Here is a 144,179-nt window from a genome sequence, read left to right on the forward strand (position 1 = left end):
AACTTGAATTGCTCTCAGAAGTTCACTTTGGAGAGCGGTTGCTCTCCAAAATGTACTTCACCGCTCTCCAAAGTGAACTTCTGAAAGCGGTTCAAGTTTAACCGCTCTCATAAGTTTGAGCTAAGAGAGCAGTTAAGTTGTCAACCACTCTCTTTAGTCTAACTTCTGAGAGTGGTTCAATCCTAATTGCTCTCCAAAGTACTATATTTTGTAGAGCGGTTATGTAACGTCCAAAATTTTAAATGTCTGTTTTATGCTATTAATTGATTTTCTCGATTAATTTACATGAATAAGGTTAATAAGAGATTAATTGAATATTTATTAGAATTTAAATCTATGTTAATTAGGTAGACTAGAATTAAAAAAAAAAATTATACTAGAATTTTCTCTTAGGAGAGAGACCAGTATAATTTCAGTAATTTAAATTACCAGAATAAAATAATATTATTTGCCCTAGATCTAACGGTGGGGAAGCCATCCCCCACACCTTGATCCAATGGTTCATAATCCACCTTGTGGCTCATTTGAGACCACAAAATTTATAAACCAATCAAAATTTGCCAAGTAACTCCATTCATCATGGCCACTTAGATATTTTTCTTTCCCTCATCTCTTTATAAAATTGATTACTTCTCTCCCTCATTCTCCTCTCCATCTTTCTCCCTTTCTTACCTCCATAAGCTTTTCTCTCAAGCTCACCTACACTTGCAACTTAGAAACATCTTTGGAATCAAATTGGTGCTCAAAGAAGGTAGGGTTCTATCTATGTTGATATGCTTATATGGATGTGTGTGCCTATCTATTTTATGTTTTAAATCTTTTAATACATGATATATGTGGTGTTTTTTAATGATGTATAGTTGGATTAATGGTGGTTTGGGTTAGTTTGAAGGTAGATCAAGTAGAAAAACAAAGAAGAGAAAGAAAACAGCAAGTCTGAAAACAGAATTTTCTAGAGTTTCCGTACAAATACACTATGTCGACTAATTATTTACAGTTTAAATATTATTAAAATATTTTTAACTTAAACTAGACATCCATATATTTCTATACATATAAATTATTAAGCAATTGGATTAGTATAAAATTAGTTATGAAGTTTTTAAGTTTGGGTTAAGTTTTAGATTTTGATTTTGGGCAGGTAAGCTTGCGTAAGACATAACTCGTTCCACATAACTTGGATTGAGGTGAAACAAAATTTGTTAAAAAGCTAAGATATATTAGTTTATACCATAAAAATTTCACAATCCAATTCATTTTGAGCAGTTCCCAGAATTTTTCCGAAGTTACCCCTAGTGCTATTGAGTCAGAAACAGAGCAACCTATAATAACCAACTTTAGAACCTTATACCTTCAATTCTTTTTAACCAAATGAAATGAAACTTTTCAGATATTAAAATTTGATTTTTTTAAATTTAAAATACATGAATTGCACATTCATACACTTCGAATTCAAATTTTGGTAGATTTTAATATTTTTGAGTGTTGTTCTAGCCAATTACAAGACAGGTCATAGTAGAAAGAAAAGCTGTATTTGTCAAAACTGAATGGGACTAATTAGGTTAGAAAATAGACAAATAGGGCTTCAACATATAGAAAATTCAGGTCTATTGAAGTCATATAGCAATAAACGTAGTAAAAATAAAACAAGGCAAAATTTATCGCTTTAAGGAAAGAATTATGAATTTAAAAGTTTTGTTTATTTATTTATTTATTTGCTATGATATGTGAATGATTGTTTGTTAGCTGGCACTATTTATTGAAAAGCAAATATGATCTGTTATGTTACATATATTTTGTAAGAATTATGGATAAATTATAAAATTTCAAAAAGATATGTGAAATACAATATGAAAGTTATGAAAGTTTAAGATGATTGAAAGTTATAAGAAAGTCCTACATCACTTGGGCCAGCTCCGGATACATAGTTAAGGGGAATAAGTCGGTGGGAGCGTTGGGGAAAGAAAACCTGACAAATCCTGTATAGGAACGAGCTTGATCCTGATAAGCAAACTATTACCCACGAGTCTTATGGCCAAGAACTCCCAGGGGACCAAGAATAGGAACATATATTGATGAATCCATATTTTTACTGATATTTTAGCATAATTCTAGCTCATTTAATAAGGAAAATATATGAAGAAAGCAGAAAAACTCAGAAAAAGAGAATGATTGAAAGTTTTATTTTAATTTGTAGTTATTTTCGCATTTGTAGAATTTATGCTTAGTTCTTAAGGAATTTATCTTGTTTTGAAGGAATAAGCTGAGCAAAAGCCATGGAAATGGAGAATCAATGGGAAGGAAGAAGAAGAATGGCAATGTTGGACTCCAAAATACAAGAATTATGGGTTGCAGCCTGGGCGTGATCACTATTGTTAGTGAAAGTGATCATTCCAGCGCCTAAAGGAGAAGAAGAGCCTTGCGTAATCACTTTTAATTACAAGAGTGAGCGTTGCCAGTGTGCGTTATCACTTTCGCCAGCGAAAGTGAACATTCTAGAGAAGACTCTATTCCTGAGGAGCTGCGCGTTGTCACTTTCACCAGCGAAAGTGAGCGTTCCAGAGGCACTTGTATCAGGACAGCTTGCGCGTGGTTACTATTACTCACGAAAGTGATCACGCGCAGCCCTTGACCTCCTGCGTTGCCACTATTCTGAATAAAAGTGAATGTTCCAGAGAAGCCTTCAACTCTGCAAGTTGCGCGTGGTTACTCTTGCTCTTGAAAGTGAACACGCGCACTACATAAAGCTTCTGCGTGGTTACTCTTGTGAAGAAAAGTGACAACGCGCAGAACTGGGTTTTCTATATATACATGATTGAACCGCGAAAACAGGGATTCTGTTCATTTTTTCAGTTTTGTTAGTTACTTTTTGGTTAGAGGAAGTGAGAGAGAGGAGTGGGGATTCAGATCTTGGAGCTTCACGAAGAGGAATTGGAGTGGAGCAAGCTTCCATGGCATTTCTGAGTTTCTTCTTTTCTTCTTCTCTTTCTTTTTCTTCTTCTGCTACCATGGCTGTGTAATTCATTCATAGTTAGGGATTGTAGATCTGAAATGAACATGTTGAATTGATTTGGATCTGGATTTCAAGCTTTGGAATAGATTGAGTGATTGATTCTGAATTTCACATGTGAATTGAATGGAAATTTGATTAACTAAATCCAGAGGAACCTTTGTCAATGGAAATTGAATTTGTTCTTCAGATCTGAACCAATCACCGAGATTTTAGTTTTCTTAGGAATAAGGAACTTTGATCTTGCAATCTTTTGGTTTCCTACACTTAAAGCAACATTAAATTGAATTAGATCTAAGGAATTAGAATGGTTTAATTGAATGTTAGGTTCACTGAGTTAAGGAATTAACCTCTGAATAGTATAAAGTGAAACTGATTGTCATTCTTTCCAATTGCTTGTTAATTCAGAACTTTATTAATTAAACATTGGAGTTTTGGTGAAGCAATTCCCTAGCTATGGTTTCTCCCTCTGTTATCACATAACTGTGTGTTCATTGTCTTGTTTTCTGCAAGTTCATTTTACTTTTAATTGTTCCAGTTTGCTGCTGTTATATGTTACAAATCTCATTCCAAAATTCGTATGGCTCAAATGGTTATAATTCTGTGAAGTGGTAATTGAAACCTAAATTCCCTGTGGAGACGATATTTGGATCTTAAATTTACTCATCACTTACTGCAATCCTAGTGCACTTGCTAGTATAGATTGCCAACAACAAGTTTTTGGCGCCGTTGCCGGGGAAATTAGAGTTTCAATATCATTAGTAACATAAGAATAGCTAGATTGAGTATCTTGTTCTCTGAATTTCTGTAGTATTAGTCTGTAGTTAGACATTTTGTCCATTCTGCATAATTCTGCAACTTTTAAACTTGTGTTTCAATTACTTTTACTGATATTTGCTGCATAATTTTCGTGTTGCAGTTCTGAATACTAACTTGTAGTTTACTTTTGCTTCATTTTGAATTGTATATGCGTGGCAAAAATAAAAACAAATCAACTCTAGTCTTTGATCCTGACATAGACATAACCTTAAGAAGATTGAGAAAAGAGTCTAGAGCAGAAAAAGCCATAGGGAGTGATAATGAGTTAGAAGCTGTCCATTCTCCAGAATCTCAGAGTAATCCTAAAGTGAAAAGAACACCTACATCTTTGAGACAACTAAATTCAGAGATAGAGATGGCAGAACAAAATAGAATTAGAACATTAGGGGACTATGCAATTCCTAACATGCAAGGTTTTAACTCTTCTATAATCAGGCCAACTATTCAAGCCAACCATTTTGAGATTAAACCTGCTTTATTACACTTAGTCCAACAAGATCAGTTTTCTGGTGGAAATTCTGATGATCCTAACTTACATATTTAAAATTTTCTACAGCTATGTGACACCATAAGAATAAATGGGGTTAGTGAAGAAGCCATCAGACTGAGACTATTTCCTTTTTCCTTGAGAGATAGAGCAAAATGCTGGTTACAAGCTCAACCACAAGGAAGCATCACAACCTGGACAGAACTTGTGAATAAGTTTTTAACCAAGTACTTCCCTCCATCCAAAGCTGCTAAGCTGAGAGGAGAAATTACATCCTTTGTTCAGCAAGATGGAGAATCATTGTATGAAGCTTGGAAAGATACAAAGAACTGCTTAGAAGGTGTCCACATCATTGTATTCCAGATTGGATGCAATTAGAGACTTTTTATAATGGGATGAATGCAGTAACAAGAACAATGGTTGATGCTGCTGCTAGAGGTTCATTAAATACAAAATCCTTGGAAGAAGCTCAGAGGATTATTGACATGATGGCATCTTCAATGTATCAGAATTCAAACTCAAGGAACCAAGGAAGAAACTCTGGTCATGAAGCTAAAGTTTTGGAAACTTTTCTTGCACAAAATCAGTTACAAAATCAAATGTTTTCAGAACAATTAGCTGCCTTAACACAACAAATCAACAATCTGCAAACAGGGAGTATGCCTAACAGTCAGCTAAGTTATGATTTTTGTGGAGGAAACCATGCAAATGGTGCATGTGAGGCATCCACAAGTGAACCACAAGAGCAAGTGAATTATATGAATAATTTTCAGAGACAACAACCATCATATCCCCTTGGATTTCAATTTTCGAATAATAGAACTCAGCAGTATTCTAATTGGAATAATCAATATTCTGCTGCAAAGAATTCTAATTCAAATTTGTCTTTTTCTAATGCAGGTCCAGCAACACAACAGCCTTATTTTCAGAGGAATTCATCCACTCAACCTCAAGGAAATCAGAAATTTTCCAGACCTATGAATGAGAGGTTGACTGAGATGGAAGAGACTATGCTGCAATTCATGAAGGTGACTCAAACAATCTTCAAAAACCAAGAAGCTTCCATGAAGAAACTAGAGACACAGATTGGACAATTAGCTGAACAACTATCTAGCAGGGATGAAGGAAGATTTCCAAGCAATACAGTAATCAATCCTAAAGAGCAATGTCAAGCCATAACTACAAGGAGTGGAGCTGTAGTTACAAGCCCTAAACCAGCAGAAAAGAAAGTGAATGGTGCAGTAGAAAGAAATATTGAACAAGATCTGCAACAAGGAAATTTTAAGCTATTGAAGAAAGACCATTCAGAAGAAAAAGAAAAAGTTCCCATGAATTCTGAAAGGAAAACCAAAAAGCAACTCTTTGAGGAAGCTTGTAAGCCAATAGACCCAGAAAAATACAAGAGGCTACCCTATCCTCAAAGAGTCCAAATCCTAAACAAGAGGAACAATTTGAAAGGTTTATGAATGTCTTTAAGAAATTACAAATTAACATTCCTTTTGCAGAAGCTTTGGAGCAAATGCCTTCATATGCAAAGTTCATGAAAGAACTAGTTTCCAGAAAAAGGAAGCTAGAGCATGACAAAACAGTACCTTTGACAGAGGAGTGCAGTGCCATTCTCAAGAGAAAGCTTCCTCAAAAGTTGAAAGATCCTGGATCATTTAGCATTCCTTGTGAAATAGGAAACTGCACTGTGGGAAAAGCATTGTGTGACTTGGGAGCAAGCATAAATCTGATGCCATTAGCTGTTCTACAGAAACTTGGCATAGAGGAAGTGAAGCCTACCAACATTACACTGCAGCTAGCTGATAGATCATACACTTATCCATATGGAGTTGTTGAAGATTTATTAGTTAAAGTTGACAAGTTCATTTTTCCTACAGATTTTGTGATTCTGGACATGGAAGTGGATTCTAACATTCCTTTGATCCTAGGGAGGCCATTTCTTGCAACTGGAAGAGCTTTAATAGATGTGCAAAAAGGTGAACTTATGCTTCGAGTTCAAGATGAGAAGGTAATATTTAATGTGTTTGAAGCTTTAAAATATCCAGTTGAAGATAATACATTTATGAAGATAGATATACATGATACTTTCATTACACAACACTATATGAAAGAATTTGATGAAATTGCTGTGTTAGAAGAGATAATATCTGCAGGGAATGACAAATCTGAAACTCTGAATGAAGAAGATATCATGGAAATGCAGCAGCAATTGGAAGCTCTGCCAATCCAAAAACCTGTAGAAAATTTAGTGAAAGAAGAGCTGAAAAAGGATGATAAAGAAGAGGAAAGGCAAAGGCTAGAACTGAAACAACTCCCTTCACACTTGCGGTATGCATTTCTGGATGAGAATCATGAAAATCCAGTCATCATCAACAATGAACTTAAGGAAGAACAAGAGGAAAAATTGCTCAGAATTTTGAGAGAACACAAATCTGCAATTGGCTGGAGTATTGCAGATTTGAAAGGTATAAATCCCTCATTTTGTAAGCACAGAATTTTATTTGAAGAGAATGTTAAACTTGTTGTGCAGCCACAAAGGAGGTTAAACCCAGCCATGAAAGAGGTAGTTAAAAAAGAGGTCATAAAGATGTTAGATGCAGGAATAATATACCCTATTTCTGATAGCAATTGGGTAAGTCCAGTCCAAGTTGTTCCAAAGAATGGTGGTATGACAGTTGTACCTAATGAAAAGAATGAACTTGTCCCTACTAGGACTGTGACTGGATGGAGAATGTGCATAGACTATAGAAAATTAAATGATGCAACCAGAAAAGACCATTTCCCACTACCATTTGCAGATCAAATGTTAGAAAGACTTGCTGGACATTCATTTTATTGTTTTCTTGATGGGTATTCAGGATATAATCAAATAGCTGTAGATCCTTTAGATCAAGAGAAAACTGCATTTACATGTCCATTTGGAGTCTTTGCATATAGGAGAATGTCATTTGGTTTGTGTAATGCCCCTGCCACTTTCCAAAGATGCATGCTTTCTATTTTTTCTGATATGGTAGAAAACATCATAGAAGTGTTCATGGACGATTTCTCTGTTTTTGGTGATTCTTTTGATGATTGTTTAGCTAATCTATCCACTGTTTTGCAGAGATGTCAAGATACTAACCTTGTGTTAAATTGGGAGAAGTGCCATTTCATGGTACAAGAAGGCATTGTCCTTGGTCATAAAATTTCAGAGAAGGGAATGGAGGTGGACCAAGCTAAAATAGAAGTCATTAGTAAATTGCCTCCACCTGTCAATGTTAAGGGAGTTAGAAGTTTTTTAGGACATGCTGGTTTTTATAGAAGATTCATAAAAGATTTTTCCAAGATTGCTAAACCCTTGAGTAATTTACTTGTAAAAGATGCAGATTTCATATTTGATGATAATTGTTTGCATGCATTTTCTGTTTTAAAAGAGAAATTGATTTCTGCACCTATTCTTGCAAAACTAGATTGGAATTTACCTTTTGAAATCATGTGTGATGCAAGTGATAGTGCAGTGGGTGCTGTTTTAGGACAAAGGAAAGATAGGAAATTACATGCTATATATTATTCAAGCAAAGTGTTAAATCCTGCACAAGTGAATTACACAACAACAGAAAAAGAACTTTTAGCTGTTGTATATGCTTTTGATAAGTTCAGATCATATTTAATGGGTTCAAAAGTGATTGTATACACTGATCATGCTGCTCTTAAATATCTTTTGACAAAACAGGATGCAAAGCCCAGATTATTAAGATGGATTCTACTCCTCTAAGAATTTGAGCTAGAAATAAAAGACAAGAAAGGGAAAGAAAACAGTGTTGCTGACCACTTGTCCAGACTTCCTTTGGAGAGTTTAACCACTTAATCATTGGAAATAAATGAAGAATTTCCAGATGAAAAGCTGTTTGCAGTGGAAAACATGCCTTGGTTTGCTGACATTGCAAATTTTAAAGCCACTCAATTCATTCCAAAGAGGTTTACTTGGCAGCAAAAGAAGAAGTTCTTACATGACAGCAAATTCTATGTTTGGGAAGACCTATATCTGTTCAAAATTGGAATAGATGGGTTAATTAGAAGATGCATTCCACAAAGTGAGCAAGCTGAGATACTATGGCATTGTCACAATTCAGAATATGGAGGCCACCATGCAAGTTCAAGGACTGCTGCAAAAGTCTTACAAGCAGGCTTCTTTTGGCCTACACTCTTCAAAGATGCCAAGAAGTATGTGGAAAACTGTGATAAATGCCAAAGAACTGGAAATATTTCAAGAAGACATGAGCTGCCATTAACCAACATCCTAGAAGTGGAACCATTTGATGTATGGGGGATTGATTTCATGGGACCATTTCCCCCATCATTCTCACACGAATACATTCTAGTTGCAGTGGATTATGTGTCTAAATGGGTAGAAGCAATTCCCACCAGATCAAATGATGCAAAGGTAGTGATTTCTTTTATAAGAAAGAACATTTTTTCAAGATTTGGTGTGCCTAGAGTGCTGATAAGTGATGGAGGTACTCACTTTTGCAACAAGTATCTTGAAGCTGTATTAATGAAATATGGTGTGAAGCATAAGGTTGCTACTCCATACCATCCACAAACAAGTGGACAAGTGGAGGTTTCAAATAGAGAGATCAAGCAAATTCTAGAGAAAGTAGTGAACAGTTCAAGGAAGGATTGGTCAAAGAAACTGGATGACTCACTGTGGGCATATAGAACTGCTTTTAAAACTCCAATTGGTATGTCTCCATATCAGCTAGTATTTGGAAAGGCCTGTCACTTACCTCTAGAGCTGGAGCACAGAGCATATTGGACTACCAAGTGGCTTAACTTTGATTTGTCAAGTCCTGGAAAGAAGGGAGTTTTACAGTTGCATGAATTGGAAGAATTCAGACAACAAGCTTATGAAAATGCAAAGTTGTACAAAGAAAGAACCAAGAGGATCCATGACAAATTTATCCTGTAAAAAGATTTCAGACCTAGCCAGCAAGTACTATTATTCAATTCAAGATTAAAATTGTTTCCAGGGAAATTGAAATCTAGATGGTCTGGACCGTTTTTAATCAAGGAAACTTCTCCCTTTGGAGCAATTCTTATAGAAGATCTGAAAACAGGGAGAGAATTCAAGGTCAATGGCCAAAGATTGAAGATCTATCATGGAGAGGAGTTTACAAGGAACATATCATGCATGAAACTGGTTTCTCTTGAGTGAGAAACATTTAATGTCAAGCTAATGACATTAAAGAAGCGCTTTGTGAGAGGCAACTCACATTTCTAACCCAATTTAACTTTTCTCCATTAATTTTGAATTAACAGTGTTCATAGAAGTCAAAAGTCTGCACTTTTCATCTTGGTTACCTTGCTAAATTTGATGTTTGGAATAAATCTGGTGGCTGAAACAAGAATGCAGATTGGAATTAATGCAAATTCTCTGAAAAATACAAAGTTCTGCATCATACTCATCATATTCTATAATTTTGGTGCAAAAGGTAAATTTTGAAGTATGCTAAATCTGTCATTTGTAGCGAATCTGATAAATGCAATTGGATTTCATGCTATAATGTGTAATGTAAAAGTCAAAACTGCATAAGTAGGGAGTGAATACTTGTTCTGCAGAAATTCTGCAGAATTCAGCCTTGAATGAATGTTGCATATGTAATTAAGAGTGAACATGATGAGGGAAGTAGGTATTTTATATGGTAAGTGTGTATTGGAATGATTATGATTTGTTAAGTGAGCCAATTAAAATTTGGAGAACTTGGATTGATGAAAGGAATCACTCTTTTACAGGAAAACAATCACGCAGAGATGGAATTCTGAGATTTCCCCTCTGGAACAATCACTCTCGCTGATGAGAGTGATAACGCAGAAACTGACTGGGAAACACAGCTCTCTGGAACAATCACTCTCGCTGATGAGAGTGATAACGCAGAGGCAGATGGGAAAAACACACTCTCTGGATCACTTCCTTTCCTTGTCAAGAGTGACCACGCGCAGGTAAGTATGGAATATTTCATAGCGCGTTACTCCTTTTAATGAAAAAAGTGACCACGCTCAAGCAAAAAGCTTGCGCGTTATCACTTTGCCCAGCAATAGTGATAACGCGCATTGCATTCAAAATTTTCAAGTTCTCTGGAACACTCACTCTGTTCGACAAGAGTGACAACGCAGAATTTTATTAACAAGGGAACGTTCACTTCTCACTTAAAAAGTGGGCACGTGCACACGCGTGACCCCAGACTCCATATAAAGGAACCACGCTCACATCCATTTAAACCTAAATCCCCATTTCCCTCTGAAATTCCTCTGACTTTCAATCTTTCGTGAAGCAACCAGCAAGCAATTGTTCCTTCTTTTTCACTGTCATTCACATTTCTGAAGCTCAAGGTACATTCTCTGCATTCTCTTAAATTGTATTTAGGGTTTTTCTTTGCTGCAACTCTGAAAAAAATGTCAAAAATGGCAAGTGGGGAAATATCTTGAGCGTATTCGATTTAAGGAACTTTAAATACTATGAATAGGTTTTCAAAGTCATTCAATCTCCTCTGTTAACATATTCACATCTGCATTATGCGAAAAATCTGAACATGACTTTGAAAGAAATAGAAATACTCCAGTTGCCATCAACGAAAATACTCCTTGCATGCAATATTTGAATGTTGATGTCTGAACTGAGTTGTATGGAATGAGTTACTGTTGTATATTGCACTGCATGATTGTACAGATACCATACTGATAGTCCTGCATTAAACTGATCTTTAGTCTTTGATGATAATGAATGAGTGCACTGTCCTAATTGTATGTGATTCAAAGAAACAATAGGCAATATTCTGGATGAATTTTACTCACAGAAGAAAATTTCTTTTAGAAACCATTAGTAGTTGAATTTGGTTGAAAATTGTGATTCTTTTTCTGCATTCTTGGTGAAATTGTGAACTTTGAGGGAACAAATTATGAAGGCCAGTTTAAAATCCCCTGAATATGGTTTGATTAATTTTGTACCTAAGTTCTGGTATATCTAAAAAGTTAAGAGAGCATGTAAAAAATTATGTTGATGACCTATAATAGCATCTCTGTGTTAACCTGATGTGCTTTGAGAGTGTGCACTCTAAACTACAAATTTAAAGGTTTAACCAATTTTGACTGTGACTCCTTAGTAATTTGCAATAGTGCTTGTGTGTTGATATGATTACATTCTCATGACAGCAACTGATTGTAAATAGATACATACTGCAAGTTGGAATTCTGCACATGGATTAATTGAAATTATCTAGTAAAGAGATGTATACTGTCACAATTCTGTGTCATGAATTTTAAACTGTCAAATTACTTGCTTGTTTTTGCAGCCACTACAAAATGGTCAGAACTTCTTTAAATACACCAGTTGGACCTTCTAAGAAGACCAAAGCTGGATATGCCAGCAACACTCCAAGAAGGAGATCTATCAGGAATATGCAAGCTGGAACAGCCAGGAATTATTCAACCACTAAAAGAGCAAGAACTGATGGTGTCTCACCTTCCTCACCCATTGAAATCGCTGACCCTCCTCAGCCAAGTGTAACCACACCTACAACCTCTTCACCACCAAAGCCGACCAGAAGAAATGCGCCTTCTACCTCTACCCCTACTGATCATGATCCAAGATTCAGGAGCATTGCTCATGAAAACTATTTCAAGGCAAATATTCTGAGGAGGAAGATTGTCCCAGATAGAGCCTTTGAAATTGCTGAAGGTAACTACCCTGAGTACTCAGAAGAAATTCAGAAAAGGGGATGGGACAACTTCTGCTCCTTGGCTGATAATGGTTGAAGAGAAATTACACAGGAGTTTTATGCAAATGCAATGCGGTTTAAGGGAGACCAAATTCCCAAATTTCACACAATGGTCAAGGGTATGAGGGTGGATTTCACTGCTGCCAACATCAATCGAGTGTTGGAAATTTACACTGAAAGGCAACCTGGACAGATGGACTTCACTGACTTTAAGAATAGTCCAGACAAGGATCATATTGAAATCCTGCACAGAATTGGAAGGCCAGGCACAACTTGGCAGCTGAACCTCGCCCAGAAACCCAAGTGTATCACCACCAAGAACCTGCTACCATTTGCTAAAGTCTGGAGTACTTTTCTGTTGAACTCTTTCATGCCAGTCAAGCATAGTTCAACCCTGGCAGTAAAGAGGGCTGAATTATTGTTTGCTATTGTTAATGATATGTACATTGATGCAGGGGAAGTAATTAGTGAATGTATCTTAAATATTCTGAAAACAAAAAGAGATTCACTAGCCTTTCCCTCATTAATCACTTTACTTTGTGAGGATGCAGGGGTTGAAGTTGGAGACTACCAAGAGAAAATCAAATATGCTCCCCCTATCTCTGTCTCAATGGTAAAGGAAATCTATGCCACCACCTCCTGCACTTCAGCTGCACCTATCCCTACCCAGTTCAGAAAGGAGAAACCAATGAAGATGAAGGACATCCTACATCTTTTGGTTGAAAGGAAAAATCAATTGGCTGAACGACAAACTGAGCTCCACAACAGTTTGAAGGCAGGAACTATGCTAGTGGAATATGTGTTGATGAATCTTGGTCAGAAGATGGGAATGACCAAAGATGAACTTTATCACACACCAGACTTGGCTGAGAATGCTCAATGTCTACGCTCATCAGTTTTTAAAGACTTGCCAATATACAAGACTCATTTTCCACAGCCAACTGAAGAAGTGGTGGAGGAAGAAGAAGATGAGGAGGATAAGGAAGAAGATGAAGATGAAATTTCTGATGAGGAGGATGCTCAAGATGACTAGCTTAGGATTTTTATTTTCTTTTCTGTTAATTCGAATTTTCTCTTGATGGTTTTGTAATTAAGTTTCAAACTTTTTGGTTTCATTTTAGAATTTGGGTTTGTAATTTGCACACTTGGTATATTTTGGTTTCATGCTAATTCTGAACAATTATATTTTGAACATACATTAATTCTGCAGAATTCAATCCCTTTTCACTTGATAATTGATGGAATTTTTGGTGTTTTGTGCAGAAAATGTCACAACCACACAACACTCACACACCTTGGAAGTTGACACTTGCACAAGCTGCCATGAAAATGGGGGTTTCATTCTCTACCTCTTATTCATGAGCTAGCTTCACAATTACACTGAATTATTCCTGAAAAACACCAAAATACTAGAATAGATAATAAATTGCTGGCTGTTAATCAAATAAAAATGATTGACAATTGTGTGAATTCTGTGTGAATTTCTTTTTAAGTTGTTTTTCCCATTCTCAAAATGAGATCACACTTGTATTTTCAAAAATGAGGCAGTTGCCACTAGGTGCATAAATTTCTGAAAAGTGCATTGTGTTTTCATTAATCCACATGATCACTTATAATACCTAGTGAGATTTGAGCTGTCTAATTCTTTTCTTGTGTAATTAATCATATTTGGCTGTATTCTCTAGAACTTGCCCTTGTTCTTAATTGAATATGCATGCTACAGTTTTCACCCACATGATAGAGGCCATGTTTGATTATACCTAGTCAGCCTAAAGGCCTTCCTTTATGATTGAATGTCTTAGTTCACCCTTTTGAGCTTAATATCCCTTTTCTTGAAATTACCTCATTATAAAGCCTTGACTGAAAAACCAATTTTCACCATTCAAAAGATCAAAGGCATAATGAGTTTAATCAAGAATGAGTTTTAAAACTAAGTTTGGGGTGGCATCCAGATTTTAATTGCTTGAGGACAAGCAATGTTCTAAGTTTGGGGTGGGAAATAGCATGCTATCTAAGTTTGAGTTCAACAAGCCAGGAAGAAAGAACAAAAGTGCTGCAGTAAAATGAAAAATTTATGAAGCAAAGCTGTGAAAAGAACAAAAATGTGAGTTCAAAAGAAAAGAAGTGCAGCAAAGTGCTGCAGAAAAGAAAATAGTGACTGAAAGCAAGAAAAGAAGAAAAGTATCAGTGAAAATTCTGCTGCAAGAAAAAAATTTTGTTTGCTGTATAAGTGAGAGAAGTAAGGAGGAATAATGTAGATCCAGGCTAGTTTTAAAACAAATCACTCAAAATGCCTCTGATCTTTTGAAATTACATGTATTGTTTTCCATTTTCTTTGATACCTACCTTAACCTTAGCCTTGTTATAACCTGAAAAAGTCCTCTAGATGTGTGATTAATTGTACTAAGCAGAGGAGATGGAGAAATTGGGCAAGCATATGGTAGAGTGCAGTGAAATTGATGATTTAGAGTGAAAACAGCACCTAAACACTGTTGAGTGATGAGAGAAATACTTCCAAGTGAGCTGTGATCATGTTGATTAATTGTACTCACATGAATTTTGATGAAATATATGAACTTAGGTAGCAATTCTTACTCAATGATGATTATGCAGTAGAAATATCATGATGAGTATTTGGATGAACAACTTGATTGAAAATTTTGCAGAAAACACAGAATTAGAAATTAGAAAAATTTGAAATAAGCAGTTTATGAACTGAATTTGAAAATGGAGGAACTTACCCTTGGTTTAGTTTGATTTGCTTGAGGACAAGCAAAAATTCAAGTTTGGGGTGGTGATGAATCCATATTTTTACTGATATTTTAGCATAATTCTAGCTCATTTAATAAGGAAAATATATGAAGAAAGCAGAAAAACTCAGAAAAAGAGAATGATTGAAAGTTTTATTTTAATTTGTAGTTATTTTCGCATTTGTAGAATTTATGCTTAGTTCTTAAGGAATTTATCTTGTTTTGAAGGAATAAGCTGAGCAAAAGCCATGGAAATGGAGAATCAATGGGAAGGAAGAGGAAGAATGGCAATGTTGGACTCCAAAATACAAGAATTATGGGTTGCAGCCTAGGCGTGATCACTATTGTTAGTGAAAGTGATCATTCCAGAGCCTAAAGGAGAAGAAGAGCCTTGCGTAATCACTTTTAATTACAAGAGTGAGCGTTGCCAGTGTGCGTTATCACTTTCGCCAGCGAAAGTGAACGTTCTAGAGAAGACTCTATTCCTAAGGAGCTGCGCGTTGTCACTTTCACCAGCGAAAGTGAGCGTTCTAGAGGCACTTGTATCAGGACAGCTTGCGCGTGGTTACTATTACTCACGAAAGTGATCACGCGCAGCCCTTGACCTCCTGCGTTGCCACTATTCTGAATAAAAGTGAATGTTCCAGAGAAGCCTTCAACTCTGCAAGTTGCGCGTGGTTACTCTTGCTCTTGAAAGTGAACACGCGCACTACATAAAGCTTCTGCGTGGTTACTCTTGTGAAGAAAAGTGACAACGTGCAGAACTGGGTTTTCTATATATATATGATTGAACCGCGAAAACAGGGATTTTGTTCATTTTTTCAGTTTTGTTAGTTAGTTTTTGGTTAGAGGAAGTGAGAGAGAGGAGTGGGGATTCAGATCTTAAAGCTTCACGAAGAGGAATTTGAGTGGAGCAAGCTTCCATGGCGTTTCTGGGTTTCTTCTTTTCTTCTTCTCTTTCTTTTTCTTCTTCTGCTACCATGGCTGTGTAATTCGTTCATAGTTAGGGATTGTAGATCTGAAATGAACATGTTGAATTGATTTGGATCTGGATTTCAAGCTTTGGAATAGATTGAGTGATTGATTCTGAATTTCACGTGTGAATTGAATGGAAATTTGATTAACTAAATCCAGAGGAACCTTTGTCAATAGAAATTGAATTTGTTCTTCAGATCTGAACCAATCACCGAGATTTTAGTTTTCTTAGGAATAAGGAACTTTGATCTTGCAATCTTTTGGTTTCTTACACTTAAAGCAACATTGAATTGAATTAGATCTAAGGAATTAGAATGGTTTAATTGAATGTTAGGTTCATTGAGTTAAGGAATTAACATCTGAATAGTATAAAGTGAAACTGATTGTCATTCTTTCCAATTGCTTGTTAATTCAGAACTTTATTGATTAAACATTGGAGTTTTGGTGAAGCAATTCCCTAGCTATGGTTTCTCCCTCTGTTATCACATAAATGTGTGTTCATTGTCTTGTTTTCTACAAGTTCATTTTACTTTTAATTGTTCTAGTTTGCTGCTGTTATATGTTACAAATCTCATTCCAAAATTCGTATGGCTCAAATGGTTATAATTCTGTGAAGTGGTAATTGAAACCTAAATTCCCTGTGGAGACGATATTTGGATCTTAAATTTACTCATCACTTGCTGCAATCCTAGTGCACTTGCTAGTATAGATTGCCAACAACATATATGAGAATTAAGTACCTTATTATGTGATTGAAAGTATTTTAATTAATATTAATGCATTTCAATGTTGCTTTCAATTACAACTTTAAGTACTGTTATGTCACATGTATGATTCATGTTGAGTCCTTTAATTATTTATTTAATTTCTTGTATATGTGTATCATAATTATTATGATCTTGTGTATTACAACTATTAGACATAAAATTTACTTTGCTTCGAGTCATGTTTTCAATAATCATAATTGAAAATTTTCCTTATTGGTTTAACAATCTTTTATTTAAATAAAAATCAAAGCAACTAAGAATGAAAGCGATGTCACATAGAAATACACAGTCTTACTGAGAATTTTCAAAATTCTCATCCTACTTAGTTTTTGTTTCATTCTCAGATCTGTATGATGAATGCAACAACAATTATCTACATTGAGGTCCCAGATGTGCAGTGGGCCACGATAGTAGTTATAGGACACTAACCTTGGTTCTAAATTGTCCGGTGAGAACTTGTTAGGACTGCACTTTGATGACATTGAGCCACTGATCTTTTTGTATGTAGTAGTCCTTTTCTGTATTCCTGATTATATGTAAATAACATGGTGTCCTATATATATATATATAAATATGTATAGTTATCTTTCTGTAAAATGTATGAGTTAAATCAATTACTCATTGAGTTCCCAGATGTGCAGTGGGCCACGATAGTAGTTATAGGACACTAACATTGGTTCTAAATTGTCCAGTGAGAACTTGTTAGGACTGCACTTTGATGACATTGAGCCACTGATCTTTTTGTATGTAGTAGTCCTTATCTGTATTCCTGATTATATGTAAATAACATGGTGTCCTATATATATATAAATATGTATAGTTATCTTTCTGTAAAATATATGAGTTAAATTAATTACTTTGTTTATCTAGGTTATTCCATATTCAATTTTCTTTTATTTTTGTTATTATAACGTCTCGCTCTTTTATACATCTAATAATTACTACTAAATCAACACGAAATGAATGAATAAAACAAACAAAATTTTTATTACTGTAATGCAACTACTGTATTTAGTAATTATGACTTAAGCATAAACTAAATTCAGTAGGGTATTACAGGTTACGCGCTTTGTAGCGACCCTTTTAGTACTAAAACTCTGATCTCAATTTTTATATCATAGTAGTTCAGAAAACACCAAAATCTGGTACTTTTTTTTCTTCATACATATTTACAAATATAAGTATAGGTTTCCTTTTTCTAGAAAGAGAGAATTAATATGCATATCTGAATTACATCCAACACCTTGTCACTTCATAGATGAATTATAATCTCATAATCGATAGTATAGTAGAGTGAAATCAATCATAATACCATGATCTGAAAGTGCCTCCATACATTATAATCATTGGTTGATCCATCAAGGAAATTAGTCATAGTTTAAAATAAGATAACATTATCCAAATATAGTAACATAACATAACTAGACTTCCTAAGAGCAGTTCTCCTAATACATAATCGAATAAAACATCAGTCATAAGGAGAGTAATCCTCAATGGGATCCGACTCCTCAAAAGTAAGGGAAGAAGAACAAGAAGCAGCTGCAGCAACAGAGCCTCCACTCTCTAATCCATGAATCGCACGAGCTAGTACGCAGGATATACTTTGCTGAGCCGCGGAGTCGAACACCCACAGATCCTCCTCAAAAGGAATGATCCATACCTACACCTTGTTCTTCTCCATCTATATAGATATAAGAAAAGTGACACAATACAACACAATTCAAAGGGGTGAGTTCTCCACACATAAACAATAATCAAATAGCCATACCCCAAGAAAGGCGGCGTCACAAACACAAGCACTTTCAACAATCAGCATTCACCATCGTCAAGTACTTAGTAATATAGTAGAGCAATAAAGAATATTCATATTCGTTACCAATTTCACAATCAATCAATCATTCCTAGTAGTAATGCATATGATGCATGAATGCAGGTTTCAACCTCACCTATTATCGTCTCTCATGTTTAGATAGTATGCAATGATGCATGGGGATCCTATCACTCTATGACTGGCGACTTGCTCAGCTTTTACCATAGAGTCTCATAGATAGATAAATAGATTCAAGTCATAAGGCGATCGGAGGACTCCATTCCCTGCATTTAGATTGGCACAGTAGAATAGAATAGAAGCAGCATTTAGCTTTAGTAAAACACCACTGGTGTTTGGCCCAAGATGGGTCTCTTCGGGAATGGATCTCAATGACTATAGAATGTGCGGTCCTTGTCAGATTTGGCTAAGGTTTGCAGTGGGTCACGACCTGACCACAGAGGCACATCACTATTGCCACTTAGGTCGACTATTCCCCTTTTTGCCACCCCCAATAGATCTACTCGGGACTGAACCTACATTACCTCCAAGCTGTTCCACGGTAATGCCTCCAAGTCATTCAAAATAATAGTATGATGCATGAAATGGTATTTTTTCAGTTTTCTTTTATAGTTTTCTCATTTCATGTAGCCACTTTGAGGCTAAGGCACAGTAGAATAGAAGCCATCACAGGGCTTAGTAGCATGGATAGATTCCATGAGTTTCATAGTAGTGGCATGGATAGATTCCATGAATTTCATTTAGTAGCATGGATAGATTCCATGAGTTTCAAGTAGTTTCAAAGTAGTATAGTTCTATGAGCTCATAGTTTATAAAAGATCTCTCATCATAGATTCATAGTCTCACAGTATTATAGATTCATCCTCATGGATAATTTTAGTGCAGCATATAATATATATTGGACCATAGCATAGGCAATTCATTCAAGCCTTTATAATTCTTTTCCTTTTTCTCACTTTACTCTTCTTCTTTCGTATCTCAAGTCTAATCTCTCTTTCAATTTAGTACAATCCCATTCCTCAACTCAAGCAATCTCATCAATTAAATTCATCCTAATCATTTTATTATTCTCATCAATCGCTAGCACCTTCCTAACCATAAATCACTCAATTCAACTCTTACTCTCTTGATTTCTTCCTCTCGGTTTGCTCTCCATACAAGAACAAATCATCAAACTTAATTCCTCTCTAAACCATTAATTAATCAAGTTAATTTATAACAATCTAAAGGTGTTACCTCTCAGTTTTTCACTCTTTATTAGGGAAGATAAATTAAACTTAGGTTCTTTCTATACCACCAACTTAATCAACTTAATTCACAAATATTCAAAGCCCTATCCTCTCGGTTCATCACACTTTTTCTCATAGGTCACATGCTAATTTTTCATTCTCCATACCCAATCACTCATAACACAACTAGATTGTAACATTTCCATTAAATTCAATCATATTCATGGTCCATTTCCATCAAACAGCCCTCAAGGGCACTAGATCATTAAGATCACAATATAATATAATCATATTCGTTGCACCTTAATATAATTTATCAATTCTTTTATAGTGAAATGCAAATGATGCATGTGATGCTCTCAAAATAGTAATTTCATGGCAAAATTTATAATAAATAGCAATCAACTCAAGTTTTCAGCCATGCATCACTTCAAGCTCCTTCATGGTTTTCTAAGAACAATTATCAAGAATGAATAGTACTTTATCTCACATCATTCACATTTTTCCAGCAATTCACCCAAGTAATTTTCATAATTTCAAACACCATAACATGGTAAAATCAAGACATGCACTCACTTTCATCCAAGGTCAATCATACAAGTTTGCAAGCAACAATCAACCTTTCACACAAGCAAGATTCATCACGATTCAATCAAATCCAGCCAAGGTAATACACTTTTCAATTTCATTTTTTCCTACTTACACAAAACAAGGCATGCAAGATGTATTTCAAACTTTTATAGGGTTTTATATATTCCAAAACCAAGGCTGTCCACTATAATTAGCCTTTCCTTTCATGTAATTTGTCATTAAAGTTCACACTAACCTTTTCCAAATATTTTCAAGACCTCAAAATACAAAATTTCAAGTCTTTCTTTTAAAACTCAAAACTGTCCAGCGACATAGTTTATTTATTCACCAAGGTTCAAAGCGTGCAAGATATTTTTCAAATTTTGCAAAACTTTAAATGCCAAAACCGAGATCATCCAAGTAATTTGACCTTTTCTTTTTATGAAATTAATTCCCACAATTCATATCAATCCTTTCCAAATGTTCCAAGGTTTCAAAATATATAAATTTTAGCCTTTTTCCTCATAAAAATCAAAACTGTCCAACCTTTAAAAACTCATTTTTCGTCAAGTCCAAAATAAGTAAAATAGAGAAAAATCAACATGCAAAATATAAGGTTTCCTCATCCAAGTGCAAGACTTTTATTTTCAGCAAGGGATTATGCCCAAAAGGACCACGCCGAGGCAATACAAGGACAATTTAGCATTCAAACTCTTAGAATCATGAAATAAAACCCTTTTTATAAAATCAAGCTTGGTAACAAGATGTCCAAGACATACAAGCTTACAGTTCTAAGGTCTCAAAGGGCAGATTATCATTTACTCAAGAAATCTAACAAGACAACCACAAAATCAAGACATGCACAAGGAAATTCCAACCATTTCAAACTCAAAATTAACTTACAAAGGAAGAATACCACATGCAAGGGTCAAAAACTCAAACTTTCTAAAAGATTTCTTCATGCAAAGTAAAACTGAGACTTTAGAAGTGAGGGAAGTGATTTACAAAGTGAAATTTCAACAGGCAAGTGAACGAAATTGTCATCTAAGCTCACGGTTCCATGGTTACAAAGGCTGGATCATCATTTGGACAAGAAATCCAGCAAACTAAGTGGAAAACCAAGACATGCACAAGGAGGAATCAACATGCAATTGACAAAAATGCAAGCTTTCAAAGAAACCAACTCATCCAAGCATAAACCGAGCATTTGGAGACCCAAAAAAATGAAGTACAAGATAAAAACTTGACATGCAAAGTAGGCTTTCTATTTATTCAAAGTTGGTGAAGACAAAGATGCAATCTTTACTAAGTTTTACACAAATTCAACCAAGGAAAAGCAAATAAAGGTAGAAAGGTGAGAACTCCCCCTTGGCTTTGAGTTTTTTGAGCGTGAAATTGAAGAAGAAAGGGCTGGAAATGGTGGATATCCAAAGGAAGCTTGCTGGACCGAGAAAACAGCAACAAATATCTTCAAGTTTCTCCTCCAAGGTGAGCTCCTTCAACACGAAATTTGGAGGAAAGGTAGAGGAAGATGTTGGTGATGGAGAGGTGGTGTGTTTGTGTGGTTTGGATGAGAGTGTGGTGGGATTTTTGGGGCTGGAACCTCTCGGTTCCTTTGAGAGAGTTTGAGAGAATGAGAGACTTAGAGAGAGTGAAATGTTAGGAAGCAATTGTGAGAGAAAATTGAGAGAGATTCTCAGTTTTGGTAGCCAAAATGAAGAAATGGGTGAAGGAACGAATTTATATGAAAGGCCAAGGTGTCAATTGCCAAATGCAATTAGGCACTCACGATTTTTGGCTTGTTGGATAAGCCTTGTAGGTTCTAAAATTACACAAGGTTCCAAATGTTAAAAATGAAGTGAAATGGGTAAAAATCATACAAGAAAGGGTGGTCACGGTTTTCAAATTGGAATAGTAACTCTTAGGAAAACTTGCAAGCAAAACATATACACTTTTAGCAAGCAAAATGAATGGAATGGTTTAGGGCTGCATGGACACGGTTTTGATGATACGATTCTCAAAATCGGCACAAAATTCCAAAGGTAAGATTTTGGGCAACATCTGCATGAATTTCTATTGGCCGAAATGGAATGTGACATAACTAGGTTGACATGTGGACGAGACATTTGACATGGTGCTAATTTCAAAAAAGACAATTAATTAAGGTAATTATGGTGTCGGCATTTTGGAAGACAAGACAAGAATCTTCCAAAATGATTATGTCTGCATAATCAGGAGACAAGAATCTCTTGCATGTAATTCTAGTGGTCAGTACTAGATTTCGGAAGATTTGAATAATCATGATGTTCGCAATTTAGGAGACAAAAATATTTTGCATGAAAATCCAGTGGCCGATACTAGATTTGTAAAGATTTGGAGTGATCATGGTGTTTGTAATTCAGGAGACAAGAATATTTTGCATGAAAATCTAGTGGCCGATACTAGATTTGTAAAGATTTAAAGTAATGATTACAGGACTAAGTAATGATTACAAAATCTTTTGAAATGATTATAAAATCTTTTGCAATAATTATAAAATCTTTTGAAATAAATATAAAATCCTTTCAAATATTTATAGAATATTTTGTAATGATTATAAAATCTATGTAATGATTACAAAATCTTTTTGTAGTGATTATAAATTCTTTTGAAATGATTATAGAATATTTTGTAATAATTACAAATCTCACATTTTTTGAGAAATTTAAATAAGACAAAATATGACTTTTTGAACAAGATTCTCAGGGGTATTTTTGGACAGTACAGCTGAAAATAATAAGGACAATTCTTGGATGATATCAAGACCAAGTGTATTGCATACAATTACTCTAAAATGCAAAACTTAGAGATCAAGTTACTATTCTCCTCAGTGGATAAAATAGAAAATTCAGCATCTAGCTAATTATTCTGATACTAGCAAACCAAAATTAGCAAAAGAGTCACTAGTTTAGTTGACGAATTTTGGGGCGTTACACGCTTAACCGCTCTCTTTAGTAAAATTTTGAGAGCGGTTAACTACGTAATCGCTTTCTAAAATATACATTTGAGAGCGGTTAAATAACTACTTTCCAAAAATGAAGACATTGGATAGCACATATTTTACAGCACCACTAACCGCTCTCTTAATTCAAGCGGAACCACTCTTAGATCTCATTTTTTGCGTAGTGAGATCTCACTAATTAATACTCCTCCCCCTGGCTATTACATATTTCATAACACTTCTCTAGAGTAAAATTTATCAATTGTGCACTACAGTACTTAAGTAAAGTATTAAGTTATTGTTAATGCTGACCTCTGCGATATTATGAATTAGTTGGTTTGTTCATGACTTGGATATCTCTTAGACATCATCAGTTGATCTATATTTATGATAATAAGAGTTCATTCAAATAGCTCTCAACGATATATTTTATAAATGGACCAAGCATATTAACATCAACTCTCACTTTATTTGACAACACATTATTTCTAGTGATGCGTCATCTATCAATTTTAACTCCTATCAGCCTACTAACTTGTTCACTAAATCTTATATGCCAAAATGCTTTCTAGGCCTAATTTCCAAACTCAAGTTGATTTTCACTGTACCTATATGAATTTGAAGACAAATGTTACAATATTGTTCAATATTATTTGTAATCAACATCAATAATGCTTTTATTGTAATTAATGTAATTAGTGTAATTAGCTTTCATTTGAGATATCATTTGATGGTACCTTGCACATTTTTCTTATTTTACTTAAGGTCCTCATTGTAAATAGTACTCCTTTATTCTAAATGAATATTTAGAAATACAAAAATATTTCTCTATATTTCCAACATTTCTAAAATAAATTAATCTTGCATAACAGTTAAAATTTAGTGTATGGTTCACACATTTGTTTGGAATTCCTTGAACTAACCATGTCCTTTGGCATTTCCTTCTATATTGTTGATGATATGACTGTTGAAACCCCAATAAATTTGTAGATCTGATTTTTATGCTATTTAAAATAAAAGTCATGTTGATTATTTAAGTTTGTTTCTTTCCTTTCTTTTAGGAATAACTTGTTTGTAATTTTTATCTTCCAATTCTGTTTTAGATTTGTTTTATATATAGTTACACTGCATATGAATAAAATACGATTTCTGAAGTTAAGTTTCTCTTTTTGACTCCTTTCACCCTTTATATCAATTTAAATAAAAACAACAAATTGGTATTAGAGTCTTTATCTTTGAGGGATCTGTGAGTTGAGAGAGAGGAAAACACATACACAGTGAGTTAAGTTTTCCTTTTTGACTCCTTTCACCCTTTATATCAATACCAATAAAAACAACAAATTGGTATCAGAGCCTTTATCTTTGAGGGATCTGTGAGTTGAGAGAGGAAAACACATACACAATGGGTTCACCGCTAATTTGATGGTGAGAAATATGAGTTATGGGCTGCAAGGATGATTTGTCATCTTGAAGCATTAGATCTTTAGGAGGCAGTAGAAGAAGATTATGACGTTCCTGTATTGCCTGAAAATCCAACGGTAGCTCAAATGAAGTATCACAAGGAGAGAAAGAGAAAAAAGGAAAAGGCAAAAAATTGCCTTTCTTCTATTGTGTCAAAAATTATTTTTACAAGAATTATGAATTTCAAATATGTTAGGCCTGTAAATTTATTGTTGAGTAACCTATAATGTTTTATACTTGTTAAATGTTAATTGAAGGATTATTTGATATTGGAATAGATTTAGATAGAGTTTGAAATTATTAAAAAAGAAAAAAGAAACAGTAAATCTGGCATGAACAATATTGCGGTGTGAACAGTAACTCCAGCGTGAACAGTATCAAAATTTTTTTTCCAAATTTTGCCTATAAATAGGGGACCTTGCATGAAATTTTCATTTCTTTACCCTTCTCAAAGGTTCTAGAGAGATCCAAGGCCATATATCATCATTTTCTCTCATACTAAACTCTCCTCAACTTAGATTTCTCACTAGATCTGAGATTCTACCTCTGTTCTCAAGGATTTGAAGTAAGTTTCTATAAGTTTGAAGTTAGATTTACAGTTCGTTTCTGTCCTTCTTCTCTTTCTTATAGATAGTTGATGATATCTTAGGAGAAACTTCGTTGTAGAGCTAAATCTTCGGTGGATCTTGCCTTAAAATAAGTAATATTCGGTAGATCTGATGTGAATCGTTGTTCTAAAGTAAGGGGAGCTTACTTTAACTATTAAACGATATTTGAAACGATTTGATATATTATTACAAGAAGTTTTGAGATGATTTTGTCAAATCTCATAGATAAAAGCTATTTTCTATGTTGTAACTGCTGTTAATTGATTTAAAAGCTGAAATTTGACTAAAATATTATGAATTGTTTTAGCTTAGCTGTTAAGAATATGATTTTGTCTATGTTGCATCATGCTAAGATATATGTCTTGCATTATTATAGAGTCGAGTTACACGTTTAGGTGGGTAGACGTATAACGATAGAGCATGCTGAGTTGAGTTGTGTTGTGTTGTGCTATCTGAATCTAGATATCAAAATGGGTCGCTCCTGGACCAGCTCAGTTCCTTCTAGATTACTTAGGCTGTGAAACTAGTTGAAATCGTTTTCATGTTATGCATTAGATGAGTTGGGAATGCATGGAGCTGCTGCTATGAGTAATATTTTGCTCTATATATATGTGTGTGTGTGTGTGTGTGTGTGTAATTTTTCTTTTGGAAGCTAATTCTTGCATTTTTGTCTCTGTTGTTGTTGTGTGTGTGTATTGTGATGATCGTACGGTGGTACATGAGCGGATGTAGCAGGTGTTGCATCTACTTCATAGGCTGAGGGGCCATTGGAGAAGTGTTAGAAGGCTAGAGTCGAGTAATTTGGCATTAAAGTCATTTTCCTTATATTTTGAGAATCTCATATAAAGGGAGATATGTACTATAATTTTTGTTTATTTTGAGTATTATAAACTAAATGTAATATTATGTTATTTTGTTGGGTATTTGTTGTGAGGAACTTTGTTTATTTGGAATGAAAAGTGAATTTTATAATTATATTCTCCATTATTTATCTATCTTGAATAAGTAAGTGGTGTTAAAATAATGTTCTCGATTCCTTATAAAAAAGGTTTGTGACAAAATCTGCCAAAGAGATTTGAGATTATCTCAAGAAACAATATTCTGGTTGTGAAAGAACCAAAGGCATACAAGTGCTCAACTTGGCTAGAGAATTCGAAATGCAGAGCATGAAGAAGACAAAAACAATTAAAAGCTATGCTGGTCAATTGATGAGTATAGCAAATAAAGTGCAGCTTTTTGGGAAAGACTTTTTCGATGAAAAAATAATTCAAAAAATTCTGATTACTGTACCAGAAAAATATGAATCAAAGGTATCAGCATTGGAGGAATCAAAAGACCTGTCAACCATCACCTTAGGAGAATCGGTAACTTTACAGGCACAAGAGCCAAGAAGAATGATGAGACAAAAGGAGACTATACAAGGTGCTTTTTGTGTAAAAGCACACAATTCAAAAGTGGCAAAAACAACAAATGGGAGAACAAAAAGCTAAAAGGCACCAACAAACAGCAAGGTGAGAACTTTTCCCCCTATCCACATTGCAAAAAAACAAATCATCCAAAGGAAAAATGTTGGTGGAGACCAGATATCAAGTGTAGAGAATGTGGTGATTTGGGACATGTAGAGCGAGTCTGCAAGTCTAAATCAGAAGAGACAAATGTGACTTTAGAGGAGTAAAAAGATGAGCAACTCTTTGTTGTAACATGTTTCGCTACAACCAATTGTTTTAGTGACTCATGGTTAATAGATAGCGGCTGCACAAACCACATGACCAATGACAAGAAGCTTTTTAAAGAGTTTGACAAAACCACCATATCCAAAGTAAAAATTGGAAACAATAATTTTACCTAAAGGGAAAGGAACCATTGCTATTGAAAGCTTGACAGGTTTGAAATATATCTCTGATGTTTTATATGTGTCTAACATTGACCAAAATTTGCTTAGTGTTGCACAACTTGTGAAAAAAGGGCTTCAAAGTCATTTGAAGATAACTGGTATTTGATCAAAGACTCAAAAAGCAAAGATGTATTATTCAAAGTGAAAATGAGATCTAATAGCTATGCTCTAAATTTGATGGAGGAGGAGCAAATAACTTTTTCAAGCACAACCACCAATGCAGATCTATGGCACAAAAGACTTGAACATTTTCATCTTGCAAGACTGTTATACATGCAGAAACATGCGTTGGTGAAAGGTGCCTCGATGCTTGAAGACAAGTTGGCAGATTGTGTGGCTTGCCAATTTGGTAAGCTAGTAAGAAAACCATTTCCTCAAAGCACTTAGAAAGCAACTTAAAGGCTACAATTAATTCATACAGATGTTAGGAGACCTCAGAGAGTATTGTCTTTAAATGCATTTGTGGAAAATTAAAGTGGTTGCAAGTTACAAATAAAAAGGTCTGACATGAAAAAGAATATACAAATGACGTTTTTAATAAATTTTGTGAAAAACCTGACATTGAACACCAACTTACAATGCAATACACCCCACAACAAAATGATGTAAGTGAGAGTAAAAATAAAAGTATCATGAAGACGACGCGGTATATGTTACATGAGAAAGATTTGCCAAAGAAGCTGTGGACAGAAGTAGCAAGCACTGTTGTATTTTTGCTGAATAGGCTACCAACTAGAGTTGATGAAAAACATTATAGAAGCTTGATTGGTTGCTTAATATATCTTACTGTAACTAGACTTGACATTTTGTTTGCAATAAATTTACTTTCAAGGTTCATGCATTGTGCTAGTAAAATACATTTTCAAGCTGCCAAATAAGTTGTTAGATATATTAAAGGCACTTTAGATTATGATGTGATGTACTCTTATTCTCATAATTTTAAGCTTCATGGATATTCTGATAATGACTGGACAGGTTATGTTGATGACATGAGAAACACGTTTGGTTACTGTTTTTCTTTTGGATCTGGAGTTTTTTCTTGGTGTTTTAAAAAACAAGATGTTATAGCTCAATCAACTGTTGAATGGAGTATGTAGCTACTGTGAATCAGGCTCTTTGGATTAAGAAAATTATAACAAATTTACATGTGGAACAAGAAGAAAACACATTTTTGTGAACAATCAGGCTGCAATGTCAATCATCAATAATTTGAGAATCAAAATGCTGACATTTTGACCAAGACACTTCCAAAAGCTTGGAGTTTATAGTTCTTTGAAGAGGAGTGTCGATGATATGCCTGTTGTATCCCCAATAAATTTGCAAATTCAATTTTTATGCTATTTGAAATAAAAGTCATGTTGATTATTTGTAAAGTTTGTTTCTTTCCTTTCTTTTAGGAATAATTTGTTCGTAGTTTTTATCTACCAATTCTGTTTTAGATTTGTTTTATATATAGTTACACTGCATATAAATAAAATACGATTTTTGAAGTTAAGTTTTCCTTTTTGACCCCTTTCACCCTTTACATCACTGCAAATAAAAACAACATATACTTTCATTATCGTTTTTTTCTTATTGAAAATAAATGAAACACGAATGCAAAATGAAAGATCATGAAGAAATTAATGGCATGGAGCTGGATTCTGATGCCACGAAATTCACTGGTCGTAAACCTATCGGACAATAGGCATTGATTGCATTTTCACAGTGGAAATTCAATAGACCACACTTTTCATCAAGCTCGTCATTTTCAGAAGCATCCTAACCATAAAATTAAATACAACTTCAGGTAAGATATGGCAAATCATTACATATATAAATATAAACAATTAGTGTGCATCATAATCAAACATGCAATGATAAATTTAAAACTCATGTTCAGAACTTTTTATTATAGTATATATATAGCCTCGTCCTCGTTAGTAATTGTGAGGAATTAAGTTTACCTTTAGAGAATAATGGTGAAAGGAAGGGAGGAAACGCATCTTGCAGTACTCATTAAACATGCATGTCAACAAAAGTAACGGAATGGTTGCTATAGAAGCAGCTGGTTTTAACTTCAGTCCAAATAAACCAATCATGGTAATCTGCATCAGAATGATTGCAAGGAGAATGTAGTGATGAATATATGGCCAATATTGTCCATAGGTTTCGTAGGTAGTTTCATACACATCTTGAATCTGCAAAGGTAAGTCTAATTAAGATAACATTTATAGAAAGACAAAAATGAGTAATTCTATTATATATGTGAGGTGAATTGGAGATTTGCCATTGCTAATGGGTGCCTGTTTAGACTTCAGTGTCAAAAGGGATATATGACCGCCAAATCTAACTTAAAATAATGACATTCCTTCAGCGTAGAAAAAGGTATCAGGTTGATAAATCTGCATTTTTAAGTAGATATATAAAACTAATCATGCAAAAATTGAAAACAAAATGAATAAAAATGCATTAAAAATAATGAATAATGGTTAATTATGCATAAATGAATAGATGGAGGAGAAAATTCACTTAAATGCATTTTCCTTAGCTGAATTTATCAAACTTTTTATGCATTTTCAGGTTGAGAATTCAGAAGGAAGAAATGGAAGAATCTAGAAGCTCTAAGTGAATTTTGGAACAGAAAACAGAATATTCGAATTTCAATGTCCTCACTTTCAAGCTGTAGAATCATTCAGAAGCAATGAAAGTTGTGCAAGCCTTCACATTCAATTGTCAATGTCCCCACTTCCTGACGTAAGAAATTCAAAATTCAAAATGAAAGTTGTCTCCTCTCACTTTATGTAAGATTGAAATGAGATACTTTAGAGACAGATCGAGCTTCAATAGAGAATATCTCTTCAGAAATTTATTCTTTACTCATTTTTTCTGTATTTTGTATAATGTTTTGAATCTAATTCAGATTTTCTTGATGATTGTATAGTTTTACTTGTGTACTTAATGTTTTGTTGAATTGGTCATTCAATTGTATGAATTTAGAGACTTTCTGCACAATGGACAGATTGGTTGATATGTTCAGATCTGAAGTAAACTTCTTCATTTTCATAATTATCTAGAAATAGCAGTTAGAGGTTGATATGAATGTTATTAACTCTTATTCTAAGTTGAAGCTACCCAAACCATCAGGATTTTCTAACCGAGGAATAGTGTAAGATACCCAAACATTAGATTTTACTATACTAGAGAGTTAGATAATGCAATGAATTCATGAAACTATGAAATTATGTTTCCTGCATGAGTAAGAATCTTGGATTAAATCTGATTCCTATCCAATCTTGTTATTGTGATTTCATATCTGACTTGTATCTCATTCGTCTAAATTGTTTTGTTTCTTTCTTGCATCATTTTGTTCTGCATGTTTTCATAAAAATTTTGCATTCCCTTGCATTATCTCATATGGTTCTGCATTACTCTTGAAATTTCAAGTTGCTCTTGCATGTTTTCTTCCATGATTTTATCTATTCTTCTAGTGATTTGAATTTTACTTTGTTACTTTCATTCCAAAATTGTTTTCTAGTATAAGAAACTTCTCTTTTCAACACAATTCTAATATAAAACTCAAGAACATGTTGATTAGTTTGTTTTTTGTTGCATTTTGTGTAAATTATTGAGCTTAGGGACAATTTTCGTGGGAATAATACATTCTATACTCTTTTAAAACGATTGGTGCTCTTACCACATTTGCTTGCTCAAACGAAGCATAAAATCACAAAGTCTCATTCTAGATGGTTTATTTTCAAAGTGAACAAATAAAAGAATCTGTAACAGAGCATGTCCTTCTGTGTGTATGAGAATTTGTTTTATAGAACCCAATAAATGAGTGTGTGAAGAAGATATTGACAAACTCACCTGGTTGATATAGACAACATAGCCAAGACAGAAGTAAACGATAAGAAATGGGAGCAACAATGGCGTCACTACTGCGTACACTATGCCAATTAGAACTGACAGAGAGGTTAAAGGGATTATTCTAAAGTAAGGCAATGAATAAAGATAAGGACTTCTCTCTCGTTGACAGCCATTAATGCAAGACTTCAAAATATCCCAAAATAGTAAGCCAGGCTGGAGAATTTCCAAAGAAAACCCTGACAAACCATCTGTCAAGATGTATGTCACAAAGAAATCTGCCTGGAACAAAGTACATAAGAAGTCAAACTCATTAGTAGACTATTATAAGCATAACATTTTCAAGGATACATAACATAATTCTTGAAAGTGCGCCTGAGTCATTCATGGAAACAAAAGTCTCAGCATTTTGCAAACATATTATGAAGAGAAACACAGAATTTTGGCAAATTATACAGATAATGCCAGGAGTAATAAAAGAAAACAACATACTTGGGCAGAGACAGCTCTGGCAAGATGACTAGGAATATTTTTAGGACTACTAATAAATTGTCCAAGTACATCAAGAAGGGATCCTGATAGCACACTCAAGAAGAACACATTTCCAACCAGAAAGTAGAAAACCATGTTGCATGCTTTGATCTCCTCCTTGCTTCTTGCAATACATCCAGCTACTTTTGCCATAGCAAACATTGCAAATGGCACAATGTATATAAATGCTTTTAGGACAACACTTGGAAGATATCCTGTCACTATAGAGCTTAATCCTGGTCTAAACAATGAATAATATGCTATATGTCAAAAAAATTAACAAATATTCTATCATCCACATTAGGAACTAGTCAATAAATTAATAAGAATGTAAAATGAAAAGGTAAACAAAGATTCTTGAATGCACACAAAATTATTTGTACAATTTCCCTTTTCCTTTTTGTGATGATAAAACCTTTCAGTCTCTATATACTTCCAGAAATTTACCTCTGTATTAATTGATTCTGAATTGTCACGGTTTTCATTTTCGGAAATTTGAGAGGAATATCATTTAATTTGTGAGAGGAAATTAGGTCTTTTGGCAATGGGAGGTGCAGACCCTCAAAGTTCTGCAGTGTGTATATTTAGTTCTGTAAGTTAGAGTTCTTTCCTCATCTAATTCTAATAAAGATACCAAGTTTTTATCAACTGGTATAAGACCTCCAATCTTGGAGTTGTCGGTATCAAATCTTGAAGATGATTCCAACATTTGATGGAGAGCAAACTTATTGGTGGTTGACCAATGTAGAGCAGTATTTTGAGGCCATTGGAGTGTTCAAATGTGGAAAATCTTGGGCTGGAACAGCTTTGAGATGCTGCTCTCAATTGGTGGATTTGTTGGAAACAGGGTAATCAAAAGACAAATTGGCGGACCATTGTGAACTGTGAAGGCGGTGCTCAAGAGATTTCAACCTGAATATTAATCCAGAATCATTTGCATCTATTGGGGATGAGGAACAAGAATCTTGGGTGCAAGAAAGCAGAAAAGGTGACGATGATCTGGAGAGAAAAGAACTAGAATCTTGGAGACCAAAAACAAATGTAGAAAAATATGCAATTGTCCAAGAAAATGAACAAAATCATGGAAAGAAATCTTGGGAAAAAGACAAACAAAGATGAGGAAATTCAATGGATTGGGACAAGTAGTCGAGATAGAGAGACAATTGGGTGCTGTGAGGTCTGAAAACAAGTTTGCTTATGTGGAAGGAAACCATCTTTTGAGTTGTGAGTTGCAGAAACACATGTAATGAAAGGATGACATCGAATCATGATTTGCCTAGAAAACCTTGGGTTCTCAATTACAATTGCAGGGCAATGATGCCTCTGGTTCAGGGCTAAAAATATTGAAGAAAACAAAGTATTGGAGGAGATTGACTGCAGCCAAGTTTGTGTTTGACACAGGAGGGCTTGAGACTATTTTGGAACTGCAGTATTGGGGTTGGCTTAATCATAATGCTTCAAACAAATGGGACCCTGATACCACTATGCTTTGCAGCTGCCATAGATACCTTGAGGACAAGGTGAGTGTTTAAGGGGAAAGTATTGTTAGTTAACCCTCATTAGTTGTTAGTTAAAATAAGTTACTTAGTTAACCATTAGTTAGTTACATTAGTGAGTGAGTTAGTTAGTTAGGTGAGTTAATTTGAATACTGTCTCCTATAACTAAGAGGGGAGATTCGAGAGGAATATCATGTGATCTGTATGAGGAAATTAGGGCCTTTTGGCATTGGGAGGTGCAGACCCTCAAAGTTCTGCAGTGTGTGTATTCCTGTTTTGTGTTATAGAGTTTTTTCCTCATTTTTTCTAATAGAGATACCAAGCTTCTATCAGAATATCTTTTCAGTCATTCCTGCATTAAAATTAAAATAATAAAATTTATGCAATAGTTTGGGATTCAACCAAAAAGTATGAGCAAATGCTTTTAAGAGGGCCAGAACTAGTGTATGATTCTCACATCAACTGCACAGCCATGGCAGGAGGAAACCATTTCTTCAGTTTCTCATATTTGGCTATTCCTTGAACAGCAGTAACAGGAATGGCAAAGAAAAGCGTAAGTAGTGATGCAGCAATGAGAACACCTAGTCTATAAAGTGGCACTACTCTGTAGGATACTTTCATATTCCTCCATGAAACATCCCTTGGTTCTGGGACATGTTCAGTGATCCAAAGAAGTGGATGTGAATGCTGTTGCAACTGAGCTGCTGCTGCAGCAGCAGAACGGGACTTGAATGTTACGAAAGCAACAGGCAACTCCTAATGCACGAGATAAATCAAGATACTTTGTTTTCAGTTTTAGTAATCAGATAATTAATAAAACCTTCAATGAACATTTATAATCATTTTCTTTTCGAAGAAGTAAATAGGCAAACACAACTGCACAAGATATCCAAATAACTATATGGACAAGGTATTTAACAAAATACACATTATATATTGATTTTACCAGAAAGGAACCTTATATTTGGCGTCGGTGTTGGACCATTATATTCCTAAATATTGTACTAAGGCTCTTCTCTATTTAAACATAAACAGACCAACAAGTTGATTGTGGTAAAACATGATGAAGTACGAAATAATATAGTATTTTCAGATCAAAAGCAAAATTCTTCAATAGAGATGGATTTACCTATTGATACATATATAAACCCATGCAATATTGAGAGAAATAATAAATTTCCATATAGATTACCAGCAGTATGCAACCAAGATGCATCTGCAAACAGAGAGAAATTAAATTTTATTCTAGATGTAACACCCAAAATTTTCACCACTTCTAAATTAATTATTGATCATATCACTCTAATCAAATTAGAATTAGATAATACATGAAAAGGTAGGAATTAAAACACACTTAGCAAAATCTACTAAAAACAGAGCCGACTAAGGAAGAATCAAGTGTAACCTAATTTTTAGTAGAGATTAATAACCAAAATACTATAAATGATTTTAGACCATCTAAATTAAGGTTACAAGAATTATATTGAGTTGGGAAGAAACTAAAATAGAAAATGAATGTAAGTTGCAAATTTTGGTCAAAATCACCAAAATACCTCTAGAAAGACCAAGAATGTTGGCCCATTTTTATGGCACATATATGACTCAAGAGTGGGCTGGACGTTCAAGAACTAATCCCAAAACTTGAGTACAAAAGTCAAACCAAATTCTCTAAAATTGGCCTAAAAATAACGTGAAATTGCTAGAATTTTAGGCAAATTTTCCAAATTTCTCAATCCTATCCAATCCAGCTCATTGTGCACGGTTTGTAGCTTGAAATTGAAGCAAAATTGGCCATAATTGAGTGAAGAATGAGTTGGATAGGATAAGCCAATGGGAGAAATGACCTGGCTCATCAAAAGTCATAAGAAATGACACTTGATAATGTTATCCGATTAGGCCTAACTTAATTGCAACTAGATTCTCCTCTAAACTAACTAATGATTAAGGTAAACAAGGAGGAGGGACCAGACTTGGTTAGCTCATGGTTGAAGGCTAACCAAATCAACTACAAAGGGATAAGGAAAGTGCCACCTCAAAAGCCAATTTTGCCAATTTTAGGAAGATTTTTGTGAGCCTCTTTATACCTAGATGCAAGCTGATTGGAGGGACACTTTCAAAAACAAAGCTCCTGGACATAATGTATAAATAGTGGTCATGATGTCCCAGCATTGAGAGAGCGAAGAGAAAAATTGAAAACCCCTATCCAAAGAGAGCCCATTTTCACGTAAAATAGGAAGCCAAGGAAGAGAAAGTGAAAAAGTTTCCAAACTTCGCCAAACTCCAACCCACATATCCTAAAGAAACCCCACATCACTAAACATGACCCACTTCTTGACCAAACACTTGAAAAATTCTAGAAAAGCTAAGACAAACATCAACTATCCCACCACAACAATTAAGTAGGAAAATTCCAAATCTTTGGGAGCTTATTGGACAAGTGAAAGGCTGACTTGGAAGAGAAAAAATGAGGTCCGAATATACTAACAAGTGTAAGAGGAAGAGGAGACCATCACCCACTCACCACCCTACCAAAATCAAGGATACTTTGCTAAATGACTTTTTGAATCAAAAGAGAACCTTTAACCCTTTCTATGTGATGAATATTTCGTGACCTTGGTGGACATATGAAAAAAATTTGATTGAGAAAAGAAAACTCAAGAAAATCACTAAATCAGTAAAAATAGGAAATTTTGTAGAAAAACCGTAATAAACTGAAAAAGGATATTTTAATGGAATTTTGTTAATGGTTTTGCTTGCTACGTGTTATATTCATGTTATTGTGATATGTACATGTGGTTTGATGCTTTGGAATTAGTAAATAATTTTTGGGAACTTTCTGCAAACTTGAATGTTTTCTATCTTAAAATAAGTGTTGTTTTCTACAAATATTAAAGGCATGAACTGAAATTTTAACCCTTGATTTGTGTTTTTATGACTTGTTTATAGTATTATTCAAGTAAAATTTTTCATTGTCTCTTTGCTTGGGTACAAAAACGAATTTTTGCAAATTTTTAGGAAAGATTACAGTTTTGGATAGTATAGAACTGTTTTGTTTATTATTTTGGCTTTAGGATATTCCCAAATTTATGAAAAAATTTCTAATAGCTTAAGAACATATGAATAGGGTATTCTGGAGTTTTTTGGGATTATTTCAAATTTAAATGATGTTTTAAATATATTTTTGAACTTTTTGGTAAAATACTTAAAAAGGAAAAGAACTCAATGGGGGGTATTGTTGGGCCCAAGCCAAGTGGGCCTCCACTAAAAACATACCTGAGAAGGAGGGGTAGAATGGGGATTGTGGGCAAGGAGGCTGTTATGGAAGATTCTAATAGAAAGAATGACGTGGATGAGTTAGGGGGGAAAGGGGGGCAAAGGGGGAGGATATATGGTTGTTGATCAGAGAGAAGAAGGCATCACCAGGGAGGTTATTTGGGAGGGGTGGTAACCATAGGAACAGCTTCATTGCTTTCTGCATTGCAATATTTATTTCTTCTGTTATTTTTCAGCACTTTCCTTGTATTATCAGGGATATCCCGAGTTGCTTGCTATACAATAATAAATATATTCAGTTTCTATCAGAATTTTTTTTTATCCCCCAGATTTTACCATTAGTATTTGAAATGGTAATAGAGATAGAAGTAATAGGGACGTCTCACACTCTCACTAGACACTTAAACATGCTAGCCTATTTTTCCTTCTTTTTGAAGCTTAGAAATTAAAACAAAAAATATTTGACTTGTCTAAATTTTGGTATAGAAGAAAAAAGCAGTTTTATAACATTATCAGAGTAGGAGATTAAAGATCATATACACAATGAAATAGAAGTGTTTCTATATGAAAATCTACTCAAAATAACGTACAAGTAAACATTATATGTTAAACTGTTACCTTTTTCTGGAGCATGTCTTTGCATTGCAACTGGTGAATCTTGTGACTAAGTGCTTGAAGCTTTTCCTCTAACAAAGCTACTTCTGAAGTCTCTTGACGTGATAAACTTAAAAGTGACAACATCTTATGTTTCCTGGCCCGCGAAGTTTCTTTTAACTCTATTTTTCTTGCAAGAGACTTTGCTTGATTCTACATGTTACAATATCTGTGAGAGGATCCATTACACACTAGAGAAATTGAAACAAAATTTGTCTTCTTTAATGCTTGAGCAAATGCAAAATATGCGGTTTTTCTGGCATAAATGAATAAAACTAAGATAATCTGTTCCATCTCGCAAACTAAAAGCTCCATTCAATCTAAAAAGACTTTACGTGTTTTGGGGACAATCAATACACTTTATAAAATATATATTCCAAAGGAAGGTAGCCAGTGAAATGTACAATTATACAGCTATAAATCTCAGGGCATTGAGAAATAAAGTGCTTTATCACAATTACTATCTCTATTCTCTAAGCACAGGATAAAAATATCCTACCATTTAAAATTAGGTTCACAAATTTCATTTTAACACTTTCGTACACAACAGACAAATAAAAGTATTATTTGATTTGCAAAATTCAAGATATGGATAATTTGTTGGGAGTTGTTGTTATGCTATTCCAATTTTGTAGTACTCAAAATTTTAATTATATAGTTCATGGATAGTTGATGAAAAAGTCATCTGTTGTTGTCTCGTCAGAGGCTACAAAACTATCAATGTCATTAAAGCTTCCTCTAAAAATATTGCCTATGATCCACATGGTGGAAGCATTCTGCATCTCTCAGGATAGGACATGTTATCTTCTAGTATATCTTGTAGCAAAAAGTCATGTTATTTCACTTCCATGATGGAAGTTGTGATCCAGACGAAGCCATACCCACCCATGGCATGGGTCTCTGACCACTTCAAGTCCTTCAGAAATAAAGTTGTACTAAAAAATTGACCATATGCAGAAAGAACAAAACTGGAAGGGAAACAGTAATGAAGAATTTCTCATTGCTGTTTTCTTCAAATTTCATGGAATGATAAGTGAAAAGCAGCATGAAATTTCCAAAATGTTAAGTAGCATGATTTAAATTATGACATAAGAGCATCTCAAACAGATTTTGTAATGTTCATGATTAGCATATATACACTCTGTGAGAATTCTTAATTGAAAATTGTAATAGGAATATCTTACCACCAACTCCTCAAGATCTTCTGTGCTGTACACCATTTGATAGGAAAAGTAAGTGTTCGGATAGTGTTTTGAGAAGAAATGATCAACACAACAGCCATGAGTCTTGTGCTCATTGCATAATGGAATTTCACGAACCAAGACAGTAAATTGATCAGGTCTTTGCTTTAAATTTTGAATTTGCTTGATCCTTCGAATCAACATTTCATCATATTCCTGGAGATGAAATTTTCATAAAGGCAACAGTAAGGTTAACTTGAATCAGTGATAAATTTTCTATGCAACATAAATACTCCAATTCTCTGAAGTCACAAGCACATTTGTTTGATCATTATTTGTTGGTAGATTAAAATAGAATTTCTCCCACTACATGTCTCTCGTTTTCAATTTAGTCTCTACTCTCTATGCCTAAAATTTGTAATTGGGTCCCTATACATGTCTTTAATTTGATCATTGTCATCGAGTTACCATCTAAGCCATTTGTGTTGGATGATGGGGATTGTATACATGGAAAGGCTTGCACACGTGGCTCGTACACAGAAAAATTGGATAGAACTTAATTTTAGAGAAGATCAGTTCACCTACTGAATTCGCTTAAACAAACCAATATAATCTGTTCCTCATTGTCAAGGTGTCTAAATTCATATACGACTAAATTCACATTTTAATTTGTTCCTTGTTGTCAAGGTGTCTAACACCATCTGTGTTGGGTGCCGTGACATGACTTGTACACATGGATGAGGAAACAACTTAGCTACCACCGCAATCACGCTGCAATAGAACCTTAGATTCAATCGTTTACCCACCTTCATCAATGAATTTGGGTTTGCAACAAGATGCCAATTGTTGTGGCGCAAGGAATAAAGTCAACTTCAAGTATTTCTACTTCTAAGACAAGGAATGAGAGCGTCATTCTGTGATTGCAGGGATTGGATGAATATTTACACATCTTGGACTCCTCAAAATCTAAGTACAAGATGATAACAATGTTCATTGACAAGTGAGCAGTTCCAAGATCTTTCATGCAATCTGGAAAATAATAGACATCCATACCACTTATCTTTATTTATCATTATCTCTAAGATTATTAGAAAATAATCTAGGATATTATCTCATGTAGATATTACGATTAGACTGCTATATATACATGTAAATTATAGTGTATATTGATACAATACAATACAATACAGAATTCAAATTATTCTATGAGTAACATTTTCATTAATTTCTCTATCATTCTGTAGAATTGATCCTTAAGTACCTAAACTTAGAATCTTATGGTATAATATCATCTCCAAATTTAACTTCCAACACATGATCCTTGTCTTGTTTTTTGTTAACCATACAATGCATATGATAGAAACAACCCAAGAAACAGCAAGAAATGTTTGGTATTAAGGAAATCAGAAAAAGACAAATGCAATAACAAGAATGGAAAAATGGAGCACTAAGTAGCTCTTACGCTCCAAGTCCTAATTCAGAAAAATTCCTCTTTCTTCCTCCCACTAGCCAACAATTATACCCTTTTCTCATAACAGAATATTTGCTAATCATTCTCTCGCCCCAACCCTCAGCAAGACACACACACACGTCTTCATAATTAGTTAGGATTGAGCCCACTGGATCACACCTCTCTCCCAACTTATTGTTTCCCAAGTTTCCCCTGAATTTCCTTCTTTTATACACTTTTATCCCATCCGGAATTCGATCTCTAACAATACCCCTCTTGAACTACTACCTTGTCCTCAAGGTGGAAGTGAGGGAAGCTTAGTTGTATGTCAACTGCTAGTTCCCATGAGCTCTCAAATTCTAGCATATTTTTCTATTGAATCAGAACTTCCAATCCTCCTTGGGGGTTTCTTCTTGCTGCCATCACTTCAGTTGGCTGTAATTTCAGCTCCCAATCTTCTGCAAGACCCACTGGGAGAGACTGGCTCTTGACATTGGGAGCTATACATTTCTTGAGTAAGGAAACATGAAAAACTGTGTGTACCATGGATTCAGCAGGCAGTTTAAGTTTATACGATACCTTTTCAATTCTCTCTAGCATTTCAAATGGTCCATAGTACTTTGGACTAAGTTTCTAATTGACATAGTTGGCCAAGGAACGCAGCCTATAAGGTTGGATCTTTAAATAGACCTTCTCTCCTACTGCAAATTCCACATCCCTTCTTTTTTGGTTGGCCTGGTTCTTCATGCGAACTTAAGCCCTGTCTAGTTGCCATTTGAGCTCATCTAAAATGACATTTCTTTCAGCCAACAGGTGGTTCACTTCCTCCACTGTGGATGGGGATACATCTCCCTTGATCAATGGGGGTGGTTCCCTCCCATATAAACTCTTGAATGAGCAAGTATTGGTGGCTGAACTGTAGGTGGTGTTATACCATAATTCAGCCCAACATAACCACTTTGGCCACTGCTTTGGCTTGATTCCTACAAAACACCTTACGTATGTCTCCAAGCACCTATTGACTACCTCCGTCAGCCCATCCGTTTGTGGATGGTACACAAAACTAAATTTCAATTTAGTTCCTACCTGCTTAAATAATTCAACTCAGAAAATGTTCATAAAAATCCGGTCACAATCAGTGACTATTGATTGTGGAAATCCGTGTAGTCGCACCACCTCCTTCACAAAAATGCTAGGAATGTCCTTAGCTGAATAAGGGTGCGAAATGCTAACAAAATGGGAGTATTTAGTAAGTCTGTCTACCACCACCAAGATAGTATCCACCTCTTGAGCTTTAGGGAGACCCCTATGAAATCCATTGATAAATCCTCCCAGACTTTACAGGAAATTGGCAATGGCTGAAGCAATCTAGCTGGAGACAAAGTCTGATATTTGTTTCTACTGCAAGTTTCACACGACTGAATATATTGTTGAATAGTCTTTCTCATCCCTTCCCACCACAATAGCCCTGCCATACATTTATAGGTACGAAAAAAACCCAAGTGTCCTCCAAAGCAGTGTCATGGAATTCTTGCAAGAGTAAGGGAATTCTAGGGGAGTTCTTGGGTATCACTAACCTCTTTTGGTAGAATAAACGCCCCCTTTTAATTCAAATCCCAGCTGTATTTTACTACCTTGCAGTAAATCATGCATAATCTGTTTCAGCTTCTCATCCCTTTGGACCTCCTCCTCTAGTCCATCCCAATCTTGGAAGGTAACACTGGAAATGGCAGCAAAGCACATTTTCCTGGATAAAGCATCAGTAGCTCCATTATCTTTTCCCGCCTTATACTTTATTTCAAAATTAAAACCAAGCAGTTTGGCCACCCATTTCTATTGCCCCTCACCCATCATTCTTTGGTCGACCAAGAACTTCAAGCTTTTCTGATCAGTGTGTACCACAAATTTTCTCTTCAGCAGGTAGTGACACCATTTCTGGATCGCCATTACTATAGCCATGAGTTCCCTTTCATAAACTGATTTTTGTTGGGCCCTCTCTGATAGCTTTTGACTAGATAAGTTAATGGGCGTCCCTCTTGCATTAGAACTCCTTTTCCTGAAGCATCTGTTTCAATTATAAATGGCTTTTCAAAATTAGGGGTCGCTAAAACAGGAAGTGTAGTCATTGCTTGCTTGAGTCTCTCAAAAGCCAGCTAAGCTTTTGTACCCCACTTGAACCCATCTTTCTTTAGAAGTTAGGTAAGTGGCCAAGCTAATTTCCCATACCCATTCACAAACCTTCAATAATAACTAGTAATTCCCAGGAAACCTCTCAGCCCTTTCAAATCAGTAGCTACAGGCCATGTTAACATGGCTTCTATCTTTTTGGGATCTGCTGCTACTCCTCCCCCTAAAATGATATGCCCCAAATACTCAATTTTTGTTTTGGCAAAACAACACTTCTTTTTGTTAATAAAGAGAGTATGTTGTCTCAGTAGCTCTAACACTTGTTGTAACTGATTTAGATGCTCTTCTTCCGTCTTACTAAAAAACAATATATCATCGAAAAAGTTAAGAACAAACTTCCGGAAAAAGGGCTTCAATATCTTATTCATTAATGCTTGGAATGTGGATGGTGCATTTGTTAGGCCAAAGGGCATTACTAAAAATTCGTAATGTCCTCATGCGTTCGAAATGCTATCTTCTCGATGTCTCTCTTTCATTCGTATTTGGTGGTACCCTGACTTTAAATCCAATTAAGAAAATATTCTAGGCCCCCAAGTTCGTCCAGCAATTCATCGATTATGGGAATGAAAAATTTATCCAGAATAGTTACCTTATTCAAGGCTCGATAATCCACACAAAATCTCAAGTCCCCATCGTTCTTCTTGACTAGTATCACTGGACTCGAATAAAGGCTGTTGCTTGGACTAATAATTCCCGAATTTGACATCTCTCCAATAATTTTTTATATCTCATTTTTTTGGATATAAGGGTATCGATAGGGCCTTATCCGAGGATGTCCTGCATCCTCCTTCAGATTGATTGCATGGTCTTATTCTCGTGGGGGAGGGAGCCCTTCCGTTTGCTTGCAAATGTCTGCATATTCATCCAACAGTTGCCAAAAATTTCTCGCAAGAGTTTGCTCTGACTGTTCCTCTTCCTTTTTAGTGCAAGAGGCAATAAAATACCCCTCTCCATCACCCCTCAGAGCCTTCATTGTCGCTCTCCACGAAGTGTTGGCCATCGCTAAGCAGGGGTCTCCTTGAATACACTTCGACACCCCTTCCTCCTCCCAACTGATCACAAGCTTCTGAAAATTAGCCCGAATGTCCCCCAAACTCACAATCCACCCCATTCCTAATACTGCATCCACCCTTCCCAAACTCAGCAAGAAAAAGGGTTGGATTATTCTTACTCCTTGCACTTCAAGCTCGATTTTCTCATAGAACCCAGAGCTTTCTGTCAACTAGCCCGTGCCCACTTCTACAGTGAAGGTCGTCACATCATCAACCTCCACTTGAAGTTGCCTCGCCAAAGGTTTAGACAAAAAATTGTCCGTCGCCCCTGTATCCACCAAAATAATCACTTCGTTGCCCCTTATTGTCCCTCTCACCTTGAAAGATTTATTCACAGTGGTGAATCTTTGAAGATTATTCAGTATGATTCGAAGGGACTTCATCGCTAACTCTAGAGTGACCTCATCCTCTTGAACTTCCTTGTCATCTTCTTCTTTGGACTCACCATCTTCAAAGTCTTCCACTAGCACGAGTTTAAAGTGCTTCAACTTGCATACATGACCTAGTCCCCATCTTTTGCCACATTTGAAGCAAAGACCCTGGCGGCTCCTCTCTTGAAGTTCTTCTTGGGAAAGGCGTTTCCCAATGACATTCTTCTCTCCACTCGCTCCTTTTGGAAGTCTTGTTGTTCCCTCTCTTTGCTGCCCACTCCACATACGAAATGGACTAGCTCTACTGATATTTGGGCCTTTAACTTGGCCCAAAACTTTGCTCAGTGGACTCTCTCCTCCTTTCCATTCTGTGTTCCTCTCTTCTAACATGAGAGTCCTATCTTTAACCTCAGCTAGGGAGCCCAGCTCTAAGCTCTTGACTTCCGCTCTCAGTCCCCCTTTCAACCCATTAATGAAGATACCTTTCATGATCTCTCAGTCCACATGCTTCATGGGCCCAGAGACTTTTTCAAATTCTTCAATATAGTCCATAATTGAGCCCAATTGATTTAATCTCAACAAGGGGCCAGTGGGGTCCTTCACTACCCCTAATTGGAACCTCCGTACCACATCGTCTCTGAACTGTCTCCATGACAAACATGAAATTTGTTCCTCCCACGTCTGGAACCAATTCAGCGCCTTGTCTTCCAATGCTAAGATCATGACCTCCATTCTCTCATCTCCCATACCTTTCGATTTTCACCAGCCAGCCCAATGCATCTTTGGAAAATAAAAGGAGTTCCATTTTCCTATCTAGCTCATGTCACTGGCGGTGGGGGCTGTCACGACGCGAGTTCGATGGTTGACTACCCCAAGAAGGGCCACCCCAATGGTGTGAGTGACCACCGTGGGAGTGGGGGAGCCTCAATTATCGCGGTACCAAGACCCCAAATCACGAAGCTCGCTGCGACGAAGAGAAGGGGAGTAGCGTGACCCCTCATCTCGTCTAGAACTCTCATTCCATCGGTCTCTCAGCTCCACTCGGTGGTTCCTCCGTGGCTGTGGCGATCGATCCCGTGAACGAGCTCGGCGTGATTCCTTCAACAGATGCAACATCTCATCAAACTTCTTCTCCAGCTCTTCCGCTCGATTCTCCATTAGCAGCTTCAGCAAAATTGGACCCCTACAACTCCCAGAAAAAGCAGCTCTAATGCCAAAATGATATAAACAACCCAAGAAACAGCAAGAAATGTCTGGTATTAAGGAAATCAGAAAAAAACAAATGCAGTAACAAGAATGAAAAAAATGGAGCACTAAGCAGCTCCTACACTCCAAGTCCTAATTCAAAAAAATCCCCCTTTCTCCCTCCCACTAGCCAACAATTATACCCTTTTCTCATAACAGAATATTTACTAATCATTCTCTCGCCCCACCCCTCAACAAAACACACACACACGTCTTCACAATTAGTTAGAATTGGGCTCACCTGGATCACACCCCTCTCCCGACTTACTATTTCCCAAGTTGCCCCTGAATTTCTTTCTTTTATACACTTCTATCCCATTTGGAATTCGATCCCTAACAGCATATAATTTGCCTTACTTAGATTTTGAAGTCTCTTTACATAACTCAAATTTAGCATTAACATCTTCTTTTGAATCCTCAACCAACACTATTTTATCTGCAAAAAACATACATTTAGGAATAATCTTTTGTATGTCACTTGTAAACACATCTAACACAAGATTAAATAAGTAAGGAGTCAAAGTGGAGCCTTGATGTAAATTTATCCCTATTGAGAAGTCCTTAAATACACTTCTAAAAATTCTCACACACATAATTATCCCCTCATACATGTCTTGTATAGTTGAATATATGTTACATAGACCCTTAAATACGCCTTTTCCATGTCAAATACGCCTTTTCCATGTCAATAAAAACTATATGTAAGTCGTATAAGATAGTTTGGTCACATGCAAGAAAGACCTATATAGGCACCGTGCATAAAGTGGATTACATGACTTTTAAGTCCCGTATAAAGAGAACAAGAAAGACCCAAAAGAACCTTAAATGAAGTTATTGAAAGAGACATTTTAGTTATTAGATTTCTAAAAACTTAATTTTTGACCGAGCTCAAGAATACGCCTTTTCCATGTCAATAAAAACTATATGTAAGTCGTATAAGATAGTTTAGTCACATGCAAGAAAGACCTATATAGGCACCGTGCATAAAGTGGATTACATGATTTTTAAGTCCCATATAACTTTTGTTCTAGACTTTTCTGACATAAAGCTAAATTGATTTTCTGCTATCGAAGTTTTCTCTTGTAATCTATGTTCAATCACATTTTCTCACAATTTTATATAGTATGACTCATAAGTTTAATCCCTCTATAGTTTGCACAATTTTGGATACCTTGTCAATAAAAAACATAATGCATCCAAGAAGGGTTTTATGACAATAATGCTAATAGATATCAACCTGAGAATTTCACCTTATACAGCAGGTACATCCCGTAGAAAGATATAAAACACAAGCAAGCAAAATGAACCCAAAGCCTGTTTGAAAATCATGAAACTAGATCAGTTTTAAAGCTTTGAGTCAGAAGTGTGAACCACAATAACATTTGGTCTAAATCACAAATTACAATAACAGGATAAAAAAAATATGGTGTAAAATAGCCAAAATAATGACCAACGGAGAGGACTTAAGGAGAATTTCCCCCAAGCCTTTCCTTTGCCTTCCTCTTCAATCTACTTAACATCCTCCAAACTCCACAAAAGTGCAACATTTCCCATACTCATTAAAGTCCATGGTTTTTCCAAAGAATCAGCAACATATATGGGGAAAATTACAAATTAGGATATGTTGATGAATATATTTTCAATTTAAGAATAAATTAACTTAAAGAATGGTTTATTCACTCAACATTCTTTGGTTAAAAGTCAAAAGTTGAAAATATTAGTTCATAATAGGCAAAGTTATAAAAAATGCTAGCAACATATTCTTTATTATTTGTTAAAAATTATTGAAATTAGCATTTTTTTTCCATACTTTCTTGTAGGAAATTTTCTGAAGTTAATGTTAAAAGGGGAAAAGAAGTTCAAAAGAGAGAGACAAAAATCACATGGGGCAACTTTGTGGTATTTGTGCTCAAAAAAATTGAATATTTTTCTCTCAAATCCTTCTCCTTAATTTTTTGTAATGATGTCATTCTTTTTCAACAGGAATATCATGTACTTTTGTCTATCAGCTTTGTTATGCTTTGATCAAAATAAAATACGTCAATTAAACTTATCTGTGCTTTAAGATAGAGATTCAAAATTACCATACTCAATTTGTAAAAACTAGATGCATGTGAGTAAGCCCATTCAAATATGTCACAATAATCTCACCTTCTAGAGCCTCTTTTAACATTAGATATTGTAAAAGAATCCATTGTAGAGTAGCTCCCATTCTGAACCTCCGAGACACCATAATTAATCGGGAGAAGTACCACCAACCCAACAACTGAACACACTGTAAAAAACTTAATACTGCAAAACCAAAACTTTATAAATAAAAATAAGAATAAAACAGTAAAATTAAGCAAAATGCAGGAAATTTAATTTACCAAGGTTAGTATTGCATGCCACATGTAAACAGCACATGGGTACCCCTTTGACTGTGTTTCGGAGAACAGTGAAGTTTTATATTCACTGTTAAATTAAAAAATTATATAATATTTATAAAATAAAAATATAGAAATTAAGTTATCTCAATCTTTTTTTTGTCTTCGTTTAGAAACATCAAATAAAAAAATTTATTAACAATCAAAAATTATATCTTACCTTTTTTTCTCCAACCTCACTGATCTTAAATATATATCCTTAAGAAAATTACAGTAAGTTACTATTCCATGATAAATATCGAAAAGTTGCCCTTTCAATTTAAATGCAGAAATATAGATTACATGATATATCAATAATATATTTTGGCCTTAAAAGCATAATTTTAATAAAGTTAACCTATGTCAATTCTTTAGATCGCGCGTAGATTTTATATTAGGCTACCTCGTTAACCGGGAGCAAGAGGGATGCAAGCACAGTTAATATAAAGGATAGTAAAGGACAAGAAATGATTATTGGCACACGTGTCAGTGACAGGAATGATTAGGAAACTGTCAAGTTTTTTAATTAGATCATTTAAAAATATTTCTGTGTTTGTAAACTGAAAAACTAAATGTGACGTGTAAGCTTTTTTTATTAATATTTTAAAGAATTTTTTATAAATATAATAATTAGAAAATAAATGAAAAAAATAAAAGAAAAAAGTCATCGTTACCCTCCTTATGTTTTTTTTTTTTTTCTCTTTCTTTCTTTTCTATTTTCCTTCTTCTTTCTTTATTATTGTATCAAAAAGTGTTAAAATAAAAATCAGATCAAAATATCTAAATTTTTTTTACCGTTCTCATCAAAACAAGAAAAGGCTCTGAAGCATTTTCGGGAGTATAAATACCCAGAAGACTGGAAAATAATAGAAAGAAGATAAAATAAAAACTAATTAAAATAAAATCTCTTCATTTAATTTTTGGTCAGTGATTTTTCTGGGGACAGATTTTATTAAATTAAATTAAAATTTTAAATAAATATTCAAAAATATATTATACTATTAATTTAAAATTTACATATTTAATGAAAAAATTAAATAAAATTAAGCAAAGAAATAAATTTAAAATTTAAAAATTAAAACTAAAATATAAAAATTTAAAATTAAAATTAAAAAAAAACTTAATGTTTAACGTGATAAAATAGGAAATAAATTGTTGAGCTGTATTTGGACCAAAAGTTTTACTTTTTCTTTTAAAACTATGAAATCAGTAATAAAATATAATTTGAGACTGAAATATAAAAAAAAAAATCATGAATAGTAATTAAAAAAATAATTTTTAAATTCTTATTAAAAATTCTTTATATTTAAAATAAAAATTATTTAATTAAAACTCCAGAATGATTTATAAATAGTTAAATTTGCCAGAATTCTTAAATAAGCATTCACGTTTAAAACGAATGGTAATCACAAAAAATGGTAAATTTGAACAGCAGAAAAAAGTGAAAGTTGTAACTGACCCAAATTTGAAGAGCCTGATGATGACAAGAGAATCGAGGCCATGAGCTTGGACGATCTGGTCTTCGGTGACGGTGCACGCGCGAGAAATCCACGAGATTGAAGGAAGGAAACGGTGCACCGAAGAAGGAGAGTGGAAAGGAACGTGGTGGCGGTGGGAGAGAGAGCGAGCATAGTATATGGAAGCATTGCAAGGTTGCTTCTTCAGCATGGAGAAGAGCGTTAGAATTATTAGGGCCAACCCTATGTTTATGGCTGCCGATGCCATAAGGCTATGAGGGTCCATCTTCAACTTCAGTTTCTAAACATACTGTGAGAGAGTGTGAAAAATTAAATAAAACAGAACAAAAGATGAGCGCAAGAGGCGAGGCGTGGTATGGTGTTTGACACCTTTGGAGTACGTGGCAGAGGTTCAAGTGAGCACGACGCAACTCACCCTGCCTCTGTTTTCATGCTATTTCGGTGCATGTTTCAGGACTCGCTAAGGATACTTAAAATGATGCTTATTTTATTATAACTTGATTTTATAAATATATACATATATATATATATATATATATATTAACATATCTTAATTTAAATTTATATTTAATTTAAGGTAATAAATTACATCTTTTAGATTGAATTGAAAATTTTAATAGTCTGAGAAAAGATAAAAAAAATTAATTTTAAATTATAAAAAATTATGATTAGTAAAATAAATAGTTGTTTAATGAATTCCGTCAAAATATAAATAAAAACTTAAAATTTGATAGATATAGGTATATAAATATATGTAATATATAATACTTGTTAAGAGTTTTTAAAATTAAAAGCAAACTTAAGAACGAAGTTTTTTATCATTAATAAAATAATTTATAAAAATTATTATTTTTATTTAAAATTTATTTTAAAAATTTTTATGATGCAAAATTATCTATAAAATTATCGTACTTAATTTTGTTTATCATTCTGGAATCATTTGGTTAAGATACTTATTTAATGAATTAGTCGGAGTATAAATAATATATATATATATGTATATGGGTAAATTAGATATATATAAATACAAAAAAATAAAAACATTGAACAGACTTAGAATTTCTCCCATTCCTTTAAGATTCAATAAGGCAACATGGATCACATGAGGTACAAATTGTAGAGGAAGAAGACCTTAATATTTAGTGTACAAAGAAAGGGAAGATGAATGAAGAATAAATAGTGACTAGATTAGAACTGGAGTGAATAATGCAAGAGAAGCATATAAAAGCTTATTTGATTTAGGAAATCAAATTCTTTATCAATAAAAGACATGCGCAAAACATCATATAAGGATAAGGTGATGCATTAAAAAACAACAAACTTTTGGCTCCAAGAACAAGATATAGTTCAAATAGTTATGCAGGATTTGATATCCTCAATGAAGAGGAAGGTATTTACTGGACGATTCCTTGACGATATTCATTCCCTGTCCAAAAATAAAGTGGAATTAGAAGATTATGAAGAATGGTGCAAATCGTGGAAATCAACGTTGATAGTTAAATTCTTGGAAGAGTTTTGGTATCAAGTATATATCTTTCATTTGAAGAGCTTGTGAGGGAGAAATGGAGAGATAAAAATTGTAGATTTAAATAAGAACTTTTCTTTATTTGTTCTTTTAATGGTGAACACCCTCATTTAAGTTTAAACATCCATGCATTTCACATATTAGTTGTGAGTTAGAATTCTTGATTTATCTTTAAAATTATATAAGAAAATCTTTTGTGAAAATTTGAATCATATCTAAGTACTATGTTTTATATTGATGATAACACTCATATTTATTTAGAAATAAATTTGGTAGAATTTGTTTTAAACTATATTTAAAAAGGAAATTTCTTCTTTTTTCCAAGGTTCTTGAACAAGAGTTCAACATTGAATACAAAAATTACACTAAATTTCTTTCTTTGATTGAAAGTATGGCTATTAGTGGAGAAAAATATTATTTAGAGAACATTTATCATCAAAAGGAAAAGATTAAAGAGGAATGGAATAATATGGATAAAGATAATTCAACAAATAATTTTAGCAATTAATACGATAAGAGAATTAGTCAAGGTGATTATGGAAAAGAGGCTATCTTGAAAGCTAAGAAGTCTTTTCATAAAGTTACTTTATACCTTGAAGTTGATTAAAAAATCTCAAAATAGAAAAGGAAACAACTCCAAAAAGGCAATATACAAATATAAAAGGATGCTAGCAATGATAACACTCCTATATAATGACAAGAAAAACTCAAAAGTTAGAAGTAAGCCTATGCAAAATTCTACAAGTAATGAAATCAATATAGATCCCTTTACCTCCTAGGAATTAGCCTAGGCTTAAAAGGAGAGGAACACTTGAACTAATTTGAAAGGGATGAGAAATATTAGTGTTCCTTATAATAAAGAAGAGTTATAGTAAATAATTATAAGAAGGATAAACAACACTTAACCACAAAAGGTAATCAATTTTTTATGAATTGTTTAGTTTGGAATTTTAGGGTGAATTAGGGTCCATTTGGCGACTAGAATAGGATCCATCCAATAAGAGTAGGATAGATAAATTTTTATCATATCCAATATTTGATAAAAAGAAAGATATTACATAAATATGCAGAAAATAACAAAATTACTCTTTTGTCTATATTTACTAAATTAAATTTTAATTATTTTTACTTTGTATGCGTTATTTATTTTTTAATTTATAAAAATTATAAAAAAATTAATATATTTTTAATTTTAAAAATATATAAAAATAGAGAGGAGAGAGAGAGGTAGTGAATTAAGGATATTTTAGAGAAGATAATTGCCATCTTTTCCTTTTTCTTCTAACTCAGCTATTTTGTGAGGATAACAATTACACTAGTCCAATAGTATCATATAGGTAATAGGATAAATTAATTCTATCATTGTGGGTCAACAAACACTTGATTAAGAATAAATATAATATGTTATCTCATCCTATCTACCCTTATCCTAGCCACCAAATGAGTCCTTAGTGTTGTCCCATTATTATAGGAGTACTTAACATTTTAATGTGTATTTATATATTAGTTCATGGTAATTTTTAAAATTTTAATTCTTTCAACTTACTCTACTTTTAACCATGAAATTTAGGAAAGTTTTGAATGAAGATGCTACAAGAAAAGTTTTTAATGTATCAATGTCAAAACTCACTACTAAAAATATAGAAAATAAAGACGAATTTTTAAATGCTTATAGACAGATTTTAGCATTACAGACAGATTTACAAATGGGCTAGAGTTGCTTATAATTTTCTCGTTGGTAAATAAATACAAACGAATTTTTGAATCCGTCTATAAGTTACAAATTGATTTTTATTTTTTATTTTTTTACTTTTTGTTTACTTGTATGATTATTACTCATAGTTCCTAATTATCATAATTTGTAAATATAATGAAAATTATAAAATTATAAATTAAAATTCAAAAATTATTTATAAAATGTTAAATTAAAATGTCATTACAATTAAAGATGTAAACATTTAAGGAAATAATGTCAAAAATAAAATAACAATATCTATCATGAATAGTCGATGTGATCTTCATTAGAAGGAGCATCACCATCAGTAGAGGAAGAGGAGGAGAAAGAATGTCACATGGAGCTAAAGACTAGTAGTGCTAGAGCTGATGGAAGAAGAGGAAGAGATGTGGAGCTAATTGCTTTCATGAGCTCAAAGTATACATACATCTGCTACATCTGCATATGCCGCTACTGCATCTCCCTTTGCATCCTCAATGTCACCTTTTTCTCTATCTTCTTCTCCATTTTTTCCGCCTACTTCTTTTTTCATGCACTCTCCTTAGTCTTCCATATCTTCTCATTCTGCTTTTGGAGTTTTTCATTTAGGACATGAACTTGAGTATGAATCATGTCCTCCACCTCCTCAGGTGTAAGAGAAGGAGTATCTCCGATGACAAATATAGGAGACATTGAGTCTACAAAGAGGTCCCACATGACATAAATGCGGCCTTTATAAAGGCCGCTCATTGTCTCTAACCACATAACATCCTCATCAACAAACTATAGGTGTAACAGTCCAAAATTTTAACTATTTGTTTTTTGCTATTAATTGATTTTCTTGATTAATTTACATGAATAAGGTTAATAAGGGACTAATTGACTATTTATTAGAATTCAAATCTATGTTGATTAGGTAGACTAGAATTAAAAATTTTAAGTAAAACTTAAGTAAATACCAATGAAAAATTGGGTAAATAAAAGATCTCCGATTAGGAGAGAAATCGGTATAGTTTCAATAATTTAAATTATCAAGGGTTGGGAAGCCATCCACCACACCTTGATCCAATGGCTTATAATTAATCTTGTGGATCATTTGAGACCACAAGATTTATGAACCAATCAAAACTAGTCAAGTAACTCCATTCATTATGGCCACTTGGATATTTGCTCTCCCTTATTCCCTAATAAATTTGTCACTTCTCTCCCTCATTTTCTTCTCCATTTTTCTCTTTTTCTTACCTCCATAAACTTTTCTCTCAAGCTCACCTACACTTGCAAGTTAGAAACATCTTTTGGAATCAATTTGGTCCTCAAAAGAGGTAGGGTTTTATCTTTGTTGATATATTTATGTGGATGTGTGTGGCTGTCTAGTTTATGTTTTGAATCTTCCCTTATGATGAATGATTTCATGCCCTTGATATGTTTTAATTTGCTTGAGGACAAGCAAAAATTCAAGTTTGGGATGGTGATAAATCTATATTTTACTAGTATTTTACCTTAGTTTTAATACATTTGATATAGAAAACATAATAGAGAAAGCTGGAAAACTCATAAAAATAATAGAATGTTCAAGTCTTTTCTAAATAGTTAGTTGTTTAGATTTTATGAATTTTGTATGTAAAAATTACTGATTAGAACATATTTTGTAGGAAATTCTGAGCTATGTTCATGATAAATGTTTTCTATACTTGATCCTACATTATAATTCATGAATGATAATTGAGAGTTTTAAGCTATTCATTGAGAAAATTTACTATTATTAATTTCATTTTATTTATATTTCAAGAAAAAGGATCAAGAAGTGAAAGTTTTAAAAGATATTGGGAATTAAAACACACAAAGAACCAGAGATATACATGGGCAAGTACATGTCCGTGTATATGAGCGTGTATCTCACTGGTCGCGTCAATTGAAGTGTATCATCAAAACCAGAGATGTACACAGCCAAAGTACATGGGCGTGTACTTTTCAAGAAAGCTGTGAAGTGCAATTATTAGAGACCAGAGATGTACACGGCCAAAGTACATGGCCGTGTTTGGCCGTGTACATGAGCGTGTACTTTTATGGAAAGCTTTGAAGAGCGTCTTTTAGAAACCAGAGATGTACACAGCCAAAGTACATGGCCGTGTACTCGGGCGTGTACTTTTAACGTGCGTCATAATTTAAATTTTTGCGAGAAGATGAGTCCTTGGCCACTCATATAAAAGGGAACTTGGCACAAAAACCTAAAGGAGACAGTTTTGAAAGGAAGAAAGACTCAGAGATGGCTGGAGGATGGGATAAAGCATTTTATTTCATCTTTTTTGTAATTTTAGTTTGAAGATGTTTAGGTTCTAATTTTCCTTTGAGTATCTAGACGTAATGAATCCTAATTGACTAAATTTTCTGTAATTCTTCTAATGCTATTTCATGTTCTTTTCTCTTGGGTTTAATTGAGTAGTATCAATTTTCTTCTATCTTGTTTGAATTTGAGTAAAATTCCTGCATGAATTTAACATTGCTCAATTAAAAAGACTTGAATGTATTTCTAGAGATAGAAAGACGTGAGTTTTCTGTATTAGGATTAACCCTAATTATAGAATTCATAATGAACTTAATGCAACCTAGGGGTATTAATTAAGGAAGAGATTCTGATTGATCAACTGAGGGTTAGGAATCATTATCCTTGAGAAAGGTATTGATTTAATTTAGAATTTCCTGCAGCGATAAGGGTTTAGAACTAAGTAGTTGAAAAAGAATTTCAGTTATTTGGACACTTAGGAGGATTTACAGTCTAAATACTTGCCTATTTCCCTTGAATACCTTTAGTCATACTTTTCTATAATTTATTATTATAAGAAATATGTTCCTTTCAATTTATTATTCTTTTATTTTTAGCAATTTTATCAACAAAATTTATTTTTCATATTCATTAACAATTGCACAATTAAGAAAGTATCTCTTAATAACAGTCCATGTAGATACCACACTTGGTACTCTATTTTTCATAATATTACTCTAACAACGAGTACACTTGCCCAGTAATCCAGTTTTACACACCAGTTCATAAGGCTGGAAGATCAAGAGAAAGGTAGAAGAAAATTAGTAATTTTAGAGACAAGGAACAAGAATTGATGAAGCTAGTATTGGGCGTGATCACTATTTTCAAGAAAAGTGATCATTTCAGAGCCTAATTTCAAGGATTGACTTGTACGTTATCACTTTTTCTTACAAAAGTAACCACGCCCATGAGGAGTGATCCTATGTTATCACTATTTCTAATAACAATGATCGTTCCAAAGCTGGGTGAGAAGAACAACTTGTGCGTGATTACTATTTTGTACAAAAGTAAACACGCATAAGTTTGATTTGGAGCAATAGGTTGCGCGTGATCACTATTTCTGAATAAAATGATCACGCGCATGATTTGAAGGCAAAACTACCTACGCATTACCACTATTTTAGAAAATAGTGATTATTCTAGAGAGTTGTCCAATAGAACAAGATGCGCGTGACTTCTGTTTTGTACAAAAGTGAATACGCGCATGCCACTAGGAGTAATTAACCTCTGCGTTGCTACTTTTATAAAAAAAAAAAATAGTGAGTGTTCCAGTCATGAAGGTTACCAGAAAGGCCTCTGCGTGGTCACTTTAGTGAAAAATAGTGATCATGCCAGAAAGGCGGGAAATTCTATAAATATGAGTTAGCTCAGACTTTTTGTATCTTTTGTTCATTTTTCATTTTCATTTCATTTTCTTGTCTTGAGAGAGTCTGAGAGAGAAATTGGGAATGAACTCCAAGCTTCACATCTTGAGGAATTGGATTGAAAATTGGATTGAAGATGATTCTTTGCGCTTCTCCTTCTTCTCTTTCTTTCTCTTTTCATTTTGTAATGGTTGTCTAAACTCTTTGTAGTTAGAGATTTATGAATCTGAAATGGAAGTGTTGAATTGATTTTGAATCTGAACTTTGATTATTTGATTGGATTGAGTAGTTGATTTTGTTATTCAAGTAGTTGTTGAATGAAAATTTGATTTACTAAACACAGATAAGCTTTTATCAATGAAAGTTGAAATTGTTTCTCAGATCTGAATTAACTATCAAGATTATTGATTTCTTAGGGATAAGTCATCTTAATCTTGCAATCTTTTGGTTTCTAATGCTTAATGCAACATTTAATTGAATTAGATCTAAGGAATTAGGATGATTGAATTGAATGTTAGAGTCATTGAGTTAAGGAATTAACCTTTGATTAATAAATTGTGAAATTGATTGTCATTCAATCCAAATGCTTAAAAGTTCAAAATTTGATTGAATTAACACTGAAGTTTTGGTGAAATAAACCTCTAACTATGTTTCATTCATCAATTTTAATACACAAATTTGTAGCCTTTGCTCTGTTACGTTTTTCTGAACTCTGTACTTGTTAATTTTGCTTTCAAAAATTATAAACTCCAATTGAATTGCTTTAGGCTCAACTAATTGTTGAATTGTGAAGTGATACTTGAGAAAACTATTCCCTAATGACAATATTTGCGACTTAAACATGATTCCAAGATTTTATAACTTGCTACAACAATACTAATATACTTGCTAGTCAAATTCACTTTTAGTGCAACTATTGAGAAAGTAACACTATCAAAGAAGATAAATGGAGAAAAGCAATGGATGACGAAATCAATTCCATTGAAAGGAATGATAATTGGGAGCTATGTGATCTTTTGAACAGGTACAAAACCATTGGAGTAAAATGAGTTTTCAAAACAAAACTGAACGAAAATGGAGATGTGGATAAATACAAGGCACACTTTGTGGCTAAAGGTGTACAGCAGTACGGAGTTGATTATATAGAAGTATTCTTACCAATTGTAAGACATGGCACAATCAGGTTGGTAATTGCCCTAGCAATACAAAATTCTTGGCCTATTTTTCAACTAGATGTTAAATAAGCCTTCTTACATGGCTACTTGGAGGAATAGGTATTTATTGATGAACTCCCTAGCTATGTGAAAATTAGAAATGAACACAAAATTTACAAATTTAAAAATGCCTTTTATGGGCTAAAACAAACCCCATAGGCTTAGTATAGTCGTATTGAATCTTATTTCTTAAAGATTGGTTTTTCAAAGTGTCCTTATGAGCACACATTGCTTATTAAATTTGGAAAAAAAGGATAATTGGTTATAATTTGTTTGGTTGTTGATGATCTTATATTTACAAGAAATTATCTTGCCATGTTTGATGACTTTAAGAAATCTATGATGGATGAATTTGAAATGACTGATCTTAGCATGATGCACTACTTCCTTGGTATAGAAATAATGCAACCAGATGATGGGATTTTTCTTTCTCAAAAGAAATATGTAGGAGAAATTTTAGATAGATTTCAGATGAAGGATTACAATTCTGTAAACATTCTAGTTGAATGTGGTTTGAAGTTACATAAAGATCCTAAAGGCAAGAAGGTTAATAACACACTTTATGAAAAAAATTGTGGGCAATTTGATGTATCTAACTGCTACAAGGCTAATATAATGTATTCTGTAAGCCTGATCAACAGGTACATGGAGCATCCCACATAAATGCATCTGTTTGCTGCCAAAAGGATCTTTTTCTACTTGCAAGGAACTAGAGATTTTGGACTATTTTACAAGAAAGATAAGAAGTCAAATCTGTTGAGATTCACTGACAACGATTATGTAGGAGATCAAGATGATAGTAGCACTTCCGGGTGTGTTTTTATGCTTGGCTCAAGTGTTGTTTCTTGGTTCTCTAAAAGGCAACCTATTGTTACTTTATCAAGCACAAAGGTAGAATTTGTTGCAACAACTGCATATGCACTGAAATTCAAGCAACTCGGGACTACTCAAATTTTCTATGATAACAACTCAGCAATCAAACTGTCAAAGAATCCAGTGCTACACGAAAGAAGCAAGCACATTGATGTGAAATTTGACTTCTTAAGAGAATTAAGTAATAATAAAGTAATTAATCTGATCTATTTTAAGAGTGAATATCAAGTTGTTGATATCTTCACCAAGGCACTCAAAAGAGAGTTATTCATGAAGCACAGAATGTCACTTGGAGTTTGCATGCTGAAGTCAGTCAAGCCATTAAACTGAATTATGGCAAACATCAATTTAAGGGAGGGTTTATTGGTGTATTTTGTTTTTTTGTCTTTCAATTGTTATTTTACTAGGTCTTAGCAGTCCTTTTTCTAGTTATTAGGAACTTTTGAATCATGGCTATAGTTTATCCTATTTTGGGTGGTATTTCTTTAGTTGTGTATTTGCCTATATAAGTGCTTTAATTATTTTGAATAAATGAACCTATCTTGTATCTGTCTGGTATTCTTTCATTATCATTGTGTATTTGATTGTCAATGTGATAAAGAATGATGGTTATGAATTAAAAATCTTAAAAATTACTTTTTCCATGAAGGGGTTTTCAAAAAGATGTTGTCTCGTGATCTCAATGTAATTTTATAGAGGTCTTAGAAATGATGAATTAACAAATTTTGGTGATAAGCTATATAAACTTATGCCCATATCATCCCATAAATCTAAGTATCCCACGTTTGATTTGTTATTTTTTGTTCTAAATAAATCGTTAACAATAACTCTTGACTTCCTTCTTTTTCTCTTCTACAAAATTGAATGTCAATGATATAATGCTTTTAATTATTTTGTTACAATAAAAATTATAAATTATTTTTATTAAAAAAATATTATTAATTTTAAAAATACATAATTAAAAGTGAAAATTTTTATTAAAAAATATATTTATTATAAAAATATTACTTTATTAATGAAATTTAGTATTTTTAACTATACCACCTTAAAACTTAAAAGTTATCAAAATTATAAATTTAATAATTAAAATAAAAACAAAATGAACCAACGTGCTATGCAAAAAAAAAAGAAGTTAACCAGTCTCGCTTTATTTAGAAAACGAGTTAAACTAAAAAATATAAAAAAAAAATTGATAACCAATAAATTAACAAGTCAGTTAAAAAATTACAAAAAATAAAAATATTTTTATATTAATAAATAAATATTTTTTATCTTTTAAAAATTAAAAATCGAGTCTTAGGAGTTAAAAAAGAAGACAGGGGACAGGGTGAGTGGCGAGTGAATCCAAAACATTGGGGCCTATGGAAGATGTAAAATGTCACCCCTACGCAACACACAGCATCACTCGGAGACAATAAATAAAATCCTCCAAAGTTGAATTCAATTTGGTACTGTGAATCTGTCGGCAGCGAATCCACATCATAACGTTTGAGTATTTGATCCACTTCCTTCCTTTCCTTTTTCTCGTTTGTTTGTTATATAAAGCAAGTCACCCTCTTCCCTTCTCCCAGACATCATCCAACAATACCAAGAAAACATGGCAGCAGCTGTTGTGGGAGCATCCTCGCCAGTTATTAAGGTTGCAGCACTTTCTGGCTCTCTTCGAAAGGCCTCTTACAACACAGGCCTTATCCGTTCTGGTTCGTAATAACACACTCTCACTCTATCTATCTACTATTTTCTTTACTATTATTCTTTTTTCAAAAAATTTGGGTTGACTTTGATGGCAGCTATTGAAATAAGCAAAGGAAGCGTTGAAGGCATCCAAATTGAGTACGTTGATATTTCGCCTTTGCCTTTCGTCAACACTGATCTTGAGAAAAATGGCACTTACCCTCCCGAAGTTGAGGCCTTTCGCCAGAAGATTCTTCAAGCTGATAGCATTCTATTTGCTTCCCCTGAGTATAATTATTCTGTCACAGGTACCTCTCCACTCATCTATCATGATTTTTTTTATAATAATAAAAACACTTTCTTAACTTTTATCTATAGAATTAATTGTAATATATTAAAATAAATTTTTAATAATTTTTTTTTATATTTTGATGTGATAAATATACTTTTTCTTAATAAAATTTATTATTTATAGATGTTTAATCTTAACCTAAAAATAAAAATAACACTTTCTAACAAAAGAAACTTCGAGCACAACTTAGGCTAGTTAACTATGATTTTCTTAAATTTCTACAAAATAGTAGATAATAAAAATTAATAAATAATATATTTTATTAAGAATTATAACATTTAATCACATTAATACTGTAAATTTTATTATTTTTATAAAAAACTAATTATCTATAAATTCTTATTAGTTACACTGGTTTCAAAAACTGTGTCTTAATTTCTTCAAGTTTGTTCCTTCAATTTATACCACCGCGCCCCATATATTATAGCATGAACAGCAGCAAGAAATTGAGTTTCTATTTTTTTCTGGGATTTGGAGTTTTCTCTTATGTTGGCAGCACAAGGGAAGTAGAGACAAGTTTAGTTTGTTTAAATGGTCTGAGAAAACAACTTTTGCGCATATTCTCTGTTTGATCTATAAATGTATTCTAATTAGTATGCTTGGTTTAAATGTGTAACTTAAGAACATCCGAAAAATTTCTGGAAGTTGGATGCTTGTGTGTGTAACTGCTCTAACGTGTGCTTAGTCATGGTCATGGACCTATAATTTGCCTATCATACCACTTTGATGAAACATTGAAAATATCAATCACTATTTTAAGAAACTACAGAAAGTATAAATGATTAATTGGTGGTTTGTGCATAATACCAAGTGCTAGCTTACAACATTCGTTTTAGGGAGTTTTAGATGGATGCAGCAGTTATTATATATTTGATTTGGTAAATTTAGCAAGATTTTAGTACGTGTCAAAACTTGGTAGAGATTAGTTCATCATAAAATACTTGAGCTTATATTTGCTAATATTCTCTCCTTTTATTATTTTAGGTCCACTGAAGAATGCAATTGACTGGGCATCAAGGGCACCAAATGTTTGGGCAGGTAAAGCTGCTGCTATAGTGAGTGCTGGAGGAGGGTTTGGTGGAGGAAGATCACAATATCATCTCCGCCAAATTGGAATTTTTCTTGATCTTCATTTCATCAATAAACCTGAGTTCTTCCTCAATGCATTCCAGCCACCACCAAAGTTTAACAATGATGGTGACTTGATTGATGAAGAGGTCAAGAATAAGTTGAAGGAAACCCTTCTGTCCTTGAAAGCATTTACCTTGCAACTTAAAGGAAGATATTGAAACAACTTTGATTCGTCCCTGAAATTGTTGAAATAAGCTCTGAACTTTAAATATATTGTTGTGATTCAGACTCTCCATGCCTGCATGACAACTGTGATGATATCTGCAGACACAAAACCTATTTGTTCTTTAGAACTTTTTTAATTTTTATTTTTGTCTTCTCATGTCTTGGTTTCTACCTTCTAGTTTACTATCGTTGTGAGTACAATCTACAAGGTTATGTTCAAGATGATGAATTTAAGTTAAACAATTTCATTATATTCTTGTCTTCCACAATTACATTAGAGTAATCCCAAGACACATACGTGATTAATGTTTCAAATTGAAGCAAAGGTTGACTAATGCTGACAAACAAACTATTTAATCTTAACACGTTAAAATGTTACATCTATATTTGCTTCATTCAAAGATGAATGATAATATACGAGGCTCACTTACATCATTTTCTTGAATTTATAAATTATTACATAATTATTTTTTAAGTCAAAAGAAAGAAAAAAATAACCCGAAAAAGAATAATATTTATTGAATATCTTAGTTTTTAAGCGTATAAAGTGAAAATAATAGAGATAAAAAAAATTAAAGATACTTTTAATCCATGTAAAATCATTAAAATTCACTTTTAGTCCTTACAAAAAATATTGTTTTAGTCCCTAATTATGTAAAATAGCCAAAATTATTCTTTATTATTATTTTGTCTCTATTAATCACTGACATGACTAACAAAGTTTCATGTGTTGATACTATTTAAAATGTTAAATTTGTTTCAGGTGCCTACAAAATAATTGAAATTCACTTTTAATCCTTATAAAAATATTATTGTAGTCTATATGTAGGAGTTTTGAAATTGGAAACTACTAAATTTCATTTATAATATGAACATAAATGTAACTTTATTTGACCCAAGTGAAATATGTTTTCTTTGATCAATCCCACCAATAATTTCAACATCATCATCTTCCTCTAAAACATAAATGTAAGTAACATGTTTAGTTTCTTTGTTAAGTGTCATTATTTTAAGATTAATCTTCTCTCTATCCTATAATGATTTATGAGAGTATTAGTACTATAGTGTGTGTTTACTTTTAGATTTAGATGGTGTTATTTTTGTTGAAGAAACTACAAACAAACAATGGTTAAGAGAGCAAGTACAAGATTGAGAGAGCTTAACTATTTTTAACAATGTAGGGTCTAAAGATGTTGAAAATAAAAGAGCTTAATGTGAGAACTACAATGAGCATGAAGACAAGTGAAATTATAAGAAAATATACAAAAAGAGAGGGAAAGGTAAGTAATAAAAAGTAAGAACCATGAAAATAAGTAAATAACAACAATTGTAGTGGTGGAGTTCATAGTTTAGTAGCGTTGCCCATGTGTCTCTCTTTGTAGGAGAATCTTATTTGTTTCAATAAGTATCAACAAAGCCAACAAAGATGTGCATGTTAGTATATGTACTGCGAACTATGATTATACATTCTTTTCTCTAAAAAGGTAATAAATGCTTTTTTCTTTGATTGGATGTACATCTTTATCAAAGTTGAAAATACATTTTTCTTTTATATAAGTCATATTAATTGAACTAAATTAATATTTGAACGTTTCACTTTTTTTTCTTATTACTCTTTTTTTTTTCTCATAATAATAATAATGAATAAATTTAATTAAAAAAGTGTTAGAATGAATTGGAAAACAAATCGATTCATATAAGCCTTTTACCGTCCAGGGCCAAGTTAAGGAATATTACAGCTTTAACCAAAAATATAAAAAAAAAAAATGTGTAATGTATATTATAAAATTTTATATTATTATTTTTAGTTCGTTAAGTTTTAAAATTATTTATCAATGTTTTATAATCAAGTAATTTTAGCATTTTACTTAAAGTATGTTTAGGAGGAAAATTTTGAAAGGAAAAGAAAGGGATAACATATTTTTTTATTTTAAATTAAAATAATTATATATTATCTACGATGATAAATATATTATTAAATTTTTATTAATATATTAATTTATATTTTTTATTTTTAAAAATATTAAATTTAAATATATTTATTTAAAATATAAATTTATATCCTCTCCTTCCTCTAAAACTTCCCTTTCCCAATAACCCCTTAAATAATTTTACGTCATAATATTATTAATCTAAAATAAGATTTAAGTGATTTTAATTTTAATTTTTTTTACAGTAGTAACAATTACAATAAATATTGATCATTAATTTTTATATTATAAATGAGAGTCTACTATTTAAAAAATAAAGTATTAAGTAGAACTACTTTTATTTAACATTTATTATAAATACATCTTAAAATTAAAATTAACTAAAAATAATTTTTAAATTACATTATTTTTTATTGTAATAATTTAACTTTTTACATATGTTTTTTCTAATATTTTTTAAAATTTTAGAGAGTAAAGTTGTGATTTAACTTTTTTTTTTATCTTATATAAATTTTTAAATCTTCCATGAATACTTATTTTTATATTTATAAAAATTATTTTAATTTTTTTAATTTAGAGTTTACTTTTAAAAGTCTTGTCTATTAAATTTATACTTTTATATATATAAATATATATATATACTATTGACATCTAAATTAAAAATATTTTTATACTATACCACAAAAGTATTATTTTAAAATAAATTATATTTTAAAAGTATTTAATTTATTGATTTTTATTATTTTGATAATATTATTGTTTAAAATAATTTTATCATATATATAATTATATATAAAAATATAAAAAATTATTTCTTTATTATTAAATTTAGGCTTATTTACCCCAAAATGAAATACTTATATATTTTATGGCTACTAAACTATTATTCTACAGAAACAAGAAGGAGAAAAAAAAAACAAGAAAATAAGAGATCTATTTTAAAAAAATAAAAAATATATTAAAATTTAGTGATTAAAATTGTAAAAATATTTATAGCATTAAATTAAACTTGTAACTAACAATTTACCATTTGATTCCAAATAGGAGAAAAACTAATAAAATAATGACAATTACATAAATCATAAATCCAGCTAATCAGCGCTTTAAGGATTGCTTGAAGAATCATTAGATAATATATATATATTTAATTTCAAATCATGTTATGATAAATTAAAAAATTTGTTTGTGAGTGTATTTTTATTTTTTTTAAAAATATACACTTTTTTATTCTTTAAGTGATATTCTTGTTAAATAGCTATCAAAATTAATATTTTTATAATTTTATTAATAGTTATTAATTAAAATATTAAATAGTTCAATTGATTGATAATGTGAGGCTTAAGGCACTTGTCTTAGGTTATCTAACGATATACATAATTAGAACGAGGAAAATAAACTTTTACAGTGGGCTAGTCTAGAAATATTTTAAAAAGATGAGAACATAAGCTTTAAAATTAAAGAATTAAATATGTATTTTTTATTAAAAGTAAAAAATATATATACCTTTCTTTCTCTTGATTATTATTATTATTGCTATTTTGTGGCAAAAAAAAAGGTAGTGTAAGGGTTGGTATTGCAATATTGCCGAGTAACTCCTTACCGTAACGGATTATTAAGTACATGTTTGGAAACAATTAATTTTAAAAAATAAATAATTATTTGTTTATTAAAGTTATTTCCAAAAGTAATAAGCCGTTAGTTATTTAAAATAATTTATGTGTATAATTATTTGAATGCATGGCACTTCTTCGAATTTGAATGTCATGAAACTGCTATTTTTCTATCATACAATTTTGATTCAACGTATTGAAAGTTCAAGGTTTGATTTTCAGAAGCTCCCAAGGTATAGAGATCAATTGGCGCTATGTGACTGCTAATTACATGCTTTTGGTGGATTTTTAGTTTCACGTTATTTATTAGCCAAATTAAGTTTAGTCTTAAGTTTGAATAAATTTAAATACTTATAAAAATGAAGGTAAAATAAATTAAAATTTAAAATTAATTTAAGCTTCTCACCTTTTTATATAATTTTTTTATTTAACTTCTTTAAAATTCAAGATGTATAATTTAATTTTAACTTCAACGTAAACTTTAATCTTCTATTTTGAAAGCATTTACCTAGCAACTCAAAGAAAAATATTTCAAGAACTCTAATTCAAAAAAATTGTTGAAATAAGCTTTGCATTTTAGTTCATTTCGTTTAAGAATATTATTCCTGAAATTATTCTTTATATTTGAAATTTTATTTGTATTTCTGGGTTTTCTAGACAACCCTCAACCATCTTATTTTCAATATTATCTACCACTAAATAAGTTTATATTCACGCTAATAATTACAATCACTAAATTGATTCATCAAGAAATTTTATTTAAAAATTATGAAAAAATAATATTACAACCCAAATTTATCCTTTCTCTAGCAAAACTAGAAAAGAAATAAAAGATACCTAATTAAAGACCTAAATTTCATGCAATTATTCACAAGGACAAGAAGCTTTCATTCACCTAATGTCTTCTTCAATCTTCTCTCATAACTCAGTTCAGGCTCTCATTTATCTATTTTCATGAATTTATATTATAAAGTCACAAAAAACAAAACAAAAAGGGTGATTGCTGCACATTTCATAAAATCATGTAGCAAGAAAAAATTAAGTAAAAAAAATGCAAACTAGACAATCAATCAATTCATCAAAAAAAATAACAACTAGACAAGGTGCATTTACTTCTAGCGGTATCTACAATTTAGATAGTATCATTAGGTACATCGATCCTCAGGAGATCAAATATTCATAGTGCACAACATCATACTATTAACGAGACCTATGAATGCTTTTACTATCAATTGTCTGTACATCAGTTATTAGCATTCATTATTCTCATTTTCCACAAATTTTCTAAATTACCTCTTGACTCTATATTTTTAGTGTATCTCTGAATTATTCATATAAAAACTCAACAATAGCACACTAAAATCATATTGTTTACACTAATCAATATTGTCCTAATACATGTGTGTTGTAATCACACTAATCAGTATACTACAACATATATATTATAATCACATTAATCGGTATTTTACAACACCCGTATTAGTTATTCCTTTTTTTTTCTATTGTTATTCCTTTTCTTTTACTCATATTTTCTCAAGTATTCACATCAAATTTCATTCATCTCTTTTTCCTCATTCATTTCATTAAATCATGGCTAAATTACATTATACCTAAACTTACTCCACATCACATATACTGGAGAAAAATATTTTAATCATTCTAAATCAATTAATCATGCATCATTAACTTTTCATAACAGTCAAAGATCTCATTCAAGCCCATATTGATGAAATAAAGAAACATATTGTCACGACTAAATTACTACTTCGAGACACTACTAGAGTAGAGCAACACATCATATCATAGAACAACCATGTATAGCAGATGAGAGAGTTAACGTGCATAACGTTGTTATAATACATATAATATATATTTAAAATCAAGCATTCAAGTGAAACATGAAGTAAGTCCCACAAATTTCTCTAGTTAAGTTATTAAACTCTACTATCACGAAATCCTAGCTCATTTTTTATTCATGGCATGTCCTAATGATCACCAGGAAAATTTACAATCATATGATATCCTTTTACATACATCAAAATCAATGCTGCCAATCCAATAAAGGATCCAAATCTTGGTAAATATGAATAATCAATTGTGTCAACATTCAAATAAAAAGGGAATTCCAATGCACATTATCCTTACCTACTTATAATTCATAGCACTTGTGAACATCATCATTATATCATCACATTATCTTTACTTCTCAATCAAATTTCAAATTATTACACAATGGCATGGTCCACACTAAATTAATAACATTGAAAGACATAAGGCATTACCTCAAATGTAATCATACAGGGGCATAAATGAAATATGGAAGTGCATGTATATAATTATAGAAGAGTAATAGTTTAAACATGTCCATCCAAACCAAACATTCCACATGTTTAAATCAACAGTAACCCATAACACATAGTGTCTCAAAATAAACAAAATAAATCCACCCTACTAGCAATATCCAGTCCATAACTCAAACATAACTACATATAGTACTCCAATGGGAGGGAGTCTTCACTGGGTCAGATTCCATCCCATCAAAGGAAGGCGGATCATCTCCTGCTCAGGGCTGGAAAGGAAGTGGCAGATCATCTTCACTGTCTATCCATTTAACAGTAGGAGGCAGTGAACAAGATATAGGTTATGGTGGCGAGAGCATCTTATGGAAGGTCTTGTCTCGTCTAAGGATGGAGGAGAAGCTCTCATAAGGCGACGGGGTATAGGTCAAATGGAAGATTCAACAACCTCTATATCTTTCCACTTAGGTTCGAAAATAGGTACTGACTCGAAAGTAGGCAGGGGTTCAGGGTCCATAGGGGCTTTTCCTTTGTCAAGCCCTCTAGAAGGGTCAAAAGATGGTGTTTGATCTGGAGGTAGCAAAGGTAAAAGTAGGTGGTGATTAGTTTCTTGTAATAGAATAAAAATCTTGGCCAAGAGACTATCGTTCCAGTAGGGCTTCCACCATTTGTCAGTTATAGGTCTCACACTCATAGTGACTAGCCCTCAAAACATGCATCGATGAGTCTAAGGTTCATACAGCCACATCTCCTCCTCGCTGTCCAGTACCCAGATTTTGGCTCGATCGGTGCACATCTGAAATACATACATATAAAGCAAGACCAAAAAAAAAATGGGAAGAAACAAACCAGAGGGTAAGTTCTAGACAGTAATAATAATTCATACTATAAATACAACAACTAAATTAAAGCAACTTAAACAAAACCTTTGATCCATTCACATAATGCTAACATTCAAGAACTTATTAATTTATATCGCATATTCATATAGGTTTAGATGACTCCAAGAGATGCAATGCATGTCACTCGTAGTCCGGCTGTGGTGAGCTACTCCACGCCATTGGGTCATCCTCCCTTCACTACCCCCAAGGCTCTTTCACAAACCTAGACACAAGCATTTCGCAGTTGTGCTGGATTGTTGCCATGACTCTCCTTTCTCGTTCACATAAACAATGCAGATGAATGATCGTATAGATGAATTATTGCCATTCCAAAACCCACACACCTTTTAACAATAACAATCAGACCCAAACAAAGGCAACATACACATGTCCATTCTATCTATTATAAATAATGTATGCTATTTATAATGGTAATTAAACTCAAACAAAGTTATACACAAGTTTTCATCGTATTTTATAACACCCTCATTTTGTAATTTATTATTATTGCAATTAATGTTAGTTATTTGAAATTAGAAGTGTTTAATTGATGTGAACTATAGGATATCTTGTTGTAGCGAGAATGAGGCGGTGAAAATGAAACATTTTGGAGCCTTCTCGCTGTAGATCGCTGTAGCGAGGATGCTCTCGTTGTAGCGAGGAGTTCTCGCTGTAGCTAGAATGACAGACAACAAATTAAGAAAACTTCTAGCTGTAGCGAGAAAGTCGCGAGTTTGAGAGATATTTAAAGAACTCTCGCCCTAAAATCTTCATTTTCAACCAAATCACATATCCCTCTCCATCCTCTTCGTTCTCTCCCTCTCCTTTCTCAAAGAAAACCTCCAATAACTCTGGATCTCTTTCAGATTTGAGCTCAAACATCCGTTTTTCTCAAATCTAAGTAAGTTTCTCGTTTCAGATCTCTATTTTATCCCTTTTCTTTGGTTCTCTTCTCATATTAAGATCTCTACCTTGAAATACTTAGGAAACCTTACCTTTCGGAAGATCTCTCCGTGGATACTATGGAATCTCTCTGTAGATCACTCAGAGAACTAGTTGGGAGGAACCGTTACCAAGTAATGGGAGTATTTTTGAGCTTTAAGTTTGTATATACATATTTAACGACCCTAGGAGGATGTGAATAACCTATTTTAGTAAAAACCTATGATTTTATGGTGAAAGGATATTTTGGATAAAAGAAAGACTTTGAGTTCTTTAAAAGAAATGAAATCGAATTCTTAGAGAATGTATATGGATTAAGTAATAGAAGATATACAATAATGAACTCTAGGTTAGGAGACTACCTTGAGATGGTACGAGTTGGGTTGAGTCCGAAGGTGTCCGACCTTCAGCGCATTGTATTGCATGTATAGTGTGACATTGTGTGATAGTCTCTGTGATAAGTTTAATGTATTGTATTGGTTGCGTGATATGACTTTGTATGATCACTTTATATGTTGAACTGGTATGATGCAATAAGTACATGTATAAAGTGATGACTGAAATGTATGCAATATAAGTAGAATTATAGAAATGAATAAAGTGTTGAATGAAAGTGAGAACATGTGATGTATGAATGAGAAATGAGAATATGATTGAGAAAGAGTATGAGGCGTGATTATAATGCATGAGTTCACGCAACTTGAAATAGAGTGATTATGATATAAATTATAGCACATTGAAAGGATGTGTTATCATACATATTGTAATCCATGAATTTATATAAATTGTGACTCACAAATCATAATATGCTGATTGATATAAAGAATGTGAAATGAGAAATGTTGAGAATGAGAAAGAGAATAAGTATAGATAGTACAGCGATACACTGGGGGTATAGAGTTAAGGAAAAGATTTCAGAAATCTTGGGGAAATGAGAATGGTGAATGTTAATAATGAAAAGGGTGCACATAAAATTATTGAAAATAAACATTCACAAGCCACACGCTCATCTCCCCACAAAGCTCCTGACTATACCTTTACTATAAGGGGCCGGGGTGGCACACGTGTATCCGTAATGTTGCAGCCAACTAGCAGCTATCTATGCTAGGAAGTTCTCAAGGGATCCCAGGGGCAATTATGATTAAAAGTGTTATAGATGGGATATGATATAGAATATGTATGATTATTATATATATATATATATATATATATATATATATATATCGTAGCAGATCGATTTATGTTGTTATGATACGTGTGTTGTAGTACATCGACGGGTGTCACTAGGATATATGTATTGTGACATATGAATTGAAATGATATGACAGATGTATAATAACATACAAGTCAACATAGAAATGCATGTATAATGAGTGAATTGTGGTATGTGCTCTAATTGATGATTGTATGTATTTGGATGTTATGGATGTAAATATGGACTGTACCCTGTTAATAATGAATTAGAATAGGATATTAGGTTATAACTCTAATTACTGGTAATTAATTTATATTAAGAGAAACTTAGTGGGGCAAGAAGTACTCACCCTTACTGATTATTTTCAGGTAATGAAAGAGAAGAAACAAATATGGTTAATCCGTTCTAGGGTCATACTCGACAGGAATTGTGGGAAAGAAACTGATCAGATAAATTTGATTTAATGTAATAAAATCACTTATGTATTTTATTTATTGACAGTGGAAATCTTCTAAGGAGAAATATTGTAAATTCATAAAGTTTATTAATTCGTATTTTCATATTGTACCATTTATTCCAAATATACAAGTTTTTATCAATTTTTTCCTAATCATGTTTATAAGTTATAAATGCAAATTATTTATATATTAAAAGAAGGATGTTACATATTTGTTTCATACTGTGTACTCCGTGTATAGTAGTGCTCAGGTCCCAAACAAAATAAATGTGAAATCTACTTTGTTAAGACTTATTGCATACATAATAATGAGATAATAAGTGATTTAAAGTCTATCCTAAAGCCTATTTAAAATGATAAGTATACTTCTCTAACATAACCTATTTCGTAGGCTCAGTATGGTTCAAATTAGTTAAGTCTTATGAATCAGTACTCCTAATATATTACATCTAATTGAGATGAAGATAATTAAACTTAAGGGGTATGTGAAGTGTGAACGACAATTATTAAACTTCCTTCTTAATCCTCATCCTAGTCGTTCTAATTTAATCACGGTTCCCTGAAATTCTTTTGTCTAAGTTTGTATAAGGTTGTGTGAGTCTAGTTGCTACTAAAGTCCTGAATGGTTCCTATTTAATTTCTATGAGATTATGAAAATCAAGATTCATACAATCAATATCCATAACCCAAAAGTAACAACCACCATAATCCACAGGTACAGTTTATTATAATTTATGAGAATACATTATACAAATCAAATCTAAATACATATAGGTCTCTACTTATTGCCAATATTCAATTGTCTAATCACAATTAGTATAAGACGTAGACCGAAAGGAAATAAAAGTGTAGAAATCACCAAAACACTAATGGTTATATCCAATCTAGAATTTAAGAGTGAGACAAATTTTGGTTCAGTATAATCACATTGATTTCTTTCCTTCATTTAATCAGTTAGTAAAACTTTAGTAGAAGGTTCATAGGAAATGCATAGTGGGGCCCATGTATACATTATCACATAGTGTCATAACATGAATTGCAATTCAGAATACTAGAAATTGGGAGAATCAATTAAATAACAACATTACAGGAAACGTGTTTCTGAATACACAAAAAGTAAGTTTTTCTTAGTTCAAATAATAAGAAGTACTATCATGAAACATAGTGAATTTTACATACACCTTAAAAAAGGTAATCGTATATTCATATTGATAACTGGAAAGTACTTCCCCTTACTAAATTTATATTTTGAGTCCAACATCACACAAGTATTTCAAAATGCATGACATATGATGTCCCAAACGGAAATGCAGCAAAACAATCTTCTTTACAGGGTTCGTAAATTACTCAATTAAAACCTTAACATATGCATCCAACTTTCATTTCAACACAAGCAAGAATTTCAATTCGGATGAATAGAAAAGAAGTCAAAGAAATTCACTGGTTGGCGTGGAATAAACATACCAATATGAATCTGCACTCTGGATACCTATTGAAATCACTAGGGGTGTCCATTGGATCAGGTAAACCAATGAACCCAAACCAATTCAAACCAAAAAATAATCCAAACCAGTATTTAGCAGGTCTGATCCGATCCAAATCGATCAAATCTGATATGGTTTAGTTCAGATAACGGGTGGCACTGTGCCAACTGATCACCCGAACATATACCCAATTAACCCAAACACATGCATGCGGCATGCATCTTCCTTTTACTCATTATCAAATTCAAATCTCCCAAAACATCTTTGCCCCTTCGTCTGCGTCGTACTCCTACCCTTCTTACATTATATATATTTGTTTTCTTTTGGGAAAAGTGGAAAACTTACAGAGTGGGTCCATGGATGGTGCTACGGACACGGTAATTCTCATCCCTTTTTAATATAATATTAATATAATATTAAATACATGGACTATCCCTTCCAAACCTGTAGACAATTTAGGCTTCTCCAATCTCCACCACCGATTCCTTCGTCAAACTCCATTTTTTATTCTCTCACAAACTCATTCATCCCTTTTTCCCCTTTCTAATTCACAAAATCCCTAAATTTCTTTTTCTCTTTGTATCTTACTAACCTACAAGACATTTGTTCCCCTGCAATAGTGTGATTCATCGCTTCTTTCTCCACCAGATCTGCATCTCAGATCTAAATCGAAATGAGTGTATGTGCAATTTTTCTCTGTTTCTTTGATTTTTAATTTTTACTCTGCTTTGAAATCTGTTTATGCTTATGGTTTTGCAGCCCACAAATGGAAAATAACAGTGAAATTGCTGAGAATGCCCCAACTAATTCTAGTGGGATGGAATTACAGTAAGGTGGTCTAGAGACTCCACTGTTGCAAGAAGCTTCATCACAAGGACTAGAGACTTCTACAAAAGGGCAAAGGACTCCTACACAACAAGAGGCTCCTACGCAAACACAAGGACTCGAGGTATTGAAAAGAAAACCTAGTAGACCGTCATCCAATGCTTGGGAACATTTCACTAGACAAAATGATAAGGCCATTTGTAACTATTGCCAAAAGTTATATGCATCTAATAGTTCTACCCATGGAACCACAAACTTGAATAAGCATGTTTTGTCTTGTCTGAAAAACCCAAATAGGATAGTTGATAAGAGACAAAAAAAACACTTGCATTTGGAAAGGAGAGTGAAGATGCCTCTACTATTAGTTTTAAACTTCTTGATTTTAATCAAGATCGAACCTAGGTAGCACTTGTTAGGATGATAATTATGGATAAGCAACCTTTTAAGTTTGTTAAGGGTCCCAAATTTAGAGAATTTATGCTTGAGGCTCAACCGAGATTCAAAATTCCTTCTCGACAAACTATTGCTAGAGATTGCATGCTACTGTTTGAATCAGAAAAGGAGAAGTTGAAAGCTATATTGTCTAAGAATGATCAAATGGTTTCATTGGACTTCAATTCAAAACATGAATTATATTTGTGTGACAGCTCATTATATTGATGCTGGGTGGGAATTAAACAAAAAGATATTAAGCTTTGGGTTGATTACTGACCATAAAGGTGACACCATAGGTAAATACGTAGAGAAATGCTTGAAAGATTGGGGGATTTCAAAGATTTGTTATGTAACTATTGATAATGCAAGTGCTAACAACTTGGCTATTTCATATTTAATTAGGGGCATGAGTGATTGGAATGGTAGAACTTTATTAAATGGAGAGTACATGCATATGAGATGTTGTACCCATATTTTGAACTTAATTGTTGGTGATGGTTTGAAGGAAATTGATATTTCAGTTGCTAGAATTAGAGCTGCATGTAAGTTTGTTAAGGGATCTCCACTTAGATTGGCCACTTTGAAAGGTGTGCTCAAGAGGCAATATACCTAGTCAAGCATTGTTAACTATTGATTGTCCCACTAGGTAGAGCTCCACTTATTTAATGTTAGAAGTTTCAGAAAAATATGAGAAAGAATTTAGTCGTCTTGAGTATGATCATCCTGCCTATTTAATAAATCTTGAGAGTGAAAGGGTTGTTCTAATAGCGATGATTGGACTCGTGCACGCATGTTTGTGAAGTTTAGAGTAATTTTATTTGATGTAACTTTTTGCTTTTCTAGATCATTGCATGTTACATCTAATGCTTTCTTTCATAAGTTGAAAGATATTCAAAAAAACATTGAATAAGTGGAGGCAAAGTAATGATATTGTATTACAAAGGATGACAAAAAATATACAAGTCAAGTTTAGCAAATATTAGGAGAGTGACACTATAAATTATCTCTTATTTGTGGCTGTTTTCCTTGATCCTTGCTATAAGCTTGAGTACCTTGAGTTTTGTTTTAAGCGGATGTATAGTGTAGAAAAATGCAATGAATTGATGAAAAAGTTGAAGGACCTCATCAATAAATTAGTTGAACTTTTTATATGACACAGTATCCTATTGATGAATCTAGTAGTGTTGCCTCTCAATCTAATCTTAATATTGGCAATGATGGTAATGATGATGATGATACATGGGAGGATGAATTTAGAATGAATGTGAGAAAAAAAGCAAGGTCAAGTGAAAAGGAATAAAATAGAAAGGTAGTTAGAGGATGATGTTGAAGAAATGCTCCCGGATTTGATATTTTGCAATGGTGGAAATCGAATCCTCAATAAAATATTGTGTTCTTTCTCATATGGCTAGAGATATATTAGCTATTACAGTGTCCACTGTATCCTCTGAGTCACCATTTAGCACAGGAGGTCGAGTTCTTGACCCATCTCGTAGTTATTTAAGTCCCACAACTGTTGAAGCTTTAATTTATACCAAAAATTGGATAAAAGCTAGCAAGAAGGTTGATTTACGGGTTGAAATGGATCAACTTGCGATGCTTGGAGAAGGCATTGAACTTGTTAATTTTTTAATATATATCTTCAATGTTCTATATTTAATTCTTTTTGAACTAATTTTTTTTTCCCTTTTTGATGTTTGTGTTTGAATTATTTTGGCTTTAGAGATGCCTAAGCCTAATGCATTTACAGACGTTCAAGTTCAACCCAATATATCCACTTCTTGAGTTGAAAGTTATATTTAGATATATAATTACTTGATGAATTCCAATATTTCTTTAATTAGCTACTATTTGCTAACTAAATATTTATGTTATTATAGGGTGGTAAAGAGTCAAAATGAAGACAAAGAAATGAAGAATAAGTGTTTATGTTATTGTAGTATTTGAATTATTTTGACTTTAGAGATCTCTCACACTTATTTTGAATTTGATTTTTTAGTTTTAAATTGAGACTTGTTTTGAATTTGTATATTTGTGTCAGAATGTTGTGTAATTGTGTTAAAATTATGTGTTAAGAATTATTCGAATGAAAAAAATTGATATTTTTCTATTTTTTATACATATTTTATTTTAGGTTATTTAATCAGATAATCCAATGATCCAAACTGAACCAACCCGTTCGTGTTTGGTTCGGATTTTCAATTTTTTTTTTCAAAAATTTGAACCAAACCAAACTAATCCATTTTGATCAGTTCAAATTATTTTTTCTCCTAAACCTAAACCAAACTGACCCGTGGACACCCCTAAAAGTCACTATAGTCCCTTTCACATATATTGAATCATGAAGGTGCGAAGGTAGGATTTTTAGTGTCCAATCACAGGGGTAGGACCATCACAGTACAGCTAAATTAATAAGTTTAAAACAGAATCACATATATACATTTTTCAAAATTACAATCTAAATACCACCTTACATGATTCTCTCAAATTACCTATGGGTAAACATTCAAAATTGTTTATCTATGCAAAGTGATAAAATACACTATGGAATAATACCTTTACCAATTTCCCAACACAGTATCAGTCGAATACCAGAGAAAAGGTGTCTACAACCTAAAGAGACTTCATTCTAGGTAGGGGTCTTCAAACGAAGAGTCTTTATTATCAGATAAAAGAAAGAAAAACGTTCACTCTCATACTTGCATAGTATTACCTGCGAGATTTTTGCCAAGAAAACCTTGTAAGAGATAAAGGAGGTTGGCAAACATGATAACAATAACATGCAACAAAATTCTAACAATAGTTGCTTGTGAAACAAGTAGTTAAAAACTCATTCAGTTATTAAATAGTGTAAAGACACTATGAAATCAAGGAAGACACCATGCATGCAGTTCGGTGGAAGTTATAATATGGTACAAGAAGCCCAATAACATATACAATATACTACTGTGCATACAACGACCAGAGACACTAGGACTCCCCTTTACATTAGATTGATCGTAAGAAAGAAATAGATGAAGTGTGAGGGTCCCCTTTCTGGAGTAAGATTCTGGCGAATGACTTGAGTTTGTTAGCATGGTTGACCAAGAGTAGGAAGCCTGGATGGCAAAATGATGAGGTGAGTGCAGTTTTAGAAGGTGGAACTTAACCTCTTTGTTCTCTCGGTGTTTCTTTCAAACAATATTTCTTTCTGAAGGTAAAAAATAGGCAATGAGGGGTGAGTTTCCTTTTATATGCATATCATTATGCAGGGGCTTCTCTAATCAAATGCTAATTCCTTATTAAGGGTCAGTATGAGGAGCTGCCACCTAGTCAGTCATTAAGACTCACCCTTATTCTCTCTCATTCCACTACAAAATTTCTGAGTGACATTTCACTAGCCTCCACTAAGTTATTAAGACTCTGTAATTTACTAAGTCTATTCACACCAATGCATAAAGCTACAATCACGAGTGTCTAATGCAGGGAGATAATTCAAAAATGAATGGCCAACAATTATATCTATATTAATGTGGTTTGAGGGATTTGATTTGCGGTTGTTGGGGAAGCCAATAAAAAAAGGATTTCTAATTTAACTGTATTAGATAAAAAGAAGGTACCATAAAGTATTTATCACGGTGAAGAAAATAGAAATAATTTATAGTAAAAAGAAATGGTTACTCACGTACCACTGCAATGCACTAGGGATACATTTTTCTCATTCTGTATTACACTTGTCTGGGAAATTTTTTAAAAAAGGGAAACAAGGTAATTGAAGGTATGTAAGTAGGGGGTGAGAGTTTGTGAAACATAAAGACTAACACGTAGAAATGTTAATTCAGAAGATTTCTAAGATGAACCTCAACACCTCCCTCACAACATGTTCTACTTATGGTCCTCATGTAGAAAAATAATTCACCACCAAAATAGGGGAAGGGCGGGTCCAGCACTTGTACTTAGTATGAAATCAAAGTATTTGGAATCTAAGCTAAAATGTCCATACGGTAACATATAATCATCATACCGAATAGAATGACAGAAATGGTCCTACATTAAGCATAGTAAAATTAGAAACAAGGATTAAGAAGTGGTTACAAAGGAAAGAAAATAATGATAGCTAATCAAGATACTAAAAACGGTAATGAGAAGAGAAAAAGAAAGAGAAAGAAAGAAGAAAAGATGAAAAGAAAAGAAAGAAAAAAAAATTTCCAGAAAGTTAAACCAATAAGCATCAACTAACATTCAAGAATTAGTCAATTTTTTTTAGGATGTTACACATATCACCAAACAATTCAATACAATGTGCTAAAGGTCGGACAGCTTCGAACTTAGACCCAACATATAGTTCATCGTATATTATCAAAGATTACACTTTCTCGGTCTTAGTAAAATCACCTATGCTAGAGTTTAGCATTATTCACAACACACATATTGTTCAAAATAATAATCTATAACTTACTGTACATACATAATGGTCATTGCCCAAATCATGGAACTTATTAAAATGGTTTTATTCAGAACTTTTCTATGAAATTGCATTTAAATAGTTCTAAAAACACTCATAAGTTTTTCATGCCCAAAATTTTCATTCTTAACATTATATTTTCAAAAAAGTACTTCAGATCTATTATTCAAAATAGGGTATTGTGAGTTCTTCAAGCTAAAGCATAAAAATAAAACTTAGGATTTAGGATCAACTCCCCTTACTTGGAAATAAGCCTTTGAGACCAAGTTCTTCACAAGATCTAGGGAGAAGCTCAATGTTTTGTTAAGAGATATTGCCCAAATACCAATGTTCTTTCTAACATCATGGAGTAGAGTATTATTATGAAAAGAAATAACGGAGAAATAGGAATGAGATTTAAAAGCTAAGCTCTAGAAATTACTTGGATTCAAGTAGAATAGACGTTGAAGTTCATATCTAAAAGAGATTCGGAGTTAAATGGAGGCTTTCTCTAAGAAGAAAAGAAGAGATAACATAAAAAGGGATGAGAATAGTTTCTTGGTTTTAGATATGTATTTTTAGAAGGCCAAAATCACTTAAATACCCCTTTATCTCAAGGATTCTCGCTTAAGCAAGGATATTCTCAATTGAGCGAGAAAATCAGACAAAAGGTGCTATTTTTCTGCTAATATTTTTGCTCGAGCAAGAGTATCTTCACTTGAGCAAAAACATGGCAGAGAGCTACCCATTTCTGTTGCGAATTTTTGCTCAAGCAAGAGATTTCTTACTTGAGCAAGAGTACATATGAGAAAATCTAATCTATTCTTGCTTTAGCAAAAAAATTTCGCTTTAGCTAAAAGGAATATTCTTTCTCTTTTTTAAAAAAGAAAAAGAAAACTCTTCCATTTTAAAAACAAGAAAATGCAAATGAAAATTAGGGTGTTACAATTGTTGCAAGAGCACGACATTTTGCCTCAAAGGATGATCTATATACATTGTATTATGTTTCTTAAATTTTCAAGATATAAGAGAATTTCATGAAAAGATACTATAACCAATGATGGATTGTGTTGAGTCATGGTAGGCACCCCAATCCAAGTCACCAAAAGCCTTGATTTGCAAAGGAGAATCTACTGAATAAAATAGTCCTTTACTATGAGCACCTGTGGTATATTGCATGATGCAAATGGGTGCTTTATAATGAGTAGCTAGAGCTAACATGAACTCATAAAGTTGCTGCATGCTAAAAGTGATATTTGGTTGTGTGCGGTTAAGTAAAAAAGTTTGCCAACCAGCTTTTGGTAGGATGAAACATCATGGAATGAGATAGAGTCAATTAGACGTAGATGAGAATTTTTTACCATGAAAGTTAGCGCTGGTTTAGCTGCAAGTATAACTATGTTTGAAAGAATATCAAAAACATATTTCCTTTGAGAAATAGTAATAATATCTTTTGTGATCTTACAGCCTTGGTACAAGGGAAATACTTAAGAATACTCAAGTCTTTTATTTTGAAATAAGAATTAAAATGATTTTTAACTTATACAATTGAGTTATCTATTCCAATAAAAATAATATTAAATAAATATTTCTCTTGTTACTAAATAGCAAATAATCATAAAGGGATTACCTTTATCCCAAAGATGTGAGAAAACATAAAAAATTATTAAACAACTAACGGCGAGCTTGCTTGAGCTCATATAAGAATTTATGAAATAGACAAGTCTATATATATAAATCCTTACAAACAAATTACAATAAATATTTCAAAAAGTAGTCATAATTTCTTAAAATCAACATCAAACTTGAAGAATATTTATACTACTTAATATCTTTTTTATAAAATATAAGATTAATCAATCTAACAATTAATTTATCTTAATAATTATATATATCAAATTTTATATAATTTAAATATTTATAAATTTATTATTCAAAATTTGTTACTCACTTATATTTTAAAACATTTTATACTTTCAAATAAAATAATGTCATAAAATATTTATAAATTTATTTTTGTAAAAATTTTAATAAAGTTGATATACATAATAAGAACTTTTAAATATTTTATAAAAAGTTGTTATAATGTTTGAGTTAAACACTCACTGTCAATAGAATTTTTAAAAAGAAAAAATAATATATTATATATTAAAGGTGGAGGGTAGTATGAGTTACCAAAGTAAGTAATTCATCAGTGAGTGGCCATTTTTAAACCATTGAATGTATTTTAAAATCTATAAAAGGTTTAGATCTTTTACCTATAACTTAATAGTATAAGTTTATACATATTTATCATTTAATCCTTTGTAAAAAAAAAATTAAAATTTCTCTTTAGACTTTGTAACTTTAAAACCTATTACTATCTTTTGTCTTCAAAGTTCGGTATGTTATTTTTTCTTCTCTTTATCTTTATGTATCCTGAATCTTCTAGCTTTATTTTAAGAAAGTATGCATTCAGATGCGTATTTAAATGCAATTTGAATACATAATAAAAAAATAATTTTTGAATCAATGGAATGTTAAATATTTTGTTAGATCTTTAGAGCTCTCCACAAATCCTGTTTATGAAGTTAATGATTTTTAAAATTAAAACTTTTATATTCACTCTTACAGTCTCAATTCATCATGAAAATGAAGTTTTGTATTGATATATTATTCAATGCCCTTTTAAATCTTTCACATGTTCTCCCTATGTAATGGTCATTTTTGCATCGCACAAATTCTACAACATTCACTTAAGCTGAGTTTTTTTTTTTTTTTTTTGCTTAAGTTAAAATTATTGAAAAAATAATTCACTAGAAGTAATTCGCTTAAGCAGAATATAATCTGCTTAAGCCGTGAAATACAACACAATAACGACTTAAGCGATGAACATTAGTGTTAGATTCATATATGTCTTTGATTCGCTTAAGCGCATAGACTGTGGCTAAGATAATTTTGACAAAAAATTTAGAATTATCTCTATGTATGATTCGCTTAAGTGAATGTGTGTTAACTTAAGCGAATTTGACAAAAAATTTAGATTCATCTTTATCTAAATTTAGCTTAAGCGAATAACTCTAACTTAAGCAAAAATTACAACAAAGTAAATTTTTTGCATTTTTTCTAGTTCAACAAAATATCTTTAGTCATTAACCCTATTATGATAAAACCAAATTGATAATTTTTAAAAATAATTGAAATGAGTATATAATATTTTCAAATAGAAAACCCTTACATTTAAAAGTATAACAATTCAAAGGAAAAATGGTTATGTAGGTTTACGATGTAGGGTAGATGTGAGAAACAGGTTTGCATATTATTAAAGACGATAAATAAGAAGGAATTGAAATAAAAGAAAAAAATTAAACAAAACTTGTACAACTATTTCTAAGAGAGGATTACATAATTTTATTAGATCTCTTGTCTTAGATTTCTTTTTTCAAACTTTTATCAAAGAAAGTTTAATTTTAGTCACTCAATTTATTTTTGAACTTTATATTGAAAATATAAAACAAAATTTTAAATATCTTTAAAAATAAAGATAAGAGTGAACTTAAGAGAAATATGATATAATTTTACGTAAATAAATAATTATATTTTTTTATTTTAAAAAAATTATGTTAAAGAATGACTTATTTTAAATATTTAAATAATTAAAATTCTTTATCTATAAAATTTAGTAAAAATTAAAATTTTAAATATTCAAATTTTTAAAATTTGTTATAGCATGTTTTTTTGAAAATTATTTCAGAGTCCCTTATTTTGCTAAAAATAACCTAGCGTAGCTTTCACCTGTATTTAAATAATTAATTTTAAACTATACAAAATTCTACGAATTTAAGTGAAATTGATAAAACTTAATAGACATAAAAAATTATTAAACTGAATAACTTCCAACTTCGTGGAGCCCCTCTCAATCTACCAGTACTATTGTAGCAGTGGTCCAAATGTCAGAACTAAGTTGAAAACAAAAAATAAAGAACAATTTTGTGGGCAATTACGTGGGGCTGGGAGCGAATTGTACCGCAGCCTGTAAACTCGAGACATATGGTAATGTTTTGAGTGTTTGACCCACCCACCATCTAGAAGTCTCGTTAATGCATTCAAAGCTGAAAACGGTTGCAACGAAGAACTCAGAACAAAAGCAAAATCATGCAAAACCACAAAAACACACACATCCTTCGTACAAGTCCACGTAGAGAGAGAAAGAGAGTGCATCTGCATCAGGCTTTGACTTCGTCTTCTATTGTTCCTTCACTATGTTTCACTTACTTGTTGGAAGCACAACGTGACCATGACGAGCAAAGCAAAGAAACCATATGAAAGCACCTTATTATATTTAATGGGTCACAGCCGTCTGATGGTGACCCTCAAGACATCTTTTGCTTACTATATTCCAAACCAAACATAAGAAAAGCAAAACAATTCCACACCTTGTTTTACCCTTCTTATGCTTCAAGGCCAATAACAAGAAGAAAGTGGGTAGTGGGGTGGTGTTGTTATTTACACCTTGTTATCTGAAAATTGCTCAACTTTGAACATGTTGGTCTGAGGTGAAACAGTCAAATTCTCTGTTTTATTAAGTCATCCTTGCATTTTCTCTGCAGGTTCAAGCATTTTTCACCCTCCCTTCTTTTTATTTTGCTATGCTTGATTATTCTAGTATATATATGTTAATTATGTGAATTTTGTTTTTGTTTTTGTTTTCGTTTTTAATTTCTTGCTGGCACTTTTCTCTAGTTGTCTATTGTTGTTGTCCAATTCAGGATCTTAAGTTTCTATAACGGGTAAGTGATGAGTGGTTTTTCCTTTGTCTTCACAAGCACAGTTTTCAAAGACAAGATGGAAAACAAGGAAAGGGGAAATTTTTCTGAATTGTTGTCAGAGCTGATAGTTTTGGCTGATGAGGTTGCTTCTCTTGCTAAGAACTCTGAAATTGAGGTAGATATTTTTGCTGAGTTTGCCATGTTGGTTGAGAAATTCCCACCAATTTTCAATGATTTGAGGGACAAAAGCACAGTCTTGGACAAGCCACCTATAAGAAAATCGTTGGAATCTCTTGAAAATGAGTTAAGGCGTGCCAAAGCTTTGACAAAAAGTACCAATTTGAGACAACCAATCAAGCAAACTGAGGACATAACACATGATATCGGTCGGTCATTAGGCCTTCTGCTTGTAGCTAGCCTTGAAGTGTCTGCGGATTTCAGAGAAAAGATTGGTACATTACAAAGACAATTGATGAATGCTAAATTTGATGGAAATTTAAGCCAAACTTCAAGCCCAAAATCAGAGTTAACCAGCACTGACACAAAGCTGACGGGGGAAATAGAAGAGGAAATAATCGATGTTTCTATTGATGATGTTGTTTTGCAGCTTAAGAATGGAAATGATGAAGAGTTTGCAATTGCACTTTTGAGACTAAAGGAGTTCTTGAGGAATGAAAGACTGGATGGTGGTTTGATTAATGAGGAAGCAATTATTGCCATTCTTTTCAATCGTCTAGGTTCATGTAAGGCTGACAATAGGCTTGCCATCATGCGATTGCTAAGAAGTTTTGCTTTTGGAAATGATGAGAAAAAGGTAAAATCATTGACACAAGGTGATGTTTCTTCTAAATTTTGGTCTAAAATCAGTGCACATGTGGTTGTTTTATCTTACTTTATGAAGTAGTTTACTGCAGGAGAAGATGGTAGATATTGAGTTTTTATCAGCAGTGGTGAAGTCATTGACAAGAGATTCAGAAGAGAGAAGGGAAGCAGTGGGGCTGTTGCTAGACCTCTCTGACATTTCTGCAGTTCGACGGCGTATTGGAAGAATTCAAGGGTGTATTGTTATGTTAGTTGCAATCCTTAATGGCGATGACCCTGTGGCTTCACATGATGCAGCAAAGTTATTGGATATATTGTCTAGTAATACTCAAAATGCACTTCATATGGCTGAAGCTGGCTACTTTAGGCCACTAGTGCACTATTTGAAGGAAGGTAATACAGGACTTTCCTTAACTGATACATCTCTTTCCTTCTCTATTATTAATATGGACCATCCATTCATGACAAGTAATTTGTAGAGTATGATAGAGCACCAATTGATAAAATAATAAAACACAAGATTGAACACTGAAATCACACAAAATACAGCAATAAACTTGCTATCCTAGACACAAAAGTCCCCTACAAACTGCAAATAACAACACCTCCTCCCTAATTACACACCCTAATAACAAATATACCTTACTACATAACGGCCGTCAGTTATTTTATGTGAATAATGTCATCAAGGCAGTTTCTAATTCTATACAGAACGACTAATGCAGGATAAGTTATTTTCTATCATATATTCTAATACTACATTACTACTCCTAATTCTACCCATAGCCATCAACATGACAGTTAATAATAATATTACACTTATCTAATAATATATCTGATACTATAATTGTTCATGACAGTAGTTATCGGTTCCCCTCAAGTATATATCATTGAATATACTACTGTTTTCTGAGTGCAAGGAGCTAAAAATTGATTGAGTTTGTAGACAACAGAAACAGAAAAGTTAGCATATGGTTTCAACTTTCAGCTAAAGCTATCTACTAAATTATTTTACATTTTTGCAGAGGATGTTAGGCTATCACTGATGGAAACCACGATGTGTTTATTTAGGATAATGTAATGTACACTAAACTCCAGTTTAATCTTAATTTGATAGTTTTGCTATGCTCCCCAACTCATGAGGATAAAATCCAACCCTCTTGAACTTTTGGACCTATTAGGGCCTGATAAACATGAAAAGAAAAACACATTCGGTAAGAAAAGGCTATATCCCAAGCTACAGGTTTCAAATTGGAATGATTCCAAAACGAGGTGAAAGAACTCATTCTGAACTACAAATTTGGCACAAGAATCACTAGAAAATGATGCTTCTTTTGTGAGTAACAAACAAGAGTTATTCTGTACAAATTTGGTGAGTTCCAAAATTTGGAGATAATCTGAGATTCCTAAAACACAGAATTGAAAATAAATTGTATAGGGACTATTTAGACACGGAAATAGATTTAGTTTTCAAGGAACAAGGCACCACAAAAATAAGGGTTGATGAGCCTAAGATCGCCACAACAAAAGGGAATTTCTTGATAAGATCAATGAAGGTAGGACGAACCCTAGCCAAAAGAGAACTCTCACAATCGCAAGCAAAAATTGTCTTCTGATTTGATTCATCCAGCTCAATAGTTATAGTTCAATCTCATTTAGACAAATTGGGAGTTTGTTCAATTAAACTTAACAAAAACTAAAAATAATCACAAACATCAATGAGATGTTTCAGTGGTTAAAGACACATATCTAGCTTCAAGTATTTGGGTTCTAACTGAATTGTGATTAGATTCATCCAGCTCAATAGTTTTAGTACAATATCGTTTAGGCAAATTAGGAACTTGCCCAACTAATTATATTAAAAACTAAAAAGAGTAAGCACAAGCATCAATGAGATGTTCTAGTGTTAAAGACACATATCTAGCTTTAAGTACTTGGGTTCTAATCCTATTCCTGCGAAAGTATTTATGTATATTTTTATATTCACGCCCTTTATTAAAAGTACTATTCTTGCAAGTTAAGATTCATTCGTGGGCCTTTCTCTTCTCATTCTAGGTGGGCTAGGCATTTGTACACCCTAGAATTCATATTTCGGGCTTCATCTGAGTATTGGGTCTCAACTTGTGGTTGGACTTCTATCGAAGAGCTTAGCATGAGTTTGAGAGCCTCTTGGGCCTTCCTTGTTCTAGCTTTGGTCATGAGCCCTCCTAATCCTTGTAATGGATCATGAGCTTGGTCTTCTTGCTGGGCTTGGGCTTTGTCTCCCTTCATGTTCTCTTCACTAACTGAATCAACAGTTGCCAAGTATTGTACTATCTGGAGATGTAAAATTTTGATGTGTTTTCTACTGTTTGTTGCCTTTTAGTTCTATAGGATTGGTATGCTGCTCTGTGACAGGAAACCTCCATAGTTAGTGGAATAATTAGTTAGTAACTAAGGACTGGATAACTACAAAAATAGGACATGTTGCCTGTTACCAATCAGAAAAATAAGACATCTTTGATTTGTTAATTGTTATCTGTATGGCTTTTTAAATCAACAATGATCAAAACTGAGGCAAATGATACTACATTCCTGTACCTGAAAATTTGAAATCATGTTATTGTAGGGCCTGACATGAACAAGATCCTAATGGCAACAGCACTTTCTAGGTTGGAGCTCACTGATCACAGCAAACTGTCCCTTGGAGAAGATGGGGCAATTGAGCCCCTTGTCAGTATGTTTAGTACTGGAAAATTTGAGTCCAAGTTATCAGCACTAAATGCACTACAAAATCTGTCTAGCTTGACAGAAAATGTGCAACATTTGATCAGATCTGGAATTGCTGGATCTCTGCTACAACTTCTTTTCTCAGTAACATCTGTGCTTATGACTTTACGAGAGCCTGCATCAGCTATTCTCGCAAGAATCGCTCAGTCGGAATCCATTCTTGTTAATGAAGATGTGGCTCAACAGATGCTTTCACTTTTGAACCTATCTAGCCCCATAATTCAAGGTCATCTGTTAGAAGCTCTAAATAACATAGCTGCACATCCTGGTGCATCCAAAGTGAGAAGCAAAATGAAAGAAAAAGGTGCACTTCAGCTACTCTTACCCTTTCTGAAGGAAAACAATATCAAAATCCGGAGTAAGGTATTACATTTGCTGTACACCCTCTCTAAAGATCTAACAGATGAGTTGACTGAACATCTTGATGAAACTCATCTTTACAACATTGTTGATATAGTTTCATCATCAACATCGAAGATTGAACAAGCAGCTGCAGTTGGCATACTGAGTAATCTTCCTGCTAGTGATAAAAAAGTGACAGATATACTAAAGAGGGCAAATTTGCTGCCAATTTTAATAACCATTATGAATTCTGTCACAGGAAGTAATTCATCAACAACTAATAGCTTAGCAGATAGTATAGCAAGTGTTATTATACGCTTCACAAATCCCTCCGACAAGAAATTACAACTTCTTTCAGCAGAGCATGGTGTGATTTCTTTGCTAGTAAAACTGCTCTCAAGTGGTTCAGCAATCACAAAATCGAAGGCTGCAATCTCGCTGGCTCAACTATCGCAGAATTCTGTGTCTCTTAGGAAGTCTAGAAAGTCAAGGTGGTTGTGTGTTTCACCCTCCGTGAATGCATATTGTGAAGTCCATGATGGATATTGCTTTGTAAACAGAACATTTTGTTTGGTCAAGGCTGGTGCTGTTTCTCCCCTTATACAATTATTGGAAGATCCGGGGAGAGAAGTAGTTGAAGCTGCTTTGTATGCTCTCTCAACTCTTCTGCAAGATGAAATTTGGGAAGGTGGTGTCAATTGCATTGCCAAGTTGTCAGGTGTGCAGGGTATTATAAGAAGTCTTCAAGTTGTGGATGCAAAGGTTCAAGAAAAAGCATTATGGATGTTGGAGAGAATATTCAAGTTTGCAGAACATAGAGTAAAATATGGAGAATCTGCTCAGGTGGTTCTTATTGATCTGGCCCAGAAGAGTGATTCTAGATTGAAATCAACAGTTGCCAAAGTATTAGCTGAGCTGGAGTTGTTGCAAGCTCAATCAAGTTACTTTTGAAACATGCCTTTCTTTATGAGCAATGCTGTGGCAGTGATTTTGTTTTGATCTCAATTCATTTATATTATTTTGGTGTACATGCTTGTATTTTATCTTATTTTGGATGAACCACATAGTGCCATTTGTTAGAGTAAAAGATAGTAAAAATTGTTTGGTAATGTATCAAGGTTGATTCTTTCAGTTTATTGAATTGCTTCGTTTGTCTCTAACTTTTTTCATTCATGCCTTTTTGTTCACTATAAAGAAATTATAACTTATAAAAATAATATCTGATAAAATATATATTCTATATTTATACGTAAAATTCACTATATTATTATATTAAATAACATTAAATAAGATATTAATTACACTATAAAGTAAAATACATAATTTATTTTTTAATTTATAGTACTTTTATATGTTAATTTACATAAATTATTATTAGTTATTATAATTTTAAATATAGATTCATAATTATATTTTTTGGATTATTTTTATATATAAATATTTTGAAATAACAAATACATGAAAAATTAAATACAATATTGCCCTGATATACTATCAAATAATATATTAACTATACTATAAATTAAAATACATAATTATATATCACATAGAGTTAATTTTTTAATTTCTACTTTTAATATTTGATTTAGTTAAGTTATTATCAAGTATTGTAAATTTTAAATATATATTCACCATTTTCTTATTTTAATTTTTTTATTAAAAAATTCTGTAATAATTTTAAATGTGATATAAATTTAATTTTATCTTTTATGAATGGTTAGGATGAACACTGACCTTGTCATCTATGTTATATGATTTTAAAAAACAGAAATAATAAATTGATAATGAGTTACATTTAATAAAAAATTATTACAATTAATTATTTATAAAAATAAAAATAAAAATTATCTTTATATTATTATTTAGTATTTTTTATAATTTAAAAATTTAAATTATAATTGATTCATAATTAAAAAAAATTTTATTATAATTAATTGTATATAAAAACTTTATATTGATGTTGTATGGTGTTAAAAACGAAAATAACAAATTAACTACAAATTGAATCTAAAAAAAGTTTATTAAAATTAATCATATATAAAGGTAGAAATACTCATAAAAAAATGTTGAAAATAATAAATAAGTATTAACTTAAATTATATATAATAATCTTTTTATATTACAATTCTACATCACTAATATATATATATATATATATATATATATATAGATAGATAGAGAGAAAAGTGTGCGATTGTATAAAATTAGTTATATCTACTTAATATTATATTTATTTATAATAATTTATGATTAATTGTTGAAACTCTATAAATTATTTAAATTATATGCTTACGCAAAGTTTATTCAAATTGTTATAAAAACAGTAGTTGATAACTGTAGATGTTAAGAACAGAAACAATTGTTTAGCTATAAATTATATTTAATAAAGATTTATTCATATTGATTATATATAAAAGTTGACCACAGAATGTTAATAACAGAAAAAAAAAAGTATTAATTACCTTTATTATTTTTATTTAAATAATTTTATTAATTAATTTTATATATTTTTAAGATATATTTGAAATGAAAAAAATTTCTATACACATAAAATTATTGTTTTTAAATTATTAATTAGTTTTAATGTCTATTAACATAATTCACATCTTGGGTTCACATATTAAATACAATAAAAAAAAATTAATTAGTGTTAGAAATAGTAGGAATTGTTTGAAAAATGCATTAGCTGAAAGAACTAAAATTACTTGACAAAAATATAATATTTAGTGTATTTTATAAATATTTATTTTCAATTTCAATTGTTTAAAATCTTTAATTAGTGTAAGAAGAAGAATAATTACACTATTTATCAACTAATTAAAATTAAATCAACTTAACTGTCTTGATTTAAATAATTTTATTAATTGTTTTAATATATTAACTAATAAAAATGTGCATTAAAAATTAAATTTTATTTAAAGTAAAAAATAGCATACACTTACAAAATTATTAATTCATATATTATTTTTAATATATATTAATATAATTACAAAATTAGTATGATCATCAATTGATTCCACAAAGAACGAGAGAAATAAATTATAATATAGATGTAAAAACAATTTTTATTACATTAATTTTACCATTTTTTTTACTGTTATACTAAATAGGTTAATATTCATCTATATAAGTAATTTTTACGCTACTTTTGAAATTTTGTCAAGAATTCTCTTTATTATATAACTTTATTTTTTATATTTTATAATTATATCAAATTTTAATAGTTATTTAAACAAATAAATATGTATGTTTTTTATGTTGATGTTTTTATTTGTTAAATAAATATAAATTTGTATTATTTTTAATTAATATAATATATTAAATTTTATTTTTATCTCATTGAATTGCACCAAATTTATTAATATTTTGTTAACTAATCCAACCTGTGATACTATAAATTTAGATTAAATAAAATTAGCTCATTGAGTTGCATGTCATATATTTTTATATTTTTATATTTATAAAAATAAATATTTATAAAACAATTGAGAAAATTGATAAAATTTCATGTCATAAATATATTTATATATTTATTTAAAAAAATTTAAATGTATTGATGATAAATAAAATATAAATATTAACAAATATTAAAGATTATTAACTTTTTATTATTTTTAGAATAGTCATGATATATTTTTTATAATTAAATTAGTTAAAATATTTAAAATAATCTATATTTTTTTGACCAAGTAAACTTGATCATATTCAAATGAGTTCAATTGAAGAAAACTAACTATCTAAGACAAGATTAATTATATAACACTTCAATTACAAAATTACAAAATATAAGGTAAAAATAATATTAATGCTAGAAAATATAATTACTGATAAGAAAATATTAAAAAATAAACTTGGATCAATTTGACAAATTAATTGACTGGTTGTTAAAGCTACACATGGTTTCTAGCCACACAAAAAATACACTAATAATCATTGTCTTGAATTGTCAAAAATTGCACCTTGACAGACTAAACACAATGCAACAAAACAAGAAGTTGTTACGTATCATTTTAGTTGGATAACCATTAAATGTCAATTATAAAAGATTAAGAATAATTAGTAGTTGTTAAATCAAATTTATCAGCCTTTTTCTTTGTTGTCCATTAACTATCACTATGCATATTTTGCCAATAAAAGGCTTATGGATGTATCATTCAAAGAATGAAGTGGTGAGTTTATGAATAAAAATTAGAGAAACAAAAACTCTTCCTCGTGAATTTTCTTTTATGAGATGTTAGAATTATGCCCCATGGACAATTGAAAATATTTTGATTTTAGTTAAATTATTTTAAGAAAAATAAAATAAAAGTAATAATATGAAATGATTAATTACATTGTTTGAAGAAAGAATAAAGAGAAAATGTCTAAAATTTTGAAAGTCAATTATTGTAATATTTTTGCTTGAAAGCAGGGCTTAGCTGCTCAAAAGGGTCTAGGGAACCACAAATTATAAGCATCCAAGTTTAGGAAGAAAGCAAGAGAACAGAGGTTTCATCAAACTGATGAGAAGGGGATAGAAGGTCAAGTCCTATTTTAGCAAAGGTGTCAGTATATTGGTTTGCTTCTCTATAGATATAAGCAAACCTAACAAAACTAATATTTTTAAGAGATTCCTAATATCATAGATCAAAGAATACAAGGGGTGAAAAGGAGGTTAGACATGGAAATAAGATTGATGGTCTCTTTGGAGTCACTTTCAATCCATATGGTTTGGATGTTCTTCTGGATCACAAGCTGGATACCCATATAGAAACCCTAGAGCTTAGCCACCGTGAGAGGGGGGACAGGGTCTGAGACTAGAGTAGAAACTAGCCATAAATTTTTCATAGCAGTCACGAATTAATCCACCATAAGCAGCACCTCCACTACCATAGGCCAATGATGAAAAGTCTGCATACAGTCATTAGATAAATTAGTTAGTGACCAATTAGTCAAACTAAGACTAAAATATTGAACACAAAAGCCAAGGAAGATAAAATGTTTCCACACACTTCTGGCATAAGAACAATCTCTTAAGGTGGGCATGATGGACTTAGCAGCATCACCACGTTGAGGACAGGTTGGAGAATCAGTTATACTGCGCTTGACTCTCTCCTCATCAGTGAATAGTTTCTCATGAGCAATTTTTTTTTTTAAAAAAAAAAACAATTTTAAGAGGACCTCCCCAACTCCAAACAATTTTAAATAGATCATGAAAATAATCGGACAAAGGGATAGGATTAGATAGTAATTGGTAAATAAATTTAATAATAAATATCAAAAATAGTAGCAAGTACATTAGCCTTATCTGGGGTTCAATTTGAGCAATATCACTACAGATCAAGCTAGGAAGGAAGGCCATGATTTTATCCCAATTCCCAATATCACTATAGATCCATTAGCCTTATTTGTTAAATTATTGTAATATTTACATCCATGTAAATGAATTTTAAGATAATCATATTATCTTATTTTATAAGTTTATGTATTTAAATTAAGTATATAAATATTAACAAATAACGAATGCATGTATTATAACTTAAGTTTTTGTCAGATTTCACAAAAGAGTTACAAATTTAACTAGTAAGAAAATGCCACTGAAACACATGTTGTATAAAATCACAAACCACAAGATACACTGAACAAGAGAGTTAGCTTGTCAAGGTTCAATAGACTTGATGTCAAAACTTGGAACACTGAGATCGTAATTAGCCAGGTTGAACATTTCCATATGAGTAGTAAGTAACTAAGGTTGAAGGAAACTACCCGTCAATTTCTTTATAGCATTTTCCAACAGAATCAATATGGAAATAATGGGTGATATTTCTATACCAATTTTATTTATTTATTTATTTCAGAATAAGAATGCAAAAGTTAACACTAAGTATGACCGAACAAAAAATTTAATTTTATACCAATTTTATAAGTCTAATCCATAATTATTATTAAGCTGATTTTAAAAATTTAAATTTATGTTAAACTGATGTTTTGATTAATTATATAGTGTTCTAAATCTACTTTTTAAAATTAGAATTTTTTTTTATTTAACTAAATCTATATATATGGTATCTTTACTTATTAAATCTTTGTACTATATCAGTTCATAAAATTTTATCCTAATTACGTTTTATGACTATTATTTTTTTATTAATCTTAATTCTTATAATTAAAATTAAATATTTAAAGTATTATTTTAAAACATAATTATTATATTAAAGATATTAAAATATAAATAAATATTTTTAAATTAATTATTAATATTATATTTATTTTTTAATTTTTAAAATATTATAGCATAATAATTTGTTTATTATTTATATTATTAATTTTTATTTTTATAAGTTTTATTTAAACTTTCATCATTAACTCTGTTTATTATAAATAAGTTAAAAATGATAATAAATATTTTATAAACTTTAATATAATATAATATAATTAATAAATATTACTAAAAAAATTTTAAAACGCACTAATTTAATTTAATGGTACATACAACAAATTAATTTTATTTTAAAAACTAAATTCACAAATATATTAAAGATCAATTTTGCTTTAAAAATTAAATTTAAAATTAGATTTAAAATTAATTTAACGTAAAACTAAATTTAAAATTAGTTTCAATAAAAAATTTAATTTTAAACTAAATTCAAATTTTAAAACTATTTTTAAGTCAATTAAAAAATAAAATAAAATAATTTAAAATTTAATCTATATAATTAGTTTATATGATAGATAGATAATAAAATGTAAACAACTTATAAATATTTATTAGTTTAATACAGTATAAAAATAAGAAAAATTATATTATTAATAGTATATAAATATAATTTTATATTAGTTATTATAAAATTTAAATATTTTTTAATATAATAATTTAATAATAATATAAAAAATATTTCTAATATATTTTTATCAAATTTAAAATTAGTTTTAGACTAAATTTAAATTTTAAAATCAAATTTAAACTAATTTTTAAAAAATAAAAATGGATTAGTTCAAAATCTAATCCATATTATTAAATTTTAAATAGATCTATATTAATTTTTTGAAAATTCAATTCTTGCACACTCGATTTACCAAACAACCAAGAAAATTCTGCTTTTCTGGGCATTCTCTTCTGTGACAAACAAACAGATTAACAAAGTCGTGATTTATACATACAAGGATTAATGTTTTCGCAGTTTAATATGTAGCTCAAAGGAAAAAAAAAAAAAAAAAACAGCTAATTAGTATGAGATAAAAATAACAGCAACATCATCAACCAGAGCCTTTCCCACTATTCACTAGTTAGGATCGAATATAAGCGCTGTCTAAAATAATAATTTATTGATATAACACAATCAATTAAAATAATATTTTTACATATTGCAGTTTTGGTCCATATATCTCATTGTATATGCTATTTTGGTTTGCTTAATTTTAATTACTTATAATATTTAGTTTCTTTAATTTTTAAATATTCAAATTAAGTCATTTTCTCCAAAATTAAAATTGTTATATTTTATATTTTTATTTAAATATTTTGTATATTTTTATTTATTTGTATAAATTAATTAAATATTATACATCTATTATATTTTTATTAATTATTTAATAAAATTTTAGGATGAATGACCTAATTTGGACATTTGAAAAATCAAAAGTAAACGTGAAGAATAAAAATTTAGAAGACTGAAAATGCACGTTAAGTGTAGAAATTAAAATACAATTACGCTTTACGTGTATTATGAAAGAGAATATATTTAAAATTTTAAAGTTGATGTTAAAAATATTTAGGTTCATTACTGTAAAAGAATTTCAAAATAAATCATATTATCGTATATATTTTTAGAAGTGTTTATTTAAACTATTGAAAATATTAATAATGCAAAGTAAATAATTTCTATAAGTTAGATAATATGAAACTATATTTAAGATTTTGACTAGTAATGTATTAAAATTAAGTTCACCTATAATATCTTTTTTCTCATCGTATCCAATAATTAAAGTGACTTTTTAATTAAAATTTAAAATGTTATGGTTTATTTGTATTACAATTGTTAATAAATTATTGTTAAAAAGTAATTAGTGTAATACTCTCTTTTTCATTTAGTTAATAAATTGATGATTGTTTTGTATTATATAGTATTAGAGTGTATTAGAATGATTTAAGAGTGTTTTGGTAGAATCACATGTTTTTAGAGCAATCTCGCTCAAGCAAGATAATTGTCGCTCAAACGATATATGATCAATTTAACCCAACTGTTACCTCGCTAGGCGAGGACTCACAGAAAAAATGTCCAAACTCTCTTAATGTTATCTTGCTTAGGCGAGCTTCACCTCACTCAAGCGAGGGTATTAGAAAATGCTTGGCGAGGTCACTGTCTAGTGTTCTCATTCAGGCGAGTTGTACCTTACTTAGGCGAGAACACCGTCACTCAAGCAAGTTGTTCCTCGATCAAGCGAGAGCGCACGGAGCTGAGGAGTATTTAAGAAATTTATATTATGAAAATTTTATTTGATTTCATTCCAAACCTCACATTCTCTTCTTATTTTCTCTGAACTCTCACTTCTTTCTCTCAGATAAAACTCCTTCAAACTTTAATTACTCCTCGAATCCGAGCTTGGATGTTCAATCTAAACGACTTCAAGTAAGTTTTTCTAAATTAAACTTTGTTTTCTCTGTTTATTTTTCTCTTTTTTCATCATCTCTTAAGGATATCTCATGCTACTCAGGAGAATTTTTGTGGTTGAACTCATAATCTTCATCAATCTCTCTACATACTCACTTTGAGGTAAGGAGAACTTTATTTTATCATTTTATTAAAGTGTTTATTTTGTGCTCATTGGAGCACTATTACATAGAAATTTTGTGAAAAAATGTGTTTAAAATATAACATTTATGAATGATAGCTAAGAATATACATGTTTGGTTGTTTGGCTTGAATGGTTGTGATATGTTCACATGAAATATATGATGAGTGCTCCATGTGGAGTGTTATGGATATGGAATGGATCTAGTGTGAATAATTACAAAGATAAACTAGGAGTATAGAGTCCGGAGACAATAAGAAATCTAGGAGAAATCGTAGGTGGTAAGTGACATTCGCGTATATGTACACACTCTTTCTGAGAGCGAATGTATCACATGGCTTCACACTCGTTTCCTGATTATACCTTTGCTAAAGGGCCTGTTATTGTATACTTTGTATCTGTGTATATGAGCTAACTAGTGACTATTTACCTTGTTAAGTAAGACCTCAAAAAATGTTGGGGCATCATTTTCTGTGAAACAATGCACTAGGAGTGCGTATTGAAAGGAAAAAATTGAATAACTTATAACAAATTGTTGAGTTGGGTATATGTGATTATATTGGTAATGTGAATTGGTTGTGGAAATGAATATATTTTCTTTATATTATTATAATTATAATTTTTATGATGTAATGATTTATGAATGATAGAATAGATGTTTATCCTTACTAAAAATTTTCAGGTGAACAAGATGATGGCGCCTCATGAAAGGATTTGGCTAGTAGATAGTTTTGTACAATCTAGACTTAATTATGTATTTAATAAGTACTAGAGAATATGTCATTTTAAGTTAGGCGTACATGTTGATGATATACCTAAGAATATTATTATGTTAGAGATGAAACTATATTATAATGTCTCTTTTGACTTCCTTATGAATGATAGAATTCACCATACCTTATGTATATATATCTATAATGGTACGCTTAGGACTCCAGTTGCCATAACATATCTGTGCACATACCATAATCACGACCATTTCAGAAGGCTGACCCGAATTACATTCGAGCGAGTTTCGAGAGTTGAGGTTACGACCGATTTAGGAAACCTCTACCTTGGATCAGACAATGAACTCAATTCCAAGGATTTAGAGGTGATAAAGAGATGACTAGCACCGGATCCTCAATGCGGGGATATATTTTGAGACTTCTTTGTGACTTTACTCATTTTAGTTATGTAATTATTATATTGGATTTCATGTATTTTGATGAATAGTTTGTAAATCATTGTACTTCATATATATATATATATAGGGTAGGATCTTCTTATACCAGTGTAAATCCAAAACTCTTACACCTAATCTTAACCATTCATCTAACGGCTACATTTTATAACACTATTTTGACTTATACTCAAATTCTCTCTCTCACTAACCTTATTTAATGTGTTATAATTTATTACTTCATTACTCTCACTTTTTATTTCTCTCTTCTGATACTCTGTCTTTTCTTGTTACTAGAGCCGGAAAAATGGGCTGGCTCGATGGATTGAGCCCAAAAAACCTATTAAATGAGCGGGTTTGAGCTCTAAAAAATAAGGCCCAAAATTACCTTGGCCCATTTTGGCTCGGTCCAAATAAGCCCAGTACCCGATAGAGCTTTAACCGGGTTGGCCCATGCAGGTTCGGGCAGCTCGTATATATATATTGAGATTAAACCTTGAGTTTTAAGGAGTTTGAAAGGGAATATATTTTAGTTTCAAAACCCTAAAATTACAAATCTAAATTATATACTTTTGCACCGCTACAAAAACAATAAAAAAAAGAAACCAGTGGCCTTTTATAACTTTAAAAAAAAAAACAAATAAATAGTATAATACAAAAATTGGACATAAAAAATGAGTGGTCTATTAAGTTCTTGCAAAAATAGCTTAACATGGTATGTTACAAACACTAAAAATAGAAATAAAAACAATGACTTGTTGTTATAAAAACAATAAAAAAAATGATATGTTACAAAAATAAGAAAAAGAAAAAAAATTATTTGAGTTGTTGGGCTAACCAGTAGAAGCCTGTAGCCCGCATAGGGTAAGACTTGGGCAGTAAAAATATAAGCCCATTTTTACCTTGGGCTAATTAAGCTCGACCTATTTGAGCCCACTACCTGTATCGTATCGGGTCGGGTCGGGCCGGGCCAGACTGCCCGTTTTAACAGCTTTACTTGTTACTTGTATTCTACTTCAAACAACACAAGTTAACACTTTTATAATAAACCTACACAAATACTTATAATGTTTCTAATTTAAAATAAAATAAAATAAAATAATTTTTTATAAATATAAAATAAATATTTATAAAAATATATAAAATTTTAAGGAAAAAATAAGTAACAAATTTTATTTAATTGAAATTACTCTTCTACAGTTTGTACATGTTGAAATTAACTAATGTGAACTACACTATCTTTTATTGTTATAATTTATTTTTTTTATTTAATTATATTTCAATTTTTAAAAATAAAATATTGTTACTTGTTTTTATAAATATCTATTTTTATATTTATAAAAATTATTTTAAATTTAAATATTTATTAAGAGTTTTATCTCGTAAATTTATGATTATAAATATATACTAAATATTTTTTACACTAAATAATAAAAATATTATTTTAAATAACTTATATTTTAAATTTATTTAATTTTATTAAATATTTATAATTTTAAACATACTATTTGTAATTACAAAATTATATTAAATTATTATTTAAAATAATTTTATTATATATAATTATTTATAAAATATAATTTTTTATTATTAAATTATTTATATATTTTTTATAAAATAAAATACCAATGAATTAATAAGTCATACTATTTGTGTAGGTTTATTATAAAGTTGTTAGCTTGTGTTGTTTAAAGCAGAATACAGGTAATGAAAAAGACAGAATATCAAAAGAGAGAAATAAAAAGTGAGAGCAGTGAAGTAATAAATTATAATACATTAAATAAGGTTAGTGGAAGAGAAAAACTAAGTATAAGTCAAATAATGTTATAAAATATAACCGTTAGATGTAAGTTAGATAAATAGTTAATATTAGATATAAAAGTTTTAAACTTACACTTGTGTAAGAAGATTTTACTCATATATATATATATATTTGTAAATTATTTATGGTTTATTATAATTTTTTATTCACTATTATTTAATTGATATTACATTGTTAGCAAATTTTGTAAATAATTTTATTCGCAAAAAATTCTAATTTATTCATATTTATAATGTCAACTTTATATGAAAATTCACACTTTATTCCCATCTTATGTGTAGTAAAGATAAAAAAGTTAGAATGTTATAATTAGTATTATATATATATTTTAAAAATATTTATTTTAAAGTGACAAATTTTAAATGTTAATATTACTGTAAAAAATTAATCATCCAATAATGAAATAATTTATTTTTAAATATAATTATAATATTATATGCTCTGAATTTTTAATTAATTTTAAAATTAATTGACATCTGCTCTCTGTACAACCGATAATGATGAATTTATTATTAAGTGTTAGAATAATAAAAATTATATTTAATATTTTAAAAGCAATTAATAATGATAATTTATATCATTTAAATACTATATAAGTATTATAATAATGAATTAGTAATATAGTTTAAAAATAATTAAATATAGCTTCATTCACATATTTGTTTCAAATTTATAATAATTTTATCATGAATTATAAAAAATAACTTGTAAAAATAAAGTGCTTTATTATATATAAGTATATATTACATATAAATTTTTAAATAGAATAATAATTTTTTTAAATTGACTTTTATTTGTTAATTTATATAAATTATTATCAGATATTATTCATAAATATATATTCTTTATTTATTTTTACTTACAAAAATATTTTAAAATAACAATCTATTTATATATAAACTTAGCTACACTATAATATTAATATATCATTAAATAAAATATTAATTATGCTATAATTAAAATATACAATTATATATTACATATAAAATAAAAAATAAAATATTAACTTTATTTATTAATTTCAGTTATTTTTTATCGATATTAATTTCAGTTATTATAATTTTAAACATATGTTCATATATTTTTATTTTTAATTATTTTTGTTCACAATAATATTTTAAAGTACTATTTTTAAATGATATAATTTTAATTTCTTTATATGTTAATAATTTAATATTAATATTCAATAATAATATATTTTTTATTTGTGAATATTAATACGTAAAATTGACTAATTTTTTATATTAAAAATTATATGTGATTAAATATTAAATAGAATTTAATAATATTATAGTGATTATCTCTTGCATATTAATTAAATATATTTTTTAAATTCCTTAAATAATTTATAAATTACATTAAAAATATAATTTATAAAAAATTTAAAGTAAATTATCTTAATGTATTTCAAAAATTATTTTATTTTATTTTTAATGATCGAGAAGATGGATAAGAAAATCTTAATTTTGTTATTTTATTTTACAAAAACAATGATATATAAGATAAAATAACGAGAGTGAAAAAATAATAAAATAAAATATTACAAAAATACTGTAGAACTTTGTTATTTTTTTTTTTGCAAACTGTTATAATTTTCTTGAAAATCTTGTGTTTCAAAAAATTTGAAAATAGTAAATTGAAGATGAAAAATTTTAAGCTTCAAAAGGTTTGGATAAGTCATTACAAAGAGAGCTTGTTTAAAAAATGGTTAGTTTTTCCATGTTTTCCTTTCATATTGAAACATCTTTTTGTAATCATAGAAAAACATACTACAATAACTGTTATCACTCTTGCTGAATGCTTATTTGAATAAATGCGAAGCTTTTGTTGTTAATGAATTTCTCTTTTTCTCTTGTCATATATTTTTCTTGTTTTTTTTTATGATTAAATGGTTCATTATTTTATTTTGTCAAAACTTTTATTGTTTTCTTTCTTTTTGCCAAACATCTTTTGTAGATAGATGATGTGTGGATTTTAGTTTTTCTTTCTCATGATAGAGAAAAGAAGATCCCTTGCCAATCATCTTCATTGTAGAAGAAATTGTCAAAATCTAGACTATTTTAAACCTTCTCTCTGCACTTTTTCATGGGAATCTTAGAAAGATGTTGAAACTATGTCTTGTAAAATTTTAAACTTTATTTCAATTCTCGAGTACAATGCTGCCATCAATTTGGATTTGTTTTGTAAAAATCACCTATTCAAAGTAACAGCAGTTGTTGATGAATATACTAGTTGACTATCTTCTTTAATTTTGGAATTTGATGGTCATTGGTTAATTTTTTATTTTAATAATTAAGGCTAACTAAAATTTATCACACCATTTAATCTTAATTATTCTTATCAAATATTACACTTAATTTTTCTACCAACTTAACATTATCATATTCCTACTTATTCCCTGACTTGCTATAAAAAAAATAAGTTTATAATCTTTTATTGAACTAAGTGAATCAAGAATGGGTAGCAAGACATACTATTTCACATTAATATAATTAAAGTAATTATATTATTATGATTTATAGTGTATGGTGAAATTTTTTGAATGATATAGATTGTTGCCAATTTTGTATTGTAAAAATATTGTTCGGTCAATTTTAAAATTTTGCTAATAAAGAAGAATGACTAATTAATATTTTTTACAATAATATAATTTTTTTATAAATATTAACATTTATATAATAAAATATTAAAAATTATATTTACGTGATTGAATTTCTTATCATGTAACATAATACACTTGATAATAGTAATTTTAAATATTTTAAAAATATTAAAAACTAAATTTTAATAATTTTTTTAATACTTATTCTAAAGATGTTATTTATATAAAGATAAAAAAAAAACATTGTAGGCGTAATAAAACTCAATTTACCTCAGGCGCTTTGGTTTTGCTCTGTTTTGTATTGTTCCTTCTTGTCTGGTCTTCCCGCCGGCGCTCGACCCTCTCTTTACCCGGTTGTGTGCGTTCTTCTTCGGTTACGTATATTGAAGAAAACGAGAACGGTAAAGCAAACTGTTGCAGTTCCATTTTGTGAGGTTTGGTGGTGTAGTGAAAATGCTTCGTAGAAACATCCGTTTGAGGAGAGAGTATTTGTACCGAAAGAGCTTAGAAGGCGACAAGCGCTTGCACTACGAGAAGAAGCGACAGATTAAAGAAGCTCTTCAAGGTCCTCCTTTTCCTCTTCCTTCCTCTTTTTTAATTTTCATTTTTGCAATTTCTTATGCAATTTTTCTTTTTAATTTTCCAGAAGGGAAACCCATACCCACTGAGCTCAGAAACGAGGAAGCGGCACTTCGTCGTGAAATCGATGTCGAGGATGAAAACACAGCTGGTATCATGCTTTATTTATTTATTTTAAATTTTTTCAATTTTTTTTTTTGTGAATTTTGCAATAGCTTTGGAATTGTAGTTTATTTGCTTTTAACTTAAAATGAAGTTTTGGAATGCCAAAGTCTTTTTTAAACCTTCTTTTTGCTATATCTTTTTTTTGTTTTTGACTTAGTTGTGTCTTTCGATATGGGATTTGGTGTGGTTTGTGACTGAATTCAGTTCCAATGACACACATTGATGATGAGTATGCGAATGCTGCGGAGAAAGACCCAAAAATTTTGCTGACCACATCACGTGATCCAAGTGCTCCTCTTCAACAGTTTGTAAAGGTTTGCTTGTCTTGTTTTCTTAAATCTATGCTTTGTTTTGTTTGTTTGTTACTTTAAAGACATCTTATTGGGTATTGCGGTTTTCAACTCTTTGTGTAGGAGTTGAGTATTGTCTTTCCTAATGCGCAAAGAATGAATCGCGGTGGTCAGGTTGGTACCTTTACCGTTTTACCATCCCTTGTCTCATCTTATGACTTCTGTATTTGTTTGCAGCATGAAGATTCAATATTTTTTTGTGGACTGTTTGTTTATATAGTTTAGATAAGAAAATATGTTTGTAATTGGAGAGGTAAAATCATAAGAGAACAACTGGTTGAGGATAAGATGTCAGTCTAAAACAGAATGGAATGGATAATTGAAACCTCTCTAAGGCTTCCTAATTTTCTCTGTGTCTATAATGGAATTTCTCTTGAAACATATACATGCAGAGTGGCCAAAGAGATACCAAAAAAACTATCCTATATTATAGCACATGCAATGCCCCTTAATCTTTCAACCATGCCGCTCAGATCCTCTAGATGGATAAACTCATGTACCAAAGAGCTTCATAAAAGTGAATATTGTGAGAAGTTTTGAATGTCCTTATTCCTGCCAAAGCCTTTGACACATTGTGTGAAAACTGAAAACACTCAATGGTGAAATAACACTACAAGAACTAATTAAGTATTCCATTAGAAAGTAGGTGGCCAAATGCAATGCCACCTCCAAACTAAATGTGCACAGAACACATCAGAATAGATGGCTATGTGAGGTCAACAAATCTGCATGACACTCTTACAAACTCTACTGCTATCCAAACAAAAATTGACCTTGGAGGGGATTTTAGATTTTCACGTTCCAAATGAGCTTGTAGGAATTTCTATCTATCCAAAGAATGAGTAACTGAAAATAGGAGTTGATAGAAGTAAGAACACCAAAAGATTTGTGTCCAAATCCTCAATGGATTAGAATAAATGAAAAATCATGAGAAGAATCTCAATCAAGGAAGATTGGAAGAACTCATTTCTTGATTTACTTCCTTTTTGTTACTCTGTCTGTCATTCAGGCCTATTAAATTGATATAATTTTGTTTTCAGTAGTAGATATACTTGGTGTCTTTCATTGTGATGCACACTTACTCCTCCTGCATCTTATTAAAGAAGTTTATACAAATATCTTGTGGTGATTCACACATACCTACCATTGAAGGCATAGCATGATTAGTAGTTCTTGGACCACTAGGTTTCACTATTCTACCTCTTATATCTCTTACTTTGTAATGTTTCTAATCTATTGTTTGACCTGAAAACTATGGTTCTTTATCTTCTTTTTTGTAGCTTTTCTATTGTATGGATTTCTATTTTTTGTTTTTGGAAGTTGGAATAAATGTCTGCCTCAGTGTACCTGAACTTCAACTTAGTTGCCTTCATTAAACTATTGTTTCCTTCTAATATCATAGTAATGATAGTATAAGATTCAGATGGATGTATTTAGTGTTTATATTGAGAGGAGACAAGGGAACACATAATCTGCAACTCTATCCTATGTGTTAAAATGAGAGAAAACGAGAAGACGTGATGAATTTCGTGTATTTCGACTCCACTACAAGTTGTGTATTTATATTAATAAAGGTAATCACAATCATAGCTACGTAATCAAGAATAAATATACGGTTACCTAATTACTATAACTACACAAATATTATTTTCCTAAATTTATTTAAATATACTTAACACTCTCTCTCAAGCTGGAGGATATAAATCATATGCATTGAGCTTGTCACATAAGTACTTAATATGAGGACCTCTTATAGACTTCATGAATCCATCTGTCAATTAATCATTTGAATTGACAAAGTTTGTGGCGATAACTCCAAATAAGATATTTTCATGAAGGAAATGACAATTAATCTCAATATGCTTCGTTCATTCGTGAAAGATTAGATTTGAGGCAATGTGTAAGGCTGTTTGGTTATCACAAATGATATCTTCTCCAAATCTTAATTCTATGAGTAGTTGTTTCAGTCATGAGTTCACATGGCTGAAGCTAAGGCTCAATATTATGCTTTTGCACTACAAAGAGAAACAACATTTTGTTTCTTGCTCTTCTAGGAAATCAAATTACCTCCAATCAAAACACAATAGCCAAAAATAGACCTCCTATCATGAGAGCTTGCATAACCTGCGTCAGAATATGCAACAATCTTATCCTGACCTTTGTCCTCGTACAAAAGACCTCTTCTTGGAGCTCCTTTGATATGCTTCAAGATGTGAATCAATGCATTCCAATGTCCTTCATAGGGAACATTGACGAACGACGGACAAGGCTATTTGATAGAGTACAAAGAGCTGAGTCTGTAGAAGAGGAGAGCGCATTGCCAGGGAGGATTTATGAAGTGATAACAGAATTTGCAGAGGTATTCAAGCAGCCTAAAGGCTTACCACCCTCACGTAGACATGATCACCGCATCCACTTGAAAGAAGGTATAGGGATCCCCAACATTCGGCCATACAGATATCCACATTACCAAAAGAATGAGATAGAGAAGATGGTAGTAGACATGTTGACAGCAGGTATAATTTGTCAGAGCACTAGTCCCTATTCTAGCCCGATTATTTTAGTTAAAAAGAAGGATGGGGGGTGGCATTTCTGCGTTGATTATAGAGCCTTCAATAGAGCCACTATAGTGGATAAGTTTCCAATACCCATTATAGATGAGCTGGGGGTGCCCGAATCTTTACAAAACTGGATTTGAAGGCTGGCTATCACCAGATTAGAATGAGGGAAGCTGATATAGAAAAGAGAGCAATTCGTACACACAAAGGGCATTATGAGATCCTAGTAATGCCATTCGGATTAACAAATACACCATCCACTTTTCAGTCATTAATGAATGATGTGCTCAGGCCATTTCTGAGGAAGTTTGCACTAGTTTTCTTTGACGACATACTAGTGTATAGTAGCAATAAGGAGGAGTATGCGGTGCATTTGAAAACAGTCCTATTGGCTTTGAAGGGGAATCAGCTTTATGCCAACCCCAAAGGGTCCCTAGAATATTTGGGGCATATAATGTTGGGAGAAGGAGTGGATGCAGACCCCCAAAAGGTAGAGGCCATCCGGAACTGGCCACCTCCAAGGGATCTCAATGCTTTGAGAGGATTCCTAGGACTGTGTGGGTATTGTAGAAGATTCGTCAAGGGGTTTGGACAGATCGCTAAACCATTGCATCATCTCCTCAAGAAGGATAGCTTGGGCTGGAGTCCAGAAGCCTAAACAGCTTTTGAAAAGCTAAAGACAGCTATGCTACAGTTGCCAACTTTGGCTGTTCCAGATTTCTTAAAGAAGTTTGTGGTGGAGGCTGACGCATCCAGTAAAGGACTACAGCCCAGTAGAAATCTAAGCGGTTCAGAAATGGCGGATTTACCTGATGGGGAGGCCTTTCGTGATACTGACCGACCAAAGGAGCCTCAAATTCCTAACAGAACAGAGGTTGGTAGGAGAAGAGCAATTCAGGTGGATATCTAAGCTGGTTGGTTTTGATTTTGAAATAAAGTTCAGACCAGGAAAGGACAATGGTGTGGCAGATGCACTTTCACGACATATTCAATTTTTGGCCATCTCAGTTTGTAGGCATGATGATATAGAAAAATGGGTAGATGAGGTGAATGGAGATGCAAAACTGAGGTCAATTATTGCAGACTTGATCACGGACCCAAGCTCACCTGCAGGGTATGAGTTGAGAGGGAACAGATTGTTTTTTAAGGGGCGTTTGGTGTTACCAAAACAGTCTTCGCGAGTACAGCAAATGTTGGCCGAGTTTCACAACTTCCCTATGGGAAGGCATTCGGAGTTCTTTCGAACTTGCAAGAGGTTGGCAGCAGTGGTGCATTGGGAGGGGATGAAGGTGGATGTGCAGAAGTATGTGGCTGCTTGTGAAACTGGTCAGTGAAACAAATATGAAGCCCTAACCCCAGTAGGGCTATTATAACCTCTACCTTGGAATGACATTTCAATAGACTTTATTGGAGGTCTTCCCAGGGCCAAGGGCATGGATACCATATTTGTAGTGGTTGACAGGCTCACCAAGTATGACCATTTCATTCCTTTTTGCCACCCGTTTACTGCAAAGGATGTAGCCGTGGTATTCCTAAAGGAGGTGGTAAGGCTGCATGGCTTTCCCACTACAATCATGTCTGATAGGGACCAAATATTCTTGAGCAATTTCTGGAAGGAGCTGTTCAGATTGGCCGGGACGCAGCTCAAGTTCAGCACGGTTTACCACCCCAAAACGGATGGGCAGACTGAAGTGGTTAACAGGTGTCTAGAAGTGTATTTAAGATGTCTAATAGGCACAAACCCAAAACGCTGACCTGACTGGCTTATGTGGGCAAATTTTGGTTCAACACACTTAAGATTAGAAAAAAAGAGAAAAGGAAATACTGAAAAGGTATGTATATTTCTGATCATCAAATCTGTACAAAGGTATCCTAATATATAATTCAGGGAGAAGCTAAAAATAAGGAAAGAATCAAGCTAAATCTGAGGAAATAATCCTAATTACATAATGAACAGCAAATCACCTAAATAAAGGCTATTTACATAAAAACAAATCAAATCATAATCAAACAATATCTCCTAGGATATCTCAATAATCTATGTAATATCTCAACACTCCCCCTCAAGCTGGAGCATATAAATTATATGCATCAAGCTTGCCACATATGTAAGCTATCCTTGGTCCTCGAAGAGACTTAGTGAAGATATCTGCCAATTGTTCATTAGAACCAACAAAAGATGTAGTAATTTCTCCAGACATAACCTTCTCAAGAATAAATTGACAGTCTATCTCAATATGCTTAGTCCGCTTGTGAAAAATGGGATTGGAGGCAATGTGTAGGGCTGCTTGATTATCACAAATGAGACTTATAGAGCCTACTTCACAGAAACGCAATTCTTGGTGGTGTTTCAGCCATATGAGCTCACATGTGCTAAGAGCCATAGCTCGGTACTCGGCCTCTGCACTAGACCTGGCCACAACGTTCTGCTTCTTACTCTTCCATGAAATCAAATTACCTCCAATGAGGACACAATATCCTAATGTGGACCGTCTATCGGTCGAGGAACTTGCCCAATCTACATTTATGTATGCAACAATATCAGAATGACCTCTATCTGTGTAAGCTAGACCTCTCCCAGGGAATCCTTTAATGTACCTCAGAATCCAAATCACAGCATCCCAATGACTATCACAGGGAGAATTAAGGAACTGGCTGACAATACTGACAGCAAACGAAATGTCTGGCCTGGTTATAGTCAAGTAATTTAACCTTCCAACTAGCCTCCGATACCTTTCTGGATCAGAAAAGGACTCTCCTTGATTGGGTATAAGCTTGACATTCGGATCCATAGGAGTGTCAATTGGCTTGCAATTCAGCATACCAGTTTCTTCCAAAATATCCAAAGCATACTTTCTTTGTGACATGACAATTCCCACCTTTGATTGAGCTACCTCAATCCCAAGAAAGTACCGCAGCCGACCTAGGTCTTTTGTCTGAAAATGGCAGACTAGGTGTTGTTTCAGTCTTGCAATCCCATCATGATCGTCACCTGTAATGACTATATCATCAACATAGACAACTAGATAAATGTAACAGTTAGAGGAGCATCTATAAAACACTGAGTGGTCTGCTTCACTCCAAATCATGCCAAACTTAACCGTACTAAATCTCCCAAACCATGCTCGAGGGGACTGTTTGAGACCATACAAGGCCTTCTGAAGGCGACATACCTATCCTTGAGACTCCCCTTGAGCAACGAACCATGTGGTTGCTCCATATACACTCCTTCTGCTAAGTTGCCATGAAGAAAGGCATTCTTGATGTCAAATCAATACAAAGGCCAGTGTCGCATAGCTGCCATAGAGAGAAAAAGATGAACAGAGGCCATTTTCGCCACAGGAGAGAAAGTATCACTGTAATCAAGACCAAAGACCTGGGTATAACCCTTAGCAACATCCAACAATAGATTTCGCAGAAGGAGAAGGAACAAGTGTCCATGTCTGGTTGGATTCTAAAGCTTGCATTTCATCAATCATAGCCTGTCACCACCCTAGGTGAGAGAGAGCTTCCTGTGGAGACTTAGGAACAGGAGTAGAAGAAAGAGTAGAGACGAAAGTAGAGTGTAATGGAGATAATCGATGATAACTAAGGAAATTATAAATGGGATGAGGATTGCGAGTGCAACGTATACCTTTACGAAATGCAATAGGAAGATTATCTGACTTAGGTAAATCTGAAGTAGGAGAAGGGATTGGAACTAGAGATGAGTCACTGGAACTTCCTTCAGGAGGAGCAATGGCAGGGTCAAGACGCGGACAACGCTGATAAGTAATCAAGGGAGGAGGAGAAAGCTCTGAAGGAGGAGGAGGAGCGGACATATCTGATGTGGAAGTAGACGGAGTTATAGGAGAGACACAAGGAAGGGGCAAAACATGAAAAGCAGACTCTGAAGTCACTAAAGATGTAAAGAAAGGTGTCTTCAAAAAAGGTGACATCTGCTGATGTGTAGAAACGATGAGAGGAAGGACAATAACACCGATAACCCTTCTAAACTCTTGAATACCAGAGAAAGACGCACTTGATAGCACGAGCAGAGAGCTTATCAAGTCCTGGAGTAAGATCATGAACAAAACAGCTGGAGCCAAAAACTCGAGGGGAAATACTAAACAAGGGTTCATCAGGAAACAATATGGAGTGAGGAACCTTGTCCTAGACAACAGAAGATGGCGTTCTATTTATCAGAAAACCTGTAGTGAGAACAGCATTGCCCCAAAACTTCAAAGGAGCATTAGCATTTATGAGTAGAGTACGCGCAGTTTCAATAATGTGGCGGTGTTTACGTTCAGCAATGCCATTTTGCTGAGGTGTATAGGGACAAGAAGATTGATGTATGACCCCATTACTGGCCAAGAAAGAATTAAAAGGAGCTGAAAAATACTCTTTGGCATTATCACTACGCATAACCCAAATAGAACAACCAAATTGAGTTTGAATTTCTTTAAAGAAACTTTGAAACACTCCGAACAACTCTGATCTTTCTTTAAGTAAGAAAATGCACATACATCTTGATAACTCATCAATAAAAGTAACAAAATACTTGTGCCCTAAAATAGAAGGAACACGACTTGGCCCCCATACATTAGAATGAATAATATTAAAGAGAGATTGAGCTTGTGACTGGACATTGTTTGGAAAGGAGGAGCGGATATGCTTCCCAAGCTGACAGGACTCACACTCTAAGGACTCCAAAGAAGACAAGTGGGGAACCATTTTTTTTAACTTGTTGAGACTTGGATGTCCTAACTGATGATGAAGAAGACTAGGAGACTTAGTAATGGTGCAAACAATTGAGGAAGGAGACTGAAGGTAATAAAGTCCACGTGACTCATATCCTGTACCAATCGTCCGCCCCGTACTCCGGTCCTGTATATGAAAGAATCAGAAATGAAGGTTATGGAGCAATTTTGACTGCGGGTTAGATGACTAATAGAAATCAAATTAAAAGGACAATTAGAAACAAGAAGGACAGAATCAAGAGATAAAGATGGGAGAGGGGTGGCTTGACCAATGCCACTAGAGCTTTTGACCCATCTGCAAGAGTAATGTAATGAGGAGTTTTAGGTTGGGATAACTTGGATAAAAGAAGGGGATTTCCAGTGACATGATCGGAGGCACCAGAGTCCAAAATCCAAGGACCAACAGACGATGATTGAGAGATACAGATTGTAGAATTACCAATATGGGCAATTGTGGCTGAAGACGAGGCCTGTGATGCTTTGTATTGTAAAAGCTCCTTATACTCATCATCAGACAACATATTTTGTTTGGTGTTCCTGGGTTCTGACTGCTTTCCATCATCAGAGGTCCGAGTCACATTGATTGATTTTTCTGGGAAGCCAATCAAAGAGTAGCACCTTTCCTGTGTATGGCCAAAATGCTTACAATAGGTGCACTGAGGGCGTCCTCCACCACGACCACCTCGGCCACCCCCACGACCTCGACCACGACCACAATCTCCGCCTCCATGACCAGCAAAATTAGAAACAAGAGCAGAAGAGTCTGGGCCTGTTTGGAATCCACCTCCCCCTGTTCCCCCTGGACTAGGGAGACGTATGATGTGGCTAATGAGACTTTCTGTTGAGGGAATGTCAGGGGTAGTGAGGATTTGACTCCGAACAGACTCATACTCCTTACTAAGGCCATGGAGAACATAGATCATACAGACATTGTCAAGCTTCTCAAGCATTTTCTCTGATTCATTATTGGTCATAAGAAGTTTCTACTCATTCACGGCTGATTGAGCCTTATTAGCATAGGACATAATATCATCCTTTGTCATCTGGAGGGTGGCTAGATTGTGAACAACATCATAGAGTCGCTAGATGTCATTAGAATAAACCGTTTGAGCCTTCTCCCAAATATCGTAACACAAAGTGTAAGAGCGATAATGGACTAATAAAGAAGGTTCAATGGAATGCCATAAAAGAGAGACCAATTGGTAATCAGCTTGCTCCCAATCTTCTCGTAACGCAGCATCAATCTCAAAGGACTGCTTGGTAAGATGATCCATAAACTTTTGTCCAAGAAACCAGATTTTAACAGCAGCCAACCAAGTCAAATAGTTCTTACCGTTGAGTTTCTCTGAAGTTATGGAGGGGTTGCCAGAGAAGACAAAGGACACAAGGCCCTTACCAACAGATTCAGAGTTGCTGGATGCTGAACTCATGGATACCTAAGGAAAGAAAACGAAGACAACCAAGAAAAAAAAAAGGGGCCAAGAAGGAGACTTTCTAGGAACAGCCCCCAGAAACGAATAGAGGAAGCTCTGGCGAGTCTGACGAAGCTGGCGGCAAGACGAATGGCGGCCTGAAGGGTGGCGCGTGTATCTCACTCGTCGGTGATGCTCCTCGGAAAGAAAACGCGTGTGAGGGCGTGTGGGTGACCGGACGGCGGTGACGCTTCAGGGATGCGCCGATCTGACAACGGCGAGGCAGACTAAGGGTCGCCGGTGACTCGCCTTGATGGTGGCTGGCCGGCGACTGGACCTGGGTACTGTTTAGGGTGCTCTGTTTTAGGGTTTTGAAGACTAGGGTTTCTGAGCAGCAGAAGCAAAGCCCCCAAGATCGGGGGCTCTGATACCAACTTAAGATTAGAGAAAAAGAGAAAAAGAAATACTGAAAAGGTATGTATATTTCTGATCATCAAATCTGTACAAAGGTACCCTAATATATAGTTCAGGGAGAAGCTAAAAATAAGGAAAGAATCAAGCTAAATCTGAGGAAATAATCCTAATTACATAATGAACAGCAAATCACCTAAATAAAGGCTATTTACATAAAAACAAATTAAATCATAATCAAACAATATCTTCTAGGATATCTCAATAATCTACGTAATATCTCAACAAACACTAACTATAGCTCCCTGCTAAGATGACCCCTTCAGGGCATTATATGGCAGAGATCCACTAATTCTGCTAAAAAGGACCACAGTGCCATCCAAGCTTGAGGAAGTTAACAAGCTAACACAGGAAAGAGACGAACAGTTGTAGGAACTGAGAGGGCCCAAGACGTCATGAAGACCGTGGCAGACGGGTCCAGGAGACAGATTGAGTTCGACGTTGGGGATTGGGTCTACTTGAAAATATAGTCCTACAAATTGAGGTCCCTTGCCAAAAGACCAAATGAGAAGCTAAGGCCACACTTTTATGGACCCTATCCTCTCAAGGAGAAAGTTAGCTCAGTAGCCTATCGCCTCTTGCTTCCAGAACACAGCCAGATTCACCCAATTTTTCATATTTTACTGCTGAAGAAGAGTGTTACACCACAAACCCCAGCTCAACCCCTCCCTCCTATGTTATCTGACAACCTTGAGTTACACGTGGAGCCGGAAGCAGTTCTGAATATAAGAGAGGATCAGCAGCAGGAATTAGAGGTTCTCATCAGATGGCAGAATCTACTAACGTTCGAAGATAGTTGGGAGTCAGCAGCAGATATTCAAGAACAGTATCCTAACTTCCACCTTGAGGACAAGGTGACTCTTTTAATGGGGGGTATTGTTAGGGAACGACTCTATATTAAGAGGGTTTATAATAGGAAAAAGGGGTCGCGACAAGGAATCACTCACCCTCAACCGCTGTAACAGAATTAGTTAGGAGTAGGGTGTGCTTTAAATAAGAAAGGAGACACCCAATGTAGACATCGAGGAAGATCACGTTGTTGTAGGAGAGACATGGCCTCTCGAAGAGCCATACCTGAGAGTGTTCTGTTAATACAATTTGCATTGTTTCTGTATTTTTTTTCCCTTTCTTGATACCATATTCTATCAGTCTACCAAGGTCTTTTGTCTAAAAATGGTGACAAATGGTTCTTCAACTGTGTAATGTCATAATAGTCACTGCCAATGATAACAATATTGTTTATATACAAAACCAAATAAATGCATCTTATGGCTGAGTGGTGATAAAAGATTAAGTGATTAATTTCACTCTGAATCATCCAAAACTGTTGAATAACAATGCTAAATCTACCAAACTAAGCTCTTGAAGACTGTATAAGACCACACAAAGATTTTCGAAGACGACAAACTAATCTTGAAAACTCTCCCTAAGCAACAAATATAGGAGGTTGCTCCATATAAGCTTCCTCAGTGAGGTTGCCATGAAGGAATGCATTCTTAATGTCAAGTGGATGGAGGTTCCAATGGCAGATTACAGTCATGGACAAGATCAAGCAAACATAAGTCATTTTAGCTACTGGAGAGGAGAGAATGTGTCACCATAATCCAAACCAAAGATTTGAGTGTAACCTTTTGCCATAAGACGAGTTTTAAGGTGATCCATTTGACCATTAGGACCAACTTTGACAGTGTATATTCACATGCAACCTGCAACAGATTTACTTGAAGGAAAAGAACAAGGTCGCAAGTGCCACTACTGTGAAATGCACACATTTCATCAAGTATTGCTTGATGCCAAGTGGGATGTGAGAGAGCTTTTGTTGTATTCTTAGGAATAGAAACAGAGGACAAAGAAGAAAAACACATATATTAGAAAGACAATAAACGATGATGTGATAAAGCAGCATAATGAGGGAAGGTTACGAGTGCAACGTATACCTTTTCAAAGTGCAATAAGGAGATCAATGTTTAGGAGGCACATGAGTTGGAGTCGACGGGGGTCACATGGATATGTCAACGGTGGTCGAAGGAGGAGCTGGTGACTGATGATGATACACCTGATAACCATCGTTATCAATAGCGGCCGCAATTGCAGTGTAGCCCTGCTATGGCGACCCAGTAGTGACGTGGCTGTCGCGCCATGAATAGCAACTAGAAATGGCGGAAATCGTGGCAATAGTGGCTGCTATGCTCTCCTCTCTAAAATTTTTTATTTTGCCCACTGTTTTTTAACGTTGGAGGCTTTTAATGGCAGAAATCGTAGCCTTGCTTCCGGCATCATCTAGACATTTTCCGGTCATCTTTTATATCTCCGGCGAATTGCACATTTTTCGGTGATTGAACTTTTTTTTCTATTTTTTTCCTTTGTTTTTTTATTTCCTTCTCTGTTCTGATTCTCCTATTCCATTCTGTTTCAAATTTTAAAGCTTAAAGTAGAAGCAATGGCTGCTTTTGCTAATTAGTCACAAGGAACCGCCTTTATTTCAATTTCATCCTCTGTATTAGTGAAGCCTTCGGGAAATAATTTGGATATAGGTTGGAAATGGAACAATTTGAAAGACATAAACCATAAAAAGTTTGTTACTTGTGACTTTTGTGGAAAAATGACTACCGACGGTATTACTCGAGCATAGAGACACTAGATGGGAGGCGGTATTACTCAAGCATAGAGACACTAGATGGGAGTGAAGGGAGATGTTGATAGTTGCCCAATGATTCCTAAAGAAATAAAAGATATACTAATAGCAGATCATAAGAAGAGAATTGAAAAAGAGACATATTTAATTCAGCTTGATAAAGATGATGATGAGGAAGAAGAGGTGTAAGAAATTCAAAATATTCGTAATGGAAAAAGACCTACAACTTTAAGTGTTGCATCAGCTTATGTTAGTGGCTGTACTGCTACCAAAAAAGGAAAAAGTCTCAAGGGCCCATTGGATTTATTGTGGTTGAAGAGTCCATAAACAAGTATCAAATTAGCAAAGGCATAAGAAAAACGAGTATAAATGATGCTTGTGTGGAGGAGGCAAGAGCAAGAACAATTCAATACATAGAGCGATTCTTCTGTAGGAATGGAATTGCTTTCAATGTTGTGCGCTCAAAAAGTTTCAAATTGATCGTTGAAGATATTGGAGACTATGGTCCACACCTAAAGCCTCCTAGTTATCATGGGTGTAGAGTTCCTCTTCTTAAAGAAGAGTTAGAATATACAAAGGAAATGTTGAAAAGTTGTGAAGAAAAAAGAGAAAAGTGTGGATGTTCAATTATGTCAGATGCATGGACGGATAAAAGAATAGAACATTGATCAATTTCTTAGTGTACTTGTTATTTTGCTTGACTTTTATTGTTATATACTTGTATATTTTGCTTAATTAGAAAATTTCACGTGTTATTAGTATTTGTTTCCTAAATTTTTGACCATTTATATAAAGCATAGTTATGTAATTTATATGAAAAGTTCACAATAGTGGCCATCTCACTCTCTATTATCCTGCTATAGCATTTTTGTGATTGATAAATATGTAATGGAAATATTATCACTTAATACTTCTTGACTCCTTGAACTAATTGACATCAATTGTGCTAATACATAATGGTATTTTCTCTACCCAACTATTTATGTTTACAAGATCTTCCCTTTCATTTCAGGTTATCTCAGAGATTATAGAGTCTTGTCGTGCACATGACTAGACAGATGTTGTTTTAGTACATGAACATCGTGGTGTGCCTGATGGTTTAATTGTCTGTCATCTACCATTTGGACCAACTGCATATTTTGGATTACTCAACGTGGTGAGTATTAGTCTTACGGTGTTTTTTACTTCTTTATTGATTTTAGGGGACAGTAAGCTAATTTGTTGTTTCTTGTAGGTTACAAGGCATGAAATTAAAGACAAGAGAGCCATTGGAACAATGCCCGAGGCTTATCCACATCTAATTCTTGATAATTTCTCAACTAAGGTATTCATAATTCAGTATGAGCTTTATTATCTTCCCATGTGATAAATTTCACTGGTGATGGTCGGCCTTCATCACTGTACCTTCTGATAACTAATAGTCCTGCAGTATCTTTGGTTCGTATCTGATTAATAATGAATTGATTCTGGTTCAAAATGTTATTGAAGTATTCAAATGTGGACGTAAAATTAACTGATATAGGATATATGTTGATGTCATATCATTGACTAAACATGTAGAAACTTTAATCGAAGCTTGTACTAGATGAGTATTAAATTCCAATGGTTTAACCTAGTTTGAGAATTGGAGACGGGGTAGCAAACAGGTCAAGTGTGCAAACTGATTGTGGTTTGAGTATATCAGGTACTCAGGTTTAAATTACTTATCTCCCTCCAAGTGCTGACAATAGCATAAATTAAGCATTGCAAGAATGAAAATGCTATGATGTATGAATGGACGTATAAGAATAGTTAAATAACGAGTGAAAATATACTAGAGAGAATAAGAGTACCATTTCTACTGAGAAAAAGAATGGTAGAATCAGGGGTCTTCAAAATATCCACTTGTATAAAAAATCACATCCAAGCCCAAACCTCATTAAAACAACCAGATTATAAATAAAACTGGATGTTCTAGTTCATTTTCTTTAACTAGGTAGTTTCCACATCCGCTTTTAGAAAAACAAATCCACTCGGTTGAAAACTGGATTTGCAAAAACCATTGAGCAGAGCCACACATTCATCCCTCCCTGTCATTTATGAAGCTTATTGTTGGTTCTGTCACAAGTCCAGAAACACAACAACCATAGTCCACTGTGATCAAGTAAAATTACTTTTCTTTTAAAACTGGTTTTAATGACACATACCGCTTGGGTTCCTTTCCGATTCAACTAGGGATGGCAATGGATAGAATACCATAGTACCCATTCTCATATCTGCAATTTAAAAAAATACCTGTACCCAGTTCCATACTCGTATGAGTATGAATATTAATCTCACCCTGGTACCTGCATATCCCATCTTGTACTCATTATCCGCGCTTTTTTGAGAAAAAAATATTTATAAAGAAAAATATTTATATAACTTCACATAAGTACATAATAATACAAAAATTCAATATGTAGTTGCTGAACAAGGTATAAACATAGATAAAAAATAAATATTCAAAGATCACAAGTGCTAAATATATATTAATATAATAATTTTTTAAATTAAAATTCTTATAAACAATAAGCGAAACTAAACACACGTTATTTGTCGGCGATAACCCTATCTTGTGTGAGATTCGATCGATCGGCAACGTTAGAGCGACAACAAAATAGATCTGCACAATGGGTGACCTTTCGTATGGGAGCAGTTGGTAACCTCTTGTGGCGGCATTGACAACTAACTCTAATGAACAATGTTTCATAGTTGTTAGGTTTTAATGAGACAGACATTGACAATGAGAGTAGAGTTAGAGTAGAGAAGTTCAAGTACTAACAACGAAAAGTGGATACATAAAATATTTTTTTTAACATTTGAATTTAAAATTGTAAGAAAAATAATAGATTTAATTAAAATAATATATATATATATATATATATATATATATATTAATACTAGTATTTTTAACTCATATACTATACGTAAGTATTTTGTCAAAAATATAAATTTTTAAAAAATTATTTAAATGAATTAAATATTTATAATGTATATAAATTTTAAAAGAAAGAATTTGAATAAAAGATAAATGGTCACAATAAAATTTTATAATAAAAAAATATGTGTATAAAAAAATTGTACTTTTTTATCTGAAAAAAAAATTAACAATAAATTTTTATATTTTATATCTTTTCAAAAACATCTTTAAATGTAAATAAATAGTAAGAATAATATTATTTAGATTCAATAGATTATAGTTGTGCTTATAATACATGTTGCATAGAAAAATATTATTTTAAATTAAAATATAAAAAATAAAATTTAAATATTATCAATAAATAATAAATTTACGGTAATAGTAGGTAATTATAAAATTTATAAAATATTTATAATATGTTTATTATTTATCATTCACTTTATGATTTAAATATTAATATGATTTTATTAACAAAAATATTTGTGTGAAAAATATTTTATATGTCATATATAAATAATATTTAAAAAAAAAAAGTCAATCTCATATCAACTATGTAGTAATTAAATTGTATTAGTCTAATTAAATGATATAAAATAGTAAATAAAATTTTCTATTAAAACTATAAACCTCTATTTTTATATTAATTTTATATAACTTCACATAAGTAATATAATAATACAAAAATTTAATGCATAGTTGTAGAATAAAGTTCAAGCATATATATATATATATATATATGCTGTTTTGAAATTTAATAAAAATTTAATAACACAATGGCACACAATTGGTTATTGGTTTAAAATTGGTTCCATCAAAAGTAATCCTGTTTTGAAAAGAGAAAATGGATTGTCTTTTTCAAATCCAATCCTTATAATTGGTTTTTAAATTGATTTGGTTTGGTTTTATGCCAAACCTATACATACACACATCTAGATAGAATCATGCCTAAGATGGTTTGGCAATACGAGAAGGAGTCAGACAAGAGAAGTTCTACTAAGACGAGTTGATTAGATGGAGAATAGCCCAATAGTTAGAGATAAAGGAAGACCAAGAGAAATTCTTAAGTGAATAAAAGAGGACTTGTATATATTAATGGCCTCTTGGAAGACTTGATTTTGGACAACGCAATGTTGTTTAATCCACCAATTTGTGTTGTTTTAATGCACAAAATGTTTGGAGCAGTACTTGAACATGGACCTGACGTGAGATTCAAACTATGTAACTAAAAAATTGCATTACTGAGATTCAAACTCCATTCAATTTGGAAAACAAATGGTGCTCAATCACTGGCCTATTAGTTGTTTTTGATCAACAAAGTTATTTCTCATAATATTGCATCTGTTTTCTTTGAAAAAAATTTGAGTCTGTCAAGAATCAGCTTACACTGAAAGCATTTACTTCAAGATTGACATATAGGACCATAATCTGTTTACAATGACGTTTCTATTTTGGGTCATTTTCTCATATTTCTGACAATCTGTTTAAGAAAATATGCCTTGACAAACTCAACTTTGACAAAATTAATTATTATCTACAACAATAATTACCAAGGTTTTTAAACTTGAGAGTTTTAAGTAAACTCGTGAAGGGCATGTAAATGCGACTCGTAAACTCTTATGAGTTTATTTCATGCGAAAAAAATATTAAAAAAAAATCAAAATAATGAAGCAAAACATAATATCAAAGTTTAAACACACGTATTGGACCTAATCTTGAGGATAAGGAGCTGTTAGCAGGATTCTATTTGCACAAATTTGCTGCGGTTTGGAAGTCGAACATGGTTGTTTTTGTTCGCAAAAATTTGCTGCTGCAGGAAGCTCTGTGTATGCACAAACCAGTAGAAGCTTGGAGGTTCTGAACGTTGCTGGTGCCACTGCTCAAGGTTCTGCTCACAGTTTGATTTGTGGGTTGGACGCGAGGGAGCTGTTCTGGTTGGTGCAGGTTGGATGTGAGAGAGTTTCGATCTGCAGCAAAAAGTGTAACCCTAACAAGAGGGTTGAAATGCTGTCATTCAGCAAAACTTGGGAGGTAACGCTGACTCGTAAATTCGGTGGTAGACTCATGATTTCAACCGAGTTCGGCCAAAAACAATTTTGCTGTCCATCCAACTCATTTTTGCTTTCTGAGATCATAAACTCATGATTTTACGAGTTGACACACTAGTTTAACAATCATGATAATTAGTGGTCTGTGTGCTGATTGCTCATCTTGTTTGAAATTTCTTTTGGACATAAAACAGTTAGGAGAAAAGACAGCAAACATTCTAAAGCATCTTTTTCCGGTGCCAAAACCAGACACAAAACGTGTTGTCACTTTTTCCAACCAGTCTGACTATGTCTCATTCAGGTTGGGATCAATGTAACTGCTTTTACAATTATTTGTTCAAGTTCTATTAACTTTTTCTGGTTAGAGTTTGTTTGCTTTTAAATTTGAAATTCTTTTTATTGCATACAGGCATCATATTTATGAAAAGCCAGGGGCCCCTAAATCAGTAGAACTGAAGGAAATTGGTCCACGGTTTGAGTTGCGACTTTATCAGGTTTGCATCACAATTCAGTGCACTATTGATTGTTTTATTATTAATGATGTTATGAAGAAGGATGATCTTCTAGTTGGAAGGAAAATACTACATGCTACTAAAATTAAGAGAAAAAACTACTATTTCCTTTTACTTGAGGACATTGTTTCAACTAGGATTTCAAGATTTTCCTCAAAACTGCGTAGTTTAGTGATTGTTTTCTACGGGTTATATGATATGTTTCCACTCTGTTCTCATCATTATGTATATTCCTCAAACTTAATTTTAATTTGATTTCTTTTCTATTCATTTTTCATTAAAATGACAGTTTTGTAACTTCCACCATTTTTTCTAGATCAATGCTGCTTCTTGATTGAAAGTAGTCTTTCACTAAGTCAATTGTCATGGTACAACTCTGTTAAACACCTACAATTAATCACTCGTTTTTTCAAAAACATGTTGCAGATAAAGTTGGGAACGCTGGATCAAACTGAGGCTCAAATAGAATGGGTCATTAGACCTTACATGAACACAAGTAGAAAGCGGAAATTTCTCAGTAATTGATGCAGGCATAAAAATGTTATATTTGGTATTTATGCAGCTAACATTTTATTATATAATTTGAGCTCGCATTTTACTGACTTTACTTTAAGCATTGTCTACTTGACTAGGTTGATTAGCAAAAGCTAAGAATTTTGAATCAAAATTATTTAACACTTGACACAAAATTATGAGAAAAAGGAAATGTACTTGCTTAATTTTCGATGAAAATTGTTTTTTAGAGTTTAATTTTTATACTTATGTGTTTAGTAATTTGGAGAACAAAATTTCTAACTTAATTGAGCAAGCTTTTATTTTATTTTAAGAATTTTCAAAGCTTTTATTGATAAGAGAGCTTGTCAAAAACTAAATAAAAGTTATTCTGAGAAGTTTATACAAATTTTGTTTTTGGTGGGACGTTCGGTAGAGACTGCATATTTATAGTATTTAATTGCTTTTTATAGTAACTGAATAAAAATATATATTTATAGTAACTGAAGCTCTTTACTTTTGAGATCGTTAGATATTTAATTGCTATTTCTTGGACTAGTTCGGTAGAGACTGCATATAACTAACTTGTAAGTTACATATTTGTCACGTGTTGAAAGGGAAAACAAACAATTTTATGATCTATAAAAAAAATGCTTACCCTTTCAATAAAGAGTTTCTATATTTTTTTAAATTAATGGTTGTAATTTTCTTAATATTGTAAAAATTAAAAAATATTAATATATTTTAATTAAATTATTAACTTCATTATTTATTAATATAAAATTAATTGTTACGATTATTTTACGTATAAGGAAAGGTATTAAATTTCTTCAATTATAAATGGTACGGTAGATTTTATCAAGAAAAAAAAAATTCAATTCTGCGGATAAATTGGTCACTAATTTCTTTACTCTAAATTGCATAAAACTTTTCACTTGTTGTTTAGTTTAGTAAGATCAAGGGTTTATTTGTGTCTTACACGTACACTTTTCGCGAAAAAGTACAAATTTCTCAATTCTGCCGTAACTCCGTTAGCATCGTTGGGTAAACAGTCACTACGTAAAAAAAAAAATAAAAAATTCAGCTGACGTAAACTTTGTTTATTCAACTTTATTTGTCACTTGCTGGAAAGAAAATTGCACACCGCTCCTTTTTTACCAAAATCAATTCGAAGTTTTTCTATATTAGCATGAAATTAAACAATTAACAAACCTTTGACATAGACAATAATGATAGAAAAAACCTTCAAGGCATTAAAGTACCAAGAAAGCCATCAAACGTCCCCGAGGGTGGAATGATTTTATTCACTTATATGCTAATTGTTATTAGTCACATTTATGTTATGAGATTGTTAGTAGAATATAGTTGTCATTCATTTAGTGATTTTGATATTCTGTGTAATATTTTAATTTAATTTTTAAATAAATAAATTTTGCAGAATTAAGAATAATAAAAATTTTCATTCAGACAGTTTTCAGTACAGTTTATTAAAATAAGGATGGATTATAATTTATATCAAATCATTGCTACAAGATTAGTTTAAATACACTAGGATTCTCAAAATAAATTTTTAAGTCCTATAGCAGTTTTATCCATCCCTTTACTGAATCCAGTGCTAATCGTCTTGGTCACATGAAAAATAAACGTAAAGGTAAGTATTCTAAACTATCACACATAAGCACAGAGACTCACCTCACACACTGTACACTTTTCTGGCATTATTCAAATCACATATCAAGCAAATGAAAGATAATACATATTCAACATCAACCAATTCACAAACAGGTGCGTTCATTGCACCATCAAATAATCATCAACACACACGTGCGTTCACTGCACGTAGTCACGCTCACTGTAGCACTGTGATCACAGATTCCTAATGTCCTCAATCTCATAGACTTATTCAGTTTATACTATGGATGGTCGCCGGATAGCTCCCGCTTCACGGATACAACATGTGCGGTATTGAGTCCCCAAGCAAAGGTGTTAGTCAGAGGTTGAGTTAGGAAGAGAGTGTGTGGCCTATGGTGCATCCACGCTCACTGTTGGTGTCACCACTACCCTCTCTTCTCTAAGATATTTCTACCCCATCTTCCACACCCCAGTGTATCGCAACCATTCATAATTTCCAATCATTCCAAACATCATCACAATCACATCCAACATGCCATTCACACACATTTCCACTCATTCGCATTATTCAACATTATTCAATGGCATGCTAACACATAATTTTACCCACGTTCTCAATCACACCACAATATTCACTTCCACACATGGCACATAAGCCCACATTCAATTACATCCCACTCAAACATCAAATTTTCATAGAAACCCTACCATAGTCAAGCCATTCCAACACACACAAGAATCTTCTATCAAAACACACCTATCCATACATTATATTTTAACCATATTACATTATCTATCAATATAAACGAATTAAAGACACAAAGAGATAGGATAGAGTTTCCTTTTATCTCAAAACGAAGACCTTACACGAGATAATAGCAGAAAACGTTCCCCACACGGTGCTTTATCTCTAAAACATGAGAAATTTCCATGAAAACTCAAGAAAATGACAAAGGGGACGAAAGACCAAAACCCTAGCTCACAAAACTTACCTCCAAACGTCCCAAACACTACCTCAACCTTCAATCTTGCTCATAAACAGCTTTGGAGGTAATTTAATCGGTGAAATAGGGTTGGAAGTCAAGAGAATCAAAGAGAGTTTGAAGAGAGGAATGAAAAATGAATTTCTCAAGCCCTAAACCCCTCAAATACCCTTCTGGTCACGACACTCTCGCTACAACAAGCCATCTCTCGCTTCCCTCACTCTAGTTTTTATAGAATCTCGCTACAGCAAGACTGCACCCAGAAACACCCCTTCTCTATTGCCTTCTCGCTATAACGAGAAGCCTCTCGCTACAACGACAACACAACAGATGTAGTCCTCTCGTCCAGAGCTTTCTCGCTATAGCGAGAATGCCCCTACAACACACACTTAACCTATTTTCAATCCAATTTCAATCATACTCAATAATTTCAATTCAACCACAAACCAACATATACACTTATACTCACAGACTTATCCATATACATTTCTACACACATATTCACATCATCATCATATACATTAAACATAACATATAACAATCCACATATATTTATATTAATAAACCAATATATATATATATATATAGTTACAAAATCTGGGGCGTTACATTCTGCCTAGTTTGTTTGTTTGTTATTCACATATGTTTTTTTTCATTTAGTTGTTTTTGTAAGCCTTTATATAGTGATGGAAGTAATGATTGGAGGCCACAGATATTAAAAAAAAAAAAATCTAATTTTTCACTTATTTTTTGTAGGTAACTTTCTTTATATCGAATTCAGAAAAAATTAATATTTGTAATTCAATCCCACTTAATTCCTCTCTCCATGGCTGACAACACCTATACTCACACCCTCACTCACTCACCTTAAGGAGATCGTTACCCTTACTCAATCACAAACCACCCCCTTTAACACCCAAAACTTCATCAATTCTAACGTAGACAACATTATTCACTCCCTTACTTCTCTTGATCTTTCCAAATCTTCATAAAATTATGATTGTCTCTAACAATCTCCATGAACCTCCAACCATCCCTTGAAACTAAACATCCAACATTTTGACGGTACTGATGCATCGAGTTGGATGTTCAAGATCTCCCAATTTTTTTATTATCCTGGCACCCTGAGGAAGAATGCATCTAGGTGCTCACATTTAGTTGGTACCAATGGTTGTACTATAACGGGCCAAATCTCTACTTAGTCAGGTTTCCTTCAATTTTTTTATTATCCTACTACGACGATCTTAAAGATGCTCTCTTTAAGTTTTCACAATGATGTATTGTTAATGACGATCTGATGTAGACAATTCTAGGAGAAGAATAACTCAAAGAATTTAAAGAACTATGGAACCCAATGAGAGAATGGAATCTGAAAATCTTATTGATTTAGAGAGGAAATTACAAAATTTTACAATTGATCAATAATGAATTAGAATTCTCGAATACAGCTACTATTTATAACTAGTAACCACTAACAACTTTCTAATTAAAGAACTAACCAACTTATTCAAGAATAACAAAAAGAATAGAATTTAAATGTCCAACTAAGCATGACTCATCTACAAAGTCATATATCAATATCCCCTCCTTGACATAATCCTTGTCCTTAAGGATTGATGTCATGATACTTCCCCCTAAGACCATAGAAGAACCCCCATGTAGCCTCTTCAAGTAGTTGATGTTTCCATATACCTAGGACCTTGGTGACAGTTTTGTTGTCTATCTTCATAGTTATCCTATCAAAAATGGCGTCTGGTTCTTTGCCTCCAATAACATCTGCATCATCCAAAGGAATAGAACTAGATGTCACAGCTTCTCTCACGTGTTTCTTTAATTGAGAAACATGAAATACATCATGAACTTTAGAATAAGGAGGGAGCTGGATCTTATAAGCCACTGCTCTAATTCTGTCCATCACAAGGAAAGGACCCAAATATTTTGGAGTTAACTTTGCATTATTCCTAAAAGCCACAGAGATTTATCTATAAGGATGCAACTTGACATACACCAAATCCAATCTGAAATGTCTTGTCACTTCTATGCTTATCAGCTTGTTGTTTCATCTTGTCTTGCACCCTTCTCATATGAAATTTGATGAGCTTCAATGCTTGTTCCCTTTTTTGTAAACTTCTGTCAACTAATTCTATTCTTGATTCCCCTGGTAAGTAAGGAAGATAAGATGGAGGAGGCTGGCCATAAACCACTTTATAAGGACTGGTTTTAAGAGTACTATGGTGAGATGTATTATCCACCACTCGACCAAAGCTAACCACTTGGATTAGTCATGAGGAACATCTGCACACATGCATCTTAGGAAGGTTTCTAAGCACCTACTAACAACTTCAGTTTGCCCATTCGTTTGAGGATGATAGGCAGTGGAAAGCTGAACCTGTACTCCTTAGAAAGCCATCAAATACTTCCAAAACTGACTAACAAAGATTAGATCTTTGTCACTAGTAATGGAGTCAGGAAAACCATGTAGTTTAAACACATTATCAAGAAAACTTTGAGCCGCCTCAGCAGCAGAATAAGGATGACTTAAAGCCATAAAATGAGCTAACTTACTTAACCTATCCACCACCACATATATGACCTATTTACCATAAGAATTAGGCAACCCTTCTAAAAAATTCATTGTTATATGTTGCCAAATTTTGCCAGGTACTGGTAAAGGTTGCAAAAGGCCTAGGGAAGTAGCTGTATTATACCTGCACCTTTGACAAACTTCACACTTCATGACAAAAAATTTAACATTCTTTGACATTCCTATCTCATATACTATAGATTGTAATCTTTTCAAGATGACATCCCTGCCTAAATGACCAGCAGCAGCTGCAGAATGTAACCAAAAAAGTATATCATGCCTTAAGCTTTCCTCATTGCTAATCACTAATTTTCCCTTTCTTCTATGTTCTCCTTATTGTCATGCATAATGCTTATATAAACCAGCATCAGCCTACAGATCTTGTATAATCTTCTGCATGTGCAAATCTTGCTACCAAGACAACTTTATTCTATCGAGTAAATTACTCTCAGGTGTGAGAGTAATGAATGCATGACTTTTCACCAATTACTGCCTAGACAAAGCATCAACAGCCACATTTGTATGACCTTGCTTGAATTCTTGGAAAATGTTAGAATGTAATTAGTCATTAGCCGTTATAGATTTGTAGGAAATTAATAGTTACATATTCTAGGATATTAAGATGATTGATTCTTAATTATTAGGTAGAAATTAATTGTATTTAATTCTATAAATTAGTATAAATTTATACTAAGTGGACTACATTAGACACACAACACATTCAGCAAATATACTTTTATATATGGTATCAGTAGTTTAGGTTTCTTTTCGATCTACAATAGTTATTTTTTGGGTGAATAGTAACCATGATTATTGTGCCCTTTTCCTCCATCATCAAGCATCCCTTTCCTTTGGTGAGCATTACGACCAGAACCACCTTACCTCGGTGACCACCAAGCTCTATTCGCTACTCCGATCTGCCGTCACACATGCCCACACTTGCGTGCGTTTCACGTGCTTGTATCAGACTGTGGGTTTTTCCACTTGCCAGCGTGGCCTCACACCCCAGTGCTCCATTTTAGCCCTATTTCATATTTATTTCTGATGGCTTCCGACAACTCACACTTGAATACCGCCTCAATTGTGACTTTTACCACTGTTCCGTTGATTCTATGTGAAAAACTGACTAGGATGAGCAACTACAACTCTTGGGCTGCTACTATCCAGCTGTGGTTTTAGGGTCAAGGTCGTGACGACTACTTTACCAAACAGGCCAAGGATATTCCCAGCAATGATCAAGCCCGATGGAAGCAAATTGATGCTTCTTTGTGTAGCATTCTCTAGTTCTCCATTGATGTCAAATTGCAACCTCAATACCAAGCCTTTGCTACCTGTTATGATGTTCATCGTCTTTACAATGTTGTCTCCAACCTTTTTTCTGTGAAGCTGAAAAATCATGATACGCAGACCTATCTCAATAAGCTTGATCGCTTAATTACTGATTTTGGTGCACTCATGTCTTTCACTAATGATGCAGACAAACATGCTGAACAACGTGGAAAGTTCTTTATGGTTCTTGCCCTCGCTGGACTTCCTCTTAAGTTTGACTCTGTCCGCAATCAAATATTATCGGGTACTGTTATTCCATCTTATGACACTGTTAATGAACAATTACTTCGCCTCTTAGTTCCTTACATGTTTGGGCATTCTCCTGTATCTATGACCAATTCATCAGCCTTTTATTCCCACTCTTCCTACCAGGGTGGACGAAGTGGAAATCCTAGTGGCTATCATGGTCAACACCCTCATTGCAATTTTTGTCAACGGTATGGCCATACTGAGGCAGAATGTTGTACAAAGATACGAAAACAACCCACGACAACTAATATTGCTCATGTTGTTTCTCCAGGAGTATCTGATGAGATTTCGATTTCAGCTAAGGCCTACAATGAATTTCTCCAATATAAGGCAGTCATGCAGCATACCCAACTTGTTGCCGCCATTGCTTAGTCTGGTAATCCTGTAGCTTTTGTTTCTTAGTCCTCCTCCCTTGGACCTTGGATTCTAGACTCCAGTGCCTCTGATCATATGTTTGGTAACCAATCCCTTTTCTCACATCTATCTTATTTGGATTCTTTACCCTCTGTTACCATGGTAGATGACTCTCAAATAAAAGTTCATGGCATTGGTCAAACACAATCCTATTCTAATCTTACCTTGGATTCTGTGTTTTATATCCCTGGGTGTCCTTTTAATTTAATCTCCATCAACAAGCTCACTCGCACCCAAAATTACTCTATTCTTTTTGCTAATAATTGTGTTTTTGTTCAGGATCGGCATACCGAATAGACGATTGTAGCAGGACATGAGTCTCGACAATTATACTATCTGTCACAATCAGTTGCTTGTCTCTCCATTATGCCTCTAGCTCTTGAGCATCAACACTTAGGTCATCCTAGTATTACCAAAATGCGTCTAATGGTTCTAAGTTTTTCTCACAGTTTGTCTTTTCAATGCGAGTCTTGTTAGTTAGGAAAACATACTTGTCATACCTATGGTCCTCGAGTTAATAAAAATATTTTGTCACCTTTTGCATTGGTTCATTTAGATGTTTAGGGTCTGAGTCGTGTTAGTTCAACTTTAGGTTTTTATTACTTCATTGCTTTCATTGGTGATTTTTCCTGATGTACTTGGTTATTCTTAATGAAAAATCGTTCTGATATTTTTTCTATATTCCAAGGTTTCTTAACTGAAATTCAAAATTAATTTGGCACATTTATTAAAATTTTACATACTGACAATGCTCGTGAATATATGTCTTCCCATTTCAATCTTTTCTGAGTTCATAGGATATTCTTCATCAAACATTTTGCTCTCACACACCATAATAGAATGGTGTTGTTGAATGAAAGAATTGACACTTGGTTGAGACTGCCTATACTCTTCTTCTTCACCACAATGTTCCTCTTTGCTTTTGGGGAGATGCCATTCTCACAGCATGTTATGTGGTCAACCACATGCCTTCCTCCGTCTTTAGTAGTTAGGTTCCTCACTCTCTCTTATATCCAACACAAGATCTTTACTCCATACCTCTTCATGTCTTCAGTTACACATGCTTTGTCCATGACCTTACTCTAGGTAAAGATAAACTTTCTGCCAAATCTCTCAAGTGTATTTTCTTTGGTTACTCACGCCTTCAGAAGGGCTATCGTTGTTTTTTTCCTCAACTTCAATGATATATTATTTTTGCTAATGTCACCCTTTTTTAGACTACTTCCTTCTTCACTTCTACTATATTAGATGCCAATTTTGCAACAGACTCTTTAGAAGTCTTATGCATTTTGCCTGTTCTGGCTCAAGTAATTGCTTCTCCTCCACCTCCATTGCTTCAATACTATGGACGGTCTCAAAATCTGGTTGTGACTCACTCCACTGATCCTCCAGTATCATCTCCAGCTCCAACTGCCCCTCTGTGCACACCTCCTACACCTGAACTTCCTATTGCGATACAAAAAGGTATTCATTCCACTCGTAATCCTAACCCTCTCTATGCTTTTACCATTAATTATGATCATTTGTCTCCATTTTATTTCTCCTTTGCTTTTTCTCTGGATTATGTGCCTATTCCTAAGACTATAGGTGAAGCCATGGCTGATCCCAGATGGCGCCAGGCAATGGTAGAGGAGATGACAGCCTTACATTCCAGTGGCACTTGGGAACTTGTTCCTTTAGCTCCTGACAAGACAACTGTTGGCTGTCATTGGGTTTATACAGTGAAAATTGGACTAGATGGACATGTTGATCGGTTGAAAGCTCGATTGGTCATGAAAGGATATACATAGATTTTTGGTCTAGATTATGGGGACACATTTTTCCCTGTGGCCAAAATAACTTCTATTCGTCTATTTCTGGCTATGGTTGTTATTCGTCATTAGCCTCTTCATCAACTTGATATTAAAAATGCCTTCTTACATGGTGAATTGCATGAAGAAGTTTATATGGATCAACCTTCTAGTTTTATGGTTCCTGGTGATTTTGGTCTTGTTTATAAGCTTCATCGGTCTCTTTATGGTGTGAAGCAATCTCCTTAAGCATGGTTTGGTAGTTTGTCATAACTAGGTGTGAGGCTGATCATTCTATCTTTTTCTTTCATTCTTATTCCAATATGTGCATTTATCTTGTTGTTTATGTTGATGACATTGTCATCACTGGTGATCATGCAACTAGAATTCAACAACTCAAAGAGCACCTTTCACAGCAATTTCATACTAAAGATTTAGGCCCTCTCAAATATTTCTTAGGCATTGAAGTTGCTCAATCTTCTTCTGGCATTATTATTAATCCACGTAAGTGTGCCATGAACATTCTTATAGAAACCAGTATGCCTGATTGTCGTCCTTGTAATACTTTTATGCATCCCAATATCAAGCTTTTTCTAGGTCAGGGGGAGCCATTGAAAGAGCAGAAAGATATCACTGCTTGGTAGGCAGACTCAACTATCTCACCGTCATCAGACTTGATATCACTTTCGCGGTTAGCGTGGTAAGCCAAATTCTAAATGCCCTTTATGATAGCCATTGGGATGCTGTGACACGTATTATTCGTACATAAAAAATACTCTGAGACGAGAGTTATTGTATGAAGACAAAGGCAATACTAAGATTACTTGTTATTCTAATATGGATTGGGCAAGGTCACCATCAGATAGAAGATCCACTTCTGGGTACTGTGTTGTTATCGAAGGAAACATGATCTCATGGAGAAGTAAGAAGCAAAACATAGTTGTCAGATCCAGTGCAGAAGCAGAATATCATGCTACAGCACCAGCCACTTGTGAGCTTATGTGGCTTAGGCAACTACTACTATAACTAAAAGTAGGAGACATCCATGAAACAAAACTTATTTGTGACAATCAAGCTGCACTTCACATTGCATCAAACCCAGTATTTTATGAAAGAACCAAACACATAGAGATTGATTGTCACTTTGTAAGAGAAAAGGTGCTTTCTGGAGAAATCACGACTGATTTTGTTAATTCTATCGATCAACTAGCTAACATGTCCACCAAGTCCCTTAGAGGCCCTTGGATTGAGTATATTTGTAACAAGCTTGGTGCAAATGACATATATGCTCCAACTTGAGCGGGAGTGTTAGAATGTAATTAGTCATTAGCAGATACATATTTGTAGGAAATTAACAATTACATATTCTAGGAAATTAAGATGATTGATTTCTGATTATTAAGTAGAAATTAATTGTATTTTTCTATAAATTAGTATAAATTTATATTGTGTGGGCTGCATTAGACACACAACTCATTCAGCAAATAATATACTTTTCTTTAGAAAAGTTAAATTCCATTAACTTTACAAGTTTTTTCTGCTGGAAAGCTGTTGTCAACCGATGACCGAGAAAATATTGAAAACTTCTATGATCAATTTTGATGATCAAATGAGAATTAAGTTGGTAATGCTTCCACTTTTGCACAACAAATACTATTGCTAATAATTCTTTGTCATAAGTAGAAAATGACTGTGGTTGTAAGTTCAACATCCTACTAATAAAAGTAATAGGATGATGTTCTTGCATGAGAACAGCATCAATACTTGTATCCGAGGCATCCATTTCCACCACAAACTCCTTAGAAAAATCAAGTAAAGATAACATTGGTGCTCTAACCAAGTGATCTTTAAGTGCCTGAAAGGTAGCCTTAGCCTCTACTTACCAACAGAAATTATTTTTCTTTAGCGTATTAGTTAGAGGCCTAGCAATACTTTCATACCCTTTGACAAATATGCTATAATATTCAACTAGCCCAAGAAACCCTCTTAATTGCTAAAGTTTCCTTGGCGTTGGCCAATTCTGCACAGCCATGATTTTAGTAGGGTTCATGGCAACCCCTTCCTTTAAAATAAAGTGGCCCAAGTATTCTACCCTTCCCACTCCAAAACAGCACTTGGATCTTTTAGCAAACAAAGAATGAGATTTCATAGTCATCAAAACTAGTTATAGATTTTGTAAATGATCTACCAAACTACTGCTATATATTAATATATCATCAAAGAATACAAGTAAAAATTACTTCAGAAATTTCTTAAAAACATCATTCATTAACCCTTAAAATGTGACAGGGGCATTGGTTAACCCAAAGGGCATTACCAAATATTTAAAGTGGCCAGCATGAGTTTTAAAGGCTATTTTATGCACATTAGCCTCATCCATCCTTACTTGATTGTAACCAACCCTTAAATCAATCTTAGAGAATATACTTGACCTATGAAGCTCATCTTAAAGATCATCTACTAGAGGAATAGGAAATTTGTCTTTCACAGTTTGCTTATTAAGTTCTCTATAGTCAACAAACAATCTCCAAGAACCATCCTTCTTCCCCACTAAAACCACTTGGTTAGCATAACTTCATAAGGGCTGCTGCTGTTTCGAATAATTCCACTCCTGCACAAACTTATCAATTATATCTTTTTGTTGTTTAGTATATCTATAAGATCTTTTATTTATTAGATTTGTTCGAAGGGCAAGTGTACCCATTGAGAAGTAATAAAGGGTTCTTAAATTAAGTTCCCGAAATATTGTCCCACAAGGATTGATTTCCAATTACTAAGAATTTCTTAATTCAATTGTTTAAGCTTCAAAGATACAAGATTAATTAAAAACAAGAATTTATAAAATCAATTATAAAACTAAGAGTAAGGAATACAATGCACGTCTTGGTTAAACTTATTAGAGAGAAACCTAGGGCATATGGGTTTTTTCATTCAATCTTTTATGTTATTTTTCTATTTAACTCTAAATCCGATTTCCTTGTGATTACTAATCATTCATACGAATACTATTAATACTCAATGATCATGCAATATTAATATTCTTTTCTCTAAATTAATATCTCCAATAGTCATGCAAGACATTAATTTAAGAAAGCTTAAGGAGCCTACGAACTTGTTAATTTAATAACAATTAAAAGAGAAAGATTAGTTTGGTACACCTAATCCTTTGTCTCGTTTTACCCTATAGATCTATTAATTAACCGAGGTACGGTCGCCTGACGATATAATTAATTAGGATTGAGAAAGAAACGTAATAGGATAAAATCTAATCATAAAACGGAAATCAAATGTAGATTCAAACATCAAAATTCCATAAATTCATGAACAATAGTTCCCATAACCCTAGCTATGGACTTAGTTATTCATGTTGAAAGAAAGAACTAAAACAATCATAAACAAAGACATAATCAAAAGAAATATCAAACTAGAGTATGAGATGTATTCCCAGACTTCAAGTACGATCGCTTGAAGCTTCAAGTCTTGCCAAGCATGTGTCAAGGATCTCGTGCAAGAGAGACGAGATCAGATCTATTATAAAGCCAAAGCCAAGATGTCAAAAACGGTCTTTTTTATGATGCCTGAGATCTCTCTTTTAATAGGATTTGAAAACCCTAAAGATTCTTCATAATTGGGCTTCCCGTAGATGAGCACGACCATGCAAGGCCTTAAGCACGACCGTGCATGGGCTCGAAGCACCCCCGTGCTTGTTGAAAGGGTCTGGGCGTGCTGACTGCTGCGAAGCTCTAATCTTCCATAAATTTGGGCCAATAATGCACCCAAAATCCACTTGCGGCCTCTTTATACCAAACTGCACAATTAATATATAAATTAGTGTAAAACCTAAATAAAATAAAGGTCAAATATGAATATATAGGCTGTAAAAGAGGACCTAATTACAAACTTATCAATTAGCCTCTTGAACCAAAGGAATTTTATGATCATGACCTTCCCTCTTGGGTGGTAAACTAACTAGTTCTTGAAAAGCATCTTCAAATTGTAACAGTAAGTTCTCAACAAAAACATTTCCTTCACTTGAAGAAGCATGATTGGTTAAGTATTGTAACAATAAACCACCCTTCTGATCACACAATTGCATCAAACTACTCATGGTAATCAACAACAGTTCCTTTCTGCCTAAGTTTCATAAGATCTGCCATAGGATCATAACAAACTTCTCCAAATCTTTCAATTAAAATTTTAGTATATTCCAACCAAGAAGGTAAACTATTAATAGGGAGAGTTTTCACCACAGATGTATGCCATTGTAATGTTTTTCCTTCAAAATGAATTAATGCTAACTTTGTTTTAACATCCTCAGGTGTTCCATCAATAGCAAAATATGTTTTACATTGATAAATCCATTGTTTCACCGAATCACCATTAAAATAGAAAAAATCAATTCGCGCTAACCTTGTCCACAAGAATAAGTGAAAGAAGTAAATTCATTCCGTGGAATTGCTCTAACTATTAGCGAATTTGATCCTGCTAAGTGCTTCCTGAGAGACATTCTTAAACTCATTCATCCATCGACGAATCCATAGTTTATCTTAAGGTTATTATAATTTCCATAAATATTGCTTTCAATTGTGCTACTACTCAGTTTTCCAATCGTTCTTCTTGTTTGCACAAAGCTATTTGAGTTCTTGTTGCTTATGCCATAAACGCCGCTGGAAGGTGCCAAGTTGATACCACTAATGTAAACAATTTTGGGAGAAGAATAACTCAAAGAATTGAAAGCACTAAAGACCCCAATGAGAATGGAATACAAAAATCTTATTGAATTAGAGAGAAAATTACAAAATTTTACCATTGATCAAGAATGAATCATAATTATGGAATTCAACTACTATATAGCTAGCAACCACTAACAACTCCTAACAACCTTCCAATTAAAGAAACAAACTGACTTATTCAAGAATAACAGAAATAACAGAATTTAGATGTTTAGCTAAGCATGACTCATCTACAAAGTCCTATATCACTATCTCTCTGGGTTTAAAAGTCTTGCTAATCACATCATCATCCTTCCATTAACTTTCCTCCTCAGTTGCTTCATTTCAAGCTTATCTCTGAATATCTGATGGAAAGTTCAGGTGTTTCAACCTCTAAGTCTCGTTCATGTTGCTGCTTTTACCCACTTGCAAGAGAACAAACTCACTGATACAAAATGTCTCCCTCGTCCTTACTTTAACCCGACATCTCTAGAAGCAGAGCTTTCACATTTATTCCACCAGTGTCATGACCTCCACTCCTACCTACACTCCTGAAAACCACCTTTCAGAAGCTCACCCTAGTTGAAATGGCACTCCAACACAAAAAAGCCCTTGTTACAATTGTGATGAATGTTTTGGCCGAACCAAAGGTGTAAATCAAAATACTTCCTCATTGTTGACGATGATGACGCTATTGACTTTGAACTACCTCCATCGTTACCATATGACACTTTGTTATTTCATAGCGTTGATTGCATAACCTCCTCCTCTACCCAAATTAATGTTCATGCGCTCTTTGGACTTCTCACCCTGAGACCTTGCGTGTGATGGACTCTATTAATGGCCAAGAAGTGGTTGTCCTCAATAATGAAGGCAAATTCTATAATTTCATCCAAGATACGATATTGTATTTTCTTAATCTTAAGGCCCAATAATGAGCAATATTTTTAGCTCTGTAAGCCTTTCTAAATAGGCTTTTAATTGTGTTTAATTGATTAGAAAAATCAAACTTTGAATATTCTGACCTTTGTTCATTAATTATGTGATATTTGTTCCTTCTAATCCCCTCATCCCCATATCCACCTAGCCCCTCCACTCCCTCTCACTAGGAACACGCGAAAGTTGTTTAAGTTAATTTTGTACAAATTTTTTTGTTGTTTTCTATATTTTTGCTTAAGTAAAAATGGAATTGGGCATACAATTTCTGCCTTAACAAGAGAGATAGATTCGAAGTCCACAATTCCTATGCAAAGCTGCTTGCAAGTTTTTCTTCTTATTTAGGTTAATTTTAAAAAATATATCTAAATAGGGTCTCTATAAAAATATTTCCTATATATGATAATTTTTAACATGTAATATGAGTATTGTCTCTTTTAGAAAGATACTTAATTTTTTTAAAAAAAATAGTTTCAACAGGTGTCAATACTCGTTTTGGCCTTACACATGGCAAATGTTGATAAGGGTTAATTAAATTTAAAATTCAAAAATTTAAATCAATGACCAAAGGTAGAAAATGTTACATGGCGCAATATGGATTAGTATCGACATTGATAAAAATGATACTTCCCTTTTTGTTTGTTCTTTTCATTCATCTTCCATTCTCGTCAAAAAGAAAATTAAAAAATTAGCGACAAAGGAATCTTGTAAAAAATAAGGTTTTTGTTATTAAAGAATGCAACATGTCTCAATGTGAAATGTTTCTCAAATTCATAAAATACAATTCATATGATATAAGAAGAAGAATATCTTATTAGATATTTTTTTTTTATCTAATTCAATTCAACCCTCAATTTACAAATCAAACCATGACAACCATTGTTTTTAAATTATAAATAGGGACAAATGCCAATAATAGTGAGTGAGTGAGGGAGGGAAGTTTTTTGAGTTTTTTTCCATTCAAGAACTTGTCATTTGGCGCAGTCTTGACTAGTACCAGCATTGACAATAGTATCGTCATTGTTAATGTCAATGCTAGCTAAAATTGGCGCAGTCTTGACTAGTACTAGCATTGACAATAGTATCGTCATTGTTAATGTCAATACTAGCTAAAATTGCATCACGTGACATCCTCTACCCTTAGATGTTGATTTAAATTTTTGAATTTTAAATTTTAAATTTAATTAATTCATATCAACTTTTGACATGTGTTAAGATCAAATCAAGTGTCAATACTAGTTGGGATGATACTCATTTAAAAAAATGATAAAAAAATTCATCTCAAACATAGACAATGTTCATGCCACATGTAAAAAATGACTTAAAAAAAGGAATATGTTGTGCAAAGATCCTATTTAGATAATTTGCTTTTAAAATAACCCAGAAACAAAAAAAAAAAAAAAAAAAAAAAACTGCTACTTGCTCAACTTATCCTAATTAGACCACTTTGGAGTAAAATAAAAAGATAATTATATTTTTTTATTAATTTATTTATAATATATGATTTTGATTTTCTAATTTCTTAATTAATTAATTTTTAGTTTTTATAATAATTAATTTTTATTTTAAAATTATATAAATTTTATTTTTTTATCAATTTTTATATTTTATTAAAAAATTTAATAAGTCGAATCAATTTATTTACTTTAATTGTTTCTTAAAAACATACAAATGAAAATATTTTTCATTAAAAATATAATAATTATTTTTCACTTTTAAAATATTAATCACACATTTAAAAAAATTCCTCAAAGTTTATTAAATTATTTATATTCAAACGTTTTAAACTATATCATATAATAAATTTATCATAAAATAAATTTATCATAAACTCTATAAAAATATTTAGATAAAAAATAATAATTTAAGAATTTAAATACAATAAAATTGATAAAGAGACTAAATTTATATAATTTTAAAAATAAAAAAATCATTAATTAAAAAAAAAATCACATATAAATTAAATTTAAAATATAAAAAATATTATTAAACCAAAAATACAAAAGTTGCGCTCCCATGGATTGATTTGTACCCAATTTTAGCAAAGGAAATAAGATAACATCAAAAGAAAAATCGTCCCTGAAAACACTAATATGTTTTAATTAGATTGAGATACAGTAAATTGATATCAAAGAGTGTCATCTTAGACACGTGTCACCATTCCGTGTTATCTATGAGTGTATGACACGGCATGTAAGTGGGAATGGGTGGAATTTTCGAAAACCAGATACTTCATTCTCTATTTTCAACCAACCAGATACACATTGCCCTTTGCTATACCTGAGTTGCTTCAATCCTTGTTAATTATATTTAATAGACTTTGTTAAGAGGTTCATGAACTTGGATCTTCAACATTAAACTGTGGATCATTTCATTCTATGTAGTTAAGGTAAAGCCTCCTTGCTTAGTTTTCAATTTTGGCTTCAGTTACTTTGGCTTTGATTGAATGTTGGTGTTAACATCATCTCTTAAGCATCTAAAATTGGTTGGTTATTATTGGAAAAGAAAATATTAAAATACAAATGTTTGTAATAAATATGTGTTTAGGTGGTGTTAGTGCTGTATACTAAAAATATTTGTATTTAATGTTATTGTAGATTATCCGGATAAACCTTAAATTTTCACCGGTAAAGAATTTGTCCTTTGAATAAAAATTTACCATTCTCAAGTACTTAAAATAACTTTTAAAGGACTTTTAAAGGAGTGATGTTAACATTATCTATGATCAAATTTTGAGATAGCTGATTGTTATTTTGTTTGGATATGTAGTTCTTCTGGATTAATTGAGAAGAGGCTTGAGGGTTGAAGTTGGTGATTGTAATTTGTGAAGTGCCTGAAATCGAAGGACTCATGGCTGAGCTGGTTGGGGGAGCATTTCTCTCAGCGTGCCTTCAAGTGACTTTTGATAGGTTGGCTTCAAGTGACATAAAAGACTACTTCCGAGGAAGGAAACTTAAGAATGAGCTACTCAAGAAGCTAGAGATTGCACTTAATTCTATAAACCAAGTTCTGGAGGATGCAGAGGAAAGGCAATACAAAAACCCAAATGTGATGAAGTGGCTTGATGAGCTTAAAGAAGTTGTATATGAAGCAGAGCAGCTTTTAGATGAGGTTGCTACAGAAGCATCACGACAGAAGCTCGAAGCTGAATTTCAACCTTCTAATAGCAAGGTACTAGGCTTCTTTACAACTATTATTAATCCATTTGACAAAGAAATTGCATCAAGGGTCAAAGAAATGCTTGAGAACCTAAATTTTCTTGTAGAGCAAAAGGATATATTAGGACTGAAAAAAGGAACTTGTGCTGGCAATGAAGATGGAGTCAGTTGGAAACTCTCCAACAGGTTGCCAACTACATCTTTGGTGGATGAATCTGGCATATGTGGTAGAGATGATGATAAAGAGGAAATAGTCAAAATTTTACTTTCTGATAGTGTCACGTGCAATCGGATACCAATAATTACCATAGTGGGTATGGGAGGGATAGGTAAGACCACCCTTGCTCAACTTGTGTATAATGACCAAAGAATAGATAATCAATTTGACCTTAAAGCTTGGGTCTATGTTTCACATGATTTTGATGTTGTTTTTGTCACAAAAGCAATTCTTAAGGCACTTCATTCCTTATTAGAAGAAGAGAAAGACTTGAATCTGCTCCAGCTTCAACTGAAGCAAAGACTGATGGGGAAGAAATTTTTTCTTGTTTTAGATGATGTCTGGAACGAAAACTATTTAATCTGGGAGGTATTAAAAGCCCCCTTCATTTATGGAGCTTCAGGAAGTAGAATTCTTGTTACCACGCGTACTAAGAAGGTAGCATCAGCCATGAATTCCTCCCAATTACTTCATTTAAAGCCACTAGAGAAAGATGATTGTTGGAAGCTATTTGTGAAGCTTGCATTTCATGACAAGGATGCCACCAAATATCCAAATCTCGTATCGGTTGGCAGAAAAATTGTTGAGAAATGTGGAGGGTTGCCTTTAGCTATAAAAACACTAGGAAATATCTTGCATGCAAAGTTCTCACAGCATGAATGGGTTAAGATATTGGAAAGTGACATATGGCACTTATCTGACAATGATAGCAACATTAACGCTGCACTAAGATTGAGTTACCACAATCTTCCTTCCCATCTAAAGCGTTGTTTCGCTTATTGTTCCATATTTCCCAAAGGTTATGAGTTTGAGAGGGGTCAATTAATCCAATTGTGGATGGCCGAAGGTTTGTTGAATTGCTGCCGAATATATGAGAGTGAAGAAGAGTTAGGTAGTGAGTTCTTCAATGATCTAGTGGCCAGGTCATTTTTCCAACAATCAATGCGCCGTGGTTCTCGCTTTGTTATGCATGATCTTCTCAATGATTTAGCAAAGTCGGTGTCTGGAGAATTTTGTTTACGGGTAGAGGGTGATTTGGTGCAAGATATACACAAGAGAACACGTCATTTTTCATGCTCTCAAAAACTTAGCCTTGGTGATAAATGTTTGGAGCATATTTGTGGGTGTGACAGATTGCGTTGTCTTATGGCACTCAGTTGGGAACCTGGCAGGAAAGGCTTGATGATAAACAGCAATGTCCAGTGTGTTTTATTTTCTACACTAAAATATTTGCGTGTTCTATCCTTCAGTGAGTGTCTCCTCACAGATTTAGTTGATGATATAAGCAATTTAAAGCTTTTGCGTTATTTAGACCTTTCGTACACTGAGATTAAAAGATTACCCGACTCCATTTGTGTGCTGCATAATTTGCAAACACTGAAATTGATATGGTGCTATCGTTTGACAGAGCTCCCTTCAGATTTGTACAAACTTGTCAACTTGCGTCACCTTGACTTGCGTATGAGCGAAATAAAGAAGATGCCAAAGCAAATGGGTAGGCTAAAACATCTTCGAACGCTGACTTGTTTTTACATTGGGAAGCATAGTGGGTTTGATATTGAGAAGTTGGGGAATCTCAACCATCTCCAAGGAACACTTTCAATTTTGAAGTTAGAAAATGTCATTGATCCTGCAGATGCCATGGAAGCTAATATGAAAGATAAAAGGCATTTAGAAGGATTAGTGTTGAATTGGGGTGACAAATTTGGAAGGTGCAGAGAAAATGATGACTCAATAATTGAAAGGCATGTATTGGAGGCTCTCCAACCAAATAGTAACTTGAAAAGGCTCACTATTTTACGTTATGATGGCACTAGCTTGCCAAGTTGGTTCAGCAGTTCTCATTTACCAAATTTAGTATCTATTAAGCTCTCTGAAAGTAAATTCTGTTTCATCTTGCCACCATTTGGGCAGCTCCCCTCTCTGAAGGAACTTTCTATTTCATGCTTTTATGGAATAGAGGTCATTGGGCCCGAGTTTTATGGTAATGATTCCTCAAACATTCCATTCAGATCTCTTGAAACTTTGAAATTTGAGGAAATGAGCGCATGGAAAGAATGGTGCAGTTGTGAAGGCCACAATGATGGTGAAGGTTTGTCTTGTCTTAAAGAGCTTTCTATAAGGCGTTGTCCTAGGTTGAGGAGGACACTGCCTCAACACCTTCGTTCTTTGCAAAAGTTGGTAATTTGTGATTGCCAACACCTTGAGGTTTCAATTCCCAGAGCTGCTAATATTCATGAGCTAGAACTGCACAAGTGTGAAAACATTCTGCTAAAAGATTTGCCATCTAGCTTGAAGAAGGCCACACTTCGTGGATCTCGCATCATTGAGTCGTGCCTCAAGCAAATTTTGTTAAAAAATGCCTTGCTTGAGAATTTGATAGTACATGACTTCCATTGTCCAAACCTAAAATGGTCCTCTTTGGATTTGCAAAGTCATGACTCTCTTGGCAATCTAAGTATAACAAGCTGGTACTCCTCCTCATTGCCTTTGGCACTGAACTTGTTTGCCAACCTTCATTCTCTATATTTGTGTGATTGTCCAAAACTTGAGTCATTTCCCAATGGAAGTTTGCCATCAAGCCTAGGCTGCCTCAACATTGAGGGTTGCCCCAAATTGGTTGCTTCTAGGGTGGAGTGGGGATTGTTCAAACTCTATTCTCTGAAAGAACTCAGGATTAGTGATGACTTTGAAAATGTGGAATCTTTCCCAGAGGAGAGGCTATTGCCACCCACTCTTAGTGATCTTTACTTAACTAGATGTTCAAAGCTAACAACAACAAACTCTATGGGTTTTCTCCACCTCAAATCTCTCAAATCCTTTTATATAGCCGATTGCCCTCGTCTTCAGCTTTTGCCAGAAGAGACTTTACCTAACTCCCTTTCTGTTCTGTGGATTCATAATTGCCTTCTACTTGAGCAGCGATACCAAAAAGATGGAGAGCACTGGCACAAAATTTGTCACATCCCTTCTGTGATGACTAGTTAGTAGCTGAAACATGCATCATTCATCCATCTGTTTATATTCAGTGCTCCCAACAAACGTGGTTTATTTGGTGAAAGGTTGATCTGAAATGTAGAATTGTAACAGCTACTTAGGAGGGTGAATTGTCATATATCCACGAATCACGATACAGATGCATAATCCTTAAATTAACAACGAGTGCAAATCCAATCTTTATATTAGAATGATGATATGTGTCCTTCGGATCGGTTGACTCGGTTAGTCTCTCAATATAATACGCGTGACTCATTTGTTTAGTCAATGAGTACTAATTTTTTTAAGAAAAAGAAAACACATAAATACGTTAACAAATGGATAAATAGAACTAATTGATAATTAAATCATTGACCCAAAATAGAAATTGCTTTGTGAACAAGGCTTTGTACCCTTTCAATAAGCCACGTGTGATTGTTTCGTTAGATTAAAATCATTAAAGAAGAATCCATATATAATATAAATCTTTCAATAATGTCAACAGTAATATTTCTCCCTCGGTCATTCTTTAACTAAGCAATCAGCTTCATGGTTAGGTTCTCACAGGAGTGGGCCACTGAAACAAATCAATCTCTAGCTAGTAACTCAATGACATTTATGGTTATAGAACAATACTTGTGATATATTGAAGTATTTTGCGTGACGAGGGAGATAGCTTCAAACAATTCCCGTAACCAACCAAATAAAATTAATTTGTTGATTAAAAAAGTTGTTGCAAATTTAAAGCTCAACAATTTCAAGGGATTGGTTGAATACAGCAAAACAAGATAAAATAAGAGGGTTGAATAAATAAGATATGATAAAAATATAAGTTTTTATCATATCAAATGTTTAATGTAGACTTAATAGAAAAAAAGAATATGACAAAAATACACAAAATGACAAAATTACTCCTGTCTATATTTATTAAATTAAATTTAAAATTTTGTACTTTTTATAAGTTATTTCATTTTAATATATAAAAACATATAAATAATTTAAAAAATATATAAAAAATAGAGAGAGAAAAGTTAGAAGTAATAGAATAAATTAAAAGTATTTTAAAAAAGACAATTCCTTTTTTTTTTTTCTGACTCATCAACATAGCTATTACACTAGTCCAATAGGATAAATAACAAATTTAAATAATTTCGTAACTCAACAAATTACACTAATCCAATACAATAAAATAAATAATAAGTTAAATTAATTATATCCTTGTTACTCGTCAATCAGTTGATTAAAAATATATATAATAATCATTATATCCTATCCACCCTTGGCCACCCATCTAACCATGAGTGTCAAAACGCAATCTTACTCAAACTATTTAGCCCCTAATTTGCTACATAATTGTAATTAATATGAATATTCAGGTCCTCATTTAGACACTAATTTTATACATCAGTGTAACAACATTTAAATGAATATTCAGGTCATCGAGTGATTTAGATCCAAATATACAGTGATTTTCCATAGCCACGGCACAAATCAATCTTCCGTTATTTGGGTAGTTAAGCCCAAGAACCACTATGAATTGTCTACCAGTAACAATCAAATCAGCTTGTAATAATAATTTTGAAGAGCTCTAGGGATTCTTAGTTGTTTCAATCAAATCACATACCCAGTGTCAACCTATATAATGACTGGTTCATAATCATGAGCATTGCAACAGAAAACCAATAAAGAAACAATGAACTACGATAAAAGAAATGTGATGCATCGTCGGTGTAACATTTCCATTTGTAGTCTCATCTGCAAATAGAGAGAAATCCTCGGAAAAAGCATAGAGATCTGACGATGATGTCAGATGCCAAAGCATCAGGCCTTCCCCAACAACCATGGAGAATCAACATGAAAATAAACTAACAAAATTGATTTCTACTACCTCCAAAAATGATGGGACATACAATAGACAAACTCGAATAGTCAGGTAGTAACACTTTTAGTTAGATGATGGAGGGCAGATTTAAGTGTCTTAACTACTTAAAGTATTAACAACACCTGAAAAACATTCAATTTTGAAAAGTTAAAAAAAAATAGAAAGAAAAAAGCTTAAAGACAACCAAAATATATAAAAGATGCCACGGTAAAAACTCTAAGACATAGTCTCCTCAGCAGCTGTCTCAAACGTCTCCCCTGGGACAAGATCTGGGACCGCATCATCATCATCCTCTTGTGCTGTGGTTGCACCAGCTCCTGATTCAGGAGCCTGCTTCTGAAATTGTTCAGCTAGCTTCTTCAGGTTCTCCAAGTTATCTGGTCCTGCATATTCTCAGAATAAGTCAAAATCGCAAATTATGAATACAAGAAGCACAATAAATAAATAAATAAAGCTTTGACAAGATACAAATCACATACCCAATTGGTGGATGATGCTAGGGAGAATATCCTGCAACTCTAAAAAACATAAAAGTGTCTTAAGTGAAATGCCAATCTAGCATGACTCATTTAAAGATCAAATGGAAAACCACAGTCGTCTAACAGTTTAAATGGTGGAAAATAATGCCATGGATTGCCCCAAATTACAACAAAAATCTGGATATTTCAATGTGAAATACATTTAACAAAGATATCCACGCCCTTAAAGGAATTAAAGCCAGCAATGCATGAAAATTGAGCCAGATTGATACTACACACTCTTTCACAATGCTCAATGACATTGGGAAGGCTCCGTATAGATGTTAAGACTTGGTGTGTAACACACAAGCAAATAGCAAAAGCCATGTCAGAAATTACATCACACGGAGATGAAGAAAAAGATTATATATGCTTACTCTTTGTTTGAGGTGAACCACTAACAACCCAAGTATTGGCAGCAATGGATGCTTGAACTGCAGAATATTCCATGTTTAACATTTAGTCAACTTAAAATGTTAAAATAAATTATATGCTAAAAAAATCATCCATTACTATTACCTTTGGGATTTAAAAACTGGATAACTACATCATCCTTAAAGATGTTGACTTCCTCAATCGCAGGGATAGCATTGACCCCTATTCTCTTCAGTGTGCTTTGAAGCCTCTTGTCATCTGTCGTAGTTGTTTTGTGGACAGCCTTCTTCTTCCTAAAATGTAAGGAAAACAACTCATCAATAAAATAGTCATCTATACAGATGCAATCTACATATCAAACAAAAAAAATAGTACAGGCAACAAACTCAAATAAAGAACAACACACCATAAAAGCAGTCGATTATATATGTCTGAGATAATGATTTCATAAAATTGAATTGAAACTAGAAAAATATATAGCCAAAGATGCAAGGTACAGTAGCATATTCTCTGATACAGGTGCAAAGGTAAGATGCCAATATAAAGCTACTAATACATTTATGAACTGTTCTGAGAGTAACATCAGATAATGTTAAATTAGATAACATAAATTTGGTATAAAATAAATTCAGATTTTGATATACAATTATACCTTCTCATAGTACCCTTCCCACCAGTTCGAACAGAACTGGCCATCTTCTTCAACTTTTCTACATCCATTTCTCTAAAAGTGAAGCAAAGCATAATTTTCATCACAAGAAAGGAAATAGATATAGGTTGATAAATGTGTTTAAATGAATGGTGACAACATCAAAGAGAACAAGTTTAAGACACATAAGGCAGATAAAAATCAATAATTTAACTTATAAGTTACAGGTAAAAAATTCATTGACTCGCCATGAATGAGTATAGGTAGGTTCAATTATATAATTCATAGATACACATCATCACAATCAGAAGTAATCATCAACTTGCTAATAAAAAGCATGAAACCAGCAAAACTATAACAACAAAACCAAATAATTCATAGCATACCAAAAAAAAGACAAAGTAAAATCATAGTGACAGACACAACACTATAAGAACAGCAGCTATGAGTATGATCAAATACCTAACCAAAACAGTGAGAAGAAAAGTACGAGAAAAAGAAAGAAGATAAGTTTATAGCTGATCATTTCATCCCCATAATATAAGAAAGAGCAAGGCATCCCAGTGCAAAGCTATGTATGCATTGCATAAACTTGGCACTAAGGCTTGCACCCAGTGCAAGTTCATCTCAGTCACATCATGGTGTCAGACCCATGTTAGATAAAGCCTATTTTAGTATGTAACATCATGCATGTACTCCTAAATCCATTCCAGA

At 32.7% G+C, this 144,179-nt stretch overlaps 6 protein-coding genes, 1 non-coding gene and 1 pseudogene across 14 annotated transcripts in view; 5 read left to right on the forward strand and 3 right to left on the reverse strand.

The window, feature by feature from the left end:
• Positions 1-4,568: 4,568 nt before the first annotated feature.
• LOC113856786 lies at positions 4,569-4,674 on the reverse strand. The gene has a single exon (XR_003503019.1). It is a non-coding gene; the product is annotated as a small nucleolar RNA R71 (small nucleolar RNA).
• A 24,075-nt stretch (positions 4,675-28,749) lies between these two features.
• On the reverse strand, positions 28,750-48,573 carry LOC113856387 (CSC1-like protein At3g54510). Its single transcript, XM_027488184.1, is given in 11 exon segments — positions 28,750-28,899; positions 29,085-29,318; positions 30,988-31,266; positions 31,477-31,756; positions 33,470-33,768; positions 36,904-37,092; positions 38,124-38,336; positions 45,676-45,758; positions 45,955-45,980; positions 46,577-46,717; positions 48,290-48,573. Coding segments are annotated over 11 exon segments (2,178 nt in total).
• Positions 48,574-58,657: 10,084 nt separating this feature from the next.
• LOC113855287 (NADPH:quinone oxidoreductase-like) lies at positions 58,658-60,892 on the forward strand. 2 transcript variants are annotated; one of them, XM_027486865.1, is made up of 4 exons: positions 58,692-58,813; positions 58,893-59,021; positions 59,112-59,303; positions 60,332-60,890. In XM_027486865.1, the coding sequence occupies exons 2-4, from the start codon at positions 58,919-58,921 to the stop codon at positions 60,634-60,636; spliced, it is 600 nt and encodes a 199-aa protein (XP_027342666.1). In that variant the 5' UTR covers positions 58,692-58,813; positions 58,893-58,918; the 3' UTR covers positions 60,637-60,890. The 2 variants fall into 2 exon arrangements, with proteins under 2 accessions (XP_027342665.1, XP_027342666.1); XM_027486864.1 differs by having other exon boundaries at positions 58,658-59,021; positions 60,332-60,892.
• A 20,203-nt stretch (positions 60,893-81,095) lies between these two features.
• Positions 81,096-86,959, forward strand: LOC113853937 (U-box domain-containing protein 44-like). Of its 4 annotated transcripts, none has more exons than XM_027484659.1 (4): positions 81,096-81,712; positions 81,934-82,685; positions 82,786-83,086; positions 85,302-86,959. In XM_027484659.1, exons 2-4 carry the CDS (start codon positions 81,948-81,950, stop codon positions 86,753-86,755), a joined length of 2,493 nt encoding a protein of 830 aa, XP_027340460.1. In that variant the 5' UTR covers positions 81,096-81,712; positions 81,934-81,947; the 3' UTR covers positions 86,756-86,959. The 4 variants fall into 4 exon arrangements, with proteins under 4 accessions (XP_027340460.1, XP_027340462.1, XP_027340463.1 ...); XM_027484661.1 differs by having other exon boundaries at positions 81,227-81,658; positions 85,302-86,932; XM_027484662.1 differs by having other exon boundaries at positions 81,263-81,468; positions 85,302-86,932.
• A 13,634-nt stretch (positions 86,960-100,593) lies between these two features.
• On the forward strand, positions 100,594-119,129 carry LOC113856052 (annotated as a pseudogene).
• A 9,236-nt stretch (positions 119,130-128,365) lies between these two features.
• On the forward strand, positions 128,366-129,068 carry LOC113855633 (uncharacterized mitochondrial protein AtMg00810-like). The gene is made up of 2 exons (XM_027487264.1): positions 128,366-128,682; positions 128,894-129,068. The coding sequence occupies exons 1-2, from the start codon at positions 128,366-128,368 to the stop codon at positions 129,066-129,068; spliced, it is 492 nt and encodes a 163-aa protein (XP_027343065.1).
• Positions 129,069-135,937: 6,869 nt separating this feature from the next.
• Positions 135,938-140,812, forward strand: LOC113854784 (putative disease resistance RPP13-like protein 1). 2 transcript variants are annotated; one of them, XM_027486000.1, is made up of 3 exons: positions 135,938-136,079; positions 136,460-136,861; positions 136,956-140,248. In XM_027486000.1, the coding sequence occupies exon 3, from the start codon at positions 137,165-137,167 to the stop codon at positions 140,051-140,053; it is 2,889 nt and encodes a 962-aa protein (XP_027341801.1). In that variant the 5' UTR covers positions 135,938-136,079; positions 136,460-136,861; positions 136,956-137,164; the 3' UTR covers positions 140,054-140,248. The 2 variants fall into 2 exon arrangements, with proteins under 2 accessions (XP_027341801.1, XP_027341799.1); XM_027485998.1 differs by having other exon boundaries at positions 135,984-136,079; positions 136,460-140,812.
• Positions 140,813-141,498: 686 nt separating this feature from the next.
• The window catches only part of LOC113854745 (nascent polypeptide-associated complex subunit beta-like), a 3,414-nt gene continuing 733 nt past the window's right edge, over positions 141,499-144,179 (reverse strand). Inside the window, exons 1-5 of one of the 3 annotated variants that reach the window (XM_027485937.1) lie at positions 143,469-144,179; positions 142,961-143,109; positions 142,819-142,875; positions 142,403-142,441; positions 141,499-142,306 (exon numbers count right to left, since the gene is read on the reverse strand). The exon at positions 143,469-144,179 is cut by the window's right edge and continues 549 nt beyond it. In XM_027485937.1, the coding sequence (XP_027341738.1) occupies positions 142,140-142,306; positions 142,403-142,441; positions 142,819-142,875; positions 142,961-143,109; positions 143,469-143,569 (513 nt within the window). In that variant the 5' untranslated portion in view covers positions 143,570-144,179 and the 3' untranslated portion in view covers positions 141,499-142,139. The remainder of the gene's footprint in view (positions 142,307-142,402; positions 142,442-142,818; positions 142,876-142,960; positions 143,110-143,468) is intronic. The other 2 variants (XM_027485936.1, XM_027485935.1) reach the window with 2 other exon arrangements.

This window comes from Abrus precatorius, unplaced genomic scaffold (genome assembly GCF_003935025.1).
Source record: "Abrus precatorius isolate BTA unplaced genomic scaffold, Abrus_2018 Scaffold11, whole genome shotgun sequence".
In the NCBI taxonomy this organism is placed as follows: Eukaryota; Viridiplantae; Streptophyta; class Magnoliopsida; order Fabales; family Fabaceae; genus Abrus; species Abrus precatorius.

What these genes read in the sequence shown, in the direction of transcription:
- LOC113855287 (XM_027486864.1), top strand. Translation starts at nt 58,919, where the DNA reads ATGGCAGCAGCTGTTGTGGGAGCATCCTCGCCAGTTATTAAGGTTGCA. An exon ending in CACAGGCCTTATCCGTTCTG is followed by an intron (nt 59,022 to 59,111) that starts GTTCGTAATAAC and finishes CTTTGATGGCAG; the next exon opens with CTATTGAAATAAGCAAAGGA. An exon ending in GTATAATTATTCTGTCACAG is followed by an intron (nt 59,304 to 60,331) that starts GTACCTCTCCAC and finishes TTATTATTTTAG; the next exon opens with GTCCACTGAAGAATGCAATT.
- LOC113855633 (XM_027487264.1), top strand. Translation starts at nt 128,366, where the DNA reads ATGTGCATTTATCTTGTTGTTTATGTTGATGACATTGTCATCACTGGT. An exon ending in CAGAAAGATATCACTGCTTG is followed by an intron (nt 128,683 to 128,893) that starts GTAGGCAGACTC and finishes GGATTGGGCAAG; the next exon opens with GTCACCATCAGATAGAAGAT.
- LOC113853937 (XM_027484660.1), top strand. Translation starts at nt 81,900, where the DNA reads ATGAGTGGTTTTTCCTTTGTCTTCACAAGCACAGTTTTCAAAGACAAG. An exon ending in TTGGAAATGATGAGAAAAAG is followed by an intron (nt 82,686 to 82,785) that starts GTAAAATCATTG and finishes AGTTTACTGCAG; the next exon opens with GAGAAGATGGTAGATATTGA. An exon ending in AGTGCACTATTTGAAGGAAG is followed by an intron (nt 83,087 to 85,301) that starts GTAATACAGGAC and finishes ATGTTATTGTAG; the next exon opens with GGCCTGACATGAACAAGATC.
- LOC113854784 (XM_027485998.1), top strand. Translation starts at nt 136,541, where the DNA reads ATGGCTGAGCTGGTTGGGGGAGCATTTCTCTCAGCGTGCCTTCAAGTG.